The sequence below is a fragment of the Rana temporaria genome, chromosome 1 (genome assembly GCF_905171775.1).
Source record: "Rana temporaria chromosome 1, aRanTem1.1, whole genome shotgun sequence".
In the NCBI taxonomy this organism is placed as follows: Eukaryota; Metazoa; Chordata; class Amphibia; order Anura; family Ranidae; genus Rana; species Rana temporaria.
Window position 1 is genome coordinate 683,411,765 of NC_053489.1, and position 144,179 is coordinate 683,555,943.

Genomic DNA, 144,179 nt, shown 5'->3' on the forward strand with positions numbered 1-144,179 from the left:
CCGCGCTGAATGTCCGCTCAGATAGTACGCTGGAGGGGGGGCAAGACAATAACTCCAGCGCATACTGAGCGAGCTCGCGGCAGGTGTCCAATCTGGCAACCCAGTACTCCATGGGGTCGTCGGTGCTCATACTGTCAGAAGCACCGACGGACGCCATGTAGTCTGCCACCATGTGGGCCAGCCGCTGGTGGTGACTGCTGCTGCTGCTGCTGGTGGTGGTACTGGGTCGCTCGGTTTGGAAGAACATCCTCATCTCTTCCATTAGGTCCCCTGCTCGGCTGCAGCTGGGTGCAGCCACCTGCTGGGTGAGATGAGGGGGGACAACTGGAGGCCGGGGAGTTGCCTGCTCCAACCGTCTGACAATGGCTGCCTGCAGTTCCTCCATCCGGTGCTGCCTCCGGCTGGCTGGGATGAACTGCTCCAGTTTCCCCTTGCACCTGGGATCCAAAAGGGTGGCCATCCAGAAATCATCCCTCGTCTTGATGGTCTTAACCCGGGGGTCCCTCCTGAGGCATCTGAGCATGTGGGCAGCCATGGGGAAGAGCACAGCCCGCTGTGACTCCTCAATGCTGGCCAGGTGAATGAGGTGCGACTCTTCTTCCCTGAGGCGCTGCTGGTCAAACTCAGACATGCCCAACCCCCGGACTATCGGTGCCCCCAACACCGGCTCTCCCTCCTGACCAGGCCCTGACTCCGGGACGACACCAGCAACCACCTCCTCCTCCTCTTCATCATCATCCTCCTCCTCCTCCTCCTCCTCCTGGTCCTGGCCCTGGTCTCGGTGGAGCATTGCTGACTCCTCCTGCTCCACCAAGGCACTCTCCCCAGCCTCGAGCAGGCGATCTAGTGTCCTCTCCAGCATGAACAGTATTGGCAGCACGCTATTGAGGCCAATTTGCTCACTGCTGACCATCTTGGTCGCCTGCTCGAAGGAGGACAACACTTGGCAGACCTGGTTTATCTGCCCCCACTGCGCACAGGCGATGAAAGGGAGTTGTGGTGAAGCCCTCTGAGTGCCTAGTTCCATCAGGTACTCCCTCACCGCCCTTTGCTGCTCCCACAACCTCTTCAGCATGTGGAGGGTGGAGTTCCACCGCGTCACACTGTCCACAATCAGCCTGTGAAGGGGCAGATTGTACTTCCGCTGCAATTTGGACAGGGACGCGGTAGCGGTTGGGGAGCGCCTGAAGTGGCTGGCAATCCTACGCGCCTTTGCCACAATGTCACTCAACCCTGGATAAGTGCGCAGGAACTTCTGCACCACCAGGTTGAGGACATGTGCCAGACAGGGCACGTGCGTCAGACTGCCAGCATGGAGGGCGGCGAGTAGGTTGCTGCCGTTATCGCAGACAACCATACCTGGCTGGAGCCTTCGGGGTGTCAGCCACTTCTGGACCTGAGCTTGAAGTGCTTTCAGCACTTCTTCTGCAGTGTGTCTCCGGTCCCCTAAACTAACAAGCTGGAGCACGGCCTGACAGCGCACGTGCCCCACACTTGAGTAGCTACGGGGGCGCTTGCTGGGAGGCTCAGCAGCTGCGGAGACAGTGGCTTGAGGGAGACCAGCAGTTCTCCCCTGGACACCCCGGGGCGGCACCACAAGATCGGTTGCCGACGATCCCTCACCGACGCCTCGGAGGGAAACCCAATGGGCCGTGAAGCTGATGTAGCGTCCCTGCCCATGCCTGCTGGTCCAGCCATCCATTGTCAGATGAACCCTGTCGCTGACAGCGTGATCCAGCGACAGGGTTACATTCTGAACAATGTGCTGGTGTAGGGCAGGGACACCAGTCCTGGCAAAGAAATGGCGGCTGGGGACACGCCATTGGGGTTGGGCCTGCTCCAACATCTGCCTGAAGGGGTTGCTGTCAACTATGTTGAAGGGCAGCAGATGTTGGGCAATAACCCTTGCCAGGAGCCCATTGAGGGAACGCACACGTCGGTCTCCAGGGGGGAAGGGAGTGGTGCGGTCAAAGGCGTCTGAAATCGACGCCTGGCGCCGGACGGCAGTGCGGGACACAGACGTGGAGGGTGCTGTGGAAGTAGAGGTCTGGCTGCCGGTACCAGTACCTCTACTAGAGGGAGCGGGGGGGCATGACCTGCTGGAAACAGATGAAGATGTGGCAGGGGCTGCTGTACCCTGCTCACTTGTGGTGGTGGCGCTGCTACCACCACCACGCTTCATCTCCTCATACAACGCCCAGTGGTTTATCCTGAGGTGCTGGTTCAGGGCTGTGGTACCCACCCGAGCCAAACACTTCCCTCTCTTCACCCTCACTTTACAAATCCGGCAGATGGCCACGGTAGGGTTGTCTGCCACCAGGGTAAAGAAATTCCAGACAGGTGACTTCAGCACCGCCCTCCTGTCAGATGGGGTGACGCTTACTTGCACCTGCTGGGATTCGGTGCGCACAGGTGGAGCTGCCTGCTGCTGCTGCTGCTGCTGCTGCTCCTCCTCCTGACACCTCCTGCTGCCATCACCAGTGGAGACCCTGACGATGGTCTCCCTGGTGGTGACCTGGCGCACCGTTTCACCAGGGTGCCTACCTTCCCCGTCGTCACTGACGTAGTGAGCCGACGCGTCAGATGGCAACCATGATGGGTCACCCTCTTCGCCCCCAGAGATGTCAGACCAAGGGCTGAGATGTGTTGGTCTGAGGGAACCACGTGACATGGAGCCTCTAGCCTGGCTCCGCTGTCCCCTCACCCACGCCTGGGTCTGACTAGGTGCTGCTGTTTCCTGCACCAAAACAGCAGCACCAGTTTGAAGGGATGTCTCTGGGATACTGCCAGCAGGTATCCCATCCTCCTCATCCATCCCTTCAAAAAGGTCCTGACCATCAGGACAGAGCTGGAGGTCTGCCTGATGCATGGCCTCCCCCAAGAGATCCCTATCACTGTCGCTGTCGAACAGTAAGATGCTGGACTCTTGGGGGCTGGGGGGGGGTAGTACAGGCAACGGTGTAATGGTGGTACTACTGTGAGTCGGGACCGACGACTCAGTGGCACTGCTGTGCCCCATGTAGTCCACCACTACTTGAGCCTGAGATGGCAATATCGGGCGGCTGCCCGATGGGAAGAACTCCCGGATCAGGCGTACTCCCCTTGCACCCGATCCTCTACCACTAGTAGGGGCACGAGAGGTACCCCGTGCTGGCAGCGATCCAGCACTGGGAGTAACTCCCCTACCCCTACTGCCACGGCCACGGATGCCGCTCATAATTGCTGATATGTGTGTGGGGGGGTTAAACTTTATTGGGGGGGAAAATGTGAACAAAATGTGTTTTTGTGTTTTTTTTACAAGACAGGCACGCAGACAAAGACGTACACAGACAGCTACTAAACTATAAGAAAAGTAGTACACCAGACAAGGACTACAAAATTAAAGAAAAAAAAAAAAAGCACTAAACAAACACTAACTTTTTTTTTTTTTTTTTTTTTAAACACAAAACACAGACACTAAACACACACTAAGCTAAGCTAGATGAAATAAATGTACACTAACAGTGTGTACACTTACTACACAAAATTTAACTAAACTGAACACAAAACTTAGCTTTTATAAAAGCTCTTTAGGGAAAACTAAACAAAATTTGAACTGAGATGCCTATCAAATATCACTGAACAGTGAACCTGCAAGATCTGACAGTAACACAAGATGAACAAAACTTAGCTTTTAGAAAAGCTCTTTTATAAAGCTCAGATCAATATGTGTTCTGAAATCTCTTGCAAATATAACTGAACAGGGAGGATTGCAGGATCAAACAGTAACACAAATGAAAAAAACAGCACAAAACAGCACAAAACGTAGCTTTGAAAAAAGCTCTTGGGTCTATTGCTTTGAAAAAAGCAGTTGATATACTGGAAAAGATCCACTGGAATCACTAAATAGCAATGCTGGTGATGATCTAAATCAATCAAGAACAAAGACACAGGAAACCAGGAAACCAGGAACACAGAAACAGCCTCCACACTCTATAGCCAGCTTCTGAATCTGCAATGAAATGGTGCTGGGAGTGAGCTTATATAATGTCCATGCAGGCAGGTTCCTATTGGTTGCTAACCTGTGACGAGTGTGGAAGGAGAACTCTGATTGGCTCTGATGCAAAAGGGCGGAGCAAATAATCGCGCAATATTCCTATTGCCGAATATTCGCAATGCGAATATTCGGCAATATAAAATGATCGCTTCAGCTACTCGGCCCAATGGCTCTAATCATACCAGCAATGCTTTCAGACGTCTATGGAGATCACTAGGATGTGATCTGTTTTAAAAATGAAACTGTAAAAATCGCTCTGATGCGGAAGATCGGGGCGAGGAAAATAATCGCGCGATATTGCGTTTGCCGAATAATCGCATTGCGATCTTTCTGGAAAATTCAATGAACGCTTCAGCTACTCGGCCCAGGGTCTCTAATGATACCAGCAATGCTTTTAGACGTCGATGGAGATATCTAGGATGTGATCTGATTCAAAAAAAAAATTGTAAAAAATCGAATATTCGGAATTGCGAATATTCACCGCGAATTTCGAAATATAGCGCGATTTCTCGAATATGCTATATTCGAGTCGAATATTCGCAATGCGAATATTCGTGAGCAACACTAGTCCCTGGGAGCTTGCGCAGCAAAGAAAAAATGCATACGTAAGTCACGCTCGCAAACGTAAACGGCGTTCAGATCACACATGTGAGGCATCGCCGCGATTGTCAGAGTGAGAGCAATAATTCTAGTGTTAGACCTCTTCTGTAACTCTAACCTGGTAACCGTTATTTTTTATTCTTCGAAAGTGTCGCCTACTGAGATTTTTAGGTACCATAGTTTGTCGCCATTCCACGAGCGTGCGCAATTTCAAAGCGTGACATTTTAGGTATCTGTTTACTCGGCGTAACATCATCTTTCACATTTTACTAAAAATTGGGCTAACTTTACTGTTTAATTCTCTTTTTAATTCATGAAAGTGTCTTTTTTCCCCCAAACTTTTTTTGAAAGACCGTTGCCCAAATACCGTGTGACATTAAATATTTAAAAGATCACCCTTTAATTCCCCTAGGGTCTCTTCTAAAAAATATATATACCGTATATACTCGAGTATAAGCTGTCCCGGGTATAGGCCGAGGACCTAATTTTACCACAAAAAAAATGAGAAAACGTATTGACTCGAGTATAAGCCGAGTGTGAGAATACAGCAGCCACTGTAACCCGGAAAAGAGGGTCAACTTCCAAATTGCACTCCTCACTGTGCCCATTGCAACCTCTCTGTGCCCATTGCAACCTCACTGTACGATTGTCACTGTGCCAATCCTCACTGTGCCAAGCCTTACTGTGCCCATTGTCACTGTGCCAATCCTCACTGTGCCAATCCTTACTGTGCCCATTGTCACTGTGCCCGTCGTCACTGTGCCCATCTTCACTGTGCCCTGCTTCACTGTGCCTGTACCTGAAATTAAGAGGCTGCGGGCGTCCATTCAATGTTTAAAAGTCACAGTCTCCTCCTGGTCCCTTTCTGTGATAGGCGTTTCTCATCAGACACAGTTCCGCCAATCACAGACGTTCTCTCATCTTCGGACTCAGTTTCCCAGCAGACACTGTGTTCAGTGTTCCGCCAATCACGGACGTCCGAGGATGAAAAGGCGTCCGTGATTAGCAGAACACTGAACACAGTGTCTGCTGGGATCGGTGAGGATGAGAGAGCGTTCGTGATAGGCGTTTCTCTGCAGAAAGAGTTCCGCCTATCACGGAAGGGACCAGGAGGAGGCCACGAGTTTTAAACATTGAATGGACGCCTGCAGCCTCTCAATATTTCCAGGTACACGGACTCAAAAAAAAGGGCTGAAAATCTCGGCTTATACTCGAGTATATACGGCATATATAATGTTCTAAGTAATCTTCTAGCAAAACAATATGGATTTTAATTTGTAAGCAACAATTGTCAGAAATGGGCTTAGGCGTGAAAGGGTTTTTTTAAAGAAGTCTCATCAAATGCTTAATAACTCCCCCAGGGGACCAAGTAAACATTGCACTTGTTCCCATTGAAATCCATGCAGTGGGTGCTGAGCAGTGAGGTCCGATAACTAACTACCTTCCTCCTCTCCCTGCCCTCTGCTATCCGACATGAAGGAGATGGATCTGTTCTCATCTCAGACGGTGCACAGAGGAGAGGGGACATGACAGAGTGACACAGGTGAACCTGCACACCCCTCCTCCTCTGAGGGCTGCCAGGGCCAAACTTGGCGCCTCCCCAATATTGCAGCCCTCTGTTTCCTCTGCTATACTCCTCAGACAGCTTCATTGTGGTGAAAAAAACATCTGTGTACTAAGACTGGGCTGCCTGTCTTCCTCCAGCTTTGCAGGGGAGAGTGGAGTAGAAACTGTCAGCTTGTGTTGTGAATGAGAGGAGCGCTGCCATTCCTAAAAACACAAACCTGGCAGGTAATACACTTGTCTTACATAAAGTAGTGTAGTAGCTGGAGTGTGTTGCTGAGAGTTTTTGTTTCTGTCAACAACGATGCTCCTCTTCAGTGACCGTCATTTACAACACAAGCTGACAGTTTCTACTCCACACTATTTTCTTGTATAGCTGGCAGCGGGTGGCGGGAGAGTGGGATTTCGGCTCAGTCTTTCTCTTTAGTACACAGAAAATTGTTCACTAAAACTAAGCTATCAGAGAAGTATAGCAGAGGAGACAGAGGACTAGGATACGTAGAAGAAATTAGCACATCCTGGTATGCTCCAAGTCCTAAATTCTTTATTAGGTTACATTAAAAGTGACACACTTGGAACGCACAGAGTTGCCAGCTAATTTCTTCTATGGATTGATGCCTTGGGATCACACACTCCAGCCATGAGCACCAGCCCTCAGCAGTCTATGTGGAAACAGACTGAGTGTGGGTAAAGTTTCTTTAGAACTGCGATACAGGAAGAGCTGCAGAGTTTGTTCCTGGCAATGTCAAGACCAGAGGGGTGAAGGTTGTGCACTCCCAGAGAAGGTGGCTGCAGACTGAAGAGGGGCGGTGACTTTAGTGCTGACTGTACCTTTCCTAAGCGAACGCCCATAATTTGGGCCTCAGCCTGGGGTGGAGCTACGGCCTCCAATGACAGAAATGGACACAGATTGGTAAAGATTTGGACTGTAATACGTGCAATGTTCCATCCAGTCCTGAGATTTACACATCTCTACCGTTTGTTACAGCGGGCGGTTGGCTCTTTAGGGATAACAACCGATGCAGCTAAAAGCCGCTCGGCTGTTTTCCTAAAGCAGCAAGAGCGGACGTCCCCCTTTCCCTCCCGTCGCCTTCCTCTGCTCTTCCCAGGCCTCCCGCCCCACCGGGAGACCCGAGCACTCATCCGGTGCATCCGCCGGCTAGGCTGAGACCCGAACAAAGCCACATTCGGTTCCAATCGGGTCTCCGATCCACAATCCCGGAAAACAACGTCACTTCCGGTTTACTCGGCTGCCAATGGCGCCAATTAAAAAAGAAAATACGAGTATTCAGAATCTCCATTTTTGGTGATCTGAATACTTTGAAGTGCAGAGGAGGGATTTGGGGTCTTTTAGATCCCTCCATAAAGAGGACCTTTCACCACCTAGTACTGTCACAAGGGATGTGTACATTCTTTGTTCCTGGCAATGTCAAGACCAGAAGGGTGAAGGTTGTGCACTCCCAGAGGAGGTGGCTGCAGACTGAAGAGGGGCGGTGACTTTAGTGCTGACTGTACCTTCCCTTAGCGAACGCCCATAATTAGGGCCTCAGCCTGGGGTGGAGCTACGGCCTTCAATGACAGAAATGGACACAGATTGGTAAAGATTTGGACTGGAATACGTGTGTTGTTCACTGGGTCCTCTGTGGAATTTAACAAGCATTTTAAACTTCTGGTGAGAGTTCCTGTTTAATAAATTCATAGCTGCATTATTTTTGTACTTGCCTTGTTTTCAACTATAAAGCTTAAAAAAAACATAAGATATGATTAAAAATATATATCCAGACATAAATCACACTCGGAATGAATAAATCTAAGCAAAATAAAATGTTAAATCCCCTTTTGATGACAGTTGTCCTTTTGTATGGAAGAGCCCTGGGGCCATCATAAAAAAAAAAAATACTAAATTCTGAGTTTCAAAGTCAGAATTCTGAGATTAAAAAGACAGAATTCTGTGTTTCAAAGTCAGAATTCTGAGATTTAAAGTCAGAATTCTGAGATTAAATGTCAGAATTCTGAGTTTCAAAGTCAGAATTCTGAGATTTAAAGTCAGAATTCTGAGATTAAATGTCAGAATTCTGAGTTTCAAAGTCAGAATTCTGAGATTTAAAGTCAGAATTCTGTGTTTCAAAGTCAGAATTCTGAGATTAAATGTCAGAATTCTGAGATTAAATGTCAGAATTCTGAGATTAAATGTCAGAATTCTGAGTTTCTAAATATAGTAGTCTCTATTAGGAGGATTTTAGGAGCAATTAGCAATAATGTAGTAACACCCATAGACCATGATTCTGCAGACATACAAGTGTGGTGATATAGATCTGTAAATCTATCTTAGTTACAGCATACAGTATGGGGAAGCAGGCAGTGCTGGGCTCTCTGGTTCCTCTACTGTATTAATAGTTCCTCAGTTTGCTGTAATTTGCTCTAACATAAAGAGGGATGCTGAAAACGAGTGTATTGTCTGTGTGTGTGTGTGTGGGGGGGGGGGGGGGTGATGACACAGCTTCCATAGATAACAGAACACAATGCACCCCAACTTTGTGGAAAACATTGCACTGTTGCCCCAACATGAGAGAATTGTGAGCACAATGTGTGTCTTTGTTCAGAACGGCTTGATTATAGCAATTACATGTCTGGACTAATTCTTACAGAAAATGGACCCCATATTACACATAACAATCAATACAGGTATATAACTTGAGAAATAGCTCGATGCATAGAGTGACAGACTTGTGATTGATATTTTGTGGGTTCGAATCCAGGAGACAGCACAATTTGTTTTTAAGTTATATATATATATATACATATTATTTTATACATTGCTCTTAGATTAAAATAGAGATGTCCCAATACCAATATTAGTAAATCAATATATTGAAAATGTATATGTCTTAAAAAAATTAAGCTCTGAGCTGGATTCGAACCCAAAACTTATAAACACAGAAGTCTATTACTCTAACCACTGAGCTATAACCCAAGTCACAAATCTCTACTGTTTTTTTAGGTTTAATATGGGGTTCATTCTCTGTAAGAATTAGTCCAGACATGTAATTGCTATGATAAAGCCGTTCTGACCATAGACACACATTGTCCTTCTGCCTTCTAGCCATTCACAATTCTCTCATGTTGGGGCCACAGTGCAATGTTTTCCACAAAGTTGGGGTGCATTGTGTTCTGTTATCTATGGAAGCTGTGTCATCACCCCCCCCCCCCACACACACACACACACACAATACACTCGTTTTCAGCATCCCTCTTTATGTTAGAGCAAATTACAGCAAACTGAGGAACCAAAGAGCCCAGCACTGCCTGCTTCCCCATACTGTATGCTGTAACTAAGATAGATTTACAGATCAATATCTAGAGCACCACACTTGTATGTCTGCAGAATCATGGTCTATGGGTGTTACTACATTATTGCTAAATGCTCCTAAAATCCTCCTAATAGAGACTACTAGATTAAAAGAAACTCAGAATTCTGAGATTTAATCTCAGAATTCTGACTTTTAATCTCAGAATTCTGACTTTGAAACTCAGAATTCTGACTTTGAAACTCAGAATTCTGACTTTGAAACTCAGAATTCTGACTTTTAATCTCAGAATTCTGACTTTTAATCTCAGAATTCTGACTTTGAAACTCAGAATTCTGACATTTAATCTCAGAATTCTGACTTTGAAACTCAGAATTCTGACTTTTAATCTCAGAATTCTGACTTTTAATCTCAGAATTCTGACTTTGAAACTCAGAATTCTGACTTTTAATCTCAGAATTCTGACATTTAATCTCAGAATTCTGACTTTGAAACTCAGAATTCTGACTTTGAAACTCAGAATTCTGACTTTTAATCTCAGAATTCTGACATTTAATCTCAGAATTCTGACATTTAATCTCAGAATTCTGACTTTGAAACTCAGAATTCTGACTTTTAATCTCAGAATTCTGACTTTTAATCTCAGAATTCTGACATTTAATCTCAGAATTCTGACTTTGAAACTCAGAATTCTGACATTTAATCTCAGAATTCTGACTTTTAATCTCAGAATTCTGACTTTTAATCTCAGAATTCTGACTTTGAAACTCAGAATTCTGACTTTTAATCTCAGAATTCTGACATTTAATCTCAGAATTCTGACTTTGAAACTCAGAATTCTGACTTTGAAACTCAGAATTCTGACTTTTAATCTCAGAATTCTGACATTTAATCTCAGAATTCTGACATTTAATCTCAGAATTCTGACTTTGAAACTCAGAATTCTGACTTTTAATCTCAGAATTCTGACTTTTAATCTCAGAATTCTGACATTTAATCTCAGAATTCTGACTTTGAAACTCAGAATTCTGACATTTAATCTCAGAATTCTGACTTTGAAACTCAGAATTCTGACTTTTAATCTCAGAATTCTGACTTTTAATCTCAGAATTCTGACTTTGAAACTCAGAATTCTGACTTTGAAACTCAGAATTCTGACTTTGAAACTCAGAATTCTGACTTTTAATCTCAGAATTCTGACTTTGAAACTCAGAATTCTGACTTTGAAACTCAGAATTCTGACTTTTAATCTCAGAATTCTGACTTTGAAACTCAGAATTCTGACTTTGAAACTCAGAATTCTGACTTTGAAACTCAGAATTCTGACATTTAATCTCAGAATTCTGACTTTAAATCTCAGAATTCTGAGTTTCTAAATATAGTAGTCTCTATTAGGAGGATTTTAGGAGCATTTAGCAATAATGTAGTAACACCCATAGACCATGATTCTGCAGACATACAAGTGTGGTGCTCTAGATATTGATCTGTAAATCTATCTTAGTTACAGCATACAGTATGGGGAAGCAGGCAGTGCTGGGCTCTTTGGTTCCTCCATTTGCTGTAATTTGCTCTAACATAAAGAGGGATGCTGAAAACGAGTGTATTGTCTGTCTGTGTGTGTGTGTGTGGGGGGGGGGGGTGATGACACAGCTTCCATAGATAACAGAACACAATGCACCCCAACTTTGTGGAAAACATTGCACTGTGGCCCCAACATGAGGGAATTGTGAATGGCTAGAAGGCAGAAGGACAATGTGTGTCTATGGTCAGAACGGCTTTATCATAGCAATCACATGTCTGGACTAATTCTTACAGAGAATGAACCCCATATTAAACCTAAAAAAACAGTAGAGATTTGTGACTTGGGTTATAGCTCAGTGGTTAGAGTAATAGACTTCTGTGTTTATAAGTTTTGGGTTCGAATCCAGCTCAGAGCTTAATTTTTTTAAGACATATACATTTTCAATATATTGATTTACTAATATTGGTATTGGGACATCTCTATTTTAATCTAAGAGCAATGTATAAAATAATATGTATATATATATATAACTTAAAAACAAATTGTGCTGTCTCCTGGATTCGAACCCACAAAATATCAATCACAAGTCTGTCACTCTATGCATCGAGCTATTTCTCAAGTTATATACCTGTATTGATTGTTATGTGTAATATGGGGTCCATTTTCTGTAAGAATTAGTCCAGACATGTAATTGCTATAATCAAGCCGTTCTGAACAAAGACACACATTGTGCTCACAATTCTCTCATGTTGGGGCAACAGTGCAATGTTTTCCACAAAGTTGGGGTGCATTGTGTTCTGTTATCTATGGAAGCTGTGTCATCCCCCCCCCCCCCCACACACACACACACAGACAATACACTCGTTTTCAGCATCCCTCTTTATGTTAGAGCAAATTACAGCAAACTGAGGAACTATTAATACAGTAGAGGAACCAGAGAGCCCAGCACTGCCTGCTTCCCCATAATGTATGCTGTAACTAAGATAGATTTACAGATCTATATCACCACACTTGTATGTCTGCAGAATCATGGTCTATGGGTGTTACTACATTATTGCTAATTGCTCCTAAAATCCTCCTAATAGAGACTACTAGATTTAGAAACTCAGAATTCTGACATTTAATCTCAGAATTCTGACTTTGAAACACAGAATTCTGACTTTGAAACACAGAATTCTGACATTTAATCTCAGAATTCTGACATTTAATCTCAGAATTCTGACTTTGAAACACAGAATTCTGACATTTAATCTCAGAATTCTGACTTTGAAACTCAGAATTTAGTATTTTTTTTTTATGATGGCCCCAGGGCTCTTCCATACTTTTGTCCTCTACGGCTTGGTTACTGTAATCCAAAACGTATTGAAAAGAAGAATGCAGGGAGAAGAATGGAGATTTATTATCGTCCTGATGAAGAGATCACATGTACAAAATAATGACATAGAAGGTTTAATATTTTAGGAGGGAGGAGTATTAAATGAGGGACTACACTTCAAATAAAAAGCTTTGCTTTAAAGTAAAAGACATAGGCCCGGATTCACAAAGCACTTACGCCGACGTATTTCGAGATACGCCGCGTAAGTGCAAATACGCGCCGTCGTATCTGTGCGTCGTGCCCACAAAACTAGATACGCCTGAAAATAGGCTTCATCCGACCGACGTAACTTGCCTACGCGGGGTAGAGTGGGCGCATATTTACGCTGGACGTATTTGGCGCACCCATTGATTTTCTATTCACATATGCAAAGGAGGGAGATACGCCGCGCAAAGACTGTCCCACTTGTTCTTATTATACAGGGTATACCATACCCCGCACAAAATGTTTAAATTAGGGTGGAGACAAAATAACGAATGCCCGAGATGCAAAGATAAAGGAGATCTAATACACATGGGGCCAGATTCATGTAGATCAGCGGATCTTTAGATCCGCTCGATCTACGTGTTTTACGATCCGCCGGTGCAATTTAGCGAGGCTAGTGCAGTATTCACAAAGCACTTACCTCGAAAATTGCACCGTCGGATCGTAACTCCCCCGGCGGAATGTAAATTTCCGCGGCTAGGGGGAGTGTACAATTTAAATCAGGCGCGTTCCCGCGCCGATTTAACTGCGCATGCGCCACCAGCGAAATTTCCCAGTGCGCATGCTCCAAATGACGTCGCTAGGACGTCATTGTTTGCGGCGGCTACGTCAATTGCGGCCATCCGTATTCCCGATCGACTTACGCAAACGACGTAAAAATTTGAATCTCGGCGCGGGAACGACGACCATAGACATATGGCTAGGAGACATAGCAGGCACCTTCGGCTATACAAGCTGAGAATATGATTGTCTGAAATTCTGTTGTTTTTTGCTTATTTTTCCTTTCTTGGTTTGTATGCTGTAACACTGCTATCTGTTTAAATATCTGCCTGTTGTACCAAGCCATTTTAAAATCAAATAAAAAACAAATGAACACAAAAAGCTTTGCTTTAAAGTAAAAGACATAGGCCCGGATTCACAAAGCACTTACCCCAACGTATTTCGAGATACGCGCCGTCGTATCTGTGCGCCGTGCCCACAAAACTAGATACGCCTGAAAATAGGCTTCATCCAACCGATGTAACTTGCCTACGCCGGGGTAGAGTGGGCGCATATTTATGCTGGACGTATTTGGCGCACCCATTGATCTTCTATTCACATATGCAAATGAGGGAGATACGCCGATTCACGAACGTACGTCCGTCCGACGCAGTGCGCGTAAAGTCAAACGTAAAGTTATGCCCCATAAAGGAGGTGTAAGTCAGCAGCATCCATTCAAAGGTCTGCACCAGGGAACTCAAGCTGTCGTATTTTACGTTGTTTACGTTGGACGTGAATATGGCTGGGCGTAGGTTACAATCACGCCGTAGGCAGTGATCCGTCGTATCTTAGGGAGTAGATTCAACGTGATTCTGACCATGCACACTGGGATGCGTCCACGGGACGGCGCATGCGCCGTTCATTATACGTATCTGGCTGAGCCTCAGCCCATCATTTGCATGGGGTCACGCCTCATTTGCATGGCTCACGCCCACTTCCACATATGCTGGCTTACGCCTAGGAAACCAGTGCAAATTTGGCAGCACTGGCTTTGTGAATCCAGTGCTTGCCTCTCTGCGCTGCGCCAAGAGATACGCTGCAGCGGCATAAATATGCGCCGATGTATGTGAATGTGGGCCATAAAGAATAAATGTGGATGTCTAGACTAGACTTCTACAAAATGGCAGCTGTATTACTAGGGAGCAATGGAGGTCATGGGCATCTCAGTGTCTGGCTTCCCTCTTCCTCTCAACCCAGAAATGAGCACCCCTTTCCCTTCAATCAGGAACACACACAATGTGTACAGCGCCCCCAGAGGCATAGTTGCTAAGTGCATAGCTGTATCTTCACCCAGGAGACTCAGGAGACAAGGGTGTAGATTCAGGTAAGGGCGCGCAATGATACGGCGGCGCAGTGTATCGTATTTACGCTACACCGCCGTAACTTACAGGAGCAAGTGCAGTATTCACAAAGCACTTGCTCCGTAAGTTGCGGCGGCGTAGTGTAAATGGGGCCGGCGTAAGCGCGCGTAATTCAAATGTGGAAGGGGGGGGCGTGTTTTATGTAAATATAGGATCACCTGACGTGATTGACGTTTTTTACGGACGGCGCATTCGCCGTCCGTGTACATATCCCAGTGTGCACTGCTTCCAAGTACAGCGCAACGACGTATTGGTTTTGACGTGAACGTAAATTACATCCAGCCCTATTCGCGAACGACTTACGCAAACAACGTAAAAAATTCAAATTTCGAAGCGGGAACAACGGCCATACTCAACATTGGCTGCGCCTCCTAATAGCAGGAACAACCTTACGCCAAAAAAGCCTAACGTAACCGACGTAAATACATTGCGACGGGCGTACGTACGTTTGTGAATAGGCGTATCTAGGTAATTAGCATATTCTACACCGACAACAACGGAAACGCCCCTAGCGGCCAACGTTATGTTGCACACAATTCTACGCCGCCGCAATCAAGTTACGTCGGTGGAGGAAGCCTATTAGGCGTCCTCACATATGGACAGAGCTTCAGGCCAATGATTGGCTCATGCCTTAAGCTCACATCTAGTTCATGCACAGATGCAGGCCATGGACCTCACTGACTCAACCCATGCCATATGGGAGCCCAGATCACCTGGTGTGTGATACATAAGGGGATCTTCTCTCACCACCAGGAGCGTGATTTCTGTCCCATGAACACCAACCACTCCTGAGCCAATCAGGTTTGAACAACTACCCACAGTTTAACTCTTCTTTACCATAGATTAACTGTACCCATGGGATACATTCTGTTCCGATTGAGAAAATAATGACGCAAGGATTACCATTGCTTAGAACGTTCACTGAAACTTTTGAAGGGTTACCAAGTTGCATCAGTCCATATAATGGTAATCCTTCAGGGTAGAGTACACACACACTCACACTCGTCCACAATATGGTATTAAAATGCAATAACATTGTTTTCCATATCTTGGGTTCTGGAGAAGCGTTCCACACTGTACAGGAGAGGTGCTCTGGAGCTACTTCCAATTCAGGCATGCTGCTCATTGCTAAATAGGCCATAGACCTCCGATCATCCCCATTGTTTACCCCCAGGCCCAGGGGGCGCCATCCTTCTAAGGCCTTGTACACACGACCAGACATGTCCGATGAAAACGGTCCGAGGACCGTTTTCATCGGACATGTCTGCTGGGAGGTTTTGGTCTGATGTGTGTACAAAATCCCCGCGGACAGAGAACGTGGTGACGTATACGACACCGACGTTCTCTAACACGGAAGTACAATGCTTCCACGCATGCGTCGAATCAATTCGACGCATGCGTGGGATTTCGGTCCGCTGGTTAGACGTACTAACCAGTGGACATGTCCGACGGACAGGTTTCCAGCAAACAAGTTTCTTAGCATGCTAAGAAACTTTTGTCCTCTGTAAACCTGTCCGCTAGGCCGGAAAAATGTCCGCTAGGCCCTACACACGGTCGGACATGTCCGCGGAAACTGGTCCGTGGACCAGTTTCAGCGGACATGTTCGGTCGTGTGTACAAGGCCTAAGAGGAACAACCTCCTCCTACATAGCACACATCCCAAGATGACCCTGGATGGCTCCTCCCATCACTAAAATAGGTAGAGAGTGGACCAACCAAAAAACAACATCTCTCAGTGGGCACCAATTATGGAGAATACTAAATGTGACCTTCGCCCAAACGCTTCTATAGTCTGCGAAGGAAGTGATGTCACCAAACATTAGCAGCATGTCCCTGGCAACGCGGAAATCGACGGAAGTGCCACCTAGCAGCCAGCGTAAATATACACCTTAGATCCGACGGTGTAGTAAGACGTACGCCAGTCGGATCTAGCCCAGCTTCAGGCGTATGGATACAAAACAAACATATGCCGGAGCAACCTAGAAGTTACGCGGTGTATCAATAGATACGCCAGCGTAACTGCTTTGTGGATCCGGGCCAATATTTTTTACTATAATAAATATCCCATTTTTTTTTTTTTTATATATTTTTTTTCCTCAGTTTAGGCTGATACGTATTCTTCTACATATCTGTGGTAAAAAAAAAAACGCAATAAGCGTTTATTGATTGGTTTGCGCAAAAGTTATAGCGCCTACAAAATAGGGGATTGCTTTATGACATTTATTTTACTAGTAATGGCGGTTATCTCCAATTTTGGTCAGGACTGCGATATTGCGGCGGACACATCGAACACTTTTGACACTATTTTGGGATCATTCACATTTATACAGCGATCAGTACTATAAATATGCACGGATTGCTGTATAAATGTCACTGGCAGAGAAGGGGTTAACACTAGGGGGCAATCAACTAATTAAATGTGTTCCCTAGGGAGTGATTCTAATGCCCTGTACACACAATCGGTTCGTCTGGTGAAAACGGACCGATGGATTTTTTAATCAGATATCCGATGAAGCTGACTTTCATCAGTCTAGCCTACACACCATCGGTTAAAAATCCGATCGTGTCAGAACGCGGTGACGTAAAACACAACGACGTGCAGAGAAAAAATAAGTTCAAGGCTTCCGAGCATGCGTCGACTTGATTCTGAGCATGTGTGGATTTTTGACCGATGGATTTCCCCACAGACGATGTTTTTTTTCTATCGTTTTTTTAACCATACGAAAAATTTTAAACAGGTTCTATTTTTTTCCACCGATGGGAAAAAAACTGATGGGGCCCACACACGATCGGTTCGTCCGATGAAAACTGTCCATCGGTCCGTTTTCATCAGACAAAACGATCGTGTGTACAGGGCATAACTGTAGGGGGAGGGGACTGACTGGGGGAGGTGACCGATCGGTGTTCCTATGTACAAGGGACACACCTTCGGTCTCCTCTCTCCCTGACAGAACACACAGAGATCCATGTCCCTGACTCTAACTGCCGATCGCGGGTACCTGGCAGACATAGCGGCCGCCAGCACGTGTATCGGCACCTGAGCGATTGGGAGGTCCGAGGACGTCACATGACGTCCACCCGGGATGGCAGAGCCATCTTGTGGATGTCATTTGACAGTAGGCGGGATTAGAAGTGGTTAATGGCATCCCAGTCTTACTCTGTAGGGCTCAATATTGAGTTGGCCCCGCCCTTTGCAGCTATAACAGCTTCAACTGTTCTTGGAAGGCCGTCCACAAGGTTTAGTAGAGTGTCTATGGGCTCTGAGGAAGAGGGGATCTCCCTTCGAAACGTGTCAGCCATCTGTAAGGTACTCCGGCGTGTTGGATACAGTCCTGGTGACCTGGTTGCTTTTTGTCCATATGCTTTTATAATTCACTTGTTTGTGAGTATGTTTCCTTCTTGTTGATTTTGTTTTTGATTTCAATAAATATCACTTGGGTAATGTGCAAGATTGGTGTGCCCTCTTTTTATTCTTTTACAGTGTTTCCGTTGGGTATCCCCTGACCCTTGGAGGGCAGCAAGGCCTGTGCATGTACTGGGACCCATAGGAATTCCAGGCTTCTTTCATTGCCATCGCCCTACTGTTGAGTGCAGGAGATTTTGTTTGACTGTGTCTATGGGAATGTTTGACCATTCTTTCAAAAGCACGTTTGTGAGGTCAGCCACTGATGTTGGACAAGAAGGCCTGGCTCATATTCTCCGCTCTAATTCATCCCAAAGGTGTTCTATCGGGTTGAGGTCAGGACTGTGCTGGCCAGTCAAGTTCCTCCACCTCAAACTCGTTCCTCCATGTCTTTATGGACCTTGTTTTGTGCACTGGTCTAAATCATTTGGTGGAGGGGGGATTATGGTGTGGGGTTGTTTTTCAGGGGTTGGGCTTGGCCCCTTAGTTTTGGTGATGGAACTCTTAAGGCGCCAAAACTCATGCTCCCAACTTTGTGGGAACAGTTTGGGGATGGCCCCTTCCTGTTCTAACATGGCTGCGCACAAGATCCCCCAGCCCCCCCCCCATGTGAATGAGTAGGGGTACATAGTACCCCTACCAGGGCTGGACTGGGACAGAAATTTGGCCCTGGGCTTCATCCAGACTGGTCCACTTTGACAGGTCTCTCCCATGGCGACCGGACAACTCCCGCACCTCCCCCATCCCCAGCCACCCAAGCCCCCTCTCCCCCTTCACTAGCAACTAGCCGTTCTTCTTTTATTAGAGTAGAACGGCTGGTATTGGTACTCTTATAGGCAGTACCAGTGGGGAAGCTAGACATTATTTAACCCGAGCAAAGAATCAGTTTGGTGCCCCCCCTTATGGGACAAGATTAGGCAGAAGTGAGAAACTCCCAGGCCATAGCTGTTGAGTCATCTGTCTGTCCCCTCCCCCATGCTCCTCTGGTCCTCCCCCTGCTTCTCTGTTCCCCCAGGTGAACGCTGCGGGGAGGGAGAGGAGGTGAGCGCTGTGGGAAGGGAGAGACAGAGGAGCGGAGGGGGGCGGCAGTCCGCTGTCACTGAAGCCGGCCCACTGAGCCATCGGCCCACCGGGAAACTCCCTGTAATCCCAATGGCCAGTCCATCCCTGACCCCTACTCATTCACCAAAATCAGGCAGTAGCAAATAACAGAAAACAAAAAATAAACTGCGCTTGTGATAAAGAACAAACTACAGCTGCAACAATCAAGTGAGATATTATCACAATACAAAATGAGTAAAAAATGTATGTTGCGCTAAATAAACTCAAATAATAAAATGAAACAATAAGTGAGTCAAAGGAGTCACAAACGTGACCTGAATAAGTGCATTGTGACTGTTGTGCCACCAACTTCCTCCAACTTGTGAGACCACCACCAGTAATCAAGATGTGCCCTTACCAGAGAGCGTTGACCGCCTATTACGGGAGGGCATCATAAGCTTATATCTGGGATACTCCAAATCTCTAATGAGGTCCACTCAGCCAAAAGCTCCAAACAGTCATCGGGTTCTCGCAATCCAACCGTGACATCAAATCATATAACCCAAATAAGAGATACGGTGCCTTGCAAAAGTATTCACCCCCCTTGGCATTTTTCTGTGTTTTGTTGCCCCACAACCTGGAATTAACACGGATTGTTTGAGGATTTGCATCATTTCATTTACAGAACACGCCCACAACTTTGAAGATGTTTTTTTTTTATTGTTTAACAAACAACAAATAGGACAAAGTAACAGAAAAATCAATGGGCTTGATTCAGGTAGGGGCGCGCATAGTTACGGCGGCGCAGCGTATCGTATTTACGCTACGCCGACGCAACTTACAGAAGCAAGTGCAGTATTCACAAAGCACTTGCTCCATAAGTTGCGGCGGCGTAGCGTAAATGGGAGCGGCATAAGCGCGCGTAATTCAAATGTGGAAGGGGGGCGTGTTTTATGTAAATCTATGATGACCTGCGCCGTCCGTGTACATATCCCAGGGTGCATTGCTCCCAAGTATGGCGCAACGACGTATTGGTTTCGACGTGAACGTAAATTATGTCCAGCCCTATTCGCGAACAAATTACGCAAACGATGTAAAAAATTCAAATTTCGAAGCGGGAACGACGTCCATACTTAACATTGGCTGCGCCTCCTAATAGCAGGAACAACCTTACGCCGAAAAAGCCTAACGTAAACGACGTAAATAAATTGCGCCGGCCGTACGTACGTTTGTGAATCGGCGTATCTAGGTAATTTGCATATTCTACGCCAAAAACAACGGAAGCGCCCCTAGCGGCCAACGTAATATTGCACACAATTATACGCCGCCGCATTCAAGTTACGTCGGCGGAGGAAGCCTATATTTTAGACGTATCTGCCTTGGAGAATCGGCGTAACGATACGCGGACGCAGATTTGAAATTACGGCGGCGTATCTGGAGATACGCCACCGTAAATGCTTGCTAAATCTAGCCCATTGTGCATAACTATTCACCCCCCTAAAGTCAATACTTTGTAGATCCACCTATCACAGCTCCAAGTCTCTTTGGATAAGTCTCTATGATCTTGCCACATCTTACCTCTGGGATTTTCTGCCCATTCCTCCTCCTTGCAAAACTCCTCCAGCTCCTTCAAGTTGGATGATTTGTGCTTGTGAACAGCAATCTTTAAGTCTGACCACAGATTTTCTATTGGATTGAGGTCTGGGCTTTGACTAGGCTATTCCAACACATTTACATGTTTCCCCCTTAAACCCCTCAAGTGTTGCTTTAGCTGTGTGTTTGGGGTCATTGTCCTGCTGGAAGGTGAACCTCCGTCCTAGCCTCAAATCACACACACAGAGTGCTACAGGTTTTGCTCAAAAATATCCCTGTATTTAGCACCATCCATCTTTCCCTCAACTCTGACCAGTTTCCCAGTCCTGACTGCTGAAAAACATCCCCACAGCATGATGCTGTCACCACCATGTTTCACAGTGGGGATGGTGATCTTTGGGGGATGTGATGTGTTAGGTTTGCGCCAGATGTTGCGTTTTCTTTGATGGCCAAAAAGTTCAATTTTAGTCTCATCAGACCAGAGCCCCTTCCTCCATACATTTTGGGAGTCTCCCACATGCCTTTTCCCAAACTCAAAACACGCCATTTTGTTTTTTGCTGAAAGTAACGTCTTTCTTCTGGCCACTCTGCCATAAAGCCCAACTCTATAGAGCGTACGGCTTATTGTCCCCCTATGTACAGATTCTCCAGTCTCTGCTGTGGAACTCTGCAGCTCTTCCAGGGTCCCCTTAGGTCTCTGTGCTCCTCTCTGATTAATGCCCTCCTTGCCCGGTCTGTGAGTTTTGGTGTGCGGCCGTCTCTTGGCAGGTTTGCCGTTGTGCCATGTTCTTTCCATGTGGTGATGATAGATTTGATGGGGCTCCTAGGGATCATCAAAGATTTGGGTATTTTTTTATAACCGAACCCTGACTTGTACTTCTCAACAACATTGTCCCTTCCTTGTTTCGAGAGTTCCTTGGTCTTCATGGCCGTGTTTGGTTAGTGGTGCCTCTTGCTTAGGTGTTGCAGCCTCTGGGGCCTTTCAGAAAGGTGTGTCTATGTAATGACAGGTCACGTGACACTAATGCCACATACACATGGTCGGAATTTCCGACAACAAATGTTCGATGGGAATTCATTGGACATTTGCTGTCAGAATTTCCGACAACAACTGTTTGAGATCTGGTTCTCAATTTTTTCCGACAACAAAAGTTCTTGTCAGAACTTCTGATCGTGTGTAGCCAATTCTGAAGGCACAAAAACTCTACGCATGTTCGGAATCAATGCGACGCATGCTCGGAATCATTGAACTTAAATTTTTCTCGGCTCGTCGTTGTGTTGTACGTCACCGCACTCTTGACGTTCACAATTTCCGACAACATTTGTGTGACCATGTGTATGCAAGACAAGTTTAACCACTTAAGACCCGGACCTTTAGGCAGCTAAAAGACCTGGCCAGTTTTTCGCGATTCGGCACTGCGTCGCTTTAACTGACAATTGCGCGGTCGTGCGACGTGGCTCTCAAACAAAATTGGCCTCCTTTTTTTCCCACAAATAGAGCTTTCTTTTGGTGGTTTTTGATCACCTCTGCGTTTTTTTTTTTTTTGCGCTATAAACAAAAATAGAGCGACAATTTTGAAAAAAATGCAACATTTTTTACTTTTTGCTGTAATAAATATCCCCCAAAAATATATATAACATTTTTTTTCCCTCAGTTTAGGCCGATACGTATTCTTCTACATATTTTTGCAAAAAAAAAAATCGCAATAAGCGTTTATCGATTGGTTTGCGCAAAATTTATAGCGTTTACAAAATAGGGGATAGTTTTATTGCATTTTTATTTTTATTTTTTTCGTGACTGCGACATTATGGCGGACAGTTCGCACAATTTTGACACATTTTTGGGACCATTGTCATTTTCACAGCAAAAAATGCATTAAAAATGCTTTGTTTATTGTGAAAATGACAACTGCAGTTTGGGAGTTAACCACAGGGGGGCGCTGAAGGGGTTAAGTGTGACCTCATTTGTGTTTCTAACTGTAGAGGGGTGTGGCTGTAGGTGTGACGTCATTGATTGTGTTTCCCTATAAAAGGGATCACACGATCAATGACAGCGCCACAGTGAAGAACGGGGAAGGTGTGTTTACACACAGCTCTCTCCGTTCTTCATGCTCCGGGGACCGATCGCGGGACTCCAGCGGCGATCGGGTCCGTGGGTCCCACGGTCACGGAGCTTCGGACCGGGTCGCGGGCGCGTGCCACGGGCGCGTTCCCGCGACCTGCAGCTGGGCACTTAAAGAGGACTTACCTGTACATGCTTGTGCCCAGCCGTGCCATTCAGCCGACGTATAAGCCAACATCTGTCGGAAAAAAAAATCCACGGTTTTGCTGTTGGAATGTTCGATCGTCTGTACGCGGCATCAGATTGCACCCAGGTGGACGTCATTTCACTAATTATGTGAAGGGAATTGGTGGCACCAGAGCTTTTTATGGGCTTCATAACAAAGGGGGTGAATACATACACACATGCCAATTATCATTTTTTTATTAAAAAAAAAAAAGATAGTTTTATGTACCATATTTATCAGCATATACCGCGCGCCGGCGTATAGCGCACACCCCAAGCTGAGAAGGGAAGTTTAAGGAAAAACTTACATTTTGGATGTCTTGCCCGGCGTCCGTCTTCGGCCTTGCGCGGGGTCCGTCCAGCCTTGTCGGTGTCCGTCTGCTGTCTTGCCCGGCGTCCATCGGCGGCCTTGATCGGCGTCCGTCTGCGGCCTTGCGCGGGGTCTGTCCAGCCTTGTCGGTGTCCGTCTGCTGTCTTGTCCGGCGTCCATCGGCGGCCTTGTCCGGCGTCCGTCTGCGACGTTGCGCGGGGTCCGTCCAGCCTTGTGGATGTCCGTCTGCGGCTTTGGAGGTGTCCAGCCGCACCTTGCCCGGGGTTGCATTTCGTTGTGTGTTTGAATTTGGCGCGCTGTGCAGAGCCGGATTTCCTGCACACTCGGCTTCTCTCGGCTCCTCTTGCGTGGCTGCGGGCAGAGCCGAGCGTAGCCAAGCCTAGCCGAGTGCGCAGTACACTCGGCTCGGACAATGCTCGGACAATGACGCAGACAGCGGGGATCGGCGTATATCGCGCACCCACGATTTCCCCCTAATTTTAAGGGGAAAAAAGTGCGCGGTATATGCCGATAAATACGGTATTTATTTTTCTAATTTTACTTCACCAACTTAGACTATTGTGTTCTGATCCATCACATATTATAAAAAAAAAAAAACATTGAACTAAAGGCTGTAATGTAACAAAATAGGTAAAAAGCCAAGGCGGGGGGAATACTTTTGCAGGGCACTGTATCTTATAAAATGTTATTTAAAGATTTTGGGCCAGATCCAGAGAGCAAGTACGCCGGCGTATCTACTGATACCCCGGCGTACTTTCAAATTTCTCGCGTCGTATCTTTAGTTTGAATCCTCAAACCAAGATACGACGGCATCTGAGTTAGATCCGACAGGCGCCCGCTGGGTGGAGTTCGCGCCGTTTTCCGCGTTGGGTATGCAAATTAGCGATTTACGACGATCCACGAACGTACGCGCGGCCGTCGCATTTTCTAATGTCGTATAGATAGACTTGCCATATTAAGTATGACTGTCGTTCCCGCATCGAAATTAGAATTATTTTTTTTGCGTAAGTCGTCCGTGAATAGGGATGGACGTAACTCACGTCTAAGTTAAAAAAATGACGTCCTAGCGACGTCATTTAGCGCAATGCACGGCAGGAAATTTTGGGACGACGCATGAGCAGTTCATTCGACGCGGGGACGCGCTTCATTTAAATGAAACCCGCCCCCAACCCGGCCAATTTGAAATCCGCCGCCAGAAATACACTACGCCGCCGTAACTTACGGCGCGAACTCGCTGAGGATTCGAATATACGCCAGGTAAGGTATGGCGGCGTAGTGTATCTCTGATACGCTGCGCCGATCCAAATGTATGTGGATCTGGCCCTTTATTGCTACTGATAATGCTACTGATAAAAATAAAAGATATTACAACAATGAGAAAAAAAAAAGGAAAAAGGCACAAAGAAGATGATTAGTGTAGAGAAGTATACAATCTGGAACAATGTGTTCCTTTCTATAGGAAGGGAGTGGAAGGAAAATACATTCCGGAACATTGGGGAAGTTATTACATAATATTGAGCAAAATGTTTGCATCATTGACTAAATTCCCCAGAGGAATTGGGTAATACTGCGTGAGAAATGCAACGCGACCGCTATTCTCGTTACTCCTGTGTGGTACATCTAGGTTTGTTTGTTCTCCAATCAGTACAATCGGGAGGGATAACCCCTACACTGCAGTTTATTTGACAATTCATTCAACTTTTTTTTGTAATAATGTTTTAAATGTATTCTTTTTTCACACATCATACTGGACACCAGGACCGCCATCAGGAATTATGGGGCCCCTTACACAGCTTCAGGCATGGGCCCCCTGGAGCAGAGGAACCGGGGGGGTTTGCTGCTGTCTCAAATCAAATTGAGAAGCGGTTGGGGGGGGGGGGGGGGGGAGTGCCGCTGCTAATTGAGAAAATTGAGAAAAATCGGGGGGGGGGGGGGGGGGGGGGGGTTTCCTGGGGACCTCTGGGCCCCTTACAAAAGAAAAATAAGAAATTATATATATATATATATATATATATATATATATATATATATATATATATATATATATAAAAAAAGCAGGGGGGTAGCCAGGTAGCCATCCGGGGGCCCTGGGGACCTCTGGGCCCTTTAATAAAAACAAAAAAATATATATATAAAAAAAAATAACTTTTTTTTATAAAAAAAAAATAAAAAAAGGAGGGGGGGGGGGGTTGCCATCCGGTGCCCTGGGGACCTCTGGGCCCTTTAACCACTTAAGACCCGGACCTTTAGGCAGCTAAAGGACCTGCCCAGTTTTTGCGATTCGGCACTGTGTCGCTTTAGCTGACAATTGCGCGGTCGCGCGACGTGGCTCCCAAACAAAATTGGCGTCCTTTTTTCCACACAAATAGAGCTTTCTTTTGGCGGTATTTGATCACCTCTACGGTTTTTATTTTTTACGCTATAAACAAAAATAGAGCGACAATTTTGAAAAAAAAACAATATATTTTACTTTTTGCTATAATAAATATCCCCCAAAAATATATAAAAAATATGTTTTCCTCAGTTTAGGCCGATACGTATTCTTCTACCTTTTTTTGGTAAAAAAAAAATCGCAATAAGCGTTTATCGATTGTTTTGCGCAAAATTTATAGTGTTTACAAAAAAGGGGATAGTTTTATTGCATTTTTATTTTTATTTTTTTCGTGACTGCGACATTATGGTGGACAGTTCGCACAATTTTGACACATTTTTGGGACCATTGTCATTTTCACAGCAAAAAACTTGCGCCCTTAGTTACGGCGGCGTAACGTTTGTGTGGTGGCGTAAGCCCGCCTAATTCAAATGGGGATGTCGGGGGCGTGTTTTATTTAAATTTCCCTTGACCCCGCGTATTTGACGTTTTTTGTGAACGGCACATGCGCCGTTCGTGAAAAAATCCCAGTGCGCATGCTCGAAATTACGCCGCAAAGCCTCATTGGTTTCGACGTGAACGTAACTTACGCAAAGCCCTATTCGCGAACTAATTACGCAAACAACGTAAAAATTTCAAAACTCTGGCGCGGGAACGACGTACATACTTAACATTAGGTACGCCTCATATAGCAGGGGTAACTTTACGCCGGAAAAAGCCTAACGCAAACGACGTAAAAACAAAGCGACGGCGGGACGTACGTTTCTGAATCGGCGTAAATACCTATTTAGCATATTCCTCACGTAACTATACGGAAGCGCCACCTAGCGGGCAGCGTGATAATGCAGCCTAAGACACTTACACCTGTCGGATCTTAGGGATATCTATGCGGAACTGATTCTCTGAATCAGGCGCATAGATACGACCGACCGCAATCAGAGATACAACGGCGTATCTCCTGTCTGAATCCGGGCCATAGTGTGTATATATATAAAAAAATTAAAACAGGATATATATATACTGTATGTACACACAAATACATTATGGGCCAGATTCACAAATGAGATACGACGTCGTATCTCTGTTTCTATCTATGCGGCTGATTCATAGAATCAGTTACGCATAGATATCCCTAAGATCCGACAGGCGTAATTGTTTTACACTGTCGGATCTTAGGATGCAGTACCGCGGCCGCCGTTGGGGGGAATTCGCGTCGTAAACCAGCGTCGGGTATGCAAATTAGGAGTTACGGCGATCCACGACGGTTTTTCGCGTTCGCTACGTCGCCGCTAGTCTAGTTTCCCGTCGCAAAGTTAGTCGTTTTTTTTTGGTGCCCTAACTTTAGTCAGCAAACGTATTGCTGTCTAAAGTATGGCCGTCGTTCCCGCGTCGAAATTTAAAAATGAACGTCGTTTGCGTAAGCCGTCCGGGAATACGGAATTACGATACGCGCGTCGCCGTTCGAAAAATTGACGTCACGGCGCGCAAAGCACGACGGGAATTGCGCAACTGAGCATGCGCAGTAGGTCCGGCGCGGGAGCGCGCCTAATTTATATGGCACATGCCCATTTGAATATTGGCCCGCCTTGCGCCGGAGGCCGACGGCGTAGGTTTTCATCGCAAGTGCTTGGTGAATCAGGCACTTGCGATGAAAAATTGCCCATAGTGTATATATATATATATATATATATATATAAAAAAAATAAAAACAGGAAATATATATATACTGTATGTACACACAAATACATTATGTCCCTTGGATGGGAACTCTGAGGCAAGAGCTGGCCACAAGCCAGGACACAGATTTCTGGCTTTACTACAAAACAGGAAGAGCGATTTCCTGAGATGTGCGGTTTAACGTAAACTGGGAGTTTCCTCTCCATTGGCCCCCAGCACAGGATATATAAACAGTGATAGGACTGAGCACCGCGCACACTGACTGTAGCTGGGGGTCTGTCCGCCATGTCTACACTGTGGTCTTATCTACTGATCACCGTCTGTCTCCTCTATGGACTGGGGGCCGACCAAACCTCCGAGACTACCCGAGGTAAGATTCTTATTATTATTATAGGTGGGGCTCCCAATTCTTTATAGATTTAGGATGCTTTCTTGTTTATCTCGTGCATTTTATAGTAAGAAATGGCAGATTTACCTTCCGGGAGTGTGTCCTGAACGGCGGGCGCATTTCCCTGATATTTGGGTTGTGGTCTAACCACTTCAGCCCCCGGAGGATTTGGCCGCTTTAACTGACAATTGCGCGGTCGTGCGACGTGGCTCCCAAACAAAATTGGCGTCCTTTTTTCCCCACAAATAGAGCTTTCTTTTGGTGGTATTTGATCACCTCTGCGGTTTTTAGTTTTTGCGCTATAAACAAAAATAGAGCGACAATTTTGAAAAAAAATGCAATATTTTTTACTTTTTGCTATAATAAATATCCCCCAAAAATATATTAAAATTTTTTTTTTCTCAGTTTAGGCCGATACGTATTCTTCTACATATTTTTGGTAAAAAAATCGCAATAAACGTTTATCGGTTGGTTTGCGCAAAATTGATAGCGTTTACAAAATAGGGGATAGTTTTATTGCATTTTTATAATTTTTTTTTTTTTACTACTAATGGCGGCGATCAGCAATTTTTTTCGTGACTGCGACATTATTGCGGACACTTCGGACAATTTTGACACATTTTTGGGACCATTGTCATTTTCATAGCAAAAAATGCATTTAAAATACACCGATTACTGTGAAAATGACAATTGCAGTTTGGGAGTTAACCACAAGGGGGCGCTGAAGGGGTTATGTATGACCTAATATGTGTTTCTAACTGTAGGGGGGTGTGACTGTAGGTGTGACGTCATCGATTGTGTTTCCCTATAAAAGGGAACACACGATCGATGACGCCGCCACAGTGAAGAACGGGGAAGGTGTGTTTACATACAGCTCTCCCCGTTCTTCAGCTCCGGGGACCGATCGCGGGACTCCAGCGGCGATCGGGTCTGCGGGTCCCGCGGTCACGGAGCTTCGGACCGGGTCGCGGGCGCGCGCGTCCCAGTGACCCACGGCTGGGCACTAGCACAGGACGTACCTGTACGTACATGTGCCCAGCCGCGCCATTCTGCCGACGTATATGTGCAGGAGGCGGTCCTTAAGTGGTTAAAGCTATTTTTTTCCTCAGTTTAGGCTGATTCGTATTCTTCTATATATTTGTGGTAAAAAAAATCGCAAAAGGCATTTATCGATTGGTTTGTGCAAATGTGCAAAAGTTATAGCGTCTACAAAATAGGGGGTAGTTTTATGGCATTTTTTTTTTACTAGTAATGGCGGCGATCTGCGATTTTTATTGTGACCGTGACATTGCGGCGGACACATCGGACACTTTTGACACATGTTTGGGACCATTGGCATTTATACAGCGATCAGTGCTATAAAAATGCACTGATTACTGTGTAAATGTCACTAGCAGGGAAGGGGTTAACCACTAGGGGGCGATCAAGGGGTTAAAGCGGAGTTCCACCCAAAAATGGAACTTCTGCTTTTTTGGATCCCCCCCCCCCTTCAGTGTCACATTTGGCACCTTTCAGGGGGGAGGAGGGAGCAGATATCCGTGTAATACAGGTATTAGCTCCCACTTCTGGGCACAGATCACCGCAGTGATCTACGCCACGTCCGGTGCCTATTTTGTCCCCTCCCCCGCTGTCTCCAGAAGACAGCAGGGACCAGTGGGATCGCGTGTGCGCAGTAGAGAAACAGGAAGTGAGGCCGCAAGTGAAAGCTCGTTTACGCAGACTGTCGTAGCCGTACGTCGGTCCCTTTAAGCGTGATAGCGGCAGCACCTGAGAGCCGAGTGACAGATTGGCTTCGGGTGCCGACATTGCAGGGCGCCCTAGACAGGTAGGTGTCCTAATATTAAAAGTTAGCAGCGGCCGTATTTGTAGCTGCTGGCTTTTATTTTTTATTTTTTTCAAGGGAACTCCGCTTTAACTGTGTTCCCTAACGTGTGTTCTAACTGAAGGGGGATGGGACTGACTTTAGAAGATGACAGATCGTGGTTCCCAGCCTATAGGAACTCACAATCTCAATCTCCTCTCAGAACAGGGATGTGTGTGTTTACACACACGCACACGTCCCTGTTCTTCCTCTCGTGCCCGCGATCGCTCATGGCCGGCGGTCATCCCAAGCATCGGCGCGCGCCACCATTACCCCGCTTAAAGGGACCGACGTACAGCTACGACGGTCCGCGGGAACGAGCCGACCTGCCGCAGGATAATGACGGAAGCTGGTCGGCAAGCAGTTAAGGAGCCCAGTACATTGCTGTACTCAGGGGTTCCCACCCACGCAAGGTGTGGTTTTTCAGGGGGTGTTTGGCTAGAGAGAGGACTGTTTCCCAGCACTCTCTGGTTTTAAAGTCCATAATAGAGGGACCCCGAATTTCAGAGATTCTAAGAGATTTGGATGGGAAGAACCTCCAAACCCTGACTGCAAGGCAGGGCCGTTTGAAGGAATTTGGGGGCCCCAAGCAAAATGGAGGCCCCCAAGCACCCCCCGCACCAAAAGCCTATGTTAGCGCTACACAAATTTTTTACACCCATGTTCTTACTCCTCCCCTCCTCCCTAGTTCCTATGTTTTTTTATTCTCACCTCCCCTTCTTCCCTGTAGGCTGCCGCTGTAGCATGGCCGAGCTCCTCTTCCTCCTGTCAGTCCGGTGTTCTATCATTATGGGTCCCCAGTCCCCTAACAGATAGTGCCCGGGCCAGGCCAGGCCGGTTACCGCGCAGTACAGGAGATTCAGTTTCCTGTGTTCCCGGCCGGACTGAAAGGAAGTGAGCACTCAGTATGCACTTCCTGTCAGTCTGGCCGGGAACAGGAAACTGAATCTCCTGTACCACGCACGGTACCCTGCCGGACTGACAGGACTCCAGGAGGAAGGAAGAGGAGCTCGGCCACGCGACAGCCTGGGAAGGGGAAGTTGGGGGCCCCAGGCCAGCTCAGGGCCCCAAGCAATTGTTTGTTTTGCCTGTCCTGTAGCCAGGACTCTGGGTTAAGGTGGACCTTCACCCTCCCATGGACGATCCCACCTCTCTCCACCCCTCCTCCTTTCCTCTACTGAAATAGGCATAATTTTTTTCTTTTATGTTAAGTTTACCCCGCCTCCTCATGCACGTCATTTGCCTTGGGGTGAAAGAAATGCACATTGCCCGCTATGCCTCCCGTGATATGTACATCACGTATCCCAGGAGGAATAGCCTTGCAGTCACGAACAGGAGGAGGGGCGGGCCTATTGACGCGCCATCGAGAGGCCCGCTCGCTGAATTTTGGAAGAGCCGGCGGGCCTCTCTATGACATCAGAGAAAAATGGCGGCGTGGGACGGAGCTGTAGCTGGGCATGAGATGATCTCAGTGGGTCAACACTGGATCCACTGGATGGGTGAGTATCTGAAATTATTACCGTATTTTCCGGCGTATAAGATGACTTTTTAACACATGAAATTCTTCCTAAAAGTCGGGGGTCATCTTATACGCTGGTACCTGACATGCAGACTCTCAGTCAGACCGCGGCCGTCCATTTTTCAAGAGCCGCGGCTCTTCCTCGTGCTGTTCCGTGATAGGCGGAACACTCAGCTTCCCAGCAGAGCCTCTGTTCAGTGTCCAGCCTATCACGGATGCCTTCTTGTCCTCGGTCTCGGACGAGAGGGCATCCGTGATAGGCGGAACACTGAACACAGTGTCTGCTGGGAAGCTGAGTGTTCCGCCTATCACGAAACAGCACGAGGAGGAGGCGCGGCTTTTGAAAAATGGACGGCCGCTGTCTGACTGAGATTCTGCATGTCAGGGATAAGGTAAGGGATCGTCGAGGCATGTATTGGTGGCACAGTGAGGCATGTAATGGTGGCACAGTCTGGCATGTAATGGTGGCACAGTGAGGCATATAATGGTGGCACAGTCTGGCATGTAATGGTGGCACAGTCTGGCATGTAATGGTGGAACAGTGAGGCATGTAATGGTGGCACAGCCTGGCATGTAATGGTGGCACAGTGAGGCATGTAATGGTGGCACAGTCTGGCATGTAATGGTGGCACAGTGAGGCATGTAATGGTGGCACAAACTGGCATGTAATGGTGGCACAGTCTGGCATGTAATGGTGGCACAGTGAGGCATGTAATGGTGGCACAGTCTGGCATGTAATGGTGGCACAGTGAGGCATATAATGGTGGCACAGTCTGGCATGTAATGGTGGCACAGTCTGGCATGTAATGGTGGAACAGTGAGGCATGTAATGGTGGCACAGCCTGGCATGTAATGGTGGCACAGTGAGGCATGTAATGGTGGCACAGTCTGGCATGTAATGGTGGCACAGTGAGGCATGTAATGGTGGCACAAACTGGCATGTAATGGTGGCACAGTCTGGCATGTAATGGTGGCACAGTGAGGCATGTAATGGTGGCACAGTCTGGCATGTAATGGTGGCACAAACTGGCATGTAATGGTGGCACAGTGAGGCATGTAATGGTGGCACAGTGAGGCATGCAATGGTGGCACAGTGAGGCATGTAATGGTGGCTCAGTCTGTCATGTAATGGTGGCACAGTCTGGCATGTAATGGTGGTACAGTGAGGCATGTAATGGTGGCACAGTCTGACATGTAATGGTGGCACAGTGAGGCATGTAATGGTGGCATAGTGAGGCATGTAATGGTGGCATAGTCTGGCATGTAATGGTGGCACAGTGAGGCATGTAATGGTGGCACAGTGAGGCATGTAATGGTGGCACAGTCTGGCATGTAATGGTGGCACAAACTGGCATGTAATGGTGGCACAGTGAGGCATGTAATGGTGGCACAGTGAGGCATGCAATGGTGGCACAGTGAGGCATGTAATGGTGGCTCAGTCTGTCATGTAATGGTGGCACAGTCTGGCATGTAATGGTGGTACAGTGAGGCATGTAATGGTGGCACAGTCTGGCATGTAATGGTGGCACAGTGAGGCATGTAATGGTGGCATAGTGAGGCATGTAATGGTGGCATAGTCTGGCATGTAATGGTGGCACAGTGAGGCATGTAATGGTGGCACAGTGAGGCATGTAATGGTGGCACAGTCTGGCATGTAATGGTGGCACAGTCTGGCATGTAATGGTGGCACAGTGAGGCATGTAATGGTGGCATAGTGAGGCATGTAATGGTGGCACAGTGAGGCATGTAATGGTGGCACAGTGAGGCATGTAATGGTGGCATAGTGAGGCATGTAATTGTGGCACAGTGAGGCATGTAATGGTGGCACAGTGAGGCATGTAATGGTGGCACAGTGAGGCATGTAATGGTGGCATAGTGAGGCATGTAATGGTGGCACAGTCTGAGTGAGTAACTTGTATAGCGCAACAAATGCGAACTTAATCGCCTCAAGGCGCTTGGCATCCAGAGTCGTACCGGTCTTTCATAAGAGGCGGGTCTTTAGTTTTTTCCTAAATGCCCGATGGTTTTCCTCCAAGCGGATGGTAGTGGGTAGAGCATTCCAGAGCCGTGGTCCTTGGCCTGAAAATCTACGTTCTCCCTTCGATTTGTAGCGGGATTTAGGAATTTGGAGAAGGTTTTGGTTGGTTGACCGGATGTCTGGCATGTAATGGTGGCATAGTGAGGCATGTAATGGTGGCATAGTGAGGCATGTAATGGTGGCACAGTGAGGCATGTAATGGTGGCATAGTGAGGCATGTAATGGTGGCACAGTGAGGCATGTAATGGTGGCACAGTGAGGCATGTAATGGTGGCACAGTCTGGCATGTAATGGTGGCACAGTGAGGCATGTAATGGTGGCACAGTCAGGCATGTAATGGTGGCATAGTGAGGCATGTAATGGTGGCACAGTGAGGCATGTAATGGTGGCACAGTGAGGCATGTAATGGTGGCATAGTGAGGCATGTAATGGTGGCACAGTGAGGCATGTAATGGCACAGTGAGGCATGTAATGGTGGCATAGTGAGGCATGTAATGGTGGCATAGTGAGGCATGTAATGGTGGCATAGTCTGGCATGTAATGGTGGCACAGTGAGGCATGTAATGGTGGCACAGTGAGGCATGTAATGGTGGCACAGTGAGGCATGTAATGGTGGCACAGTGAGGCATGTAATGGTGGCACAGTGAGGCATGTAGTGGGCGCACAGTGAGGCATGTAATGGCACAGTGAGGTGAGGCGAGGCATGACTAGTAGGAAGGGGGTAGTCTTATACGGCGAGTATATCCCAAAACCAACATTTTAGCTGGAAAATTAGGGGGTCGTCTTATACGCCGGCGAATACGGTACCTACCTGACTCACCCTCTACTTCCTCTTCATCATTTTTTCTTTCCTACACAGGGCGTCCATTTCGGAGGAGAAAAGGTCCTTATCAGAGACGCTATGGGGAAGGGGAAGACGAACCACCCGAGAAGAAAGGTACAGTGGAGACCCGTCAGAAAGAACCATCACTTGGTGGTCAAGGTGGTGGTGGGCACAATAATGGCACTAAAATAGATGGTGTACATGGTGGAGGAGACACAATAGTCACTAAGGTGCAAATCCAGAGAGAAAGTACGCCTGCGTATCTGCTGATACTCCGGCGTACTTTCAAATTACCTGCGTCGTATCTTTAGTTTGAATCCTCAAACTAAGATACGACGGCATTTGGGTCAGATCCGACAGGCGTACGCCTTCGGAACGTAGGTGCAATACTTCGGCGTCCGCTGGGTGGAGTTTGCGTCGTTTTCCGCGTCGGGTATGCAAATGAGCTTTTTCCGACGATCCACGAAGGTGCGCGCGGCCGTCGCATTCTCTTACGTCGTCTCTAGTCGGCTTTTTCCGGCGTATAGTTAAGGCTGGTATTTTGCGGCGTATAGTTAGACTTGCTATGTTAAGTATGGCCGTCGTTCCCGCGTCGAAATTTGAATTTTTTTCTTTTTTTTGCGTAAGTCGTCCGTGAATCGGGATGGACGTAAGTCACGTCTAAGTTTAAAAAAGACGTCGTTGCGACGTCATTTCGCACAATGCACGGCGGGAAATTTCGAAACGCAGTTCATTCGGCGCGGGGACGCGCTTCATTTAAATGAATCACGCCCCCTACTCGCCGATTTGAATTCCGCCGCCAGAAATACAACACGCTGCCGTAACTTACGGCGCGAAATCTTTGAGGATTTGAAAGAACGCCAGGGAAGGTACGGCGGCGTAGCGTATCTCTGATACGCTGCGCCTATCTATTTCTATGTGGATCTGGCCCGCAGAATCCAAATGGATCCAATGACACAAGAAGAAATGAAAAAAGATGTGGGTTCCCGAAATACAGAAGGAAGCAGAACACAAACCCGCCACAAACACACACAAGGGAATAGAACCTTCTATAGTGAGGACAGTACAGGAGGAGGGGCCAACCATCATCAGTCTCTCATCCCACCAATCACCAGAGGAGACACACCCCCTCCCATTGGGGATAACATTTTCTCCAAGTAAAAGTAAAAACAAATCTGAAACAAAACAAGACATAAATTTATTCACCAGAAAAACTGTCATTAAAAAGTATAGATAATATACTAGACACGTGCAGAACAACTAAAAAAAAAAAAATTGTTTCGATTCGTTATTCACAAAAATTAGTTTAGTTTGTTTTAATTTATTCAATTCAATTTCGGAATTTGTTTTGTTTTTTGGAATCGATTCGAATTGCATTTAAATTCAAAACAAATTCTATTCAAAATCTGTTTTATTCTATTCAAAATTCGAATTTTGGTGGATGTTTATTTTCTTTCTTTTCCATTGTTTTTTTTTCTATCATATTCTTTTATTTCTTGTTCTATTTTTTCATATTATATTCTATTTTCTATCATATTCAAATTTATTCAATTTAAATTTCCGGAAAAAAGTTATATTGTTTCTTTCTTTTCAGTCTATTCTATTATTTTCTATTGTTTGTTCTATTATTTTATTTTCTATCCTATTCTTTTCTGTTCTATTCAAAATTTGAATTTATTCTATTTGAAATTCAAATTTCGGAAGAAGGTTATTTTCTTTTTATTTTATTCTATTTTTTTCTATTCTATTCTTTTATTTCTTGTTCTATTCTTTTCCATTTTTAAAATATTCTATTTTCTAATATATACAAATGTATTCAATTAAAATTTTCAGAAAACAGTCATATTGTTTTTTTCTAGTCTATTCTATTATTTTGTTTATTTTAGTATTTTATTTTCTATTTTATTCTTTCCTGTTCTATTCAAATTTGAATATATTCTATTTGAAATTCATTTTTTGGAAGAAGGTTATATTCTTTTTATTTTATTCAATTTTTTTCTATTCTATTCTTTTATTTCTTGTTTTATTCTTTTCTACTTTCGATTTTTAAAATATTCTATTTTCTATTATATTCAAATGTATACAATTAAAATTTTCGGAAAACAGTTATATTGGTTTCTTCTAGTCTATTCTATTATTTTCTATTGTTTATTCTATTACTTTATTTTCTATTCTATTATTTTCTGTTCTATTCATATCTGAATTTATTCTATTTGAAATTCGAATTTTGAAAGAAGGTTATATCCTTTTTTTTCATTCAATTTTTTTCTATTCTATTCTTTTATTTCTTGTTCTATTCTTTTCAATTTTCTATTTTTAAAGTTTTCTATTATCTATTATTTTTAATTTTATTCAATTAAAATTTTCTGAAAACAGTTATATTGTTTCCTTCTAGATTATTCTATTATTTTCTATTGTTTATTCTATTATTTTATTTTCTATTCTATTATTTTCTGTTCTATTCAAATTAGAATTTATTCTATTTGCTAATTCAAGTTTCGGAAGAAGGTTATATTCTTTTTATTTTATTCAATTTTTTTCTACTTTATTCTTTTATCTCTTGTTCTATTCTTTTCAATTTTTAAAATATTAAAGTTTCTATTATATTCAAATTTATTCAATAAAAATTTTCGGAAAACAGTTATATTGGTTCCTTCTAGTCTATTCTATTTCTATTGTTTTTTCTATTATTTTCTGTTCTATTCAAATTTTAATTTATTATATTTGAAATTCAAATTTCAGGAGAAGGTTAAATTATTTTTATTTTATTCAATTTTTTTAATTCTATTCTTTTATTTCTTGTTCTATTCTATTTTTAAAATCTTCTATTATATTCAAATTTATTCAATTTAAATTTACGGAAAACAGTTATATTGGTTCTTTGTAGTCTATTATTTTCTATTGTTTATTCTATTATTTTATTTTCTATTCTATTCTTTTCTGTTCTATTCAAAATTTGAATTTATTCTATTTGAAATTCAAATTTCAGAAGAAGGTTATATTATTTTTATTTTATTCTATTTTTTAACCTATTCTTTTATTTCTTGTTCTATTCTTTTCTATTTTTAAAATGTTCTATTATATTCAATTAAAAAAATCGGAAAACAGTTATATTGGTTCCTTCTAGTCTATTCTATTAGTTTCTAGTGTGTATTCTATTACTTTATTTTCTATTCTATTCTTTTCTGTTAAATTTAAATTTATTGTATTTGAAATTCGAATTTCGGAAGAAGTTTATATTCTTTTTATTTTATTCAATTTTTTTCTATTCAATTATTTTATTTCTTGTTCTATTCTTTTCTATTTTCTATTTTTAAAGTATTCTATTATCTTATTCAATAAAATTTTTTGGGAAAACAGTTATATTGGTTGTTTCTAGTCTATTCTATTATTTTCTATTGCTTATTCTATTATTTTCTGTTCTGTTCAAAATTTTCATTTATTATATTTGAAATTCAAATTTCAGAAGAAAGTTATATTCTTTTTATTTTATTCTATTTTTTTATTCTATTATTTTATTTATTGTTCTATTCTTTTCTAGTTTTTAAATCTTCTATTATATTCAAATGTATTCAATTAAAATTCTCGGAAAACAGTTATATTGGTTCCTTCTAGTCTATTCTATTATTTTCTATTGTTTATTCTATTATTTTCTGTTCTATTCAAAATTTAATTTTATTATATTTGAAATTCAAATTTCAGAAGAAAGTTATATTCTTTTTATTTTATTCTATTTTTTTTAATCTATTCTTTTATTTCTTGTTCTATTCTTTTCTCTTTTTAAAATGTTCTATTATATTCAATAAAAAAATTCGGAAAACAGTTATATTGGTTCCTTCTAGTCTATTCTATTATTTTCTATTGTGTATTCTATTACTTTATTTTCTATTATATTCTTTTCTGTTAAATTTAAATTTATTGTATTTGAAATTTTGAATTTCGGAAGAAGTTTATATTCTTTTTATTTTATTCAATTTTTTTCTATTCAATTCTTTTATTTCTTGTTCTATTCTTTTCTATTATCTATTTTTAAAGTATTCTATTATCTTATTCAATTAACATTTTTGGGAAAACAGTTATATTGGTTCTTTCTAGTCTATTCTATTATTTTCTATTGCTTATTCTATTATTTTCTGTTCTGTTCAAAATTTTCATTTATTGTATTTGAAATTCAAATTTCAGAAGAAAGTTATATTCTTTTTATGTTATTCTATTTTTTTTAATCTATTCTTTTATTTCTTGTTCTATTCTTTTCTATTTTTACAATATTCTATTTTCTATTATATTTAAATGTATTCAATTTAAATTTTTGGAAAACAGTTATATTGTTTCTTTCTAGTCTATTCTATTATTTTGTTTATTTTATTATTTTATTTTCTATTTTATTCTTTCTTGTTCTATTCAAATTTGAATTTATTCTATTTGAAATTCAAATTTCCGAAGAAGGTTATATTCTTTTTATTTTATTATTATTAATTTCTATTCTATTCTTTTCTATTGCGTATTCTAGTTCCACAGTAGACTGTAGATTACCATTCCCTCAGCATAGGGGGAATTTGGATCAATAATGTACAGTAATCTTCGCTCTGCAGATAATATCTCTTTTATCCTATTCTACAGCTCAGTGTAAAAAGCCGACCAGTGAAGACCTGGAGAGGTTCTCTGAAGACAAGGAGTTTTATGATTCTTATGAAGGTATAAAAGTACACTGTAAATCCGGATATTACCCGTCATCGGACACAATGACGTGTTTCAGCCCCGGAGCCTCCCAGGAGTGGATGCCATCCACTGTTACCTGTCTGCGTGAGTACAACAATATGTATCAATATATGTCTTTTTTTTGTGTCATGTGCTTGTAGGTAGGTGCAGTCTCTTTTCTTCAATGCAGGTGGCGCTCAACCACAGCGGCACTGCAGAGGGGAAGGAAGCCATATTCCTCTATGGTTTCCTGGGTCACTGGGGAAGCGATCCGTTTGGATGTTGCCACTCCATCTGACTGGTGGCCATCTTGGGTCACGCAGAGTCTATTTAAGTCTCTGGTTCCCATATTTGGTGTGCAAGTGGACAGGGTAGAGACAGGTTACCCGTCTGTCAGGGAAAGTGAATAGGGGTAAGGAAGGGTTCCGGAGGAGTAGGGACAGGATCGGGACGCACTCTCCTTCCTCATTGGGATCAGACTTGCCAGGACACATTCCGCCCATGGGGACAGATGCTGTCGGTGCATCAGAACCTGCTCCGCTCTACATTTTGCACAGAACTGTGAGTGTTCCCGCTGGGCTGTTGTATCTTTGAGCCCTTCCTTCAATATAAGTTTCTTAAATTCCAACTGTACTTAGTGTGTTAAACGCTACACCCACCCACATGCTTGTGGGTGGGGCTTACCAGTGTACTTGTCATAAACAGGTGTGACCAGAACGATGTGAACTACCCTAAGGTACCACCCTTTTTGCATGTTGTTTTCACAGTGTCCCACCTTAAGAATGGTATATTGGGAAACCACCACCAGCTGATCTCCTTAAACATCAATAACCGAGACCCAGGGAGAGATAATAATCCAGGATAGTGTCATATGCTTTTATTAAAAGTCAAAACAAGGATAAAGGGCCAGATTCACAGCCGAGATACGACGCAGTATCTCAGATACTTCATCATATCTCTCAGAGTATCTATGCGGCTGATTCATAGAGTTACGCATAGATAGCCCTAAGATCCGACAGGTGTAATTGTTTTACACCGTCGAATCTTAAGATGCAATACCGCGGGCGCCGCTGGGGGGAGTTTGCGTAGTAAATCAGCGTCGGGTATGCAAATTAGGAGTTACGGCCTTCCACAACGTTTTTCCGCGTTCGCTACGTCGCCGCTAGTCTAGTTTCCCGTCGCAAAGTTAGTCGTCGTTTTTGGTGCCTTAACTTTACACAGCACAACGTATGTGCTGTATAAAGTATGGCCGTCGTTCCCGCGTCAAAATGTAAAAATTCACGTCGTTTGCGCAAGCCGTCCGGGAATACGGAAGTACACTACGCACGTCGCCGTTCGAAAAAATTACGTCACTTTGCGCAAAGCATGGCGGGTAATTCAAAAGGGAGCATGCGCGGTAGGTCCGGCGCGGGAGCACGCCTAATTTAAATGGCACACGCCCCTTTGAATTACGCGGGCTTACGCCGGAGGCCGCCGGCGTAGTTTTCATCGCAAGTGCTCTGTGAATCAGGCACTTGCGATGAAAACTTGCGGCGGTGTAACGTATGTACGTTCTACCGGAATCTGGCCCTAAAAATCTAAATTTGCCGCTCACATTTCAAGGTGCCTATAGTCAGCACCAACACAACCATCCTGTTCCATTGTCCTGCACACCGCTCGGTCCGAGCCGGCGTGCGTTCCAATCGCCCCGAATGTTCAAACCAGATCAAAAACCAGAAATGACGTCACGTATGGCGGCAGCAGTAAAGTGACCTGATTGGGGCTCTAATGCCGCGTGTACACGACCGTTTTTCATAAAAAATAAAATAAAAAAATACGTTTTTAATGGTCTAGAAAAAACAAAGTTTTTTTCAACCCGATTGTTAAAACGGCCTTGCCTACACACGATTGTGAAAAAAAAATGCTCTAGCAAAGCGCGGTGACGTACATCACGTACGACGGCACTATAAAGGGGGAAGTTCCATGCGGATGGCGCCACCCTTGGGGCTGCTTTAGTTGATTCCGTGTTAGTAAAAGACGATTCGCGCTTTTCTGTCTGTTACAGCGTGATGAATGTGCTTACTCCATTACGAACGCTACCAGAACGAGCGCTCCCGTCTCATAACTTGCTTCTGAGCATGCGCGTTTTTTTTTCACGCCGGTAAAGCCCACACACGATCATTTGTTACAACCTTAAAAACCACAAAGTTAAAAACGTCGTGAAAAAATAGAGCATGTTCGAAATTTTTAATGCCCGTTTTCCAGATCGTGAAAAATGCTCTGGAGCCCACACACGATCGTTTTTAATGACATTAAAAAAGAATGTGATTTTTTTTAGAACCCGAAAAACGGTTGTGTGTACGCGGCATTAGGCTCAAAACTAGGGCCCAAATTCACGTAACACTTACGCCGACGTATCTTGAGATACGCCGCGTAAGTGTAAATGTGCGCCGTCGTATCTGTGCGCCGTGCCCATAGAACTAGATACGCCTGAAAATAGGCTTCCTCCGACCGATGTAAGTTTCCTACGCTGTCATATCTTGGGCGCATATCTATGCTGGCCGCAAGGGACGCTCCCATTGATTTACGATTTGAATATGCAAATGAGGGAGATACGCCAATTCACGAATGTACTTGCGCCCGGCGCATTAAAATACGCAGTTTACGTAAGTCTTACGTCCGACGTAAAGTTAAGCCTCATAAAGCAGGTGTAAGTCATGCAAAGGTATGGACCAGGGAACAGCCGTCATATTTTACGTCGTTTACGTAAGTCGTACGTGAATAGGGCTGGGCGTAGGTTACGTTCACGTCGTAGGCCGTCGTATCTTAGGGAGTATATTCGACGTGATTCTGAGCATGCGCACTGGGATACGTCCACGGGACAGCGCATGCGCCGTTCGTTCGGCCCTACATTTGCATGGGGTCACGCTTCATTTAAATGGATCACGTCCCACCTTCCACCTACTTTGAATTAGGCCGGCTTACGCCTACGAATTTACGTTACGCCGGCGCAACGTTGGAAGCAAGTGCTTTGTGAATATTGTGCTTGCCTCTCTGTGTTACGTTGGCGTAGCACATATGAGATGCGCTACGCCGGCAGAAAAATGCGCCGAAGTCTGTGAATCCGCCCCTAGGACTTCTTTAAACACTTTAGCCGCGTACACGGGATCGGAAATTGCGACAAGAAAAGTCAGATTAGAGCTTGTGGTCGAAAATTCCGACCGTGGGTAGGCTCCATCGGACTTTTTCTATCGGAATTTTCGTCAAGAAAGCTGGTTCTTAAATTTTCCGCCAAGAAAAGTTCTTGTAGGAAATTCCGATCGTCTGGATGCAATTCCGACGCGCAAAAAAAACATGCATGCTCTGAATCAATTCGACGCATGCTCGGAAGCATTGAACTTAGGGTGCCCACATGTCCTGGATTGCCTGGGACTGTCCCGCAATTTGCATTTGTGTCCCGTGTCCCAGGAACCTTCATTCCGGGACAGTATAGTGTCCCGGAATGAAATGAGGACACACAGCCACCCTAATAGCTGATTACCAAACTGATTGCTAGGGCCGCCCCGTCTGGCATCCAGCAACCAGTGGCGTCACATTCACAGTGTCTCAGAGTGAGGCAGAGGGGAGCGAGGTCTGTACCCAGTGCTTTCCTGCACTCCGAATCCACCCGCCTTCTCTCCTTCTCCGGCTGTGGCACCCAGAGAGAGGGCAGCCAGAGCATTTTCACTGTGTGCCACTCTCCTCCAGTCTTCACCTGACTCCCGGCAGGAGGCGGAATTCTGCAGACAGAGGCCCAGATTCAAAAAGCAATTGCATCTGCGTAACCATAGTTACGCAGCGCAATTGCTTACTTGCGCCGGCGTTTCGAATGCTCCTGATTCAGGAACCTCGTTACGCCGACTGCAGCCTAAGATATAACTAGCATAAGGCTCTTATGCCAGTCATATCGTAGGCTGCATTCTTACGATGGCCGCTAGGTGGCGTCCCCGTTGTGCTCAGTGTATAGTATGCAAATTGCATACTAACGCCGATTCACAACCCTACGCGAGCCCTGCGTACGCAGTTTACGTCGTTTGCGTACGTCGGTTTTAGTATAAGGCTGCCCCTGCTATTAGCAGGGGCAGCCAATGCTACGTATACCCGCCGTTCCCGCGTCGCGTTTTTGAAAAATTACGTCGTTTGCGTAAGTGAATCGTGAATGGCGCTGGACGCCATTCACGTTCACTTTGAAGCAAATGACGTCCTTGCGACGTCATTTACCGCAATGCACGTCGGGAAAGTTTCCCGACGGAGCATGCGCACTACGTTCGGCGTGGGAACGCGCCTAATTTAAATGATCCACGCCCCCTACGGGATCATTTAAATTACGCGCCCTTACGCCGGGCAGTTTTCCGGAGCGCACACGCAATTTACGGAGAGACTGCTCCGTGAATCAAGCGTAGCGAAGGAAATTTACGGAGGCGCAGCGGCAAAACGGTGCGCTGCCCCTCCGTAAAAAATGGGCAAAGCTACCTGAATCTACCCCAGTGCTGGCTTTGGCTGGCTTAGATCCACGGCTGCCCCTGCCCAGCCTGCAGCGCAGTGCTCAACTTCTCCTCCTCCTCCTGCACACAGGCTGAGCCACCCAACTGCCATAGGCGATCCCCCCAGCCTGGACCAGGGAACAAAGACCGGCGCTCAACCGCTCACCACTAGAGTCCAGATTAGAAGGTGACCAGAGTAAATAGAACCTTAATGGAGAAGGTCAGGTGACAAGTCGGGGGACTCGGGACAGCAAAGTGGGGCCCTGGGGGCAATAATAAATGAGGGTGTCAAGTAGGAGGCAATAAAAAATGAGTCTGACAAGTGGGGGGCAATAATAAATTGAGTCCCCCCCGACACCCAGTAATGAAGAAGGTGACAGAAGTGGGGGGCAGTAATGAAGATGAAGGTGACACTAAGAAGTGACTTAGTTAAAGCAGGTGCACATTGTATACCACCTGTCTAAACTTGTTACCACCGTTTGCTTTTGTTTTTCCAAAAATGTGCCCAAAAAAATATTTTTTGGGGGGCAAGGGGACTGGGGGTCCCTGAATGACAGTTTAGAAATGTGGTCACCCTAATTGAACTTCATTTTTCTCGGCTGTTGCACGTCACCGCAGAGTTTGGTCGGAGTTTGGTGTGACCGTTTGAGCCAAGATTCCGGTCGGAAAAAAAAAATCCACAGTTTTCTTGACGGAATTTCCGATCGTGCGTACGCGGCATTTCGCTTTACCATTCACGATGTGTATAAATATGATAACGACATTCTTCAATCTCATTCCACAGCTCTATGTAGCAGGCCAACCATAGAAAACATGGACCGTATCTTTGAAGATAAGGAGTATTATGAAAAATACGACTCGGCAGAAGTTTGGTGTAAGCCGGGATATGATCCGGAATATTTCACAATGACGTGTTTGAAACCACAAACCAGCAATGAGTGGACCAACATCGGGACCTGTAAAGGTGAGTAGAGCAACGGAAATCTGGGTTACACCTGTCATTGGCTGGAGAACTGATTCCATTGGGAAATCTCGCTAAGTCCCCATTCTCACTTGTGATGAGTGATTACAGCGAGCGGCCACGATTAGCTGGGGGAGCTTGCAGCCTTCCATTTATTTCATTGGGACTGCCCCCTGCAGCCAATCACCAGAAACCTCCGTTAGGGTGGTAGAACGATTCGCATGTGTAAACGGATCCTTAACCACTTAAGCCCCGGACCTTTAGGCAGCTAAATGCCCAGGCCAGGTTTTGCGATTCGGCACTGCGTCGCTTTAACAGACAATTGCGCTGTCGTGCGACGTGGCTCCCAAACAAAATTGGCGTCCTTTTTTCCCCCACAAATAGAGCTTTCTTTTGGTGGTATTTGATCACCTCTGCGGTTTTTATTTTTTGCGCTATAAACAAAAATAAAGCGCCAATTTTGAAAAAAATGCAATATTTTTTACTTTTTGCTATAATAAATATCCCCCAAAAACATATATAACAATTTTTTTTTCCTCAGTTTAGGGCAATACGTATTCTTCTACCTATTTTTAGTAAAAAAAATCGCAATAAGCGTTTATCGATTGGTGGACACTTCGGACAATTTTGACACATTTTTGGGACCATTGTCATTTTCACAGCAAAAATACATTTAAATTGCATTGTTTATTGTGAAAATGACAGTTGCAGTTTGGGAGTTAACCACAGGGGGCGCTGTAGGAGTTAGGGTTCACCTAGTGTGTGTTTACTAGTGTAGGGGGGTGTGGCTGTAGGACTGACATCATCGATCGAGTCTCCCTTATATAAGGGATCACTCGATCGATACGCCACCACAGTGAAGCACGGGGAAGCCGTGTTTACATACGGCTCTCCCCGTTCTTCAGCTCCGGGGAGCGATCGCGAGGGGGCGGCTATAAACAAATAGCCGCGCCGTCGTCCCGGATCGCTCCCCGAGGGAACCCGACCGCCGCATATAGCGGGGGGGGGGGGGGTCCCGATCGGACCCGCGGAAAGGCAAGGACGTACATGTACGCCCATTTGCCTGTACGTGCGATTCTGTGGACGTACATATACATGCGGCGGTCGGGAAGTGGTTAAGCAGAAATTTTCTAATTTAAGGCAAAATTTGCTTTAAATATAAATGTGCTTTTTTTTTGTATTTTTTTTTTATATGCATTTGATAGGTATTTGAGTTTTCTTTACATTTTACAATTTTTTACCATATCTTTTTTTCAAACAATACAACAATGAAACTAATGAGGAGACATTTTTCGGCACAAGAAGAGGTGTAGCATAGCAGCTATAGAAGGATATAGAAGGATAGAATTTTCTCAGAAATTTTGAGGCAATTTTATTTTTTTATAATTCTTTATTAATGTGTTTTACAGTAAATTAGATCCTCCCCATACGTTAAAACATATACCACACAAGAAAGAGGAGGAATCTGTCATCATAGGGGAGGCCCATTAAATGTCGAGGGAATGGGAGTCATCTGTATTTTTGCGGCAACTGCCGTTTTATAGAGGTTGAAATTAGAGCCTGGCACAGACCGGCTCTAACGGTTTCGGGACTTGCGTGCCGGCTTCGTGGAGAGGTAGAAAAAACGAGAAAGATAGGTAAAGTGGGGAGCATGGGGTAGAGGAAGGAAACGGAAGAGAAAGAAAGATAAAACTGGGGGGGGGGGGGTTTACCGTCATCCAGTCGCACCAACTCCATCTGGGGAGCACTCAGTCAACCCCTTTCAGGGGGACCAGGCCACCAGCTGTCCGTACTCATCAGAGTAGATAAATTCATGCCAGTAGAACCATGCTTTGGAGAATTTCTCGTTGAGGCCCCTTTCCGTGGCTACCAAGTCCTCCATTGCGTGGATATCCACCACCCTTTTCAACCAAACGGCCACCGACGGAGGCTGGGTCTGCTTCCAATGCAGGGGAATGCAGCTTCTTGCCGTCGTGATCAGGAGCAGCAAGATAGATTTTCTAAAGCTCTTTTATGGCATTTTTATTATTATTTTGTTACTAGTAATGGCGGCGATCAGCGATTTTTATTGTGTCTATGACATTATGGCGGACACATCGGACACTTTTGATACTATTTTAGGACCATTCACATTTATACAGCGATGTGTAAATGACACTGGCACTCTCAAAATTAACAAAAAAAAATGCTAATTAGTAGTTGACAAATTTCATACAAGTACAATCAATGTAAGTATGTGCCGATGAGAAGAGGGGGTGATTCCTTTAACTGCGCATCAAGGTTGGTCCTCTTGTGCTCCTCATAGGCATATTACAGAAGAAGAGAGGACGGGATTGGTGTCAGGTTAGCTCATCATGAACATTGGCCAGCCTGACATAGACCCCACCCCCTTATCCTCCCCCAAGGATACATTTCTCACCCCTTATCTACCCTTAGTAATGAGTTACAGGTGGTGGCCATGGACTGACCCTCAGAATCATTCGGCCCCATTATTAGAACATATTATATTTATTTCTATAACTTATCAGCATATCAGATACCTTTTGAGCCAAGAGTGTTCTAAAAAAACGTACAGTTATGCTTCAATGGCCAGAAATGGACCAAATCACACCAGTGACCCTCCATGTCTCATCTCCTTTTTCTGCAGCACAATGTAAACAACCAACCATCAAAAACGTGGGCAGACTTCTTCCAGACCAGGAATATTATAATCAGAAAGAAGTGCTGAGTATACTCTGCAAACCAGGATATTCTCCGACATCCGACACAATGAGATGTGACAACCCCAACACCCCCCAAGAGTGGAATCCTCCCATCGTTTCCTGCAAAGGTGAGAACTCAACGACTTTGTATAAGTACCGCTCCTACGCTGGAGGACTCTGCTCCTTCCTCTAACTCTCCTCTCCTATAATACTCTGCTGGAGGACTCTGCTTCTTCCTCTATAACTCTCCTCTCCTGATATGCTCTGCTGGAGGACTCTGCTCCTTCCTCTAACTCTCCTCTCCTAAAATACTCTGCTGGAGGACTCTGCTCCTTCCTCTAACAGTCCTCTCCTAAAATACTCTGCTGGAGGGCTCTGCTCCTTCCTCTATAACTCTTCTCTCCTTGTATGCTCTGCTGGAGGACTCTGCTCCTTCCTCTAACTCTCCTCTCCTAAAATACTCTGCTGGAGGGCTCTGCTCCTTCCTCTATAACTCTTCTCTCATTGTATGCTCTGCTGGAGGACTCTGCTCCTTCCTCTAACTCTCCTCTCCTAAAATACTCTACTGGAGGGCTCTGCTCCTTCCTCTATAACTCTTCTCTCCTGATATGCTCTGCTGGAGGACTCTGCTCCTTCCTCTAACTCTCCTCTCCTAAAATACTCTGCTGGAGGACTCTGCTCCTTCCTCTATAACTCTCCTCTCCTATAATACTCTGCACTGCTGGAGGACTCTTTTTCCTCCATCTGTATGCATGGATAGGAGGGTGGTGGCATGCAGAGGAACCAATCCCTCCATGTAGCCCCTGAATGCTGGCTTCTCCTCCTCTCTCTCCCACAGACATTCAGCAGCTGCAGGAAGGAAATGAACGGCATTGGTTACTCCACATTCCACTCCTGTGGCCTCCCTTTCCCTATCCTGCTGCCCCAGGCCCCTGTGTGCTTTCCTGCCCCCCTGATCCCCCCACAGTAGTACTGGGCTTCCTTCTCCCACCTCCCGCCGGCTGCTCTGGGGGAACTGTAAGGATGGAGAGCTGGGAAGGGCCCCTTCACTGAGTCTGTTTTCTTTTATATATTCATTCATAGATGATGCATAGTAAACTGTTTACTATGATTCAGTTTATGAATAAACAGGAAGCCTCTGTACAGAGCAATTTCTGTTCATTCATTCTGTGCAGATGAGGTTGCAGAGAAAAGGACTAAAGAATGTCTCTTTCTCTGTCTCAAAAGTGTGACATCAGGATTCTGTTTAGAAATCTGATATTTCACCAAAGTCCCAGTCAAAAAAATTGTAAAAAATAGTAAAATATAAAATTGTTAAAAAAAAAGAAATAAAATGGTAACAAAAATATAAAAAACGACTAATACCAGTGGCGGAACTACCAGGGTCCCAATTCCGACTGGGCTCTGGCATTCCGCCACCATGGGGGGACCCCAAGAAGGCAGAAAGGTGATCCACTGTGAGACTGTAATAAAGGGTCCCCTGATGGGAGTAAAGGGCCCCAGGATCAGTAGGAAAGGCCCCAGTTGGGTGCCAGGAGGGCTGTGACGAACCCAGGACTATGTCCGCCATCAATGCTTCCTCTGTCCAGAACCAGCACTATCCAAGACTCTTTAACCCACCCAGTCACCAGACAACACCAGTCTTGGAGTACATCCGGAATAGCCTTTTATTTAAGATCTCACACAAATATATACACAAGGATGACAATACAAACTGTAACCAGAAACCAAATTAACACGAGCTAATTATCCAATCCATTAGACAGCCTAGGTGACTCAGAGGCCATGACCTTTCAGTTCCTAGCCTGGTTGTCTCCTAGCTCCCTAACTACAATACACATGATCATAAATCAACATAGAACTCCTTCACACAATAGCAGAGTTAATTAACACAAACAACAATGGGTGAAAGACTTCGAGCCCACACTAGACTTATTTACAATAAACACATTATAGCCGACAACAGACAGACAGGTGGCTGGAGTTGATGGCATCATTATCTTCTATGAGCCCCAACATTATGAAGCCATCACTATAATATGGCATATACAGGGTTTCCAGAGTCTGTGTGTTTTGGGGGGGACATGGACTTGAATCCAAAGTAACATTACTTCAAGGTCCCCAGGCATAGACCTTGCAAAGAGTATTGTTCCCTTTAAATCCAGGGCCCATAATCAGAAGGCAAGAGGCTAGCATTCAGTCCTCTCCAAAAGAATCTGTCCCGGCTAGGTCTGTCACAGGGGCCCTTCATGGTTTCTTGCACTGGGGCCCCTGAAGGTTCTAGTTATGCCTCTGCTCTAATAATATGGTTTCATCATCTTTTTTCACAGCACAATGTAAAAGGCCAGTTATAGAAAACATGCTCAATCCTTACCCGTACAAGATGGCCTACGATGAAGAAGAGGAGGTTAGAGTGGACTGTAAATCTAGACATTATCCATCCTATGACACAACAAGGTGTGTCCACCCCCTGACCCCCCAGGAATGGATACCTGCTGTTACCTGTATAGGTGAGTGCAAGAAAGCATCACAAAGGCCGGCGATTTCACCTGCTTGCCATCACTTAAAATGGCGGAATTGTATCCGCCCACCGTCACATGACCGGCTGCACAAGTTATTTGACGTAGGAAATCACGCAAGAGTTCCTCTGTTCAGTTAAGGAATCGTCTCCTAGGCAGCGTCACGCTGTGCTCCCAGGAGACATCGCAGCTACAGCGACACGCCCACTCCCGCGGGAGCCGAACCAGGAAGTGCCTGGTTCACAAAGGAGAAAAGAAGGAATGGAATATTTTTAAAATTTTTTGGACAGCGAACGCAAAATGTAGACACTGATCCCCTGTGATTAAGGTGGACTTTAATTTAGGGTGAACCTCCGCTTTAAGAGTTCCTTGGGCAAGGAGCAATTTTTGCCACTCTGTGCCACTAAAACCAATGAACTTTTACCTATCTGTAAGATGGGAATTATTCCCATTGACCACAAATATAAGGGACATTGTACTCCGTGACTATTATATTAATGTACAGTGAGCGGCAGATGAAGTAATTTTTAGCAAATTTAGTACAGCGGAACCTCAGATTACGAGCATAATCCGTTCCAGGAGAATGCTCGTAATCCAAAGTACTCGCATATCAAAGCGAGCTTCCCCATTGAAGTCAATGGGAACGAAAATAATTTGTTCCGCATTGGCATGCAATACCACACGTGGCCAGAGGTGGGGGGAGGCCAGAGGACACCTCGGCTGACCTTGGCAAACCTCGGAAAGGCTTGGAAACTGAGTATTTCCGTGTCTTTCCGAGCATTGCCGAGCGCCGTTCGGCTCCGCTCAGCTCCGGCGCCCCCACCTCAGGCCAAACGCGGTACTGCCCACCGCTTTGGCCTGAATCCTGCTTGTTTTGCAAGACAACACTCGCAAACCGAGTTAGGTTTTTTAAAATACAGCGCTCGTATTGCGAAACGCTCGTTAACCACGTTACTCGCAATCCGAGGTTCCACTGTAAGTTATTTTAAGGGTTCCTTTATATCAAAAAAAGGTTAAACTATGGACCTGCAAAGTGAACCCTGCAAAATTTCATCAGAGCACCAAGGGCAAAATTTGTATCCTCCACCACACCCATATTGGTTGCATTCATCAGGACCATGGCTTTTAATTTCCAACCTAGTCCTGGTATGGGCTGTGCAGTGGAGCTCTGGCAGTGGCTCCTATTGGGGTGGACTGTGGAACAGCCATTAGGGCTCTTTCACACGGGTGGACTACGTCAGCAGATCCTCCTGCTCAGCTGAACCTTTTGCAGATGACAGCAGCCGCTTTCCCCTATGGGCAGCTGGATGTAAACAGACCATCCGATCCGCCAGACAAATGGGGAACTGATCCCCATCTGTCTGTTTTTAGTGGATTAGGTCGGATCGGATGTCGGCAGGTATAAATGGACATATGTCTGATTATATCTGCTGCTCCATAGAGGGCAATTGAAAAATGGCAATAAAAACTGACAGGGCCGCCCGTGGGCCTTAACCTAAATGCATGATTACATGATTATATTATTGTTACATTGTATTTTGTAGCCCTTGTGTGCAGATTGAAAACTTAATCTTCACATAATGATGCCAAATCTAGCGCCCAAGAATTTGAGATGAGAGAACCTGTCTAGGTTTTAGGAAGTCTAGAAGTCTATAGTAGTAGATCAAAAACTTGAACTTCACATATTAATGCCAATTCCAGCTCCCCAGAATTTGAAATGAGAGATCCTGTCTAGTTTTGGGAAGTGTAGAAGTCTATAGCAGTAGATCGAAAACTTGATCTTCACATATACACGTGGGTAGGTATCACATGGGTAGGTACAGAGCATGATGGGATTGTGAGGCCTATATAGGTCCGATGCACCCGCGCACCCGTCATTGCAGAGAGGAGCCGGCGACGTGTCAACATCGGGAGAAGGAGAGAAGTGAAGAACATGACGTCACAGCACGGAAGAAGAACTCATCACAGCACGGAAGGAGAAGAAGTACAGCACGGAAGAAGACACCGGACAGCGAGACGAAGAACCGGGGTGCGCCGAGTCAAGAGCGGAGAGCGGCGAAGACAGAAGGAGACCCCCTGAGAGTTGAGAAGACCCCCCGGATAGCGGAGAAGACCCGTCGGGATAGCGGAAGAAGAAGCCCCCCCGCCGAAGACGCCGGAGGAAACCCGCCGGGGGGTGGGGTTTTTTTTAAAAGCGACCCCCCCCCCCGGCGGTGGAAGAGAACCAGACGGCGGCCCCCACCCACCCGAAGACGTCAAAGAAGAAGCTTCCCCTGGTAAAAGAGCTAATAAAGAAGACAGGGGAGGCCTCCGGAGCAGAAAAATAAAATATTTTAATACCCTGTGTGGTTTATTTGTGTTTTTACCACTTTTCTTGCAGGTGAATGGGTAGGGGTACGATGTACCCCATACTCATTCACTTAGGGTGGGGGGCCGGTATCTGGGGGCCCCCTTATTAAAGGGGGCTCCCAGATTCCGATAAGCCTCCCGCCCGCATACCCCGACAACCAACGGCCAGGGTTGTCGGGAAGGGGCCCTGTCCTCATCAACATGGGGACAGGGTGCTCTGAGGTGGGGGGGCCGCAGTGCGCCCCCCTGCCCCAGAGCACCCAACCCCCCCCATGTTGAGGGCATGCAGCCTGGTACGGCTCAGGAGGGGGGGGGGCACTCGCTCGTCCCCACTCCCTTCCTGGCTGGCCGGGTAGCGTGCTTTGGATACGGGTCTGGTATGGATTGTAGGGGGACCCCCCTACGCCGTTTTTTTCGGCGTAGGGGGGCTCTCCTTACAACCCATAACAGACCTAAGGGCCCGGTATGCTCCTGAGGGGGGAACCCATGCCGGATTTTTATTTAAAATCCGGCGGGGACTTCCCCCTCAGGATTCATAACAAACGCCGCACACGTGTAGAATTGGCGGGAATCCAAGTCGGATCTCCCGTCGCTTCTATGACGGCTCTGTCTCCATCGCGGCAAGCCAGCTCGGCGCTGGCTCCCGCGATGGGGCTCGTAGGTGCTCAATCTTGCCGAGAAAGAGAGCGAGATTGACACAAAATCGGGTTCACCTACTGTAATGATGCCAATTCTAATTTCCCTGAAGTTAAGATGAGAGAACCTGTCTAGAATCAGGAAGTCTAGAAGTTTAGATAGAAAACTTGATCTTCACATAATGCCAATTCCAGCTACAGAGGAGTTGAGATGAGAGAACCTGTCTAGGTTTTAGGAAGTCTAGGAGTCAATAGTAGTAGATCGAAAACTTGATCTTCACATAATGATGCCAATTCCAGCTTCCCAAAAGTTGAGATGAGAGAACCTGTCTAGGTTTTAGGAAGTCTAGAAGTATAGATTAAAAACTTGGGGGTAGATTTAGAAAGAAGTTACGCTGGCGTATCTATTGATACACCGCGTAACTTCTAGGATGCTCCGGCGTATCTTTTTTCTGTATTCAGAAAACAAGATACGCCGAAATTTGGCTAAGATCCGACTGGCGTAAGTCTCTTAGTTGCATATTTACGCTGGCCGCTAGGTGGCACTTCCGACGATTTACGCAAGGAATATGCAAATTAGGTAGATACGCCGATTCAGAAACGCACGTCCGCCCGGTGCATTTTTTTGCGTCGTTTACGTTAGGCTTTTTCCGGCTTAAAGTTACCCCTGCTATATGAGGTGTATCCTATGTTAAGTATGGACGTCGGGCCAGTGTCAAATTTTCCATCGATTACACTGTTTGCGTAAGTCGTTCGCGAATAGGGCTGTGCGTAATTTACGTTCACGTCGAAAGCATTGGCTTTTTGCGGGTTAATTTGGAGCATGCGCACTGGGTTACGTTCACGGACGGCGCATGCACCGTTAGTCAAAAACGTCAATTACGTGGGGTCAGCCTTCATTGCCATACAACACGCCCACTACATGGATAATTTGAATTCCGCCGGCTTACGCCGGACCACATACACTACGCCGCCTTAACTTAGGGCGCAGGTTCTTTCTGAATACAGAACCTGCCTCACTAAGTTACGGCGGGGTAGCGTGTTTGAGATACGCTACGCCCGCAGAAATTTACGCCGGGCTATTTGAATCTACCCCTAGATCTTCACATAATGATGCCAATTCTAGCACCCCAGAATTTGAGATGAGAGAACCTGTCTAGGTTTTAGAAAGTCTAGAAATCTATAGTAGATCGAAAATTTGATCTTCACATAATGATGCCAATTTCAACTCCCCTGAAGTTAAGAAAAGAGAACTTGTCTAGAATCAGGAAGTCCAGAAGTTTAGATCGAAAACTTGATCTTTACAAATTGATGCCAATTGCAGCTCCAGAAAAGTAGAGCTGAGAGAACCCATCTAGGTTTTAGGAAGTCTATAGAAGTAGATCGAAAACTTGATTTTCACATAATGATGCCAATTCTAACTCCCCTGAAGTTGAGATGAGAGAACCTGTCTAGAATCAGAAAGTCTAGAAGTTTAGATCGAAAACTTGATCTTCACATAATGATGCCAATTCTAACGTCCTAGAATTTGAGATGAGAGAACCTGTCTAGAATCAGAAAGTCTAGAAGTTTAGATCGAAAACTTGATCTTTACAAATTGTTGCCAATTCCAGCTCCAGAAAAGTTGAGATGAGAGAACCCATCTAGGTTTTAGGAAGTCTATAGAAGTAGATCGAAAGCTTGATCTTCGCGTAATGATGTCAATTCTAGCTTCCAGAAGTTGAGATGAGAGAACCTGTCTAGAATCAGGAAGTCTAGAAGTTTAGATCGAAAACTTGATCTTCACATAATGATGCCAATTATTGCGTCCTAGAATTTGAGATGAGAGAACCTGTCTAGTCTAGGTTTTAAGAAGTTTATAAATCTAGATCTAAAACATCATCTTTACAAAATGATGCAAATTCTAGCTCCCAGAAGTCGAAATGAACAATGAAACTCCAGGTGATGTCATATGATGTCCTATGGGTGGAAAGTGGTTGAATAGACCTTTGAATCAAAAGGTCATTTAGAGCATGTCCTCTTTAAAGCCAGGAGAGGGCTAGCACCATAGGCAGATTTAGCTCACCATCTCCTTGTTCCCCCCAACTAGTTTCATCATTGGTGACTTCATCAGGATGACAGATCAAAGAGATATTCTTATGTATTTATACACTCCAATACCCGAAGGCTTCTTTCTCATTGACTATACAATAATACATTTATGCAGCATTATAGATGAAGTGGACAGGTGACTGTAGACAGGTCCTGGCCAAAATATAACATTTATAACTCATGTGTAATTAATAAGAAAAAATATATAAAAAGTAAAAAATATGCACTGACTGTACCTACCCATAGTCGGATATGGCACCAACACCAAGATGACTTTAGCTTTTCAATGTTGTCAGGTATGACAGTGATGGAGAAGGTCACCTCTACCAGTGTCAGCGCCTGGATGTCCTGCACTCCTTCTGAATGTCCCCATCACTGGAGGTTGGAGGTAGAGTTGTGCGACGTTCACTATGGATTATGTAAAACCTTGGATACCAAAGGCAATGCGACATTCACCGATCTACAGCCGTCCTATGATTATACAATCGGCTTCACTCTGCACAATAATCGGACACAATCCAAGATGGTGCCAAGACTCATCAGGACGGGGGAACCAGGTGAGAGGATTTTCGGTACTGTATACAAAATTCCTAGGCGTTGACTATTCAGTCCTTTAAAAAAAAAGCACTGGCATCGTAATGCAACAGAATTTATGGTTATTTGTTTTTGTTTTGCACAAGAATTCTTCTATGGAGATCTACAACCACCAATAAGGTTCAAAGCCGCCTTGGACATAGAACATTGCTATGGGGGCAGAGGACACTACAGTGGTGGGATGTGAAGGGGGCAAAAGACACTTTTTGGGGGGTACAGGACACTACAGTGGGGGGATGTGATTTGGGGGGCACTACTGTGGGGGGAGGGTGTCAGAGAACACTGTTGGGGGGGTGATGTGAATGGGGCAAGCGACACTGAATTGGGGGGTTCAGGACACTACTTTGGGGGATGGGGGGCAGAGGACACTGCAGTGGGGAGGGTTGGGGTGATGTGAAAGGGGGCAGAGGACACTGTATTAAGGGGGGACAGAACACTACATCTATGTCTTTCTATTGGTAGCTTGATAGATTTTATTATATATTTTTTAAAGGTGCCGCCCAGTATCCCCCCCTCCCCTTTGGGGGTCTTTGCTTTCCTCCATGTTGTCCAGGTAGATCTCAACCCTTGCTCTATTGGATAGAATGAGTACCATGTTTGTAGCTGCATCTAAATCTTGGCTTTGTTGTCTCTCCAGTGTCCGGCCAGTTAAACATCGTGAAATTTCCCACCATGGAAGATAGCACCATGAGATGGACCGGTCCTTACAAGTGGGAGAACATCACCGGCTTTAATGTGAGTATTCATTTATAGCCGCACCCCAACATGGGTAGGTCACAATTGTTGGGGGATCGTGTCCCTTCAAACCTCCACTGCCCCCCGGAATAAACACTGGATGTTCAGCAACCACAATGTGACCTGTGAGCCGATCTGGAGGATTTCCGTAAAGAATTGTATCAGTAGATCTTCTTTTTTATTCAGTTTGTTCAGTAGATGAATGTTTATTTTATTATATTGTATCCCTGGACTATTATTTCCTCTCATTTCCAAAATTAGAGCACACCTACAAGAAAAAAAAAATGTAACCCCTTCGCGCCCAAGGGTAAAACTAATGTTAATGCCTAACCACAATTTTGCAACTTTGACATGTGTTAGTAAAACTGTACATATCATCACAACAACTTTGTGCATCCAGGTGGATTATACATCATTTTGTTCAGGACAAATTGGGCTTTCATTTGTTGGTTAAAGGTAAAGGATATCTCCTTATATTTTTTTTATTATGAAGGAAAAACTGTCCCAAAATAGTAAAAAAATTTTTTTAAATGTATCGGTAAATTTCTCGCTACTACCATAACCTACCACCAAAGAATATTTTAAAATAAATTCTCCTGCTCCTGCCGATCGCAGTGATACCACATATGTGTATGATAGTTGTTGTTTGAACCCGTAGTACAGCCCAGAAACAATAGTGTGCATTTTGTTTATTTTTTTTATCCTACCTAAAACACACTGATACTCATTAAAAAAAATCCTGACCAAAAAATACTGACCCTGACCTTTGACATTTGACCTTGGCCTTGACCCAAACTCTAACCCTGACCTAGATCAAACCTTAATCTAGGTATTTGTATTTTATTATTATTATTATTATTATTATTTTTATTTTTTTTTCACACACTTTTTTTTCTCTTTGCAATGAAAGAGTGAGATACTGTACAATGTATATCTTCCCTCCATTCACAGAGAGAGAAAACATGGGGGCGGGCCTCGAAGTGACTGATCACCGTGCTAGCCAATCAGAGGCCATCACAGCGATCAGTTTTATTAGTTTTTTTGCTTTTTTCTGAAAATTCGTAAATTCGTAAATCCGGGAAATTCGAAAATTCGTAATTTCAGAAAATTTGGGAAATTCAAACATTCGGAATTTCAGGAAATTCGGAAATTTGGGATTCGAAAATTCAGAAATTCAAAAAATGTGGAATTCGTAAATTTGAAAATTCAGGAAATTCGGAAATTCGGAATACAGAAATTCGGAAATTTTGAAATTCAGGAAATTCGGAAATCGGAAATTCAGAATTCAGAAGTTCGGGAATTCGGAAATTCGAAAGTCCAATTTTCGAAAATCCAATTTTCGAAATTTCCCATTTTTTTATTTTAGATTTTTTAATTTTGCAATTTTGAATTTCGGATTTCAAATTTTCCCATTTTCAAATTTCTGAAATTCAGAATTTGCGAAATTCGAAAATTCAGAAATTTGAAAATCCAATTTTGAAATTTCCCATTTTCGAATTTTAGATTTCAGAGTTAACAAATTTGTCAAAATTTGTTAAAAACCGAATTCGGAACTAAACGAATTGCACATGTCTAGCGATCAGGTGACCTGGAATCGGGTGTTCCAGGTCCCGATCGTTAGTACAGGGCCCAGGGCCCTTGGTGAGATGGATACGCAAATATGCAGCCACCTAAAAAAAGAAAAAAAGACCAGGGGCCGGATTCAGATACAATGGTGTATCTTTCCGGGCGGCGTAACGTATCTCAGATATGGTACGCCGCCGTAACTTAGGGCGCAAGTTCCATATGCAGAAAGAACTTGCACCCTTAGTTATGGCGGCGTAACGTATGTGTGTCGGCGTAAGCCCGCCTAATTCAAATGGGGATGATGTGGGTGTGTTTTATGTAAAATCACTGTGACCCCATGTATTTGACGTATTTTACGAACGGCACATGCGCCGTTCGTGAAAAAATCCCAGTGCGCATGCTCGAAATTACGCCGCAAGTCGTCATTGCTTTAGACGTGAACGGAACTTACGTACAGCCCTATTCGCGAACAAATTTGCAGACGATGTAAAATTTTCAAAACTCGACGCGGGAACGACGTCCATACTTAACATTGGCTACGCCTCATATAGCAGGGGTAACTTTAGGCCGAAAAAAGCCTAACGTAAACAACGTAAAAAAATGCGGCGGGCGGACGTACGTTTCTGAATCGGCGTATCTACCTAATAAGCATATTCATTGCATAAATATACGGAAGCGCCACCTAGCGGCCAGCGTAAATATGCAGCCTAAGATACTAAGACACTTACGCCGGTCGGATCTTAGGGAAATCTATGCGTAACTGATTCTATGAATCAGTTGCATAGTTACGACCACGCACACTCAGAGATACGACGGCGTATCCGGAGATACGCCGTCGTATCTCCTTTCTGAATCCGGGCCCAGGTGTAGTGGGGCCACATATTTGTGTTAAGTCGGCATCAAGGGGTTAATTGGGTTTCTCCAATTCTATTACTAACTCGATTTTTATTTTTCATCTCTTCTTATAGCTGACTATCTCAGCCAGGAGGGACTACGATCGGTCCTTTGCTATGGATGACTCCATCTGGTTTCCCCCCAGTGTAACAGAATATAAAATCCCCTTCCAGTATGGGGCCACCTACACCATCACCCTCCGGGCATTCACATCCGCCGGAGCCGAAAGGATGCGAGAATGGATTACCGAAACCAATATTGGAGGTAATCTTATCCAAGATTGGCTAAAAAATAAGTTGATAACGATTGCTCTTTGATGTGCCTGGTACAATTACCGCTATGGAAAATCTTACAGCATTTATTCCTATTCCGTGACGGTCAGGGGGGGTCAGGCTTGAAGGCCAGTAACTATAGCAGTAGAGAGGCTTCCAATGACCGGCTGAATAAGTACAGAAGAAGGTCACCCTGGTGGATGACACGGCCCATCTGAGGTGGGAGGTCTAAGTACTAACTGGTACTTACCAGTGCTCCTTATGGTAATGATGGGTTTTAGTTGCATGTTAGTACCAGGTCACGGCCCTCAGGGTTGCCCCACCAAGAGGAGAGCAAGCCCAGGTCCAGTAGCAGATATAGCAGGTAGGGAAAGGAAGAAGCGTAGAGCTGGGAGATTGATGTTTTTTGGCCCTCCTCTCGTCCTGTAGCTACCACGCAGCCAATCGCTTACATCACATCCAGGCTGCGGGGGTTTTCTGGTGACGGCATCTCCGGTTCTTGCGTTCTTCTAGCGCAGCCATTTTGTTGGATCCTACAGCAGCATTGTTTATATGGAGTCCTGTGGCTGCCATGCTTGGTTTTGGCTTCCCTGGGTTTGATGGCCAATTTTTTTACCCTCTTACCTTGAACTTTCGGTTATCCACAAAAAACATACCCGTCTCGGTATGTATGTGAGCTGCTCAGGCTGCTAGGAAGTGTAGTCCTGTGACCAGGGAAATGTGTGTGTGTGTGCTGCTAAGGCTTGGTGGTAAGGGGTATGCAGTGGTGGCTGGTGCTCAGCATTTTTGGGGGGGGCGCAAACTGAGCCACTGTGCCCATTAAACTCAGCCACTGTGCCCATCATACGCAGCCACTTTGCCCATCAAACGCAGCCACTTTGCCTATCAAACGCAGCCACTGTGCCCATCAAACGCAGCCACTGTGCCCATCAAACGCAGCCACTTTGCCCATTAAAGGCAGCCACTTTGCCCATTAAACGCAGCAACTTTTCCCATCAAACACAGCCACTTTTCCCATCAATCGCAGTTACTTTGCCAATTAAACGCAGCCACTTTGCCCATCAAACACAGCCACTTTGCCCATCAAACGCAGCCACTTTGCACATCAAACGCAGCCACTTTGCCCATCAAACACAGCCACTTTTCCCATCAAACGCAGCCACTGTGCCCATCAAACGCTCCCACTGTGCCCGAAATGATGCCACTGTGCCTCAAATGTTTCCACTGTGCCCAAAATGTTGCCACTGTGCCCCATGTGCTGCCAATGTGCCCAATGTGCTGCCACTGTGCCCCATGTGCTGCTACTGTGCCCAAATGTTGCCACTGTGCCCAAATGTTTCCACTGTGCCCCAAGTGCTGCCACTCTGCCCTGTCATCAAACGCAGCCACTGTGCCCATCAAACGCAGCCACTGTGCACATCAAACGCAGCCACTGTGCCCATCAAACGCAGCCACTTTGCCCATCAAACTCAGCAACTTTGCCCATCAAACGCAGCCACTGTGCCCATCAAACGCAGCCACTGTGCCTATCAGACGCTCCCAGTGTGCCCCAAGTGCTGCCACTGTGCCCCAAGTGCTGCCACTATGCCCCAAATGTTGCCACTGTGCCCCCTCGTCATCTGCCCGGCACTTACCTTGTCTCGGGTGGGCAGCGGGTGACGACGGCGAGCAGTGTTTGGTGTCCTCCATCTTCCCTGACCCCCATGTCTTCGCCCGCTCCTCCTCTCGTCCTGCGCTGTGATTTGATGCCTTATAGGTGTCCAGGGTTGGACTGGGACAGAAATTTGGCCCTGGACTTCATCCAGACTGGCCCACTTTGACAGGTCTCTCCCATGGCGGCCGGACAACTCCCGCCCCCCTCCCCCCGGCCACCCAAGCCCCCTCTCCCCCTTCACTAGCCACTAGCCGTTCTACTTTATTAGAGTAGAATGGCTGGTACTGATACTCTTATAGGCAGTACCAGTGGGGAAGCTAGAGATTATTTCACCCGGGGCAAAGAATCAGTTTGGTGCCCCCCCCTTATGGGACAAGATTAGGCAGAAGTGAGAAACTTCCAGGCCATAGCTGTTGAGTCAGCTGTATGTCCCCTCCCCCCATGCTCCTCTGTCGTCCCCCCTGCTCCTCTGATCCTCCCCCCTGCTTCTTTGTTCCCCCCAGGTGAGCGCTGCAGGGAGGGAGAGACAGAGGAGCGGAGGGGGGAGGCAGTCCGCTGTCACTGAAGCCGGCCCACTGAGCCATCGGCCCACCGGGAAACTCCCTGTAGTCCCAATGGTCAGTCCATCCCTGTAGGTGTCCAATCACAGCGCTTGTCGCTTCAGACAATCTGGTGACAGGTAATACAGACCCGGTGCACCTGATTGGCTGGGAGGCGGTTCAATGTTAGGAAAGCAAATTCCTTTGCTTTCCTAACATACAGCTGAGTGAGAAGTGAACGCACAGCGTTGCGCCTGCTTCTCACATTTTTGGGTGCCTATTAGAGCCAAGGGCCCTAATCAGGTGCATCCAAAAAACACCCCCTCCGCTGTAATTCAGGTGCCCGTTGCCCGAAAAGGGGCCGGACACCTGAATAGGGGGTGTCAGCAGCGACCATCTATGTATGGTAATTGGAGAGTGACAGAGGATTGGAGGCTTCAGAGAACAATGGGGTGACCCTTAAAGGTCGCACAGCTGGAAGAAACGGCTAGACTCCTGATGACCTTATACAAGAAAATGGTGGCAGGGGACTGAGATAGAGAGGTGGCTTACACCAATTAAAAGCAGAAGATCCCGGGAGCCGCACATCAGAGCAAGACCTGCTGTGTGTGGACAGGTGGTAGTCTCAGCCTGGACCCCCACCAGGCCACATCCCCAATACATTTCACTCCGCCCACTGGAGCTTACTTATGGGGATAGATGCATTGGGGGCGTGGCTTGGCGTGGGTCCAGGCTGAGACTGTCACTTGTCTACACACAGCAGGTCTTGTTCTGATGCGAGGCTCTCAGGATCTTCTGCTCTTATCTGTCATTGTCTGGAGTGTGGGTGGGATCCACACAGTGGCAGGCACAGGACTACACTTCAGAGACATCTAGGTGTCCTGGAGTGGTGTGTACAGTGGTAACCTCAGCCTGCACTCCAACCAGGCCACGCCCCTCAACGTGTTTCACTCAACCCCCAGAGGTCAGTCATGGCTCTGGTGGGGGTGGAGTGAAACGCGTTGGGACCGTGGCCAGGTTGAAGTTACCAATCTACACACCACTACAGGGCACCTAGATGTCTCTGAAGTGTAGCCCTGTGCCTGCCGCTGTGAGGAGTCCACCCACACTCCAGACAATGAAAGAGCAGAAGATCCCGGGAGCCTGCTGTGTGTAGACAAGTGGCAGTCTCAGCCTGGACCCCCACCAGGCCACGCCCCCAATGCCTCTAACCCCATGAGTAAGCTCCAGTGGGCGGAGTAAAATGAATTGGGGATGTGGCCTTGTAGGGTTCCAGGCTGAGACTACCACTTGTCTACACACAGCAGGTCCTGCTATGATGTGCGGCTCCCGGGATCTTCTGCTCCTCACTGGTGTAAGCCACCGCTCTTATCAGCACTCTAGGTCCCCTGATCAGCACTCTAGGTCCCCTGATCAGCACTCTAGGTCCCCTGATCAGCACTCTAGGTCCCCTGATCGGCACTCTAGGTCCCCTGATCAGCACTCTAGGTCCCCTGATCGGCACTCTAGGTCCCCTGATCGGCACTCTAGGTCCCCTGATCAGCACTCTAGGTCCCCTGATCAGCACTCTAGGTCCCCTGATCAGCACTCTAGGTCCCCTAATCAGCACTCTAGGTCCCCTGATCGGCACTCTAGGTCCCCTGATCAGCACTCTAGGTCCCCTGATCAGCACTCTAGGTCCCCTGATCGGCACTCTAGGTCCCCTCATCAGCACTCTAGGTCCCCTGATCAGCACTCTAGGTCCCCTAATCAGCACTCTAGGTCCCCTGATCGGCACTCTAGGTCCCCTGATCAGCACTCTAGGTCCCCTGATCAGCACTCTAGGTCCCCTGATCGGCACTCTAGGTCCCCTCATCAGTACTCTAGGTCCCCTGCCACCATTTTCTTGTATGATGTCATCAGTCCAGCTGTTTCTTCCGGGTTCTTTGAGCCAGCCCCCCGATGACACGCAGATACCCGTGTACAGTATGGCAGAGAGTTCCGGAACCTGCATGGTGAGACACGGAGTGCCCTGAAGCCTCCTGGATGTGTGATGTCAGTATCCCAGGAGACAGCAGGCGGTGGGGTGACATCATTCCCACCTAGGCAAGAAAGCAGGAAGTGTGGAGGTTGGGACTCCCCCCCATAAAAAATAGTTTTCAGTTGTGTAAAGTGTGAGGAAGGGTTGGGGAGGAGAAAATAAATAAAGTTAGGGTGAGGGGTCACTATAAGCTCTCTGGTCTCCTCTTATCCCTTATAAATGTTATTGTGTATCCATTCCATATACAGTGGAACCTTGGATTATGAGCATAATCCGTTCCAGGAGAACGCTTGTAATCCAAAGCACTCGCATATCAAAGCGAGTTTCCCCATAGAAGTCAATAGAAACCAAAATAATTTGTTCCGCTTTGACTTCAGTGGCATGCAATACCGCATGTGGCCATAAGTGGGGGCACCAGGGAACCTCGGAAGTACTGGGAAATGCTCGGGGACAGCTCGGCTGAACTCAGAAAACCTCAGACTCGGGAACTGAGTATTTCAGAACGTCTCCGCTCGGCTCAGCTCCGGCGCCCCCCTCACCTCTGGCCAAATGCGGTATTGCACACCGCTTTGGCTTGAATCCTGCTAATTTTACGAGACAAACTGAGTCAGGATTTTAAAAAAAACAGCACTCGTATTGCGAAACGCTCGTTAACCGCATTACTCGCAATCCGAGGTTCCACTGTATCGGGGTGCAGATCTCCCCATGGAAACATGTGATTGGATGTGTGATGTTCATTGATGATACGACTGGAGTTATAAGTAGGTAAGAAATCAACGTAATCTCCGGATTTCTTTCAGACCCTCCTCATCATCCAAAGGATACGCTCAGAGGAAACACGCTACAGCTGAACCCGGTCCCTGCAGCCAATGGACCAATCAGGTTAGAGAGTCATGTATTCTGTAGACTAGAGATGTTTGTTTTTTCGGATTTGCTTGTTAAAGTGATTGTTATTTTTATAGGAAAGAGAACAAGACTTTACAAACATGTTGGCCCAGATTCACGAACAATTACGGTGGCGTAACGTATCCCCTTTACGTTACTCCGCCGCAAGTTTTCGTCGTAAGTGCTTGATTCACAAAGCACTTGCGTGTAAACTTGCGGCGGCGTAGCGTAAAGCCGTCCGGCGCAAGCCTGCCTAATTCAAATGGGGCGTGTACCATTTAAATTCCCGCGCCGAACGTTCTGCGCATGCTCCGTTAGGAAATTTCCCACCGTGCTTTGCGCGAAATTACGGCGCCCCGACGTGTTTTTTGAACGGCGACGTGCGTTACGTCCTTTCGTATTCCCGGACGTCTTACGCAAAAAAAAAAAAATTGAAATTCGACACGGGAACGACGGCCATACTTTAACATGGCTGGTCTAAATCTAAGCCATGAAATAGCAGGCTGAAGTTTGCGACGGGAAAAACCGACTAGTGACGACGTAAGAGAATGCAACGAACGCGCGTACCTTCGTGGATCGCCCTAAACAGCTAATTTGCATACCCGACAGGGAAAACGACGCGAACTCCACCCAGCGGTCGCTGAAGTATTGCATCCTAAGATCTGAAGCCGTACGCCTGTCGGATCTTAGCCAAAAGCCGTTGTATCTTTGTTTGTGAATTACAAATAAAGATACGACGCGGCAAATTTGAAAGTATGCCGGAGTTTTAGCAGATACTCCGGCGTACTTTTTCTGTGAATCTGTCCCGTTATACTTACCTCCTCTGTTGCAGTTGGATTTGCACAGAGCAGCCCCGATCCTCCTCTTCTCAGGTCCCTCTTCGGTTCACCTGGCCCCTCCCTCCTGTTCAGTGAACCCACAGCAAGCAGGGGGGGCACCCAAGCTGAGTCACGGACCATTTAGGTGGTCAAAGACCGGGCCACCTTTTGCGATTCGGCACTGCGTCGCTTTAACTGACAATTGCACGGTCGTGCGACGTGGCTCCCAAACAAAACTGACGTCCTTTTTTTCCCCACAAATAGAGCTTTCTTTTGGTGGTATTTGATAACCTCTGCGGTTTTAATTTTTTGCGCTATATAAACAAAAATAGAGCGACAATTTTGAAAAAAATTCTATATTTTTTACTTTTTGCTATAATAAATATCCCCCAAAAATATATAAATATATAAAAAAAAAATCCTCAGTTTAGGCCGCTACGTATTCTTCTACATATTTTTGGTAAAAAAATCGCAATAAGTGTTTATTGATTGGTTTGCGCAAACGTCATAGGGCCAGATCCACAAAGAAGTTACGTCGGCGTGTCTATTGATACGCCGCATAACTTCTAGGTTGCTCCAGCGTATCTTTGTTTTGTATCCACAAAACAAGATACGCCTGAAGCTGGGCTAGATCCGACTGGCGTACGTCTTAGTACGCCGTCGGATCTAAGGTGCATATTTACGCTGGCCGCTAGGTGGCGCTTCCGTCGATTTCCGCGTCGAGTATGCAAATTAGCTAGATACGCCAATCCACAAACGTACGTCCGGCCGGCGCATTTTTTTACGTTGTTTCCGTAAGGCTTTTTCCGGCGTAAAGTTACCCCTGCTCTATGAGGCGTAGCCAATGTTAAGTATGGACGTCGGGCCAGCGGCGAATTTTCCGTCGTTTACGTTGTTAGCGTAAAACGTTTTCTCGAATAGGGCTTTGCGTAGAATTACATTCACGTCGAAAGCATTGGCTTGTTGCAGGTTAATTTGGAGCATGCGCACTGGGATACCCCCACGGACGGCGCATGCGCGTTAAAAAAAAACGTCATTTACGTGGGGTCAAGACGTATTAACATAAAACACGCCCACAACTTAGTAATTTGAATTGCGCGCCCTTACGCCGGCACATTTACACTACGCCGACGTAACTTACGGCGCAAATTCTTTGTGTATACTGGAAATACGCTGTAAGTTACGGCGGCGTAGTGTATCAGAGATACGATACGCCGGACTTACAAATGTGCCGCGCTACGTGGATCTGGGCCATAGCGTCTGCAAAGTAGGGGACTGTTTTATGGCATTTTTTTTTATTTTTGTTACTAGTAATGGCGGCGATCAGCGATTGTTATCGGGACTGCGATATTTTGGCGGACACATCGGACACTTTTGACACCATTTTGGGACCATTGTCATTTATACAGCGATCAGTGCTATAAAAATGCACAGATTACTGTAAAAATGACACTGGCAGTGAAGGGGTTAACCACTAGGTGGCGCTGCAGGGGTAAAGTGTTCCCTAGGAAGGGATTCCTACTGTTAGGGGGCGTGGCTACACATCACCCGTCACTGACTGAAGGCATTCCCCTGTTCTGCCCTTGCCGACCGCAATCGTGGGACTCCTGGTAACATCTGTTCCCTGATATAGGGAACGACGATCAGTGATGTCACACGTCCAGCCCTGCCCCCCTACAGTTAGAAACACACATGAGGTCACATTTAACCCCTACAGCGCCCCCTAGTGGTTAACCCCATTCACTGCCACAGTAATCAGTGCATTTTTATGGCACGTTTTGCTGTGAAAATGACAATGGTCCCAAAAATGTGTCAAAAGTGTCCGATGTGTCCGCCATAATGTCGCAGTCACGAAAAAAAAATTCGCTGATCGCCGCCATTAGTAGTAAAAAAAATATTAATAAAAATGCCATAAATCTATCCCTTATTTTGTAGACGCTATAACTTTTGCGCAAATCAATCAATAAATGCTTATTGCGATTTTTTTTTTTACCAAAAACATGTAGAAGAATACGTATCAGACAAAAGTGAGGGAAAATTATTTTTTTATATATTTTTGGGGGATATTTATTATAGCAAAAAGTAAAAAATATTGCATCTTTTTAAAAATTGTCGCTTTATTTTTTGTTTATAGCGCAAAAAATAAAAACCGCAGAGGTGATAAAATACCACCAAAAGAAAGCTCTATTTGTGGGAAAAAAAAGGACGCTAATTTTGTTTGGGAGCCACGTCGCACGACCGCGCAATTGTCAGTTAAAGCGACGCAGTGCCAAATCGCAAAAAGGTGCAAGGTCCTTAACCTGCATATTGGTCCGGGTCTTAACCGGTTAACTAACTTTTCCGAAAATTCGAAAGAGTGAAAATCCGTAATTAGAAAATCCAAAAATCAGAAAGAACGACAATCTGAAATTCTTAAAATTCCAAAAATTGGAAAACCTGAAGATTCGAAAATTAAAAAAACGAAAAATAAGAACATTCAATAATCCAAAATGATAACTAACTAACTAATAATAACTAACTAATAATAACTAACTAATAATAACTAACTAATAATAACTAACTAACTAATAATAACTAACTAATAATAACTATTACTAACCATTAAATTACAGGTATTGGAATTTCCTTTCAAATTTGGCTGTTAGTGAACGTAACCAATATGGGCCAGATTCAGGTACAAATGCGGCGGCGTAACGTATCGTCTTTACGTTACACCGCCGCAAGTTTTTCCCGTAAGTGCTTGATTCACAAAGCACTTGAGTATAAACTTGCGGCGGAATAACGTAAAGACGTCCGGCGCAAGCCCGCCTAATTCAAATGGGGCGTGTACCATTTAAATTAGGCGCGCTCCCGCGCGAACGTTCTGCGCATGCTCTGTTAGTAAATTTCCCGACGTGCTTTGCGCGAAATTACGGCGCCCCGACGTGTTTGTGAATGGCGACGTGCGTAGCGTACTTATGCAGAAGAAATAAAAAAAAATCGACGCGGGAACGACGGCCATACTTTAACATGGCTGGTGTAAAGTTAAGCCATGAAAAAGATTGCTTAACTTTGCGACGGGAAAAAACGATGTAACGCACGCAAGTAGCTTCGTGGATCGCCGTAAAAGCTAATTGGCATACCCGACGCTGGAAAACGACGCGAACTCCACCCAGTGGCGGCCGAAGTATTGCAGCCTAAGATCCGAAGGCGTACGAAGCCGTAAGCCTGTCGGATCTTAGCCAAATGCCGTCGTATCTTTGTTTGTGAATCACAAATTAAGATACGACGCGGCAAATTTGAAAATACGCCGGAGTATCAGCGGATACTCCGGCGTACTTCTTCTGTGAATCTGGCCCTTAGAAATTATCCAAAGTTACGAATTATCCGAAATAACAAACGCTACATCTAAACCAATTGAACGTAACAAATTAATAATAAATAATATTAATAAAAAAAATATATTATTATTATTTATTATTATTAATTTGTTACGTTCCATTAGTTTAGATGCTGCATTTGTTACTCCAGATAAATTCATATTCATTAAGTTCACTAACAGCCAAATTTGAAAGAAAATTCCAATTCCCGTCTATAATTTAATAGTTATTATTAGTTAGTTATTTGAGATTTTTGGATTTTCGTTCTTATTTTCGAATTTTCAGATTTTTACGAATTATCGAAATAATGAATATTGCATCTAATGGAATGGAATGTAATGAATTAGAATTTTTCCGAAGTTACGAATTTATCCAAAATAACAAATTTTGATCATAACGAATAACACCATAGGTGTGCGCAGCTTATTGCATAACGGTGTGCACCCCAAAGCTCAAACTCACATGTGTCTGTATATATTTATATATAGACAATGGCCCGGATTCACGCAGCACTTACGCCGACGTATCTCGGGATACGCCGCGTAAGTGTAAATGTGCGCCGTCGTATCTATGCGCCGTGCCCACAGAACTAGATACGCCTGAAAATAGGCTTCCTACGACCGACGTAAGTTTCCTACGCCGTTGTATCGTGGGCGCATATTTACGCTGGCCGCAAGGGGCGCTCCCATTGATTTACGACTCGAATATGCAAATGAGTGAGATACGCCGATTCACGAACGTACTTGCGCCCGGCACATTAATATATGCGGTTTACGTAAGGCTTACGTCCGGCGTATAGTTATTCCCCATCTATGAGGCGCAACTCATGCAAAGATATGGACCAGGGAGCAGCCGTCGTATTTTACGTAGTTTACGTAGTAGTACGTGAATAGGGCTGGGCGTAGGTTACGTTCACGTCGTAGGCAGTGATTCGACGTATCTTAGGGAGTATTTTCGACATGATTCTGAGCATGCGCACTGGGATGCGTCCACGGGACGGCGCATGCGCCATTCGTTCGGCCCATCATTTGCATGGGGTCACGCTTCATTTACATGGATCACGCCCACTTCCATCTACTTTGAATTGGGCTGGCTTACGCCTACAAATTTACGGTACGCCAGCGCAACGTTGGGAGCATTTGCTTTGTGAATTCCATGCTTGCCTCTCTGCGTTGCGTCGGCGTAGCATAAAAGAGATATATATGCGCTGATGTATGTGAATCTGGGCCAATGTCAGTAGGGCAGAGATTGGTGTCAGTAGTTTATCTGAATTATTTGTTTATCTTTACTTTTTTACAGTAACATTTTTTATTCTTTTTTACCATATTTTTTTAACAATAATTTATTAGATTTTTTTTTTTTAGGAGCCTTGTATATATTTATATAAAGACAGTGGCCCGGATTCACATACATCAGCGCATATTTATGCTGCCGTAGCGTATCTTTTTTACGCTACGCCGACGCAGCGCAGAGAGGCAAGCACTGGATTCACAAAGCACTTGCTCCCAAATCTGCGCTGGGTTTCCTAGGCGTAAGTGGAAGTGGGCGTGAGCCATGCTAATGAGGCGTGACCCCATGCAAAATATGGGCCGAGTGCCAGACACATACATATAACAACGGTGCATGCGCCGTCCCAGGGCCGCATCCCACATCGGAACTACTCCCTAAGATACGCCGGATCACTGCCTACGGCGTGAACGTAACCTACGCCTAGTCATATTCACGTCCTACGTAAACTACGTAAAATACGTCGGCTTGTGTTCCCTGGTGCAGCCCTTTGCATGGATGCTGCTGAGTTACACCTCCTTTATGGGGCATAACTTTACGCCGGACGTATGACTTTACGCGCACTGCGTCGGACGGACAGACGTTTGTGAATCGGCGTATCTCCCTCATTTGCATATGTGAATAGAAAATCAATGGGAGCGCCAAATGCGTCCAGCGTAAATATGCGCCCACTCTACGCTGGCGTAGGCAAGTTACGTCGGCCGGATGAAGCCTATTTTTAGGCGTATCTTAGTTTGTGGGTCCGGCGCATATATACGACGGCGCATATTTGCACTTACGTGGCGTATCTCGAGATACGTTGGCGCAAGTGCTTTGTGAATCCGGGCCAATGTCAATAGGGCAGATATTGGTGTCAGTAGTTTCTTTTAATTATTTGTTTATTTTTACTCTTTTACAGTTATTTTTTTTTCTTATTCTTTATTTATTTATTATTATTTTTTTACAATATTTTTTTACAATAGTTTATTTGATTATTTTTTTTAGGAGCCCTGTATATTTATATATAGACAATGTCAGTAGGGCAGAAATTGGTGTCAGTAGTTTATTTTAATTATTTGTTTATTTTTACTCTTTTACAGTTATTTTTTTTTTTATTATTCTTTATTTATTTATTTCTTTATTATTTTTTTACGATATTTTTTTACAGTGATTTATTAGAATTTTTTTTTTAGGACCGCCATTTGGTGAACTATCAGGGATCTAAACAGACCCCCGATGTCTCACTTTTGACACAGAGGGCCATATTCTTATACATCTAAGGCGGCGGAACGTATGTACTTTACGTAACGCCGCCGCAAGTTTAAGTGGCAAGTGCCGGATTCCCAAACCACTTACCTGTAAACTTGCGGCGGCGTCGCGTAAAGTCCACCCGCGTAAGCCATCCTAATTCAAATGATCCTGGCAGGGGGCGTGGATCATTTAAATTAAGCGCGCTCCCGCGCCGATCGTAATGCGCATGCTCCGTCGGGTAAATTACCCGACGTGCATTGCGCTAAATGACGTCTCACGGACGTCATTTGTTTTGACTGTAACGTAAATGGCGTCCAGCGCCATTCACGGACGACTTACGCAAACGACGTTAAATTTTGAAATTTCGACGCGGGATCGACGGCCATACTTAACATTGAGTACGCCACCTAGGGGGCATCTTTATCTTTACGCCGCGTATCGCTTACGGAAACGACGTTAAAACACTACGACGGGCAAGCGTATGTTAGAGAATCGGCGTGACTAGTCATTTGCATATTCTACGCTGACCGCCACCTAGCGGTCAGCGTAAATATTGCAGCCTAAGATACAACGGCGCAGGCCGTCGTATCTTAGGCATGTTTAAGTGTATTTCAGTTTGAGAATACACTTAAAAATAGGAAACGGACTTACGTAGGCGTATCTGTTGATACGCCTACGTAACTTGTATAAGAATATGGCCCAGAGAAAGGAACTGAGGACAAAGATTCCCCAGTCTCTTTCTCCGCAGCCAAGCAGCAGGGGAAATCTGCGCAGCACACCTGGCACACCCTGTGCGCACGCCTATAAATAACACGAAAAAAACAAAAAATGAAACGAAAACAATCACATTTTTCGGCAGTGCACATGTCTAATAACTAATAGTAATACATGCCAATCACAATAAAAAATAAAAAATAAAATAAAAGTCAATCACTGAAGATAAAGTTGATATGATCTCCTTGAGGACAATATTAACGGATAGAGCCTTTAGTTTGTTTGATGAATGACACTAAGTTCTTAAAGTTGGTCAAACCACGAACACCCAGGTGACATGCATGCTTTTAGTGCAAATCCTCCACCATAAGAATAAGCTGCTTACCAAACGGCAAGTCTTTAATGCATTTGGCTTTAGCCCAGCCACGGCCTTTCAATCCTCTAGATACTTCAGGGTGGACACACTTGTAATTAAGCAGCGAGATCCCAGCCTCAGCATAGAATTGGAAGGCAGTTGCAGTTCACTCTCGTTACCCCCCGCTCAGGACATTAGCAATCAAGCGATCCAGACACATATATCAAGGATAAAGAAGGGGCACAATAGCGTAATACCGCAAGATAAGGAAATTTATTTAAAAGTAATGTACTTACATCAGTACGAATAAAAACAGCATATAACAGCAATAGTAAAGCCGGCCGGCTTGAGGAGCCCTCCTCCTTGGCGTGGTGACGTCACTGACGCAGCCTCCCAGACGCGTTTCGTCACTACTAGACGTTTTCAATGGGGGTAGGGCTAGCAGCAGTGAGACACCTTCATATAGCGGCCACTCAGTGTAAACGGCGATCCATGGGAACAGACTCCGCCATTTTTGTTGAGGGTAAATTTGCCCATACCGCCACGCTTAATGTGCGCGGCTTAGGACTGAGAATGTCCTTCCTCTTTGATGTTAGTACTCCCCTGTCGCAGAGTGAACTTTCCACTCGCCGCAAAAGAGGTCACAAAAAAAGGGGGGGATAAGTAATAAAAGTTTATAAAGCCTCCGTGGAGACTAATTAAATTAAATTTAGCCCACAGATTACTCATGGAAGCACAGAGTTCATATCCGGCACAGAATAATTCAACTCAGTGCTCACTGTGGCCATCTTGTGGGTAAATTAAAAATCTCTTATTAGATTAAACCTATTGATGTTTAAACCTAGGAAAAACACAGGCCTCTAAGCCTGTATAGGGCAAGGGTTATTAAAAAAAAGGTTTTATCTTCAGTAATAAAAATATAATGGGAAGACACGTTCTTATACAAAACCAGGATCTAAACAACAAGATCAAAAAAACCCTTCAAGTGATGAAGGTAAAAATAAATTTTAAATATACTGGTTTTGACCAATTATGTGATAATAAACCAAACAATGTGTTACATCAATTTTTAAATATATATATATTCAAACAAAATCGATATATCATTAAATTTACAAAAATTATGTGATAAGTCCCACCTGGGTGGGCAAAGGTGATATTGTGAAAAATCGCAATACGTGCTGCCCCACATCCTCACAGGTAAATATACCTCAAAGTGGGGGCGGGGAAGGAAAAACAAGAGAACACAATTATGTGTCCATAGTGAAAAAAGAAAAAATATATATATAAAATTGAAATTAAATATAATAAAAATGAAAAATAAAATGATAAGAAATTATGTGAAAAATTTTTTTTCCAAAAATTAGCATTTCCACATAGGTGGAAAATGTGTAAAAATTTATTTATTTATTAAAAATTAAATCTGTTGTGTAGATTTATAAGTAAAGGAAAAACAAAACTTAATTGTATATAAGAAAAAATGCTGAACCCGTGTCTGTTCCCATAGAGCCCATTACAAAGGTTCACATCAGGCATTATTAATAAAAGCATTTATATCCGTTTCAATATTGAGGCCATGGGGGCTATATGATTTCAACCGATGGATCCACCCCATTTCCATTTGGGAAATCTCCCGAACTAAATTACTACCCCTCCAATGCGCCTGGAATTTATCAATTCCAAGAAAAAGGGTATTGGAGGGGTCCTTATGGTGTTTAAGTCTGTAATGATTAGACACAGAGTGATTTCTAAAACCTGCAAGAATATTTGTGATATGTTCATTAACCCTTACTTGCAAGGATCTCTTGGTACGACCTATGTATTGAAGCCCACACGGGCATTGGACCAAATACACGACCCCAGTGGAGGCACAGGTAATACATGGCACAATTTTAAACTCCTTCTGGGTAACTGTAGAAGTGAAGGTGGTGACACATCTCCGTTGATTACTACTGAGGGCACACACACGACACCTGTTACACTTATAGTAACCCTTAAGTTGGTCGAAGAAGCCAATGCCCCTAAGGGGAGGGTCAATAACATTGACAGAAATTTTATTCCTAAGGGACTGTACTCCCTTAAAGATCACCTTCGGTTTTATTGGCAAAATTTCTCTCAACACAGGGTCATTCCTGGCAATGTGCCAATGCTTCTGGATCAGATGTGAAATGGACCGGTGCTGGATGGAATAAGAGGTAATGAAAGGCACACCCTCAAGGAATTGGTTTCCTTCAGCTTGTTCCCTTTCACGCAAAAGTTCATCCCTATCCATAGCTGCAATATGGTCAAGGGTGTCTTTTAAGGTGCTCTCATTATAACCCTTTTCTAGGAAACGCTCTGTAAGGACCCCAGCCTGATTTAAAAACTCTTGGTGGTCCGAGCAATTCCTCCTGAGCCTGAGATATTGACTCTTAGGGACTCCCTTGAGCCAAGGGGCATGATGGCAGCTATCGATAGGGATGAAGGCATTGCGGTCGGTGTCCTTAAAATAAGTGGAAGTGGCAAAGGAACCATAGTTGACACTTATATTTAAATCCAAATAATGGACACTAGTTTGGCTGGCCTCGTATTTTAACTCAATCCCTCTGTTGTTGGAATTGAGGTCATTGATAAAATCAACGAGGTCCTCATATTCACCAGCCCACAGGAGGAGGATGTCATCAATGTACCGTGCCCAAAGAGCAACTTGGGATACATTTCGCGAATAGATGACATCCTCCTCCCACCTGGCCATAAATAAATTGGCCAGGCTTGGGGCATACTTAGCCCCCATAGCCACCCCCGTGTCCTGTTTATAGAACACATTATCAAACCAGAAATAGTTTGATCCAGCAGCGAACTTTAACAGGGCCATAATAAATTCCACCTGTTTATTACAGAGCCCAGACTCTTTAGAAAGAAAATAAAGGACTGCATCCATACCCAAGGTATGGGGTATGATGGTATACAACGACTTTACGTCGATAGTAACCATCCACATCCCTGAGGCTGCTGTATGACTGGCGAGTATATTCATAATGTGCCTTGAATCCTTAACATAGGAAGGCACCTTTTTTACCAAGGGCTGCAAATAAAAATCAATATATCTGCCCACCCGGGACGTGATGGAATCAATCCCACTCACTATGGGACGTCCCGGGGGGCAGACAGGATCTTTATGCAGTTTCGGGAGATAATATATAGTGGGAGTCCGGGGGGCTTTAGGAATAAGAAAAAGTTTCTCCTTAATAGTCAATATACCTTCAAATAATCCTCTCTCCACTAAAATTTCTAATTCCCTTTTATATTTAAGTTTGGGGTCACTAGGGAGGACCGAATAGGTATCAGTGTCGTCAACAATTTTGTGCATCTCCTTTAAATAATCCACTTTGTCCAAGACGACAATGCCCCCCCCCTTGTCCGCCGGTCGGATAACTAAATCCTTATTTTTACAAAGAGAATCTAGACCCTCTTGTAAATTTTTTCTAAGTTTGGCTTTCTTAATTTCCATACCCTCTAGGTCTCTTAATAAGACATCCCTAAAGGTTTTCAAGGATGGTGCCATTCCACCAGGAGGGTTGAACAAAGAAGAATTAGATAGGCCTGAATGAACAAAGCCATTGGTTAGGAGTCGATGAGATGGAGTTATTCCAGCCATGTACCTTTTTATATGAATCTTCCTGACAAATTTATGTATATCCATGTAGGTACCAAACCTGTTAAGGCTCTGTGGAGAGGCTACTCCTCGGACAATAGTAACAACTGGCGTCAAGGTCCCTCAGGAGAATCTGAATACCCCTCCCCTGCCTATTTCCATCCCGAATCGGGACCAGGTTGGGAATACAATGTACCGGTTACAAACGCATTCTTCCCACTAAGTGATAGAGATGGTCCTGAACGGCCATTGGCCCCTGACGCATCTAACTACAATGGGCCAGCAGAAGGCATGTGGTTTGCACCACCCCCCTCACAATATCATGACGCTCCCACTCTGTCTGGTGTATCTGTTGCCCCCAGTGGTTCTTACAATTGGGGTTTTCACAGGCCAGGCCAGGGCACAAAAAGGTTAGTAGAAAGAGGAGAGGAAACAGAGGGGGGAGGAAGCATAGGGTCCAAACGCCCCAAAACGTAGTTGGTAGGGGTATCTTTAATTTAAGTACCAAAACCCTGACGGACTCTGAAAAATCCTTATTGGATAAGGGGTTAAAGTTCGCACCCCCACAGAGCCTTAACAGGTTTGGTACCTACATGGATATACATAAATTTGTCAGGAAGATTCATATAAAAAGGTACATGGCTGGAATAACTCCATCTCATCGACTCCTAACCAATGGCTTTGTTCATTCAGGCCTATCTAATTCTTCTTTGTTCAACCCTCCTGGTGGAATGGCACCATCCTTGAAAACCTTTAGGGATGTCTTATTAAGAGACCTAGAGGGTATGGAAATTAAGAAAGCCAAACTTAGAAAAAATTTACAAGAGGGTCTAGATTCTCTTTGTAAAAATAAGGATTTAGTTATCCGACCGGCGGACAAGGGGGGGGGCATTGTCGTCTTGGACAAAGTGGATTATTTAAAGGAGATGCACAAAATTGTTGACGACACTGATACCTATTCGGTCCTCCCTAGTGACCCCAAACTTAAATATAAAAGGGAATTAGAAATTTTAGTGGAGAGAGGATTATTTGAAGGTATATTGACTATTAAGGAGAAACTTTTTCTTATTCCTAAAGCCCCCCGGACTCCCACTATATATTATCTCCCGAAACTGCATAAAGATCCTGTCTGCCCCCCGGGACGTCCCATAGTGAGTGGGATTGATTCCATCACGTCCCGGGTGGGCAGATATATTGATTTTTATTTGCAGCCCTTGGTAAAAAAGGTGCCTTCCTATGTTAAGGATTCAAGGCACATTATGAATATACTCGCCAGTCATACAGCAGCCTCAGGGATGTGGATGGTTACTATCGACGTAAAGTCGTTGTATACCATCATACCCCATACCTTGGGTATGGATGCAGTCCTTTATTTTCTTTCTAAAGAGTCTGGGCTCTGTAATAAACAGGTGGAATTTATTATGGCCCTGTTAAAGTTCGCTGCTGGATCAAACTATTTCTGGTTTGATAATGTGTTCTATAAACAGGACACGGGGGTGGCTATGGGGGCTAAGTATGCCCCAAGCCTGGCCAATTTATTTATGGCCAGGTGGGAGGAGGATGTCATCTATTCGCGAAATGTATCCCAAGTTGCTCTTTGGGCACGGTACATTGATGACATCCTCCTCCTGTGGGCTGGTGAATATGAGGACCTCGTTGATTTTATCAATGACCTCAATTCCAACAACAGAGGGATTGAGTTAAAATACGAGGCCAGCCAAACTAGTGTCCATTATTTGGATTTAAATATAAGTGTCAACTATGGTTCCTTTGCCACTTCCACTTATTTTAAGGACACCGACCGCAATGCCTTCATCCCTATCGATAGCTGCCATCATGCCCCTTGGCTCAAGGGAGTCCCTAAGAGTCAATATCTCAGGCTCAGGAGGAATTGCTCGGACCACCAAGAGTTTTTAAATCAGGCTGGGGTCCTTACAGAGCGTTTCCTAGAAAAGGGTTATAATGAGAGCACCTTAAAAGACACCCTTGACCATATTGCAGCTATGGATAGGGATGAACTTTTGCGTGAAAGGGAACAAGCTGAAGGAAACCAATTCCTTGAGGGTGTGCCTTTCATTACCTCTTATTCCATCCAGCACCGGTCCATTTCACATCTGATCCAGAAGCATTGGCACATTGCCAGGAATGACCCTGTGTTGAGAGAAATTTTGCCAATAAAACCGAAGGTGATCTTTAAGGGAGTACAGTCCCTTAGGAATAAAATTTCTGTCAATGTTATTGACCCTCCCCTTAGGGGCATTGGCTTCTTCGACCAACTTAAGGGTTACTATAAGTGTAACAGGTGTCGTGTGTGTGCCCTCAGTAGTAATCAACGGAGATGTGTCACCACCTTCACTTCTACAGTTACCCAGAAGGAGTTTAAAATTGTGCCATGTATTACCTGTGCCTCCACTGGGGTCGTGTATTTGGTCCAATGCCCGTGTGGGCTTCAATACATAGGTCGTACCAAGAGATCCTTGCAAGTAAGGGTTAATGAACATATCACAAATATTCTTGCAGGTTTTAGAAATCACTCTGTGTCTAATCATTACAGACTTAAACACCATAAGGACCCCTCCAATACCCTTTTTCTTGGAATTGATAAATTCCAGGCGCATTGGAGGGGTAGTAATTTAGTTCGGGAGATTTCCCAAATGGAAATGGGGTGGATCCATCGGTTGAAATCATATAGCCCCCATGGCCTCAATATTGAAACGGATATAAATGCTTTTATTAATAATGCCTGATGTGAACCTTTGTAAAGGGCTCTATGGGAACAGACACGGGTTCAGCATTTTTTCTTATATACAATTAAGTTTTGTTTTTCCTTTACTTATAAATCTACACAACAGATTTAATTTTTAATAAATAAATAAATTTTTACACATTTTCCACCTATGTGGAAATGCTAATTTTTGGAAAAAAAATTTTTCACATAATTTCTTATCATTTTATTTTTCATTTTTATTATATTTAATTTCAATTTTATATATATATTTTTTCTTTTTTCACTATGGACACATAATTGTGTTCTCTTGTTTTTCCTTCCCCGCCCCCACTTTGAGGTATATTTACCTGTGAGGATGTGGGGCAGCACGTATTGCGATTTTTCACAATATCACCTTTGCCCACCCAGGTGGGACTTATCACATAATTTTTGTAAATTTAATGATATATCGATTTTGTTTGAATATATATATATTTAAAAATTGATGTAACACATTGTTTGGTTTATTATCACATAATTGGTCAAAACCAGTATATTTAAAATTTATTTTTACCTTCATCACTTGAAGGTTTTTTTTGATCTTGTTGTTTAGATCCTGGTTTTGTATAAGAACGTGTCTTCCCATTATATTTTTATTACTGAAGATAAAACCTTTTTTTTAATAACCCTTGCCCTATACAGGCTTAGAGGCCTGTGTTTTTCCTAGGTTTAAACATCAATAGGTTTAATCTAATAAGAGATTTTTAATTTACCCACAAGATGGCCACAGTGAGCACTGAGTTGAATTATTCTGTGCCGGATATGAACTCTGTGCTTCCATGAGTAATCTGTGGGCTAAATTTAATTTAATTAGTCTCCACGGAGGCTTTATAAACTTTTATTACTTATCCCCCCCTTTTTTTGTGACCTCTTTTGCGGCGAGTGGAAAGTTCACTCTGCGACAGGGGAGTACTAACATCAAAGAGGAAGGACATTCTCAGTCCTAAGCCGCGCACATTAAGCGTGGCGGTATGGGCAAATTTACCCTCAACAAAAATGGCGGAGTCTGTTCCCATGGATCGCCGTTTACACTGAGTGGCCGCTATATGAAGGTGTCTCACTGCTGCTAGCCCTACCCCCATTGAAAACGTCTAGTAGTGACGAAACGCGTCTGGGAGGCTGCGTCAGTGACGTCACCACGCCAAGGAGGAGGGCTCCTCAAGCCGGCCGGCTTTACTATTGCTGTTATATGCTGTTTTTATTCGTACTGATGTAAGTACATTACTTTTAAATAAATTTCCTTATCTTGCGGTATTACGCTATTGTGCCCCTTCTTTATCCTTGATATATGTGTCTGGATCGCTTGATTGCTAATGTCCTGAGCGGGGGGTAACGAGAGTGAACTGCAACTGCCTTCCAATTCTATGCTGAGGCTGGGATCTCGCTGCTTAATTACAAGTGTGTCCACCCTGAAGTATCTAGAGGATTGAAAGGCCGTGGCTGGGCTAAAGCCAAATGCATTAAAGACTTGCCGTTTGGTAAGCAGCTTATTCTTATGGTGGAGGATTTGCACTAAAAGCATGCATGTCACCTGGGTGTTCGTGGTTTGACCAACTTTAAGAACTTAGTGTCATTCATCAAACAAACTAAAGGCTCTATCCGTTAATATTGTCCTCAAGGAGATCATATCAACTTTATCTTCAGTGATTGACTTTTATTTTATTTTTTATTTTTTATTGTGATTGGCGCGGCTTTTTATATTATATATTGCTTGTTCTTTCCAACGTCAGCTGCTGCCTATAGACTGTTTGTGTGAAGCGCGGTTTTTTGTGTTTCCAATAGTAATACATGAATAGATACAAAAGCTACAAATATCAGATCTTTGATAAACTCCTACTTCTCTATCCACAGCTCTTATGAAGTGATTGTCTATCCGGCCCAGGATCGGAATCTAAGTATGGACTGTCTGGGATTCATCAACACCCCGTACAACTCCAGCGTGACTCTAAGAGGCTATACTGCGGCTGTCCTTCCTGCAGAGACCCTCACCGAACCCAGAACCTTCACCCTGGGGGATGACCACCATTATAATGGGTTCCACAATGCTCCTCTTATCCCCAACCACAAATACACCGTCTACATTCGGGTCACCAGCCGCTGGGGGAAGGTGAGTTATTCGACTTTATTATCAAAGCTAACAGGACAAAAGATCAGCTGTCATACTTTAATGGCGGGCACACTTATGTAGTCAGGGAGGTATCTACTGTGAGGCCAACACGTTTGCCTTGGGCGCCATTTTTTCAAGGGGGTGGTTCCACCCGCAGACAGAAGGGACACTACGAGCAGTGGCGTCACTACGGGGGCGCAGACCGCACCTGGGTGACCACCGCCAGAGGGGTGACACCAGGGGCAACCGCAGACTGATCGGACGGTGACAGGAGAGCAAAGTGGAAGCAGGAGGCGTCAGAGACTGCTGCCTCCGCTCATTGAAGTAGCTCACTTGGCAGAGTAGGTCAGAGTCCCAGGGTGTGATCGTGCCTCGGCAGCCTTGCTACACACAGTTGGTGAAAAGGATACGGCGGGCTGTGGGAAGGTGAGAGTCCGGTGTAGTTTTTTTTGGGTGAACCTTCTGGTGTAGTATGGATAGGGGAGCCCCCTTCTCTGACCCCCATCTCTCTCACAAACATTATGTAGGAAGGGAAGGGGTGGAGGCAGGGCAGGACTTAGGATGGTGGGGGCCCCTGGGCTTGAGTGTTGACTTAGGGTCCCCCTGGAGCCGAGAGGCGTGGGGGTCGAATTTGTTGAGCGGGGGGTGTCGCCGAGATCGAAGCTGATCGAAGTTGTTGAGCGGTGGGGGGGGGGGGCGGATGTGCCGCCGAGATCAAAGCTGATCGAAGTTGTTGAGCGGGGGGGCTGCCACCGATCCGAGTTGTTGAGCGGGGGGGCCAGCGATCGGAGCTGACCAAAGTTGTTGCGCGGTGGGGGGGGGGGGGCGCTGATCGGAGTTGTTGAGCAGGGGGGGTCGCCGATTGATCAAAGTTGTTCAGGGGGGCCGCCGATCAGAGTTGTTGAGCTGGAGGGTGAAGGGGACCTCTTCATCAGCAGCGGCATGGCTCTTCCTGCTTCCTCCTCCCGGGGCCCCCTATTGGGCGGGGCCAATGGGCTTGAGCCCAGTCAAGCCCAATGGTAAGTCCGGCCCTGGGGGGAGGAGCTGGGCCAGCTTAGACAGTATTAGACGCTCTCAGAAAAGGAGAGGTATATGACTTGCCAAGAGGGAGGAGGCTGTGCTAGGGAATTGACTCTTCCCGGAGTTGTCACATGTTCAATCAACAGCAAATTACATGTGAATAAAAAATAATTTCTGGAAAGGAAAAACATAAACCGCTACAGATACTTAATTTTTTTTTTATTTTTTTAGCTTTGACCTGCAATTGTTTCAGTTCTTTTGGAATTTCTGTGGCTTTTTTCTCAACACAAGAAACGTATCTTCTCGTATAATAATAAGTCGTTGTGTATAACGCGGTTAATGTTCTGCTGCTTTCCTCGGCAGGTGAAGAAGTCGTCCTGTGCGCTTGCCGGAGTCACTCAAGGTCAGTTGGCTTATAATGTTCTGCACTATATATCGATATATTCCCCTATGGATCATATGGGTCTGAGATACAGGGGAGAATCATCATCTTATCTATGGGACTGGGGAATATAAGACTACGTACTACAGTACTATGAAATATGGGACTAGAGACTATGCACTATAGACTATGGCACTAAGGACTATGGACTATGGCACTATAGACTATGGACTATGGCACTATAGACTATGGACTTTGGGACTTTGACACTGGGGACTATGAGACTATGTAGTATGGTTCTATGAGACTATGACCCTTTGTACTATAGGACTTTGGTACTGGGTACTATGGGCCAAATTCTCAAAAACGCCGCCTAACTTAACTTTCAGCAGTTAAGTTACACAGGCGTTAAATTTCTAACTAAGTGCCCGATCCACAAAGCACTTACCTAGAAATTTCAGGCCGTGTAACTTAAGTGCCTCCGTCGCAAGGCGGTCCTCCTCTCCGGGGGGCGATTACAATTTAAATGAGGCGCGCTCCCGCGCCGGCCGTACTGCGCATGCGTGTGATGTAATTTTCCCGACGTGCAGCGCGTGAACGTAATTTACGCCGGGCTTTGTGGATTGCGACGGGACAATAAAGTTGCGACGGGTGAAAAAAAAAATACGCGCCGGGAAAAAAAATTCAAATTTAAAAAAAAATTGCGGCGATCGGAAAAAAGGTCTGGTTTTACATGGTGTACTAACTTTACACATTGTAAAACCAGCCCTAATTTAACGCGTGCAAATCGTAACTTATGCAGAAAACACAAAGCTTTAATGCTTTGTGGATCTGCTTAAGTACTCATTTGCATACGCTAGCCGGCATTTCGACTCGAAATGCCCCCAGCGGCGGATGCGGTACTGCATCCTAAGATCTGACAGTGTAAGTGTCTTACAGATGTCGGATCTTCTGCCTAACTTTGGAAAAATCCTTTTGAAGATCGTTTCCAAAGTTAGGCACAGGGATACGCAGGCGGAACAGCAGTTCCGCCTGCGTATCTCTTTTGAGAATTTGCCCTATGAGACTATGTTCTATGGTAGTCTTAAATTTGGGACTAATGCTATGGTCTATGGGACTATGGATTATGGTACTAGTATGGACTATGGGACTGGGGACTATGAGACTATACACTATGGGACTATATACTATGGTACTATGGACTATGTACTATGTATTGTGGTACTATGGACTATGTACTGTGCACTGTGGTACGATGTAGTATGGTACTATGGTCTTTGGGACTTTGACACTGGGGACTATGTACTATGGTTTTATGAAATATGGGACTAGGGCTATGGACTATTGCACTTTGTACAATGGGACTATGGTACTGGGGACTCTAAGACTATGACCCTTTGTACTATGGTACTGGGGACTATGGGCTAGATTCAGATAGGTCAGCGGATCTTTAGATCTGATTTACGTTACGCCGCCGCAAGTTTTTGAGGCAAGTGCTTTATTCAGAAAGCACTTGCCTGTAAACTTGCGGCGGCGTGTCGTAAATCCCCCGGCGGAATTCAAATTCCGCGGCTAGGGGGCGTGTGAAATTTAAATCAGGCGCGTCCCCGCGCCGAACGAACTGCGCATGCGCCGTCCGTAAAATTTCCCAGCGTGCATTGCTCCAAATGACGACGCTAGGACATCATTGGTTTCGACGTGAGCGTAAATTACGTCCATCCGTATTCGCGAACGACTTACACAAACAACGTAAAAAATTCAAAACTCTGCGCGGGAACGACGGCCATACTTAACATAGGATACGCCGCATATAGCAGGGGTAACTATCCGCCGGAAAAAGCCGAACGCAAACGACGTAAAAAAAAAGCGCCGGGCGGTCGTTCATTTCTGAATCGGCGTAACTCCTCATTTGCATATTCGTCGCGTATACAAACGGAAGCGCCACCGAGAGGCCAGCGTGAGATTGCAGCCTAAGATCCGACGGTGTAAGTCATTTACAGCTGTCGGATCTTAGGGAGATCTATGCGTAACTGATTCTATGAATCAGTCGCATAGATCCGACGGCTGGACTCAGCGATACGACGGCGTATCACGAGATACGCTGACGTATCTTCTTTCTGAATCCGGGCCTATGAGACTATGTTCTATGGTGCTCTTAAATTTGGGACTAGGGCTATGGAACTAGAATGGACTATGGGACTGGGGACTATAGGACTATGTACTATGGTACTATGCACTATGGGGTTTTGGGACTGGGGACTCTGTACTATGGTATTATGGACTATGGCACTATGGTACTATGAAATATAGCCAACCCCAAGTAGAATGAAATTAATACCATCACACATTCACTTTTTAGACAAGAATGATGTCATTACACGCTCACCACCTACACTCTGGATCACTCTCTCTCCAATTCTCATACATATTTTTTCACACTGATAGCTCCCGGATAAGCCTGCTGATGATAACGACATACAAGGACATTCATTTAGATAGTAGAAATATATAACATACATTCAGAACCCTTTCCCTTTTTTTTGCCACCTGTGGTTGCACCCCGCTTTTCACTCCGCCACAATCAATACACATTTTCTATACAACCTTTTATTCATTTATGTTTCTTGGGAATTGCAACAGTGGCGGCCGCTCCATGAGGGCCGCAGGGGCGCGGCCCCCCCATCCATGCATCCGGCCCCTCGATCTACATACAGGGCACCAGACTTTGGATTCCAATGGGGGGGGGGGGGTTTGAAGCATGAGATTAGAACCTTGAGGCTCTGCGCCTCGAGCACAACCACTTGTGTGGCTATAGTGAAAAAAATTCACTATTGACACACTGATCCTCCTCCCCCTGGCCAATAGGGGCTTCCTGATTGGTTATGGGGAGGAGGATCAGTGCCTAGCCAATCAGGAAGCCCCTATTGGCCAGGGAGTCTTAGGACCTCCTGGCCAATTGTGTCTCTGGAGACGCTTGCTGTTCCTGTGTGGCCGGGAGGAGGATGTCCCATTGTGTGCTCGCCTGAGCGGCCCGGCTCTTCCTTCCCCCCAAGGCACATTCAGAGTGTCTAGTGTCTCCCCCATGGGGGGGTGGCTGGGTGGCGGGTTAACCCCCGCCGTTTTGCTACTGTGGTTTCGGGGGGTTGTGATGTTAGTTTGTGCCGCCCCTCCCTTCCCCCAAAATTTTGAGCACCAGCCACCACTGAATTGCATCAGAGGTGGCTCTCTGTCCCACCTTCGGGACACTAAAAGCATGGTTTCTTGTAAGCCAGTCCCTCCATTGGATCCTGCTTTGGGATCGATGAGGACAGCCCATGGAATGATTTGGATTAACTTTTAACAAATCTCTGGTTACAAGACTATTTTCCACCCACTAGCAGTAAAAATACCAAATATGTCCACATGGACAGTTCTATATTGTGATATGTTACAACTCTAAATTTTTGATGTATCTTTTAGATAAAATAATCCCCCCGAAGACGACCACGACTGCATTGGGTGGAAACGCGTCAGAGTTTAAGTCCTTGGCTGGAATATTGTATTGTTTGAGTATATCCACCCTACTTTTTCACTGTGGCTACTTTTGATGGATTACGTCTTACAAATTTGCAGCCAGAGCTCATATTTTAAAGCCTTGTGAATTTTATTTATTTGTACAATAAAAATACTTTTTACACAAAACTCATCGCAATTGACAAATTATTTTGCCGCTAAAAAAACAGGGGGTGGAAACTATCTTGTTTCTTTGAGATGATGGACTATGAGACTATAAGTTGATGGACTGTGAGATGATGGACTATGAGATGATGGACTATGAGACTATAAGATGATGGACTATGAGATGATGGACTATGAGATGATGGACTATGAGATGATGGACTATGAGATGATGGACTATGAGATGATGGACTATGAGACTATGGACTATGGGACTATGGATTATGAAACTATGAGACTATGGACTATGAGACTATGGACTATGAGACGATGGACTATGAGACTATGGACTATGAGACTATGGACTATGAGACTATGAGACTATGGACTATGAGACGATGGACTATGAGACGATGGACTATGAGACGGTGAGACTATGGACTATGAGACGATGAGACTATGGACTATGAGACTATGGACTATGAGACTATGGACTATGAGACGATGGACTATGAGAGGATGAGACGGTGAGACTATGAGACTATGGACTATGAGACTATGGACTATGAGACTATGGACTATGAGACTATGGACTATGAGACTATGGACTATGAGACGATGGACTATGAGACTATGAGACTATAAGACTGTGGACTATGGACTATGAAACTATGAAACGATGGACTATGAGACTATGAACTATGAGAATGTGAGACTATGGACTATGAGAATATGAGACTATGAACTATGAGACTATATGGACTTTGAGACTGAGACGATGGACTATGAGACGTTGGACTATGAGACTATGGCCCGGATTCAGAAAGAAGTTACTATGAGACGATGGACTATGAGACTATGAGACGATGGACTATGAGACGATGAGACTATGGACTATGAGACTATGGACTATGAGACGATGAACTATGAGACGATGGACTATGAGACTATGAGACGATGGACTATGAGATGATGGACTATGAGATGATGGACTCTGAGACTATGGACTATGAGACGATGGACTATGAGACGATGGACTATGAGACTATGGACTATGAGACGATGGACTATGAGACGATGGACTATGAGATGATGGACTCTGAGACTATGGACTATGAGACGATGGACTATGAGACGATGGACTATGAGACGATGGACTATGAGATAATGGACTCTGAGACTATGGACTATGAGACGATGGACTATGAGACGATGGACTATGAGAATATGAGACTATGAGACGATGGACTATGAGAATATGAGACGATGGACTATGAGACTATTAGACGATGGACTATGAGACGATGGACTATGAGACTATGAGACGATGGACTATGAGAATATGAGACTATGAGACGATGGACTATGAGACGATGGACTATGAGACTATGAGACGATGGACTATGAGAATATGAGACTATGAGACGATGGACTATGAGACTATGAGACTATGAGACGATGGACTATGAGATGATGGACTCTGAGACTATGAGAATCTGAGTCTATGGACTATGAGACTATGAGACAATAGACTGAGATGATGGACTATGGACTGTGAGACTGGGGACTATGAGACTATATACTATGGACTACAATCCAATGGACTATGATCCTATGTACTATGGTTTATGAATCTATGTATTATGGACTATGGGCCAGATTCACGTAGGTGAGCGGCGGCGTAACGTATCGTAGATACGTTACACCGCCGCAAGTTTTCATCGCAAGTCCCTGATTCACCAAGCACTTGCAATGAAAACCTACGCCGGCGGCCTCCGGTGCAAGGCGGGCCAATTCAAATGGGCGTGTGCCATTTAGATTAGGCGCGCTCCCGCGCCGGACCTACTTTCGCAATTCCCGTCGTGCTTTGCGCGCCGTGATGTAATTTTTTCGAACGGCGACATGCGTAGCGTACTTCCGTATTCCCGGACGTGTTACCTAAACGACGTTGAAATTTAAATTTCGACGCGGGAACGACGGTCATACTTTATACAGCAATACGATTACTGCGTAAAGTTAAGGCAGGTCAATTAACGACTAACTTTGCGACGGGAAACTAGACTAGCGGCGATGTAGCGAACGTGAAAATCCATCGGGAATCGCCGTAACTCCTAATTTGCATACCCGACGCTGGTTTACGATGCAAACTCCCCCCAGCGGCGGCCGCAGTACTGCATCCTAAGATCCGACAGTGTAAAACAATTACACCTGTCGGATCTTATGGCTATCTATGCGTAACTGATTCTATGAATCCGCCGCATAGATAGAAACAGAGATACGCCGTCGTATCAGGAGAAACGCCGTTGTATCTCTTTGGTGAATCTGGCCCTATGTTCCTATGTACTATGGAACTAGGGCTCTTCACCTGGAGTCACCTGTGATTTCCATGTATTTCTGTGAATATAAATAAAGTTTGATGTCTTATACGTGTCTCTTGTATTCTCAGGACTGATCGGCACATGAAGCGTCCGGCTGCACTGCATCCCGAGAAGGATGATATTCCTACAATGAAGAACTCCTCCTTCCATCCATGGATTGGAGGAAACACACATACCTGAGCTTTGTTAGATTTTTTTTTGGTCCATCCATTCCTGAGATTTACACAGCTCTGTCACACAGCACACCCCTTTCTGACACCCCTTCCGAAGCCTGTGATTGGACAGTGAAAGGAGAAGCAGCAGACTGAGGCTTTTTTCAGGGGTTTGCTGGTCTGAGCCACATAGAGACATAAATAAATGGAATGACGTATTCATGAAGACAGAGCCGTGTTGTGTCTTTCTATATCTGCCCGGAGTTCCGCTTTATTCATTCACTTCTCTCTATAGATCTATCTAAGGGGTCACCCGCAGGGCCGCCATCAGGGGGGGTACAGCCCATACACTTGTAAGGGGCCCAAGCATCTGGAGGGGCCCGTATGTGAGAAGGCAAGGGTGGGGGCAGAAGAGCTCAGTGAAAGCTTCTGTATGTGTGTATGAGTCGGCTGCTCTGTGTCACTGAGCTCACATCGGGCTCTTTGCTGCCACCTCTGGCCATTTCTTGCATGTGAACCCCTCGTGTGAGCTGCCTGTACTCAGTGTACTGTATGCTGGACTGCAGCTCCTATCTGTGTCTCAGCCACATGTGGAGACAAGAGCTGGGACTAGGAGGACCGCCTTACACGTAAGGGCTGTTATACAAGTGAGGGGGGATGGCTGTGTGTGTGTGTGTGTACATGCCCGTGTGTGTCATATATACACATGTGAGGGGGAGCTGAGAGGGTACAGGTGTGGGGGGGGGGGTGAGAGCGTACAGGTGTGAGGGGGGCTGAGAGGGTACAGATGTGAGGGGGGCTGAGAGCATACAGGTGTGAGGGGGGCTGAGAGCGTAAAGATGTGAGGGGGGCTGAGAGTGTATAGATGTTAGGGGGGCTAAGAGCGTACAGGTGTGAGGGGGGCTGAGAGCGTAAAAATGTGAGGGGGGCTGAGAGCATACAGGTGTGAGGGGGCTGAGAGCATACAGGTGTGAGGGGGGCTGAGAGCATACAGGTGTGAGGGGGGGCTGAGAGCATACAGATATGAGGGGGGCTGAGAGCATACAGATGTGAGGGGGGCTGAGAGCATACAGATGTGAGGGGGGGCTGGGAGCATACAGGTGTGAGGGGGGGCTGAGAGCATACAGATATGAGGGAAGCTGAGAGCATACAGGTGTGAGGGGGGCTGAGAGCATACAGGTGTGAGGGGGGCTGAGAGCGTATAAATGTGAGGAGGGTTGAGAGCGTACAGATGTAAGGGAGGCTGAGAGTGTATAGATGTTAGGGGGGCTGAGAGTGTACAGGTGTGAGGGGGGCTGAGAGCGTAAAAATGTGAGGGGGGCTGAGAGCATACAGGTGTGAGGGGGCTGAGAGCATACAAGTGTGAGGGGGGCTCAGAGCATACAAGTGTGAGGGGGCTAAGGCACTGAAGGACTTGGTGGTCAGACTCGGGGGAGTCCCAGGTCCAAAGCTGAGTAAGGGGCAATTTCTGATGGCTGCCCTGCCGGGACTGTCCCGCAATTTGCATTTGTGTCCCGTGTCCCGGGCACCTTCATTCTGGGACAATATAGTGTCCCGGAATGAAACGAGGACACACAGCCACCCTGATAGCTGATTGCCAAACTGATCGCTAGGGCCGCCCCGTCTGGCATCTAGCAACCAGTGGCGTCACATTCACAGTGTCTCAGAGTGAGGCAGAGGGGAGCGAGGCCTGTACCCAGTGCTTTCCTGCACTCCGAATCCACCCACCTTCTCTCCTTCTCTCCTTCTCCGGCTGTGGCCCCCAGAGAGAGGGCAGCCAGAGCATTTTCACTGTGTGCCACTCTCCTCCAGTCTTCACCTGACTCCCGGCAGGCGGCGGAATTCTGCAGACAGTGCTGGCTTTGGCTGGCTTAGATCCACGGCTGCCCCTGCCCAGCCTGCAGCGCAGTGCCCAACTTCTCCTCCTCCTCCTGCACACAGGCTGAGCCGCCCAACTGCCATAGGGGATCCCCCCAGCCTGGACCAGGGAACAAAGACCGGCGCTCAACCGCTCACCACTAGAGTCCAGATTAGAAGGTGACCAGAGTAAATAGAACCTTAATGGAGAAGGTCAGGTGACAAGTCGGGGGACTGGGGACAGCAAAGTGGGGCCCTGGGGGCAATAAAAAACGAGGCTGACAAGTGGGGGGCAAAAATAAATTGAGTCTGACAAGTGGGGGGCAATAATAAATTGAGTCCCCCCGACACCCAGTAATGAAGAAGGTGACAGAAGTGGGGGGCAGTAATGAAGGTGACACTAAGAAGTGACTCAGTTAAAGCAGGTGCACATTGTATACCACCTGTCTAAACTTGTTACCACCGTTTGCTTTTGTTTTTCCAAAAATTTGCCCAAATTTTTTTTGGGGGGGGGCAAGGGGACTGGGGGTCCCTGAATGACAGTTTGGAAATGTGGTCACCCTACTGGTATATGGCTAGCAATAATAGAACCACACCCGTATCTCCTATGCATGCCTTTATAGGCAGGAGATCAGGTGCAATGCATCACAGTGAAATTCCAATAATAGAACACTAGTAGCTAGATTCAGGTAGGGGCGACGCATCTTTAAGGCGGCGTAGCGTATCGTATTTACGCTACGCCGCCGTAAATCAGAGAGGCAAGTGCTGTATTCACAAAGCACTTGCCTCCTAAGTTACGGCGGCGTAGCGTAAATGGGGCCGGCGTAAGCGCGCCTAATTCAAATGAGGATGAGGGGGGCGTGTTTTATGTAAATGATTCTTGACCCGACGTGATTGACGTTTTTTACGAACGGCGCATGCGCCGTCTGTGTACATATCCCAGTGTGCATTGCTCCAAAGTACGCCGCAAGGACGTATTGGTTTCGACGTGAACGTAAATTACGTCCAGCCCCATTCACGGACGACTTACGCAAACGACGTAAAATTTTCAAATTTCGACGCGGAACGACGGCCATACTTAACATTGGTTAGGCCAGCTATTTGTTGGAACAACTTTACGCCGGAAACCGCCTTACGTAAACAGCGTATCTTTACTGCGACGGACTCACGTACGTTCGTGAATCGGTGTATCTAGTCATTTGCATATTCTACGCGGAACTCAACGGAAGCGCCACCTAGCGGCCAGCGGAAATATTGCACCCTAAGATACGACGGCGTAGGAGACTTACGCCGCTCGTATCTTAGCCTAATTTAAGCGTATCTGGTTTCCAGAATACGCTTAAATTTACGACGGCGTAGATTCAGAGTTACGACGGCGTATCTACTGATACGCTGGCATAACTATTTCTGAATCTGGCCATAGCTGTTTGCCTCATGAATGGCTTTATAGCCAGCAGACAGCTATAGTGCATGGCAGTAATTCAAACACAGCGCCCACTATTAGGAAGTGACAGGCGCGCAGAGCGCCTGTTAACAGAGAACAGGCAGCGCCTGTTACTGAAAGGCAGCAACAACAAATAGAGGCAGGTCCCAGGCAGGTGAGTGTTAATGGATACCCTTGACCCGGGTAGGGGAAGGTGTCTTGGGGGGGGGGGACTTAAAAAAGTGAATAAATTAGTGTATGTAGAATGTGGGGGGTGAAGGAAAGTGAAGTGTGTAGGATGTGAGTGCATAAAAAGTGAAAAGATGGAAGGAAAGCAGGTGAGGATTGTAGAGGGAAGTAAGGATAGAGGGAATTGTGGATACTGGGAAAAGAGAGAAATAAAAACTGAAACAAGACAAAAAACAAAAACAATGCAAGAAAAACAGACACAAAAGCTGCTAAGGCTAGAATAAGATGAAGGGAAAGAAAGGGATGAGGGGCGATGAAGTGAGGATAGGAGAATACCCGTGTTGATCTGGACAAAGCCAAGGTCCATATGAGTATAAGTGATCCAAATGTGGGAAAGGAAGTGGTATGTGTAAGGCCTGCACTGGTAGGTGCCTATATAGGTGTGCCGCCGCAAACCGATCCTCCTACGTCACGCAGATAGGGATAGCCAAAAGGAGGAGAACGCTCTTTCACCTGGGCGGCTCAGCCGTATGGCGATTAGCACCAGATCAACTTCCTAAGGTGCCGACCAGCGTGGAACGCAACGCCACAAATGGCGTGCCAAAGGGGGCATGGTAACGCCCATCATCGACGGTGTGACGTAGATAGGCGGGAGCGGCACAGAGACAGAGTCAGAGACACGCAGAAAAAGGGGGAGAATGCCACGCCGCTCAAAACACAGCTGGTGAGAAGGAGGCGGAGCTACGCAACCAACGAGGCCGGTGACACAGCCCAGGATGTGCGGAAGCAGACCCAGTGAGCAGCAACTGTGAAGGTTGCTATTCACCTATCAAAAAAATAAAATTGCAAAAGAAGAAAATCTCTATATAAAAGGGATATGGGTTAATAAACAATGGGCCAGATCCACAAAGAACTGCCTATCTTTAGGCAGGCGTAGCGTATCTCAGATACACTACGCCGCCGTAACTTAGAGCGTAGTTTCCTTTTCCAGAAACAATTTGCGCCGTAAGTTACGGCGGCGTAGCGTAAATGTGCCGGCGTAAGCGCGCCTAAATCAAATGAGGAACAAGGGGGCGTGTTTTATGTAAACTAAGCATGACCCCACGTAAATGACGCTTTTTTCGAATGGCTCATGCGCGCGCATGCTCAGTATCACGTCAAATTTTCAAATTAAATTATGCCCGCTCAATGCCTAGACGACGTGAACTTAACTTACGCAAAGCCCTATTTGCGAACGTTTTACTCAAACGACGTAAACAACGGAAAATTCTACGCTGTCCCGACCGTCCATACTTAACATTGCGTACGCCTGACTATAGCAGGGGTAACTTTACGCCGGTCCGACGCCTTACGCAAACAACGCATATAGATACGCCGGGCTCACGTTCGTGAATCGGCGTATTTACCTAATTTGCATATTCTATGCGTAAATCTACGGAAGCGCCACCTAGCAGCCAGCGTAAATATGCAACTAAGATACGACGGCGTAAGAGACTTACGTCAGTCGTATCTAAGCAAAAATCCGGCGTATCTTGCTTTCTGGATACAGAAAAAAGATACGCCGGTGCATCCTAGAAGTTACGCGGCGTATCAATAGATACGCCAACGTAACTTCTTTGTGGATCTGGCCCAGTATGTAGAAATGAAAAATGAAGTTGTCTTATTTTTGTACATAGCTGGGCTATTGAAGGCATTTTACTATATATATATATATATAATCAATAAAAATGATTATATTTAAATAATCAGGGATGGAAGCACACAGTGGTAGTCTGTGTGCTTCCATCCCTGATTATTTAAATAAAATTAGAAAAGAAAGAATTTGGGGCTTTAAATGAGGCAGGACCAAAGGGGTAACTGCCTCCATCTCGATCATAATTTGCAAAAGAGGGGGGAGAGCATTTGCGGGACTTATTCATTCTTTGTTTTGTCTCAGCCAGCGCCAAAAAGGGGATTTTCCAGGCTCTCGCCACAGTTTGTTTTGCTGCTGTGTGCAAAAATGTCAAAAGTTTAAATTGGGCACGAGTCAGACTATCTGGTTTGAGGTTAAGTAATGTCGTAATGGGATTAGGTTGAAGGGTTACGTTAAACATTTTGGAGGCATATGTAAATATTTCTTTCCAAAATGTCTGTACTGTCGGACAGGACCACCAAATGTGTTTGTATGTACCTTTTTCTATACAGCCGCGGAAAAAATGATCGGGGTAGTCAGGGGTAAATTTTGCAATTTTGTCTGGTACTAAATACCATCGAGTTAGTATTTTATAGTTGGTTTCCATAGGTAGTATGTTAGGGGAGGATGACTTAATTGTGGACCACATTTTTAACCATTCTGCCTCATTTAGAGCACATTCCAAGTCCTCCTCCCATTTCCGCACGTACAGTCAGGTCCATAAATATTGGCACATCGACACAATTCAATTTTTTTTGGCTCTATACACCACCACAATGGATTTTTTAAGTTGAGGGTATTTACATCCAAATCAGGTGAGCGGTGTAGGAATTACAACAGTTTGTATATGTGCCTCCCACTTTTTAAGGGACCAAAATAATGGGACAATGCTCAGCTGTTCCATGGCCAAGTGTGTGTTTTTCCCTCATTATCCCATTTACAAGGAGCAGATAAAAGGTCCACAGTTCATTTCAAGTGTGCTATTTGCATTTGGAATCTGTTGCTGTCAACTCTCAATATGAGATCCAAAGAGCTGTCACTATCAGTGAAGCAAGCCATCATTAGGCTGAAAAAAAAACAAAACAAACCCATCAGAGAGATAGCAAAAACATTAGGTGTGGCCAAATCAACTGTTTGGAACATCCTTAAAAAGAAAGAACGCACCGGTGAGCTCAGCAACACCAAAAGACACGGAAGACCACAGAAAACAACTGTGGTGGATGACCGAAGGATTCTTTCCCTGCTGAAGAAAACACCTTTTACAACAGTTGGCCAGATGAAGAACACTCTCCAGGAGGTAGATGTATGTGTGTCAAAGTCAACAATCAAGAGAAGACTTCATCAGAGTGAATACAGAGGGTTCACCACAAGATGTAAACCATTGGTGAGCCTCAAAAACAGGAAGGCCAGATTAGAGTTTGCCAAACAACATCTAAAAAAGCCTCCACAGTTCTGGAACAACATCCTATGGACAGATGAGACCAAAAGATCAACTTGTACCAGAGTGATGGGAAGAGAAGAGTATGGAGAAGGAAAGGAACTGCTGATGATCCAAAGCATACCACCTCATCAGTGAAGCATGGTGGTGGTAGTGTCATGGCGTGGGCATGTATGGCTGCCAATGGAACTGGTTCTCTTGTATTTATTGATGATGTGACTGCTGAAAAAGCAGCAGGATGGATTCTGCAGTGTTTCGGGCAATATTATTATCGGCTCATATTCAGCCAAATGCTTCAGAACTCATTGGACGGAGCTTCACAGTGCAGATGGACAATGACCCGAGCATACTGCGAAAGCAACCAGAGTTTTTTTTTTAAGGGAAAGATGTGGAATGTTATGCAATGGCCAAGTCAGTCACCTGACCTGAATCCGATTGAGCATGCATTTCACTTGCTGAAGATAAAACTGAAGGGGAAATGGCCCAAGAACAAGCAGGAACTGAAGACAATTGCAATAGAGGCCTGGCAGAGCATCACCAGGGAAGAAACCCAGCGTCTGGTGATGTCATCGCGTTCCAGACTTCAGGCCGTAATTGACTGCAAAGGATTTGAAACCAAGTATTAAAAAGTGAAAGTTTGATTTATGATTGTTAATCTGTCCCATTGCTTTTGGTTGATTAAACTGACTGGGAGGATTTGCTCACACTGTTTATTACAAATCCAAAATTATCCAGCCTGTGGCAGAGGCCCTGAGTCAGGCCTGTGGCAGAGGTCTGTTTCCTCCCAGTGATTTATAAGTGACGCTCCGGCTGCCAGGCCTGAGATAGCTGCCTGTCCGGGGGAACTTTACCCACCCGGATTGGGGTGGCGACGAATTGAGCTACACTATTGCTGAGAGCAGGCTTGCTCTCTCTCTCTGAATATCCAAGGCCTGATACTAAAAGTTCCTCTACGCTCATCAACCTTCTCTACTGTGTGTCATGTTGATGTTGGCCAGGTTGGGCCTTGGAATAAAGCATTAAAAAACTGAATTTGTGTCTGGACACTTGCTCTTTGCTCACATTCACAGAAATCACCCCTAGACCAAGTCAAGAAGGTAACTTAGAAAGCCGGTCCCAAAACTAATCAGCGGCTCCTTCGGGGGTGAGCGCTTCATATAGTATATCCTCACCTTCACCAGGTCTGTCTGTCTGTCTATCTATCTATCTATCTATCTATCTATCTATCTATCTATCTATCTATCTATCTTTTTTTATAAATTCTTTATTTTATCTTAGTTTTCCTTTTTTTTCCAAATTAAATGGTAAATACTGTATTGATACCTTTCCAAACAAATAAACAGATAATCCATTTCTGAATTCCATACATTGGTACACATAATATAACCAACCTCTTCACTGCTTCGGAATTTCTAAGTTTTACTGTACACTTAACCATTTCCTATACAAAAAATAATCCCTCCCTTCCCCCCTCCCTTCCCCCCCTCTCGAGGAGGAGAGAGGGAAAAAAAAAAAAAAAAAAAAAGACCCCTCCCTGGGCCACTCCCGCGTCCACGTCCCCCTCCCCCCATACTTCTCATAATTCCCCTTCTCTGTAATTTACATATGGACTCCATATCCGTCTATATTTTTCCTCTTGTTCTCTAATGCCCATGGTAAGCTTTTCCATTTGTTGAATTTCCGAGATTCTATTTAACCATTGCTGTTTATTTGGGGTGGTAGTACTTTTCCACAAGATTGGAATGCAGGCCCTTGCTGCAACCAGTAGATGTCTTATCAGGGAACTTTTGAACCTGGCCATGGAGACTGGTATGTCCAACAGTAAATAAGTGGCCGGGCTACTACCCAGATCCACCTCCATGATATCTTTCACAGTGTCCATGACCATCTTCCAAAAGTCCACTATCTTCTCACAGGACCAGAAGAGATGTAACATGGTACCTTTTTCCTTACCGCAGCGCCAACATCTGTCTGAGACTTCCGGAAATATCCGGTTTAGGACTACAGGGGTTTTATACCACCTAGTTAAAATTTTGTAACCCCCTTCCTGGTATCTGGTAGCTAGGGAGGCTTTATGTGTAAAATTAAATATTTTTGTTATCTGCTTTTCCGAAAAAACCACCTCTAACTCCTTTTCCCATGCTCGTATAAACGTCAGTTCACGCGGTGTTATTTCCTCCACCCAGAGGCTATACATCAGCGAGAGACCGTGTCTCAACTCCTCTCCCTTAAGGCACAGTTCCTCATATCCTGAGAGGTCTCTTATTGGTCTCCCTTTTGGGTTCAAAGCTCTAGTGGCCATTTTTAATTGATTTTGTCTCATTTGATCAAGTTCCTCTCTTATTACCTCATCTCTTTCCTCGCTTCTGATCCTTGGATTCTCTCCCTCAAAATGTATTACCCTGCTCCATCCTGCTCTTTTTACCCTCTTAAAATGTGGGTCTGATATCCCAATTTGGAATTTCGGATTACCTATAACCGGAATGAGTGGACTTGGGGCGATCGAAAGTTTTGTTTTCCTGAATAGTTTTTTCACGACACTCAAGGTTGCCCCTATGGTTGGATGTTTCTTAACTACCCCTGGTATATCCACTTCTTGTGTCCATGCCAATCCCTCCAGGGGGATATCCGTACTTTTCTGCTCTATAAGTAACCAAGGCTTATGCTTCTCCTGCATACACCATTCCGCCACTCTTGACATATGTGTTGCTATATAGTAACCTACTGGATCTGGGAACCCCACTCCCCCTTTCTCCTTGGGTAAAGTTAGTATTTCCCTCCGAATTCTCGCCGCTTTCCCCGACCAGATGAACTTCGCAAACTTGGATCTTATATCCCTTAGATAACTCGGCGGGATCTTTACCGGTAGGGTTTGAAATAAATAGAGCAGTCTTGGTAACACGTTAATTTTTAAGATGCTGATTCTCCCAAACCATGAGTACGTCTCTTTTTCCCATCTAATAAAGTCAGATTTCATTAGCCTTATCAACGGAGTAAAGTTCAATTCGAGGATTCTATTTAAATTTTTGGGGATTTTTGTTCCTAAGTAGAGTATGTGAGAGTCCGACCAATTAAAGGAAAAATTTGCTGTCAAGAGGTCCTTAATTTGTTTGTTTATTTCTAGCCCCATTGCCTCTGACTTGTTATAATTTACCTTAAAGTTAGATAGGTCACCATATGCCCTTATCTCTCTCATCAAGGGGGGAAGTGATAGTTCGGGAGCCGCTATTGAGAACAACAGATCGTCTGCAAAAGCAGCTACTTTATGTTCCGTTCCTTTAATCTGAAATCCTCTTATATCTGCGTTCGATCTAATTGTCCTCAGTAGCGGCTCCAATGTCAAAACGAAAATAATCGGGGAGAGTGGGCATCCTTGCCTTGTCCCATTCCCAATTGGAAATGGGTCCGATAGTACCTCATTCACCTTCACCCTTGCCGACGGACATGAGTAAAGGCTGGCAATCCACTTCTGCATGCCCGCACCCAATCCTATATGTTCTAATGTAGCTTTCAAAAAGCCCCAATCCACTCTATCGAAGGCTTTTTCCGCGTCAGTCAAAATAAGTGCTAGTGGTTTATGGTGGGTTTGGGCCAGATAAATGGTATTTAACACCCTTTGTGTGTTTTCCCTGCCTTCTCTTCCCGGTACAAAACCTACTTGGTCTGGGTGTATAAGTGGAGGGATATTAGAAACCAGTTTATTTGCAATTATCTTAGAAAATATTTTTAAGTCTATATTTAGCAACGATATAGGTCGATAGCTCGCGCAGACTGTGGGATCTTTCCCTTCCTTGGGGATAACGGCAATATGGGCTCCTAATGTTTCTCTTCTCATCTGATGACCTTCTTTCAGTGAGTTAAAGGCCTCTAGAAATTTTGGTATTAATTTGTCTTGAAAAGTTTTATAGTATATTAACGTGTAGCCATCAGGCCCTGGTGATTTGCCTGGTTTCATCTCACTTATTACCTCTTGACATTCCTTCACTGTGATCGGACACTCCATACTTTCTATTATTTCCTTTGGTATTTTAGGCATTCCTGACTTTATTAGATAATCTTTTATTCTCTCTTCTCTAATCTGTCTTTTCTCTACATCGAGTTGATTATCTATTTGATATAGACCATTATAATATTCTTTGAAAGCATTTGCTATTAAATGTGAGGGGCTTACTAACTTATCTCCTTGTATTTTTATTTTCTCTATGTGTTTCCTTGATCTCGATTCCCTAAGTGCATTAGCAAGCATCTTGCTGGGTTTGTTGCCGAATTCGTAGAAAGTTCTTCTGCATCTGTTCAATTGTGCTTTAGCCTTATCCATCAATAGTAAATTTAATTTTTCTCGCAACGCTACCAATTTCTCCTCATTGCTTGAATTCTGCACTCTCTTGTGTTCGTTTTCTGTTATTTTAATTTCTCTCAGTAAAGTGTCCACTTTGGCCCCTAATTTTCACTTCCTGTGGGCCCCCATAGATATTAATATTCCCCTCAGATAGCACTTGTGCGCTTCCCACCTGCAGAGTGGAGAAGTCTCATCTGCACTGTTCCTTTCAAAAAATGTGTCTATTTCCTGCCCTATCAGCTCTTCATATTCTGGATCTTTAATTAAGGTTTCATTAACCCTCCAGTTCCATTCCCTGAATCCTGATACTCCCCAGTCAATAGTACAGTTAATTGGGGCATGGTCTGAGATTGTAATAGATCCGATTGAAGTATCCCTTAAGTTCATCAATACCGCTCGGTCTAGGAAAATATAATCAATTCGTGTATAAGTTTTGTGTTTATTGGAATAGAAGCTATAGTCTCTATCTTGGGGATGTTGAATCCTCCAACTATCTACTAGTTGCATATCGTACAATATGTTTCTTGCTTGTCTCAGTTTAGATTTGGATATGCCATAGGATCCCTTGGAGGAATCTATACTTGGGTCTAATAACATGTTCATATCTCCTCCTAGAATTAAGACCCCCTCTTTGTTTTCATTTATTAGTTCTGCAAATTTACTCAGAGCTGCCACAGGGTTTTCATTGGGGAGATAGATGTTTACTAGTGTCACCTTCTGGTCATCTATTGTCCCTTATATCAGTATAAACCTGCCTTCTTCATCCGTGACCACTGTCGATTCTTTCCAACTTAAATTTTTTGCTAAAAGAATAGCTACCCCATTTGCTTTTGAGGATTGGGATGCCCCCATATACATCACTGGGAATTTCTGATTCCTCCATTTTGGAATCTTATCCTGTCTAAAATGGGTTTCCTGCAAAAACACGATTTGAGTTTTTAATCTCCCTAATTCTATCATCACTTTAGTTCTTTTCTCGGGGATGTTTAGGCCTTTGACGTTGTATGATGTTATGTTTAATCTATGCATTTCCGAGGTCCCTCCTATACCCTTTCTATTACTACGCTATCCCCTTCTCTAAGCTCCTCTAGCCTTCACTCTCGAAATAGTGAATTTGCTGGACAAGGGAGGTGACCTGCGGGAGCGACCCAGGGAGAGGCCCCAAAAAAAAAAAAAAAAAAAAAAAAAAAAAAAGTCCCTACTCCCCCCCTATGACTCGAACTCAAGACCTCCGTCCAGCTGTCCGAGTACAAAAAAACAAAAAAACAAAAAAAACAAAACGGGGGTGGTCAAACCGACCCCCCCCCGCCCAATGCGTCTCCGACTTCCCTCCTATACGGAGGAGAGACGCTTTGGGGAAAGTGTGAAAGCACAGCGGAGAGTCTCCCGCGGTTATCATTTCCCGTGCCCCTCTTCTTTGTTTTACAGGTCCGTTAACCCCCACCTCCTCTGCCCTTGTTACCTCTCACTCCAAGGCCTCGGGGCACCGGGCTACTGAATCATATTATACACATTTTACGCATATTGCACCCCTTATGCTGGGCCTTTCCCCTGAGTGATCTCATATTCCTTTTTTTTTAGCCCCTTTTTCTTTCCCTTTCCTTTCTCTTTTCTTCCCCCTTTCTCCCTCCCCTCTCCTCTTCTCCTCTCTCTTCCCTTCCCCTCCTGCAGGTGTTTTCAATATTGAATTATATACATATATAATCACCCGGCATACACACATGCAGTGAGATAATAAAAAAAAAAGGGGAAAAACAAAACACAAAAGATACGAATTCATAAATTAACATCTATGGGATGAGCTGTATTAAACTTCACCCTATTAAGCCTTGCTAGTTCTGTATCTCTTGTACGCTTAGCTCTTACGTATGATACCCCCCTTCCTCCCGATTCTTTTATTAACTCTTCCCTTTCATCTCTCCCCATTCCCTCCTTCTTCCCTCACCCCCTCTCATCCCTTATCTACTTCCCATGAGTCCCCCTCCGATTGGTGGTAGCCCCCAACATCCCTCCTAACCCCCCTTACTTCTCATTACCCTCCCCCCGCCCCTAACCTATTTCCCGCCCCCCCCCACCCTCATTCTACGACCAAAAACCCCTCCCTTTCCGCCTTCCTAAACCCCCCCTCCAAAAAGAAAAGAAAAAAAGAAAAAAAAAAAAAAATATTTAATACTATATTAAACCACGCGACAAAACTATTACATCACCTCTACAATGTAACCTCTAAAGTCCCCCCCACCCCCCCCCCCAAAAAAAAAAAAAAGCAACCCCCACGTGCTATCCTCTTGTGTTCGTATTTGTGTTGGTGGCTCCCAATCCCCCCCCCCCCCCCCCACAAAAAAAAATAAAAAAAAGGGTCAGAAACCCCTTCGCAACGTGAAAATTCCTGCGTGCTCTTCCCAAATGTGTCTTTATCCTGTGCTCCCCTACCCAACCCCCACCCCTTGGACTTGGGGACATCCCCAAAGAGATGGAGAAACAGGGCCAGTACTAATTATACGCTAATTCTACGCTCCCCATAGCGGGATCCTCTTATCTGTGGGGGTTCTGTTATTCCTAAAGGGCAATTATAAGGATCAATTAAGGAAAAAGAAAGGACTAGGAAGTAACATGACTCCCTCAAAAGGGAGTAGACCCAGGCAAAAAAAAAAAAAAAAAACCACAGTGGGACATATTACTGACATTTAGCATATGAGAAACCTCCATAGCCCTAAACCGCATATATACATAGTATACATAGTACATGGTAGATGGTCCATAATTAATTCACCGATTTGTTACTCTTGATGTTAGGGTCTAGGATCTAGGATCTAGTTCGTCATTAGCCCACTCTTAAGTCCCTTTAATAAACGAGAGTCAAGGCATAGAACCCAAAAAGAAGGGGTCCAGGCGGATACCTTCCTATAACATTCTCCTTATTAATTTCATCCTTTTGACATAGGGAGAGGAATTGCGCCCCAAACATACAAAATACCAATCTAGGGAGAGGGGACAAGGGGACAAAAAAAAAAAAAAAGGTTTTTTTTTTTTTCCTAGATGTGTCTTTTCCTCTGTGAGATCCTCATAAATGCCACTTATCATCTCCAAAGTGCCCATATGCTTTAGAAAGCCCCTGATGCCCCTGATGCCCACAAGATCACATTCTTCAAAAGTCTCCGGGCAGTGCCAGCCAGTTAGGCACCTCTATTGGGCCCACCCCCAAAAATTGAAAAAGTTTAGGGAGCTGGGATGGTTCACTCAAGTAATAGCTTGTTGCCTCTTTCTTGATTATTAGCGCTAAGGGAAATCCCCAACGATAGGTGGCGCCATTTGCTCTAATATAGTCTAATAGAGGTTTTAGTAGTCTTCTTCTACTCTTGGTTTGGGGACAAAGGTCCGAGAATATGTGGATCTCCCCCCCATCAAATATCCCGACTGTACCCTCCTTCCACGCTACCCTGAGGATTTCCTCTTTTGTCCTGTAGAAATGGACCCTACAGAGTACATCACGGGGGGTCGCCTGGTCTTGGTACCTCCCAGTAGGGACTCTATGAACACGATCTAGTTCCAGTAATGTTTCTGGGGGTTTCTTCAAGATTTTATTCAGAATGGAGGTTACCACTTCTCTCAGCTCCAGCCCTATCAGTTTGTCTGGTATTCCCTTTATGCGCAAGTTATTCCTCCTGCTCCTATTGTCCGTTTCTTCTGCTTGTAGCTGTAGCCTAATTAGTTGATAATGTTGGGATTGCACTCTTCCCTCCAGATTACTCAGCCTAACCTCCATCGAATCTTGTTGCTCCTCACATCTCTCGACCTTTTGCCCCAACTCCACTACGCTTGTGCGCACTTTATCAATCTCCCCCTTCATTGCAGCAGTTAGTTTGGCTACCATTTGTTCGATATCTTCCTTAGTGGGGAGAGCCTGCATTAGCCTACTAATTTGCCTATTATCTGGGGGGGGGTCGATCTCCTCCTTCCCTGTATGTTGGCGAGGTTGTGATAGCGGTGCGGGGCCCCTGAATCCCCCAGCATCTGAACCTGGATTGGCTCGGGTTGAATCCTTGAGACCCTGTTCCATATTGCACGGTGTTGCCCTTGTTAGTGGGTCTAGTGCTCTCACTGAGTGCTGGGGCAGTGCTATTGCCGGGAGCGTGGGTAACTGCGCTTTCGTGTCGGTAAGGAGTGATTCTACTGGTGTTGAGTCTGGCTGATTGTCTGCCTGAGATGCCGCAATGACTCTCACCTGTCTTCCTGTAGAATCCGACACCAGCGCTCCCCCCTCCGGTCTCTCCTTTAATGCTGCTCTTTGTAGGACCTCTGATGTAGCGGGGATTTCCACAGAAACGGCAGCTGGCTCTGGCACTGACGGGACGGCTGCTGCTGCAGATACGAAGCTCTCTGTCAGTGAACTCCGTCTGCTTACCCCGTGATCCTCACGCGCCGATTGGGTATCTCCCCTCGCCGTCATGTACCGCGTGATGTATGAGTGTCCTGGCTGGGCAGGGGATCCCCGACTGAACTTCCCTCCGCTTCGGCCACGCCGCGACATCAGCAGTGGGATATGCGCGGATTATACTCTCCCCTATAGCGCGGGCAGGGGATGGTGGGGGTAGACGCATCAACCGCTGTGGCTGCTCTCCTGGCTTGAGGTGCACGGGGAACCGCTGGACTCTCCTAGCACGAACGCTAGCCCGCCATGCCTCCGACTCCTCCCCCGGAAACGGAAGTCCTATCTATCTATCTATCTATCTATCTATCTATCTATCTATCTATCTATCTATCTATCTATCTATCTATCTACAGTATCTACAGTATCTATCTATCTATCTATCTATCTATCTATCTATCTATCTATCTATCTATCTATCTACCTCTCTGTCTATATCTATCTCTCTATCTCTGTCTCTATCTCTATCTATCCATCTACCTCTCTGTCTGTCTGTCTATTTATCTATCTGCCCGCCTATCGATCTGTCTGTCTGTAGGTCCTATCAAATTGAGCACCAGCCGCCACTGATGGACTGGTGTCTTTTTTTCAACCTTACCAACTATGTAACTATGTAATGTAGAGAAGTCATGATATTGGCCCGGGAGGTCACACTCGACTTGTTAAGTCTTAAGAATTTCCAGGTTTCAAAACCTTGAGCAGTTCTTTTTATTTACCACAAAAGAGGAAGAATGGGTGTACGTCTGCCATGTCTGCACTGTGGTCTTATCTACTGATCACCATCTGTCTCCTCTACCAATTGACAGCAGATGATGTCCCTCCAGGTGGGAAAGGTGAGATAAAAAGTTTATTACTATCAAAAGATAAAATCCATTCTTTATACACTCGCCAGCCACTATTTTAGGTACATCTTGATAGTATCGGGTGGGACCCCTTTTTGCCTTCAGAACTACCTTTATGGCTAGTGTTGGGTGAATAGTTCGGCTGGAGCATGAGTTTGGACCCAACATTGGCTGTTCGCCCCATTTGTGCAACCCCTGAGTTTGCAGGGTGTTCAGCGGAAGCTCGCCCTGCCAGACGCCCTGCAATGCACTGTGCGCTGCACCTTGCATTTTGCACCCTGATTGGGCAGCGCATTATAAGCTGGTTGTTAAGGAGCAGTGCCGGGAAGCTGGCTGTGGCATCCTTAACAACCGAGTCATCAGCTGTCAATGGGTTTCTGCCTTGACAACTGATAAAAAAGAAAAAAATTGTCTGTAAAAAAAAAATATATTGCTCAATCCATACCAGACCCAAATTTTAAGGGGAACCCCATGCCAAAAAAAAGCCATAGGATCCCCCCAAAATGCATACCAGACACTTATCCGGGCAGTCAGCCTGGCAGGTCAGGAAAGGGCGGGGCGAGCGCCCCCACCTCCTGAACCATACCACATGCCCTCAACATGGGGTGTGGGTGCTTTTTCTCCTTTTTCAGGTCCGGCGGGGATGGAGGATGGATTAACATCGGGGGGCATTAACACTTTTTTTTTCTTTCTATTAATTCCACTGATACCAATGAGGGGGCTGATAAACACGTCTATAAATGTCTAAATGGGCAATGAAGGTAGGCGCGTTTAGCGCTTGAGTGTTAACTAATTTCAATGAAATTAATAAATGCTCAAGCGCTTGACTCCTTTAAACGCACCTAAACGCTTGTAAAAGAGTTAAAAACTTTTACAAGCCTCTGGCATTTTTTCTGCCAAAACGGGGCTGCCAGGGGGAAAGGCTTCTAGGAGAGTTTACAAAATGTTCTGTGTGCATCGGGCCTTAGAGCTCCTGAAACAAAGAAAAGGTGCCGACTCCTCCAGAAAATACACCAGGCATGGCAGACACAACAAGAAGGAAGGGAACCCATAGGGCCAAATCCACAAAAGAGATACGCAGGCGGAACTGCTGTTCCGCCTGCGTATCTCTGTGCCTAACTTTGGGAGCGATCCTCAAAAGGATTTTTCCCAAGTTAGGCAGAAGATCCGACATCCGTAATTTAGTTACGCTGTTGAATCTTCGGATGCAGTACCGCATCCGCCGCTGGGGGCATTTCGAGTCGAAATCCCTCCTTGCGTATGCAAATTAGTACTTACGGAGATCCACAAAGCTTTAGGCATTGTGTGATTTGCGTAAGTTACGAATTTGCTTGCGCAAAACTAAGGTTGGTTTTATATGGACTAACTTTAGTAGACCATGCAAAACCATACCTTTTTTTCGATCGCCGCGTTTTTTTTTTAAATTTGATTTTTTTTTACCGTCGCGTAACTTTTTTTTTCCCGTCGCAACTTTACGAACCCGTCGCTATCCACAAAGCCCGACGTAAACTACGTATGCGCGATGCACGTCGGGAAAAATGACGTCACACGCATGCGCAGTCCGTCCGGCGCGGGAGCGCGCCCTAATTTAAATGGGAATCGCCCATTTTAATTAGGGATCGCTTAAGATGCAAGGAGATCAGCTACACTGGCGCAATTTTAGAGGTAAGTGCTCTGTGGATCGCTACCTAAAATACTAAAATTGCGCCAGTGTAACTTTTCTGCCTAAAACTAAGATCCGCAATTTCTTTGTGGATTTGGCCCATAGTACATACCTCCCATATTTTTGGGATGGGAACAAGGGACACCTATTAGCAACTGTATGTAGTGTGAGGGGTTAGCTCGGTAGTGGGGTGTGTGACCCCTTGGATGGGTTCACCACACACTGAATTTATACAGACTGGCAGTCAAAGACGGTTGAAAACAAAGTTTCTGGTTTATTTTTCCATCTTGCTGGAAAACAATTGCAAGCATTCAAACAACATAAACAAAATCAAAACATAAAATAAACTCTAGCCACTTTGGGCGTCTACCTTCCACACAGGAACCTATCTATGAAGTCTAGCACAGCCTACTGCTGGGTAGACAGTGCTGGTCATACAGCACAAAACAATAGTCTTTTGATTTTTATCACACAGAAAAATCAATGGTCTCCTCACCTCCTCAGGAGACTTTCAGTACGCTGCTCTCCTACTCACAAAGCCTTAGGAATGATGCAGCAATTAGTGGTAACCCTCTGGACTTCTTATAGAGGCCTTAGTTGCCTCATTCTGAACAGCTGAAGTTTTTCAACGGCCTTTAGCCTTTCTCCTGCTACGTTTGTAGCCGACGCCCGATAACCATCTGTGTATCGTCTAAACAAGGCAGAAATGTATGTCCCATCAGTGACAACACCCACAGATTTACCTGACTTCCTGTCACATCCCCCCCCCTCTTGTTTCAACCCTAGGGTTGGGACACAGGTTGCCAGGCAGGCATGCACTCGGGACAACCCATCTGCATTCCCCATTTTAGCACCGGGGCGATGCGTTACCAGTTCAAGCTTTTTAATTTTCTTTTGAAGCTCATCTATCATGCTCTGTTTACTGTCCAGATCGGACTTGCTCTGTACGCTGCTCATCAAACGTTTCACCCTTTTTTTCAGTTCCTCATTTTCCTTGTTTACTTCATCTTTTTCCTTCTGTTGCTTATTAAGGGTTCTCTGCTTTGTTCGCAACTCTTGGTTTAGGTTTTCAAGGTCTTCTGTGAGGTTATTCTCTCTAGCCTTGCTAGTTTTTAGGGCCTCTTTAAGCTTTAGTTGTAGCTCATTTAAATCTTCAATCCGTGCCTTTAAATCTTTGGTCTGTGCCCTCCACTTCAATGGGGCACGATCCGTCACCAGTTCAAACTGTCTACCCACGAGGTAGTACCGGAGAGAATCCAAAGCCCATTTCACCCAGGGGATTTGTGTTCGTGTCATTATCTCTTGTTTTATTAAATTGATCACAAACAGCAAATTATCATATTCCGTATTCAGGCCCCACAGCTTCACTTTATTGGCTTCATACTGGGCTTTCTTTTTTTGACGGCAAGCTCTGGAAGCCAGCTTGTTTTTCTCCTTTCGAGATCGCGGCCTGGCAGTGACAGGAAGCTCCGATACGGGTGTTAGGTCACTGATTACTTTATTCAGTTTACGCAGTTAACCACCAATCTGCAGAAGTTTTCTTGGATTTGGAGTCAGGTCTTCCACATCTGTCCTGCGAGATTTCTTCACAGTGTCCTTGCCGTGATGCAGACCATTCTTCTGGTACATATTACTGGGAAGAGTGTCTCTGTCCCATTCAGACGGTCTCAGCATCCCTTCATGTTGAGAAGGCATTAAATTGCTCGCTATATTCCCAGAAATACCTTCGCTTTCATATTTTCCTCAATGACACAGCAGTTATTTCTTTCAAATCTTCAACAGAATCATTTTCATAACCTGGCTCTAAGAAGGTATCACTGATATCATGTTTGTCATCTTCATTGTCTTCTTCTTCCTCTGAGTCACTGGCTCCTCCTTTCACAGGTGTATCATCATCACCACTGCCTTTTTGTCTGGTTGGCTCATCATCCGAATCACTGGCAATGTGATTTTGAGCATCTTCATTTTCAGAGTCACTAGCATTACGATTATTGCTACCATTTTCTACATCGCTGGATGTTCGCTCCCTAGGTTCATTATCTTCTGAATCATCAGAGTCACGCTCATCTTGAACTGGGGTTGCACCACCGTCATCTGAGCCATCCAGTCAGATTGTCCATCCCAAACAGCATTAGTTGGAACACAATTAAGATTTTTACACTGATACTCATTACTTTTGCACATCTGCAGTTTGCAGTGAACTCCATCACTGTGTAAAGCAGTGGTGAATTCGCGCTTCCCTTTAAATAAAATAATAAACACAACCCAAGACAAAAACTAATAGTGAAAGAACAAGGGGTTAATTACCAATAGGCAGGACAACACCTGCTAATTAGCCACAGTGGTGTTTAAAATAAAAAATGGGACAGAGAAAACTCTGATATGGTGTTGCTATTTGTAAAAACTGTTGAATTAAGCAGAAATAGACAAGAAAAATAGGGACAAATATAGCACAACCCCCAATGTGAATAAATAAAGGAAACAATGTATATTGTGGTATATCCTCCAAATGATGTGAAAAACAAACAAATGTGTGAAGTCCACTGAATGTGAAGGAAGTTCACTCAATCACTGTTCAAAGGGTAACTGGTTTTCCAACAGTAATCTTACACTGAGCAAAAGTGACAATAAAATAAATGAACAGTGGATGAGTCAATTAGGACAAACTATCAAAATGTTTTAAAACACATGTAGTCCACTGATAATGAGTGAGAGCGCTGAGTGACCCCTCAAAAGACACGGCTAGATTCTCCACACTTAGTACAGCTTGAATATGCAGAAATAGGGATATAATAATCTAGGCTTGCGGCCCCTTACCAGAACGGATGGATCTCTATGACAAGAGATCATATAGGCATACGGTAAGGGTTTCTTTATACCGGAGGGATGGAGGTGACAGGAGATCCGTCTTCATCGATTCCAAAAGACACTCCCGCTCTGTTCCACTCAGCTTGCTTGCAGCTCTCACACAGGTGTTGTGGTCAGGAAATAGAATTAGAGAAGAAAAGAGGACTTCATAGTGCAATCAATTTAAAAATGTTCCTATGAACCTCTTTATTGCAAAAAAGTTTAAAAGGGACATCTGGGTTTGGCAACCACTTTCTTTCATGGGTTCAGTAATGAAAAAATACAAGAAAGATATCCAATAACCAAATTAGGATGTGTCTCTTTGCAGCATATGAAAAAAACGAATTTCCTAAAGAAAGGCTGTGTCTGATAAAGATGTTCCAAACCGACGCTGGCGTTTCACCTAATGAGGCATCGACAGGGATATCACCTCCATCCCTCCGGATCATTGGGTTTACTTTAATTGCCCGCATTCTCCACCATATGTGAGGGGTTAGCTCGGTAGCGGGGTGTGTGACCCCTTGGATGGGTTCACCACACACTGAATTTATACAGACTGGCAGTCAAAGACGATTGAAAACAACGTTTCTGGTTTATTTTTCCATCTTGCTGGAAAACAATTGCAAGAATTCAAACAGCATAAACAAAATCAAACATAAAATAAACTCTAGCCACTTTGGGCATCTACCTTCCACACAGGAACCTATCTATGAAGTCTAGCACAGCCTACTGCTGGGTAGACAGTGCTGGTCATACAGCACAAAACAATAGTCTTTTGATTTTTATCACACAGAAAAATCAATGGTCTCCTCACCTCCTCAGGAGACTTTCAGTACGCTGCTCTCCTACTCACAACGCCTTAGGAATGATGCAGCAATTAGTGGTAACCCTCTGGACTTCTTATAGAGGCCTTACTTGCCTCATTCTGAACAGCTGAAGTTTTTCAACGGCCTTTAGCCTTTCTCTGGCTACGTTTGTAGCCGACGCCTGATAACCATCTGTGTATCGTCTAAACAAGGCAGAAATGTATGTCCCATCAGTGACAACACCCACAGATTTACCTGACTTCCTGTCACAGTAGGCATAGGACAAGCCCCCATGCCATGCCCACAAAAAAAAGAATTATACAAAAAAAATTGGTTAAACCCACGCGTGCTTTTTTTTACCACTATTATTCCTTTATATTGGCTTTTGACATTTACAAATGCAGCAATCCTGAATTACAGAGGCGGGGGTTGTTTTTCTTTAAGCACCTGATTAGAGCCATAGGCTCTAATAGGCTTCAAAATAGGGTGAACTCAAAACGCAGAACATTACGCTCTCAGTCCACCCAGATGTGTTAGAAAAGCATAATAATATATGAGGATGGGGTACATCTGACACTCAGGAGCAGCTGAGTTCTGCTTAACCACTTAAGCCCAAGCCTCTTTCTGAGATTTGGTGTTTACAAGTTAAAAACATTTTTTTTCCCTAGAAAATTACTGGGTAGACTGCAGTGGCGGCCTGTCCATAGGGGGCGCATGGACGCCGCAACCCACAAGCTAGTAAAAAAAAGGCCCTTTAAAAAAAAAAGTTCTTTTAGTGCACTGTGTTCGTGTGCCGGACACAGTGCCCTATGGGAAGCGTGACGCCAATGCAATCACAAGTCTGACGCTACATTTTTTTACAGGGTTTTGTGTTGCTTTGTGGCGCCTCTCCACTCTCATTGGGTCATTCTTCTTGATGGCAGTCTATCTGACCATTAGCACTGCCGTAGGACTTGGGCGGTGCTTTCCCCGGGCAGCCGCGTCATTTCCGGTTTCTGTGCCAGTGGGTCGTCGGCTCCATGAATGAAGAATCAAGGTCATGTGATCTGACACTCTGTCAGGGTCTGTCCATCCACATACCTTGTCCTGTGATCTGTGATCAGATGGTGGAGGGAGGAAGAGGGAGGGGGAGGGTGCCCTGCTTCTTCTATGCCCGTGAATTAACCTCCAGTCCAGACATCCACCCAGCAATCTGCAGGAGCATTTCATGACACATGATCTCCTGTATACTGTGTATACCATGAGGGGTCCCAGAACTGTGTCGTGCTATAGCCATTGTATACAGTATATCCTCACCTTCACCACCTTCACCAGGTCTGTCTGTATCTATCTATCTATCTATCTATCTATCTATCTATCTATCTATCTATCTATCTATCTATCTATCTATCTATCTATCTATCTATCTATCTATATATCTATCTATCTATCTATCTACCTCTCTGTCTGTATCTATCTCTCTATCTCTGTATCTATCTCTATCTATCCATCTACCTCTCTGTCTGTCTATTTATCTATCTGCCTGGAAGAAAGGAGTTCCCCAGTAGGGCTTTTAGGCAGCGGGGTCAAAAAGTAAGTTAAATAGTTTCAGTAAAAAATGACATTTGTTTGCCGATCAAATCGGATATCACAGTGAATAATGGTGGAAAATATACAAATGTAAAAAAAGAGTACAAAAGTAAATATCACAATCCTGGTTGCAGTAGACATGAATGCATATACATCTCAAAGTACTATGGGTTATTGTACAATATAGATCCCCAATGTAGGTCCCCGACGACCGTTTTGACCGTTTGTTCGGTCTCTTCAGGGGGACAAGGGTTCTAAAACGTTAATTGGAAAATGTTAAATACAAAAAAAGAGAACATGTCAACATACATCACATAGAGTATACCATGGTGATATATTTACCGCTAAAACAAGGAATCCAGGATAATGGGAGCCGCTGGACAGTCCGGGAGGGGTTATGGCTGCCCCCCCCCCCCCCCCCCAAATACAAAAGGAGCAAAGAAGGGCTTACAAGGAGCCAAAGCGTGGACGCCCTCTCTGCGGTGGAGGAGCAGGCACCTGCAAAGAACACCCACAATGTTGTAGTTGGTTGGGGAGAATTGAATAGATAATTCAACGCAAAGCTGCCAAAATGACAGTTAGAGTCTGGGTATAGAGGTGTGGGGGCTGAAGGCAGGTACTAATTGCCAATAAGTAATGAATGGCAAGGCAACTTTAGGGGTCCATTAGGGTTAGTAAGTAAGTAGGGGATATAAATAAATAATTAAAGTAAGGTAATGATAATAGTGAATTGGTGGGTGGTGTGAGTGATTGAAGAAAAAATAGGAGACTGGCAGATTTCTCAACAATTATTAATTATTAATTATTAATAATTGAAACACTAGGTATTCCCTGATTTTTCTCTTCACTTTTTTTTTCTTCTAATTGAATTACTATCACATTCTCACACTTCCATCACTGCACTACCTATCTGGCAGTCTCCTATTTATTTATATCCCCTACTTACTTACTAACCCTAATGGACCCCTAAAGTTGCCTTGCCATTCATTACTTATTGGCAATTAGTACCTGCCTTCAGCCCCCACACCTCTATACCCAGACACTAACTGTCATTTTGGCAGCTTTGCGTTGAATTATTTATTCAATTCTCCCCAACCAACTACAACATTGTGGGTGTTCTTTGCAGGTGCCTGCTCCTCCACCGCTGAGAGGGCGTCCACGCTTTGGCTCCTTGTAAGCCCTTCTGGACGGGCCCATTGCTCCTTTTGTATTTGGGGGGGGGGGGGCAGCCATAACCCCTCCCGGACTGTCCAGCGGCTCCCATTATCCTGGGTTCCTTGTTTTAGCGGTAAATATATCACCATGGTATACTCTATGTGATGTATGTTGACATGTTCTCTTTTTTTTAATTTTAGATTTTCCAATTAACGTTTTAGAACCCTTGTCCCCCTGAAGAGACCGAACAAACAGTCGAAACGGTCGTCGGGGACCTACATTGGGGATCTATATTGTACAATAACCCATAGTACTTTGAGATGTATATGCATTCATGTCTACTGCAACCAGGATTGTGATATTTACTTTTGTACTCTTTTTTTACATTTGTATATTTTCCACCATTATTCACTGTGATATCCGATTTCATCGGCAAATAAATGTCATTTTTTACTGAAACTATTTAACTTACTCTTTGACCCCGCTGCCTAAAAGCGCTATCTGGGGAACTCCTCTCTTCCATGTAACTTTGGGGCGAGCAGCTCTGCCATCTCTACCCCCCATGTGTCCTGTGCCTATCGCTTTATCTATCTGCCTGCCTATCGATCTGTCTGTCTGTAGGTCCTATCAAGGGTGAGTGACGGGGGGGGGGTGTTGTTGGTTGGGGCTCTGTGTGCGCCCCCCCAAAAAAATTGAGCACCAGCCGCCACTGATGGACTGGTGTCTTTTTTTCAACCTTACCAACTATGTAACTATGTAATGTAGAGAAGTCATGATATTGGCACGGGACGTCACACTCGACTTCTTAAGAATTTTCCAGGTTTCAAAACCTTGAGCAGTTCTTTACATTTACCACAAAAGAGGAAGAGTGTCTCACTCATACGTCTTGTTGATAAGAATCTCAGTATGTTGCTTCACAGAACAGACAGTGATAAGACTAGGCACTACTGAGCACACTGACTGTAGCTGGGGGTCCGCCTGCCATGTCTGCACTGTGCTCTTATCTACTGATCACCGTCTGTCTCCTCCACCAAGTGACGGCAGATGATGTCCCTCCGGATGGGAAAGGTGAGATATAAAGTTTATTACTATCACAAGATAAAATCCATTCTTTATACACTCGCCAGCCACTTTTTTAGGTACATCTTGATAGTATCGGGTGGGACCCCTTTTTGCCTTCAGAACTACCTTTATGGCTAGTGTTGGGTGAATAGTCCGGCTGCAGCATGAGTTTGGGCCGAACATTGGCTGTTCGCCCCATTTGTGCAACCCCTGAGTTTGCAGGGTGTTCAGCGGGTGTTCGCCCTGCCAGATGCCCTGCAATACACTGTGCGCTGCACCTTGCATTTTGCACCCTGATTGGGCAGCGCATTATAAGCTGGTTGCTAACCACTTAAGGACCGGACCAATATGCTGACCCAAGGGGTTTTTACAATTCGGCACTGCGTCGCTTTAACAGACAATTGCGCGGTCGTGCGACGTGGCTCCCAAACAAAATTGGCGTCCTTTTTTCCCCACAAATAGAGCTTTCTTTTGGTGGTATTTGATCACCTCTGCGGTTTTTATTTTTTGCGCTATAAACAAAAATAGAGCGACAATTTTGAAAAAAATTCAATATTTTTTACTTTTTGCTATAATAAATATCCCCCAAAAACATATATAAATTTATTTTTTCTCAGTTTAGGCCGATACGTATTCTTCTACCTATTTTTGGTAAAAAAAAAATCGCAATAATCGCAATAATCGTTTATCGATTGGTTTGCGCAAAATTTATAGCGTTTACAAAATAGGGGATAGTTTTATTGCATTTTTATTATTATTATTTTTTTTTACTACTAATAGCGGCGATCAGTGATTTTTTTTCGTGACTGCGACATTACGGCGGACACTTCGGACAATTTTGACACATTTTTGGGACCATTGTAATTTTTACAGCAAAAAATGCATTAAAATTGCATTGTTTATTGTGAAAATGACATTTGCAGTTTGGGAGTTAACCACAGGGGGCGCTGTAGGAGTTAGGGTTCACCTAGTGTGTGTTTACAACTGTAGGGGGGTGTGGCTGTAGGACTGACATCATCGATCGAGTCTCCCTATAAAAGGGGATGACACGATCGATGCGCCGCCACAGTGAAGCACAGGGAAGCCGTGTTTACATACGGCTCTCCCCGTTCTTCAGCTCCGGGGAGCGATCGCGACTATAAACGAATAGCCGCGCCGTCGTCCCGGATCGCTCCCTGCGGGAATCCGACAGCCGCATGTAGCGGGGGGGGGTCCCGATCGGACCCCCGACCCGCAGAAAGGCAGGGACGTACAGGTACGCCAATGTGCCTGTCCGTGCCATTCTGCCGACGTAAATGTACATGCGGCGGTCGGGAATCGATTAAGGAGCCAGACCGGGAAGCTGGCTGTGGCATCCTTAACAACCGAGTCATCAGCTGCCAATGGGTTTCTGCGTTGACAAGGACCCAGACTATGGAACGCTCTACCAACCAGCATCCGATTGGAGGTAAACCACCTGACCTTCAGGAGAAAGATCAAGACCCATCTCTTCTGAGGGCCCAGGGAATGGATACCAAGTGCCCAAAGGCGATTTAGTTCGCATGTGTTGCGCTATATAAGTTTCTCACTCACTCATAAAGAAGAAAAAAATTGTCTGTTAAAAAAAAAAATATTGCCCAATCCATACCAGACCCAAATTTTAAGGGGAATCCCATGCCAACAAAAAAAGCCATAGGATCCCCCCAAAATGCATACCAGACACTTATCCGGGCAGTCAGCCTGGCAGGTCAGGAAAGGGCGGGGCGAGCGCCCCCACCTCCTGAACCATACCAGGCCACATGCCCTCAACATGGGGTGTGGGTGCTTTTTTTCCTTCTTTTTCAGGTCCGGTGGTGATTGAGGATGGATTAACATCGGGTTCACTTTTTTTTTATTTCTATTAATTCCACTGATACCAATGGGGGGGGCTGATAAACGCGTCTATAAATGCCTAAATGGGCAATGAAGGTAGGCGCGTTTAGCGCTTGAGTGTTAACTAATTTCAATGAAATTAATAAATGCTCAAGCGCTTGACTCCTTTAACCGCTTAAGCCCCGGACCTTTAGGCAGCTAAATGCCCAAGCCAGGTTTTGTGATTCGGCACTGCTTCGCTTTAACAGACAATTGCGCGGTCGTGCGACCTGGCTCCCAAACAAAATTGGCGTCCTTTTTTCCCCACAAATAGAGCTTTCTTTTGGTGGTATTTGATCACCTCTGCGTTTTTTTTTTTGCGCTATAAACAAAAATAGAGCGACAATTTTGAAAAAAATACAATCTTTTTTACTGTAATAAATATCCCCCAAAAACATGTTTTTTCCTCAGTTTAGGCCGATACGTATTCTTCTACCTATTTTTGGTTAAAAAAAGTCGCAATAAGCTTTTATCGGTTGGTTTGCGTAAAATGTATAGCGTTTACACAATAGGGGATATTTTTATTGCATTTTTATTATTTTTTTTTTTTTACTACTAATGGCGGCGATCAGCGATTTTTTTCATGACTGCGACATTATGGTGGACACATCGGACAATTTTGACACATTTTTGGGACCATTGTCATTTTCACAGCAAAAAATGCATTTAAATTGCATTCTTTATTGTGAAAATGACAGTTGCAGTTTGGGAGTTAACCACAGGGGGCGCTGTAGGAGTTAGGGTTCACCTAGTGTGTGTTTACAACTGTAGGGGGTGTGGCTGTAGGTCTGATGTCATCGATCGAGTCTCCCTATAAAAGGGATCACTCGATCGATGCAGCCGCCACAGTGAAGCACGGGGAAGCCGTGTTTACATACAACTCTCCCCGTTCTTCAGCTCCGGGGAGTGATCGCGACGGAGCGGCTATAAACGAATAGCCGCGCCGTCGTCCCGGATCTCTCCCCGCGGGTTCCCGACCGCTGCATGTACTGGGGGGGGGGGTCCCGATCGGACCCCCGACCCGCGGAAAGGCGGGGACGTACATGTACGCCCATGTGCCTGTACGTGCCATTCTGCCGACGTATATCTACACGCGGTGGTCGGCAACCGGTTAAACGCACCTAAACGCTTGTAAAAGAGTTCAAAACTTTTAGGCATTTTTTTCTGCCAAAACGCGGCGGCCAGGGGGAAAGGCTTCTAGGAGAGTTTACAAAATGTTCTGTGTGCATCGGGCCTTAGAGCTCCTGAAACAAAGAAAAAGGGGCGACTGCGCCAGAAAATACACCAGGCATGGCCAACACAACAAGAAGGAAGGGAACCCCTAGTACATACCTCCCATATTTTTGGGATGGGAACAAGGGACACCTATTAGCAACTGTATGTAGGCATAGGGCAAGCCCCCATGCCATGCCCACAAAAATAAATAAATATACAAAACAAATTGGTTAAACCCACGAGTGCTTTTTTTACCACTACTATTCCTTTATATTGGCTTATGACATTTACAAATGCAGCAATCCTGAATTACAGCGGCGGGGGTTGTTTTTCTTTAAGCACCTGATTAGAGCCATAGGTTAGGTCAAAATAGGGTGAACTTGGAGCGCAGAACATTACGCTCTCAGTCCACCCAGATGTGTTAGAAAAGCATATGAATATATGAGGATAGGGTACATCTGACACTCAGGAGCAGCTGAGTTCTGCTTAACCACTTAAGCCCGAGCCTCTTTCTGAGATTTGGTGTTTACAAGTTAAAAACTGTTTTTTTTTTCTAGAAAATTACTTAGAATCCCCAAACTATATATATATATATATACAGTACAGACCAAAAGTTTGGACACACCTTCTCATTCAAAGAGTTTTCTTTATTTTCATGACTATGAAAATTGTAGAGTCACACTGAAGGCATGAAAACTATGAAGTAACACATGTGGAATTATACATAACAAAAAAGTGTGAAACAACTGAAAATATATTTCATATTCTAGGTTCTTCAAAGTAGCCACCTTTTGCTTTGATTACTGCTTGGCACACTCTTGGCATTCTCTTGATGAGCTTCAAGAGGTAGTCACCTGGCGCAGCACCCCATCACTCTCCTTCTTGGTCAAATAGCCCTTCCCCCGCCTGGAGGTGTGTTTGGGGTCATTGTCCTGTTGAAAAATAAACGATGGTCCAACTAAACGCAAACCGGATGGAATAGCATGCCGCTGCAAGATGCTGTGCTAGCCATGCTGGTTCAGTATGCCTTCAATTTTCGTTCTTTTTTTCTTATTTATTTTACTTTTAATTCTTTTCGTTTGACACTGTTCTTTTAAAAAAAAAAATGGGTAATTTTTATTCCTATTATAAGGAATGTAAACATCCCTTGTAATAGAAAAAAGCATGACAGGTCCTCTTACATGTGATATCTGGGGGTCAAAAAGACGTCACATCTCATATTTGCACTAAAATGCAAAAAAAAATACAAATACATTTTATGTCATTTAAAAAAAAATGTCCCTTTAAGATCATTGGGCAGAAGTGACGTTTTGACGTCGCTTCTGCCCTACAGTGATATGGAGACGGGTGGGGGGCGGCCATCTTCCCCTCACTCGTCTCCATACCCAGGCAGGGAGAGGATCCGATCGCCACTGCCGATGCGGACTGTTTCTGGTAAATGGAGGAGGGCACCGGAGATCGGCGTGAGGGGTGAAAATAGTAACGGTGTATCTGCCGCAAAGACCGCTTTTATCTGAAAGCGGACCTCCCACTCTTGAGGATACCGGGGTTATGGTAGGTAGCTGCTGCCATAACAACGATAATCCTCTTTAAAGTGTGATGTAAACCTGCAGCGGGCGGTCCGTAAGTGGTTAACCACTTGGTAACCGCCCTATAGACAATATACGTCTACAGGGCGGGTGGTTAACTCTAGGAGGGCGTCAATGTATGTCCTCCCAGAGTCCGTCTCCCGCGCGTCCCCTGGGGCGCGCACACGGGAACATTCGTGACCGCCGGGTCCAGAGGACCCGGCTGATCACGAATCGCGGTAAACGGCCGCTGATAGCGGCCGTTTACCATGTGATCGCTCCGTCCAATGACGGAGCGATCACATGTAAACAAACCGGCGTCTTTTGATGACGCCGGTTCCTCCCTCCTCTCTATGTACCGAGCGGTACAGTGTGAGAGGGGGGAGCGCGGGTGTCAGCAGCGCTGTGGATGGATCTGTCACTATTGCAGTCACAGATCCATCCATTCCTGCTCAGCCATCCCTGAAACCCCCTGCAATACTGTGCATACCCCCTACAATACTCTGCAATACCCCCCCTGCGCAATACTCTGCATACCCCCGGCAATACTCTGCATACCCCCCTGTGAAATACTCTGCATACCCCCCTGCGCAATACTCTGCATATCCCCCTGCGCAATACTCTGCATATCCCCCTGCGCAATACTCTGCATATCCCCCTGCAAAATACTCTGCATACCCCCCTGCGCAATACTCTGCATATCCCCCTGCGCAATACTCTGCATATCCCCCTGCGCAATACTCTGCATACCCCCCTGCGCAATACTCTGCATACCCCCCTGCGCAATACTCTGCATACCCCCCTGCGCAATACTCTGCATACCCCCCTGCGCAATACTCTGCATACCCCCTCCGAAATACTCTGCATACTCCCCCCTGCGAAATACTCTGCATACCCCCCCCTGCGAAATACTCTGCATACCCCCCCCTGCGAAATACTCTGCATACCCCCCCCTGCGAAATACTCTGCATACCCCCCCCTGCGCAATACTCTGCATACCCCCCTGCGCAATACTCTGCATACCCCCCTGCGCAATACTCTGCATACCCCCCTGCGCAATACTCTGCATACCCCCCTGCGAAATACTCTGCATACCCCCTGCGCAATACTCTGCATACCCCCCTGCTCAATAGTCTGCATACCCCCCTGCGCAATACTCTGCATTACTCCCCGGCAATACTCTGCATTACTCCCCGGCAATACTCTGCATTACTCCCCGGCAATACTCTGCATTACCCCTGCACAATTACTCTGCAATACCCACCGCACCAATACTCTGCATTACTCCCGCACCAAATACTCTGCAATACCCCCGCACCAATACTCTGCAATACCCCCGCACCAATACTCTGCAATACCCCCGCACCAATACTCTGCAATACCCCCGCACCAATACTCTGCAATACCCCCGCACCAATACTCTGCAATACCCCCGCACCAATACTCTGCAATACCCCCGCACCAATACTCTGCAATACCCCCGCACCAATACTCTGCAATACCCCCGCACCAATACTCTGCAATACCCCGGCTAATACTCTGCAATACCCCCACACCAATACTCTGCAATTCCCCAACACCAATACTCTGCAATACCCCGGCTAATACTCTGCAATACCCCAACACCAATACTCTGCATTACTCCCCGGCAATACTCTGCAATACCCCCGCACCAATACTCTGCAATACCCCCGCACCAATACTCTGCAATACCCCAACACCAATACTCTGCAATTCCCCAACACCAATACTCTGCAATACCCCAACACCAATACTCTGCAATACCCCAACACCAATACTCTGCAATTCCCCAACACCAATACTCTGCAATACCCCAACACCAATACTCTGCAATACCCCAACACCAATACTCTGCAATACCCCAACACCAATACTCTGCAATTCCCCAACACCAATACTCTGCAATACCCCAACACCAATACTCTGCAATTCCCCAACACCAATACTCTGCAATACCCCAACACCAATACTCTGCAATACCCCCACACCAATACTCTGCAATTCCCCAACACCAATACTCTGCAATACCCCGGCTAATACTCTGCAGTACCCAGAAAATACTCTGGGGAAAAAATGTGTTTTAACCACTTCCCGCCTGCCGGCCGTCATGACGTCCTTGACTTTGTGCAGGGATATCTAAATGATGCCTGCAGCTACAGGCATCATTCAGATATAATTTTTTTCAGCCGGCGATTCCCTACACCATAAGAATGATCATGTCGGCTGTTCCGCCTCTTGATCATTCTTACGGGAGGCGAAAGGGGACGTCTCCCCTCCCTTCTCCCTCCGGTGCTTCTTCTGACTCACCGCTACGATCGAAACCAGGATCGTTTTATTTATTTTTATTTTTTTTCAGGCTTCCCAGCCTAGAGGTGAGATGTGGGGTCTTATTGACCCCACATCTCACTGTAAAGAGGACCTGTCATGCTATATTCCTATTACAAGGGATGTTTACATTCCTTGTAATAGGAATAAAAGTGATCAAAACATTTATTTTTGGGGAAAAACATATCAAACTAAAATAAATAAAGTGAAATGAACAATAAAAATATTTTTTTTTTTTAAAGCGCCCCTGTTCCTGCGTGCTCGTATACAGAAGCGACCGCACACGCAAGTCCCGCCCACATATGAAAACGGTGTTCAAACCACACATGTGAGGTATCGCTGCGAACGTTGGAGCAAGAGCAATACTTTTGGCCCTAGAGCTCTTCTCCAACTAAAAAGATGTGAACAGTAAAAATATTTAAAGCGTCGCCTATGGGGATTTTTAAGTAGCGAAGTTTGCCGCCATTCCACAAGCGTGTGCAATTTTGAAGGGTGACATGTTGGGTATCTATTGACTCGGCGTAACTTCATCTTTCATATTATGCAAAAACATTGGGCTAACTTTAATGTTTTTTTTTTTTTAAAAGCACAAAACCGTTTTATTTCCAAAAAAACACATTCGAACAATTGCTGCGAAAATAACGTGTGCGATAAAAAGTTGCAACGACCGCCATTGTATTCTCTAGGGTTTTTGCTAAAAAAGCATATATAATGTTTGGGGGTTCTATGTAATTTTCTAGCAAATAAATGATGATTTTTCCATGTAGGAGAGGAATGTCAGAATTGGTCTGGGTGTTCCAGAACGCCTGATGGTGCTCCCTGCATGTCGGGCCTCTGTATGTGGCCACGCTATGTAAAAGTCTCACACATTTGGTATCGGCATACTCGGGAGGAATAGCAGAATGTGTTTTGGGGTGTAATTAGTGTTATGCATATGCTGTGTGTGAGAAATAACCGGCGAATATGAACATTTTGTTAAAAAAAAAAAAAAAAAAAAAAAAAATCTTGATTTTGCAAAGAATTGTGGGGAAAAATTACAACTTCTAAAAACTCACCATGCCTCTTTCTAAATACCTTGGAATGTCTTCTTTCCAAAAAGGGGTCATTTGGGGGGTATTTGTACTTTTCTGGCTTGTTAGGGTCTCAAGAAATGAGATAGGCTGTCAGTACATCAGATGTGATCAAATTGATCAATTTTCAGTAATTGGTACCATAGCTTGTAGACCCTATAACTTTCACCCAGACTAAATAATAACCCAATTTTTTTTTTTTTTTTTACCAAAGATATGTAGCAGTATACATTTTAGGCCAAATTTATGAAAAAAAAATACTTTTTTGCAAAATGTTATAATAGAAATGAAGAAAAATTCATTTTTTTTACAAAATTTTCTTTATTTTTTCATTTATAGCGTAAAAAATAAAAACCGCAGAGGTGATTAAATACCACCAAAAGAAAGCTCTATTTGTGGGAAAAAAAGGACAAAAATTTCATTTGGTTACAGTGTTGTATGACTGAGTTATTGTCATTCAAAATGTGAGAGCACCAAAAGCTGAAAATTGGTCTGGTTATTAAGGGTGTTTAAGTGCCCAGTTGTCAAGTGGTTAAAGTTGTCCAGGGCTGGGCTGCCTTCAGTGTGCGCAGGACACCTCTTTTCCTTCCACGCAGGACCGCAGTTGCTCTTGCTCCTGCCTGATCCATGGTGTCTGTGACTGGCCTTGACTTCCGGTGATGCAGCCTGGGACAAGGTCCTGTTGGGACACCTGTTTAAAATCTGTGACTGTCCCGGCCGAATCGGGACAGTTGCCAACTATGAGCTACAAGGAAAATATTCAGGAGGATCTAAAATTGACCAATGGGAGATTCTCCAGATTTAATCATTTAAGTTCAGTCATCCTTAAAGGGGTTGTAAAGTTATATATATATATATATATATATATTTTTTAAATAACAAACATGGCATACTTACCTGTACTGTGCAGCTCGTTTTGCACGAGTGGCCTCGAACCCGGTCTTCTGGGGTCCCTCGGCGGCTGCCTCGGCTCCTCCCCGCAAGAATTCAACACATTCATGCAAGCGAGCTCGCATGGTGTTGAGTTCCATCCAGTGTAGTCAATCAGTGGGCAGGCTCGGAAACTAGAAGGATGATGGGGGTGAGCGCGGGACTTTCGAAGGGTCAGGTGGATAAAACGTGGGCTCGGGGGGGGGTGGGGGTTATTGTCGGATGTTTTTTCACCTTAATGCATAGGATGCATTAAGGTGAAAAAACATTTCCCTTTAGAACCCCTTTAAGACCGCGTACACACCATCGGTCCAAACCAATGAAAACGGACTGAAGTTCAGTTTCATCGGTCCAAACCGTCCGTGTGTAGGCCCCATCGGTCTGCAAGTTAGAGATCTTGCTTTAAAATCAAACCGATTGACCGCTGACCGATAGGTCCAAACCGATGGTTAGTACAGAAAAGCATCGGTTCAAAACCCGGGCACGCATGCTCAGAATCAAGTCGACGCATGCTTGGAAGCATTGAACTTCGTTTTTTTCAGCACGTCGTGTGTTTTACGTCACCGCGTTCTTACACGATCGGTTTTGGAAACGATGGTGTGTACGCACATCAGACCATCAGTCTGCTTCAGCGGTGAACCGATGAAACCGGTCCGTCGGACCATTCTCATCGGATGGACTGACCGTGTGTACGCGGCCTTAGTCCTATCTATTACTTTCACCGCGCAGAAGAAGAAACTGTAAAAATGAAACTAACAACTCTCACATTAAGAATATAAAACTGACGAAGTTGCACAACTATGTGCTGAAAGATATATAAATATAAAGCTTTCTGCCGAGTCAGAAAGCAGAACTCCCCAAATGTATCTCTTTTTTTTTGTTTGTTTAAATAAGTCTCCTAAGATATTTGTATTGCTGCAGTCAGTGTTAATTTTGGCAGCAAATTTCAATTTAATTTTAGTCTGATGCCGCGTACACACGACCGTTTTTCGGGTTCTAAAAAACTAAGTTTTTAAGGGTCTAGAAAAAAAGTTTTTTTTTTCAACCCGATCGTTAAAACGGCCTTGCCTACACATGATCGTGAACAAAAAAAATGCTCTAGCAAAGCGCGGTGACGTACAACACGTATGACGGCACTATAAAGGGGAACACCGCGCACTTTTTTCCCCTTAAAGATCCCCCACCGAACAGCACACAGCTTGGGATTTTCTCAATAGAAATGGGAACCCAGTAAGTCACTGGGGCCCCTTTGCAGCATCAGTTGCTTCTGGCTATGAGAGCCCAGAGTCAGGAACGTGACCCCGGCCTGGTAGGCCATAGTGGGGGGGCCCTTGATGTGCGCACACCCTAAAGGTGGGTGCCGCACCTGGAACCAGGAACCCGTGAAGAACCCCGAACGGCCTCCGCCACAGAAATACCCCTCCCTCCCAAAACTCCTCTAATTGGCTGATGGGAAGAAGCGGCTCCGCCTGGACCCCTCTGGCGCCACCTGCCGTCCAGAGATGAAACTGCATCTCTGGAGTACAGACTGACCCACAGGACAATCCAGAATTGGCGACAGCCAAATTTAACAAATCAATGAATGAGAGCAATATAACTCTCTCATTCCCCCACTAAATTCAACTATAGCACCTGTACGAAAAGTACACAGGCGCTACAAGTAGATTAGCAGAAAGCTTCTCTACTCACAGGACAGCTCTGAAAGTCTCTGCCTATGTGGAGGGGGTGTGTGCCTTTCCCCCAATCAGCTGTCTCCCAGTGTAATCCAAAACTACACTGCTACTGCTGAATGAGGAAGTGAAAATTCTTACGCAATGTCCACTTTCCAAACAGTATATAAAGATGAAGACAGCAGATATACAAATACAATGTATGTAGAGAGATTTGGTTCATCTTTGTGTATCATCTGAGGCTGTGTATCACTTCACTGGGTATATGGAATATTTTACATCAACTTTGACACTTTACTGCTTATTACAAATGAGGAAAATCATTATTATTACAGGGAAATAATGTTACATTTTTATGCCACTGGCTCTGATGGAGGTTTCACTGTGTTGGTTTTAGTGGTCAGATTAATTCTAGATATATTTCATGTTCACATTTATTATATGGAAAGAAAAAAATATGATATTTATATGTAAATGTCAAGCGACAACTGGAATGTTATACAACACCAAAGAATATGTAAAAAGAGAAAGCTGCGCTATAAAATGAACCCGTGTTATGTGTTGATATTAAGTACACTCACAGTCAGATGATATAATGAAAAAAAGGGTATTGCTATGACAAATCCTTATACAGCAAAAATATTTGTAATAAAGGTTTTTTAGTTAAAAAACAACTCTATCAATGTGAATGTGAGTATAACATACACAAATGATATGATAATGTGAATGTTAATCACCTATCACCCCAAGCAAAAATTTAATGTAAAAAACTGAAAAAAAACTCAGTGATCACAATAACAATCAATATCGGTGATTGAAGGTAGCAAGCAAAAAAAATGAAGAAAGAAACTCCATGTAAATATTAACATTGAAGCATCCACGGGGACAAATAATCCACAGCACTCGAGGAAAAGTGATGATAGAAAAGTACCTCCACCTGGGTACACACTGCCGCTTACCGAATGGATGTGATCTCTTAACTACAGGAGATCAATGGACGCATATGACTTATAGCCCAGCCTGGGGTCTCTGTGCCTTGCAGTTAATGCCTTAGCTTCAGTGATAATGATTCTCATAAAAACTCAACTGATTTAAAGTGTCCCCACATAAAAACAGAAAAGGCCAGTATAGTGTAAATAACAACAAAACCTGGGGAATGCCCAGGGAAAACCAAGCCTACTTACCGACCAGCTTGCAGAACAGCCAATTAACCTGTCTAACAGTATGCGTTAAAAACAGGGGTTTTGTCCGCACGCATTTGCAAACGCATGCGTGAGCCACAGAGTCGCGCCAAGGCACCCTGTAATCTGTGGTCCTAACACTAAACAATGAGTGTCCCCACAATGGAGGCACATGCACCTGAAGGGGAGCCACCCCTCCTTAAAGGTGCAGGAGCACACCAAGCACCCAGCATGTAGCACAATGGCTGCAAAGGTGTTGGTGTGCTGCTGGACCAATACAAGCACCACAGGTGAAACATAAACATGTCCACGGCCCCATCTATAGCTGGTCATAGCAGTAAGTAGCATTGGAAGGCTAAAGCAGATAACAACAAAACCTGGGGAATGCCTAGGGAAAAACCAAGCCTACTTACCGACCAGCTCGTATAGCGTAAAACCTTTTACGTTTAATGAGTACACATGACGAATGGACACTTACAGTTATGAAGTTAAAATCAGCATGTATAAAACCATTGAGCTGACTGGCTCACAATGACAGCCCGTATGCTTCCGGGTCTGGCGCACGCGCGGTGACGTCAGAACGTCGTTCCTCCCACCACGTGTGCGCCAGACCCGGAAGCATACGGGCTGCCATCGTGAGCCGGCCGTCTAGATTGTTTTATACCAGCTGGTTGTAAGTGTCCATTCGTCATGTATTACTCATTAAACGTAAAAGGTTTAATGACCAGCTGACGTTGCTAAAGCAAGAGCGTAGAAGAGCAGAAGCTGCGTGGAAAAGGTGCTCTTCAGATAAAAACCACACCATTTACAAGATAATAACAAAGAAATATCACAAACAAATCTTCACGGCCCAACAAAAATCATTTCTCCAACATCGTCGCAAATGCCCTTAACCGCCCCCGAGAACTCTTCAAGCTGGTCACTCAGACTATGAATCCTGCTTGTTTAGAGGCCCCCAATTCTGATTCACAAGAATTTTGCAACGAATTATCAGATTATTTCATTAATAAAATTGAAAAAATCAGTGAAAGTATTCAGCAAAATGGAACCGTCACCAACTCCCCCCCAAATCACAAACCTAATACCCACATAAATCAACCGCAATCACCAAAATTCACTCTAAAACCCATTTTCATCGATGCCACAGAAAATATCATCGGGACTCTGCATAACAGCACAGCACCCAATGACATCATACCCACTAAACTGCTGAAAGAAAGTGCCGATATACTGGCACCAGCTATCACGCAGCTCATAAACCAATCATTCAAGGAGGGCATGGTGCCCACCTTGCTGAAACAAGGTACAATAAAACCAATTCTAAAAAAACCTACCCTCGACCCCAAAGACCCAAACAACCAGAGGCCCATAACAGCTCTAAATGTTTTCTCCAAGGTAATAGAGAAAGTAGTTGTACAACAGCTGCAACTGCATTTAGACACCCATAAATTACTCGACCCGTTTCAATCAGGCTTCCGTCCGGGTCACGGAACAGAAACTGCGCTGCTCAAAATATGGGATGACGCTCTAGAGGCCGCAGACGAAGGAGAATCTTGTCTCCTGATACTGCTGGACCTAAGCGCGGCTTTTGTCACTGTAGACCACAAACTACTACTGGCTAGGCTAGCTGAAGTAGCCGGAGTCGCTGAAGGTGTTTTACCCTGGTTCTCCTCCTTCTTGGAAAACCGATCACAAATAGTGAAACTGGAGTCTTTCACTTCTGAAAAACGTACGGTATCATGCGGAGTCCCTCAGGGATCTCCCTTATCGCCCGTATTGTTTAATATCTATATTCGCCCTCTCTTTGAAATCATCAGTAACCAGAAGTTACTCTACCACTCCTATGCAGTCGACACACAACTGTATTTCTGCATCTGCAACAAAAAGGATCATTCTCTTGGACTAGAGAAATGCCTTACTCTAATAGATAACTGGATGACAAACAGTTATCTTAAACTCAATGGTTCGAAAACAGAACTTCTCCTGTTTCACGCTAACCAGAAAAATCACCCCACGTCAACATGGACTCCCCCGCCCATTCTGGGTAAAACTATCACCCCTAGTACCAAAGTCAAAAGTCTCGAAGTCATTTTCGATACCTACATGACAATGGATGCACAAATAGGGTCAGTAGTCAGCGGATCCCACCATCTGCCGCGCCTACTACACAGACTCACGCCCTTTATCCCAAAAGAGGACATTGCAGTCGTGGTGGGAACAATCATCAATTCTAGACTCGACTACGCAAATGCCCTCTATCTAGAACTCCCCAAATACCAAATCACTCGTCTGCAAGTCGTTTAAAAATACGGCCGCTCGACTAGTGACTGGGAAAAAAACATGGGAATCAATCTCACCTTCACTGAGATCCCTTCATTGGTTGCCAGTAAAGGACAGAATCACTTTCAAGGCACTCTGCCTAATACATAAGTGTATTCAAGGCAACGCCCCCCAATATCTATGCGAAAAAATAGAAGCCCATAACCCCAATCGCATTCTGCGATCCACCAATCAAAACCTACTCCAGATACCCAAAACCAGATACAAGTCCAAAGGAGATCGAAGATTTGCAGTCCAGGGACCTCGCCTGTGGAATGCACTACCAACCACCATCCGACTGGAGTCGCACCACTTGGCCTTCAGGAGAAAGATTAAAACCCATCTCTTCTGAGGTCAAGGGGTTCCTTACCCATGAAATGAATACAGCGCCCAGAGGCGATTCAGTTTGCATGTGTTGCGCTTTACAAGTCTCTCTCACTCACTCACTATACTGGCCTTTTCTGTTTTTATGTGGGGACACTTTGAATCAGTAGAGTTTTTATGAGAATCATTATCACTGAAGCTGAGGTGTTAACTACAAGGCACAGAGACCCCAGGCTGGGCTATAAGCCATATATGTCCATTGATCTCCTGTAGTTAAGAGATAACATCCATTCGGTAAGCGGCAGTGTGTACCCAGTTGGAGGCACTTTTCTATCATCACTTTTCCTCAAGTGCTGTGGATTATTTTTCCCCGTGGATGCTTCAATGTTAATATTTACATGGACTTTCTTTCTTCATTTTTTTGCTTGCTACCTTCAATCACCGATATTGATTGTTGTTTTTACATTCAGTTTTTGCTTACACGGATGATCAGTTATTGTCTGGGTGATAGGTGATTAACATTTACATTATCATATCATTTGTGTATGTTATACTCACATTCACATTGATAGAGTTTTTTTAACTATAAAACCTTTATTACAATTATTTTTGCTGTATTAGGATTTGTCATAGCAATACCCTTTTTTTCATTATATCATCTGACTGTGAGTGCACTTAATATCAACACGTAACACAGGTTCATTTTATAGCGCAGCTTCTCTTTTTACACATTTATTATATACAAATAAAGATTTAATTTCTTCCTCAGCACAATGTTCTCCTCCAACAATACCAAACATGGCGTATATCTCTGAATACAAGGATTATTATTATAATGGAGAAGAGCTGACAGTATGGTGTAAATCTGGATATTATCGATCGTCTAACAAAACGAGATGTGACAGCTCCCGCACCCCCCCGGAGTGGACTCCCATTGTTACCTGTATAGGTGAGTACAATTTATCACTTTAATGTTCAATTGTTTCCTCCTATTCACATATTTTTTCTACAACAGGCGCACAGGGGTTGATTTACTAAAGACAAAAAGGTTGTGCACTTTGCTAGGGAATTTTCCCTTCGCTTCGTGAATTTTATAAAATTCATATAAAAGCAAAGGAGAAGGCATTCAAAAAATACAAGGCTGAGGGATCATTATCAGCATTCCAATTTTACAAAGAATGCAACAAGAAATGGAAGGGTGCAATCAGGGTAACTAATATAGAACAGCGGAGGAGAGTAAATAAATCCTTAAGTACAATAAAGGGAGGTCAGATCATAATAGTCCCATAAAGAATGAGGAAGGAAATCTGGTTAATAAGGATGGAGAGCTGGCGAAGTTATTGAATTTATTATTCTCCTCGGTCTCCTCAAGGGAATCGGGTGGCTTCAGTAAACAAAACTGCAATGTTTATCCTCATGACACATCACAGGAAGCACCCTCGTGGCTTACAGAAGACAGAATTAGAAATAGACTTGAAAAACGTAACACAAACAAGTCACCGGGACCAGATGGCTTGCACCCGAGGGTCCTTAACCACTTAAGGACCGCCTAACGCCGATATACGTCGGCAGAATGGCACGGCTGGCCACATTGGGGTATATATACGTCCTCTTCAAGAGCCCAGCCGTGGGTCGCGAGCGCGCTGCTGGCCACGCGCTCGTGACCCAGTCCAAAGCTCCGTGACCGCACCGGCGGACCCGATCGGCGCTGGTGTCATGAGTTCGGGTGACAGGAGCTGAAGAACGGGGAGAGGTGAGTGTAAACAAACATTCCCCGTTCTTCTCTGTGGCAGTGTCACTGATCGTCTGTTCTCTGTTATAGGGAACGACGATCAGTGACGTCACACCTACAGCCACGCCCCCCTACAATAAGAATCACTCCCTTAGGGCACACTTAACCCCTTAGCACCCCCTAGTGGTTAACCCCTTCACTGCCAGTGCCATTTTCACAGTAATCAGTGCATTTTTATAGCACTTTTCGCTGTGAAAATGACAATGGTCCCAAAAATTTGTCAAAAGTATCCAATTTGTCCGCCATAATGTCGCAGTCACGGAAAAAAAAACGCTGATCGCCGCCATTAGTAGTAAAAAAAAAACATGAATAAAAATGCCATAAAACTATCCCCTATTTTGTAAACGCTATACATTTTGCCAACCAACCGATAAACGCTTATTGTGATTTTCTTTAACAAAAAAATGTAGAAGAATACGTATCGGCATAAACTGAGGCAAAAATAAATACATTTTATTTCTTTTTTGAGAATATTTATTATAGCAAAAAGTAAAAAATATTGAATTTTTTTAAAAATTTACGCTCTATTTTTGTTTATAGCGCAAAAAATTAAAACCGCAGAGGTGATCAAATACCACCAAAAGAAAGCTCTATTTGTGGGGAAACAAAGGACGCCTATTTTGTTTGGGAGCCACGTCGCACGACCACGCAATTGTCAGTTAAATCGACGCAGTGCCGAATCGCAAAAAGGGGCCAGGTCCTTTACCTGCATAATGGTCTGGGGCTTAAGTGGTTAAGGAACTCAGTCAAGTTATTGCCAGACCTTGTTGTTAATTCTTACAGACAGTCTAATGACTGGAATGGAACCAGCTGATTGGAGAAAAGCCAATGTAGCACCAATATTTAAAAAAGGGAATTACAGAAAAAATAGCCTAACATCAATAGTATGTAAGCTCTTGGAGGGGATGATAAGGGACTATATACAAGATTTTAGTAATGAGAGCCAAGTCCTAGTTCGTCTATTTTCGGAACGCGTGACGCGCTTTACCCGCACGTCAATCATCTACGCATCTTCATAGGAACGCCTACTCCCGGGGCAGTGAGAACCCGGAAGACGGGTGAAAAGAACTATAAGACAGTGAGTACAGTGGGGAAAAAAAATACCAGCATACTGTAGATGTCAGCAATATGCTGGATGTAACGGTATATAATTGTTTTAGGACGAACCTCCGCTTTAAGTAAACAAAACTGCAGTGTTTATCCTCATGACACATCACAGGAAGCACCCTCATGGCTTACAGAAGACAGAATTAGAAATAGACTTGAACAACTTAACACAAACAAGTCACCGTGAACAGATGGCTTGCACCCGAGCGTCCTTAAGGAACTCAGTCAAGTAATTGCCAGACCATTGTTCCTAATTCTTACAGACAGTCTACTTTCTTTAATAGAACCAGCTGATTGGAGAAAAGCCAATATAACACCAATATTTAAAAAAAGGGCCAAGATACATCTCTGGGAATTACAGACCAGTTAGCCTAACATCAATAGTATGTAAGCTCTTGGAGGGGATGATAACCGACTATATACAAGATTTTGGTAATGAGAATGGTATCATTAGCAGTAATCAGCATGGATTCATGAAGAATCATTCTTGCCAAATCAATCTATTAACCTTTAATGAGGAGGTGAGTTGCCATCTAGATAAAGGAAGGCCCGTAGACATGGTGTATCTGGATTTTGCAAAAGCATTTGACACAGTCCCCATAAACATTTACTGTACACAATAAGGTCCATTGGCATGGACTATAGGGTGAGTACATGGACTATAGGGTGAGTATATGGATTGAAAACTGGCTACAGGGGCGAGTTCAGAGGGTAGACTTGGAATGACCAGGGGTGGGTAGTGGGGTCCCCCAGGGTTCTGTCCTGGGACCAATCCTGTTTAATTTGTTCATAAATGACCTGAAGGATAAGATAAACAGTCCAATCTCTGTATTTGCGGACAATACTAAGCTAAGCAGAGAAATAACTTCGCAGGATGTGGAAGCCTTGCAAAAAGATCTGAACAATTTAATGGGGTGGCAACTACATGGCAAATCAGGTTCAATGTAGAAAATGTAAAATAATGCATTTGGGTGGCAAAAATAGGAATCCACTCTATACACTGGGGGGAGGAAAGGGGCATAGGGTGGCAGTGTTAACCCTTTCCTCTTAAACCATACCAGGCCACATACCCTCATCACTGTCTGGCAAAGCACCTTGTCCCCATGTTGATGAGGGTAAGGGCCTCTTCCTTACAACCCTGGCCGGTGGGTGTGGGGGTCTGCACATGCATCCCAAGTACACACACAGTACAGACCACAGACCCCCCAGTACAGACCTCTCCCCTATCAGTAGGAGGACACTAGTAGTGAGGGGGAAGTCCTGGGGAGTGTCATATGATATCAGAACCAAAGAGAAGCTTAGGAGGACCTTCCTCTAATCTGTACAGACGCTGTGCCTGAGATCTCAACAACCAGGCAGCTTCAGTGCAGAACACAACTCCCTGCACTACATCACCTGGTGGCCGAGGACAACTTTTCCAGGAACAGACCATTCAAAACAGGAAATGTCCCCGGAAAATGAGGATGAATGGTAACCAAATACCTGGAGATTTAGGAAATATGAGCAATTCCAAATCACATCAGTCACACCATGTTAGTGAAAACCTTAAATCTTAAGAGCAAAAAAGTAATAAATTGCGGCTTGCCAGTCACTAGATGTGAAGGCTGCATTTGTTTTATTTTTAGTTTATTTTTCAGTTTTTTTTCCTTTATTTTTACCTGCTGATCCTGCCAGTAACATACTTCCTGTCCTAAGGTGACAACACTCACTAATTACTACTTTATCTATGGAGGACTGATTTCCATTACAGACACCTCCTCATCTGTGTGACAGACTCACCAGGGACAGAGACTTTTGGAGTGGACTGAATGCTAGCCTCTTGCCTTGCGATCATGGGCCCTGGCATTTGGGGGAACGGTGCTCTTTGTGAGCTGTATGCCTGGGGACCCTGTATATGCCATTAGAGTGACTGATTCATACTGTTGGGACATACAGTTTAAGGAGATGCTAATGCCATCCCCTCCAGCCACCTGTCTGTTCTGTGAGCTAATTGACCCTGATATTGTGTTAAGATGTCCTGTGTTTACACTTATGATAATGTGTATTGTATAGCAGGTGAGCGAGGAGACGTGACGTCTACCCCGAAAGGTCATATCTATGAGTTGCCCAGTCTGGGTAAATGAGTAGTTAATTAGCTCATGTTAATTTATGTTCTGGTTACCTCCTCTTTAACTGTATATAAGGTTGTATTCTTGGTTCTATTAAACACTCTGATAGGAAGCGGTATATGACGGAAGCACTCAAGCGGAGTGTGGAACGTTCCGTTACAATCTCCATAAAACAGGTGGGTCTCCTTCTGTAGATCAGAGGATAGTTTGGGGAGCTGATAACATTCTCTGATAGATCAGTTAAGCTCAAAGAAGATGACAAAGACATGGCATTTCTGGCAGAACCAACAGGTAATTTCTGCGCTTGCAGAAAAGGTTCTTATCCTGAAAAATGAAAACGAAAACATCCAAGGACTGGTACACTGTCATATATGACATTTGTGTTATTGGGTTTAGATGTACGTTAAAGTGGATGTAAACCCTATTCATTAAATTTGACCTGGGCACAGATATCTGTAGTGTTTACTTATCTCTCTTCAAAGCATTAGGTCCCGTGGTTTTCTCCTGCTCTGTTCTTCTGTTATCAGCCTAATAACTTCTGACAAGTTTACCGACAACTGCAATAAAACCAGACCAAAAGCAAAATGCTGGGGGAAAGGAAGGCAGTAGGACTATTGCGGTACAAGGTGAGTAGGTAAACTCAAGGAGAGCGATTATATTGAAAAGTATATATTTATTAACATAGTATCAAAAATAAAAGACATTAAAACAACATAGACAATAAAGTGCAATACAAACAGCGGAAGATCAGTAGGGGTCACATGGGGGGAGTCTAAACTAGTTGAGACTCCCCCCACGTGACCCCTACTTCCACCGTGATCTTCCCCCAAGGAATCATCAAATTTCGGTGACACGTACGGCTTGTCACGCTGTTTGTATTGCACTTTATTGTCTATGTTGTTTTAATGTCTTTTATTTTTGATATATATATACTTTTCAATATAATCGCTCTCCTTGAGTTTACCTACTCACCTTGTACCGCAATAGTCCTACTGCCCTCCTTTGCCCCAGCTTTTTGCTTTTGGTCTTTTGGGTCCTGGGGTCCCTTAAGCCCTACCTCTATTCAAAATTGACTTTCAGGATGATGGTACTATTAATAACAAGTCTACATGTTTTTTATTAAGATGCTAACAATTAATGCAATAAAACCAGGCTGAAATTTGCGTCAGGGTATAAATACAGTAGATTTGCAGAAAGCTTCTCTACTCACAGGACAGCTCTGAAAATCTCTGCCTATGTGGAGGGGGTGTGTGCCTTTCCTCCAATCAGTTGTCTCCCAGTGTAATCCAACACTACACTGCTACTGCTGAATGAGGAAGTGAAAATTCTAACATGATGTGCACTTTCTAAACAGTGTATAAAGATGAAGACAGCAGATATACAAATACAATTTATGTAGAGAGATTAGCCCAGATTCACAGAAAGCAAGGCGCACATTACGCCGCTGTAGAGTAACCACCGTACGCTACGCCAACGCAGCGCAGAGAGGCAAGCATTGCATTCAGCAAGCCAGTGCTCCCAATGCTGCGCCAGTATGGCGTGGGTTTAGAAGGCGTACGCCGGCGTAGGTGGAAGTGGGCGTAACCAATGCAAATGAGGCGTGACCCCATGCAAATGATGGGCCAAGCGCCAGACAGGTACGTATCACGAAGTGCGCATGTGCACACCCCCCCGCGCCTGCTCACAACCACGCCGGCACAACTGCCTAAGCTACGCCGGATCACTGCGTACGCCGTGAACGTAACCTACGCCCAGCCAGTCCAACGCACAATACGCCGGCTTGTGTTCCCTGGTGCAGACCTGTGCATGTCTGCTGCTGGGTTGCACCTCCTTTATGGGGAATAACTTTACGCCGGACGTACAACTTACGCGCATCTCACGTAGCACGCGCGGGGCAAACGCAGGCTCGTGAATCGCCGTATTTCCCTCATTTGCATGTTTGAATGGCTAATCAATGGGAGCGGCACCATCCGCCCAGCCTAAATGTGCGCCCACCCTACACCGGGGTAGGCAAGCTACGTCGGCGGGATGTAGCCTGTTTTTAGGCGCATATCTGTTCGTGGGCCTGGTGTACAGATACGACGGCGCACATTTGCACTTACGTCGGCGTAACTTGTTATACCTCTGGCGTAAGTGCTTTGTGAACCTGGGCCATTTGGTTCATCTCTGTATAATCGAGGCTGTGTATCACTTCACTGGGTATATGGAAGGGTTTACATCCACTTTAACACTTTACTGCTTATTACAAATGAGGACAATCATTATTATTACAGGGAAATAATTCTACATTTTTATATCACTGACACTGATGGAGGATCCCCTGTGATGGTTTTAGTGGTCAGATTAATTCTGGATATTTCATGTTCACATTCATTATATACAGATAAAGATTTAATTTCTTCCACAGCACAATGTTCTCCTCCAATAATACCAAACATGGCGTATATCTCTGAATACAAGGAGTATTATAATAATGGAGAAGAGGTGACAGTACGGTGTCAATATGGACATTATCGATCGTCTAACAAAACGAGATGTGACAGCTCCCGCAGCCCCCCGGAGTGGACTCCCATTGTTACCTGTATAGGTGAGTACAATTTATCACTTTAATGTTCGATTGTTTCCTCCTATATTACAGTAAAGAACCCTCTATGCAGTTTAAGGTTAAACCCCTTTTCTTTTGCGGAAAGGTTTTCTCTCTATTGTGGGGTCACCAGTATGGTATTTGTAAATTGAAATCATATCCCCTCTCATTGTCTCTTCTCCAGAGAGAATAAGTTCAGTGCTCCCAACCTTTCCTCATCACTAATATCCTCCAGACCCTTTATTAGCTTTGTTGTCCTTTTTTGTACTCTCTCCATTTCCAGTACATCCTTCATGAGGACTGGTGCCCAGAACTGGACAGCATACTTCAGGTGCGGCCGAACCAGAGTCTTGTAGAGCGGGAGAATTATTGTTTTATCTCTGGAGTTGATCCCCTTTTTTAATGCCAATATTCAGTTTGCTTTGTTAGCAGCAGCTTGGCATTGCATGCCATTGCTGAGCCTATCATCTATGAGGGCCCCAGGTCCTTTTCCATCCTAGACTACCCCAGAGGTTCTCCCCCTAGTGTATAGATTGCATTTATATTTTTGCCACCCAAATGCATTTTTTTTTAACATTTTTCTACATTAAACCTCATTTGCCATGTAGTTGCCCCCCCATTAATTTGTTCAGATCTTCTTGCAAGGTTTCCACATCCTGTGGAGGAGTTATTGCCCTGCTTAGCTTAGTATCGTCCGCAAATACAGAAATTGAACTGTTTATCTCATCCTCCAGGTCGTTTATGAACAAATTAAATAGGATTGGTCCCAGGACAGATCCCCCAGGGACCCCACTACCCACCCCTGACCATTCTGAGTACTCCCCATTTATCATCACCCTCTGAACCGCCCTTGTAGCCAGTTTTCAATCCATGTACTCACCCTATGGTCCATGCCAACTGAACCTTACTTTGTACAGTAAACGTTTATGGGGAACTGTGTCAAATGCTTTTGCAAAATCCAGATACACCACGTTTACGGGCCTTCCTTTATCTAGATGGCAACTCACATCCTCATAGAAGGTTAATAGATTGGTTTGGCAAGAACGATTCTTCATGAATCCATGCTGATTACTGCTAATGATACTGTTCTTATTACTACAATCTTGTATATAGTCCCTTATCATCCCCTCCAAGAGCTTGCATACTATTGATGTTAGGCTAACTGGTCTGTAATTCCCAGAGATGTATCTTGGCCCTTTTTTTAAATATTGGTGTTATATTGGCTTTTCTCCAATCAGCTGGTTCCATTTCAGAAAGTAGACTGTCTGTAATAATTAGGAACAATGGTCTGGCAATTACTTGACTGAGTTCCTTAAGGACCCTCGGGTGCAAGCCATCTGTTCCCGGTGATTTGTTTGTGTTAAGTTTTTCAAGTCTATTTCTAATTCTGTCTTCTGTAAGCCATGAGGGTGCTTCCTGTGATGTGTCATGAGGATAAACATTGCAGTTTTGTTTACTTAAGCCACCCGATTCCCTTGTGAAGACGGAGAAGAAGAATAAATTCAATACCTTCGCCATCGCCCCATCCTTATTAGCCAGATTTCCTTCCTCATTCTTTATGGGAACAATATGATCTAAACTCCCTTTCTTACTATTTTTGTACTTACCATTAACTGCCATAATTAAAGTTTCTTTCTCGAACTTCATCTCCCATGATTCAATGGTGCCAATCATCCAGCCTCTTGAGCTCCTTCTGCTTATAAGCTCCCCGTGCTGGATGAAGATTCGGTAATGCTAACCTATTCACTCGAAGTTCATTGGAAATACAGAGATCACTGCAACACAATGTCCTAAAATCGCTTTCTCTCTCTAGCCAACCGCCTGACTACATATAAAACATAAGTTCTACTTTCACTTTGTGATTTCTCCTGCTGGATTCTGACTCCTTTCTTAACCACTTGACCTCGACAAGATATTACCCCCTTCATGATCAGGCCATTTTTTTGCTATTCAGCACTGTGCTACTTTAACTGGCATTTGTGCTGTTATGCAACGATTCCTTTCCGAAGTCACAGTTTGCACTGGAATCTGCGAACCGTTCTGGGGGGTGTCATTAACTTTGTGTTGACACCCGCAGTGGTTCGCAGAGGGCCGTGTGAACCACTGGCGATTCAGGTGCAATGCGGGAACCCGCACTGGATTTGCAGTTTTTTTTTAACAAGGAGCAGTGCAGTTGTAAGATACAATGCCTCTGTTTTTTTCAGTGTGAAACGAGCCTAATGTCCACTTAAAAAACAGAGGCATTGTATGTTACAACCTGTTGTGGAAATTTTATGAAGATGTATGTAATATCTATTGTCATAGTGTCACCCAGTGTTAGTTCTCCCGCAGCCCGCTCTAAAGAGCTGACTGGGGCAGACTGACTCTGGTTGAGTCCCATCTGGTAGTGGAAAACGTCTTAAGGTTGGAGAGAGATGTTTGCAGAGTGGGGATATGTCCACTGATGAAGCGCCCCTGTGCATTAGCGCAGACGATCGTCTAGGGGGGATATGTTCTCTCTGCAAGGATATTATCGGTTATAGGCAGATGTACACTCTTGTCTCTGCTGTGTCTGATCAGCACAGGTCGGGATTCCTAGCGTACACCTGCAGATAGCCTCCCATCCACAAGGAACGATAGTATAATCCGGGTATGCTTTGTTCTGTTGTATTGTATTGAATCCTTTAGCTGTACCTAACACATCCTGTTGGAAGGATATCCTTATATGGTAATTTCCTGTGTGGAAGTCACATCCTGTGACATCACTTCCTGTTGGTAATTTATTTTGTGATTTACGAATAAAGGGCCAAACGAGCTAGGCTGAGTCAGTCATGCTGAGGAGCTGAGAACATAAAGGTATGGTCATGTCTGTTTACTTGGATGAGTTTTTTTTTAGGTAAGATGCATTATATCATTAGACGAGCACAGGAGACAGGAGATTTGGCTGTGTGCTCTGCGTATAGCATTATCTCCACGACATACCACACGGCTCCTTCTTAAAAATAAACACTCTGGGCCAGATTCAGGTACAATAGCGGCGGCGTAACATATCGCATTTACTTTACACCGCCGCAAGTTTTACGGGCAAGTGCTTGATTCACAAAGCACTTGCCTGTAAAGTTGCGGCAGCGTAGCGTAAATCCTTCCGGCGCAAGCCCACCTAATTCAAATGGGGCGTGGATTATTTAAATTAGGCGCATTCCCGCGCCGAAACTACTGCGCATGCTCCGTTTTGAAATTTCCCGCCGTGCTTTGCGCGAAATGACGTCACACCGACGTCATTTTTTGAATGTAGACATGAGTTACGTCCTTTCCTATTCACGGACGACTTACGCAAAAAAATTTAAAATTCGACGCGGGAACGACTGCCATACTTTAACATGGCAAGTCTAACTTTAGGCCACAAAATAGCAGCTTTAACTATACGCCGGGAAAAGCCGACTAGCGACGACGTAAGAGAATGCGACGGCTGCGCGTACCTTCGTGAATCGCCGGAAAAAGCTAATTAGCATACCCGACGCGGAAAATGTCGCAAACTACACCCAGCGGGCGCTGAAGTATTACACCTATGATCCGAAGGCGTACGAAGCTGTACGCCTGTCGGATCGAAGCCAAAAGCCGTCGTATCTTGGTTTGAGGATTCAAACTAAAGATACGACTCTGCAAATTTGAAAGTGCGCCGGAGTATCAGTAGATACGCCGGCGTACTTGCTCTGTGAATCTGGCCCTCTGTACATATATGAAGTAACCTGGTGTGCTTTACAAATGTGTGTTGTGCTCCGCTGGTTTCAGAAGCCCTTAAAATAAAAGAGGGTTGTAAAAAGAAGCTGGGAGGAGAGTCCAGTCATGTGACTTTGGTGGTCCCTCCTCCAATCACAGAGCTTTTTTTGGAGTCAGTTTTATGGACTGCACAATACAGATCCCGGTATTGAGAAATATTACTGAATATAATGGAGAGCGGAGATCTTCTCTGTATTATAAATCTTCTCTGAGAGTTTCATCTCTCCATCTTGTCTTTCTCAGGAGTCACAATGATGGATTGGAGAGTCACCGCAACCAGTATCATCGTCCGGATCTCCTGCACTCCTCAATGTCTCGATACCTGGAGAATTACTGTGTACTGCTGTGCTGAGCCAGATTACAGATCTTGTAAAACTTTATCTGGTAAAAGTATCACTTTCACCGATCTACAGCCGTCCTCTGAGTATAGAATAAACACCACACTGTATACACATTGGGGACAATCCCTGGGGACTCTGAAGCCCATATATATCCGGACGGAGGACTCAGGTGAGAGAATATTTCTTATACAAGTATTGTCTGATATCAGCAAACATTGCACAGAATACTCAGCCCGTCATTTATTATTTGTATTACAGGAAACCTGTACTGAGAAAAAATACAGAGACTGCATTTTTCTTCTGAAAATACTAATTTCCTGGCTTTCTCTGGCTTTATTTTCTGAAATGACTGACCCCCAGGAACAAGCATGCAGATAGGGTGCTCTGATCCCGGTTACATGCTCAGTCTGGGTCCACGGAAGCCAACCTGACAGCCAGGTGATGGGTATTTCAGTAGGAGAGGTCAGGATTGGCAGCCTCCATATTTATCTATTTACGGGTTTCCTTTATCAACTAATCTGTGCTTCCCATCAACCAACAATCCCATCCAGACCTCCATTATAATCTAATACAAACTGTTTGAATGTTCGAATGTATTGAATATTGGTATAATAAGTAATGTTGCCACGTCCTCACATCCACCAATCAGATCCAGCTGAAAATTACCACCTGAGTCTGATTGGTGGCTGTGGGAAAATAAAGACTCTCCATAAATATAGGAATAGGAATGGATTACGGAGTGATATTCAACACATAGAAGATTATATAATTAGAATATGATGGAGGTGTACCGGATGAAGCCACATAATCCAAAACCCGGATTCACGTAGAGCCGCATAAAATTGTGCGGGCGTAATGTATCCGCTTTACGTTACGCCTCTGCAACTTAGACGGGCGAATGCTGTATTCTCAAAGCACTTGCTCCGTAAGTTGCGGCGGCGTAGCGTAAATCGTCCGGTGTAAGCCCGCCTAATTCAAATTTGGATCAGGGGGCGTGTTTTATGTTAAACTACTGTGACCCAAAGTGATTGACGTTTTTGCGTAACTTTACTGCGTCGGCCGCGCGTACGTTCGGGAATTCGCGTATCTAGCTAATTTGCATACTCGACGCGGAATTCGACGGAAGCGCCACCTAGCGGTAAAAAAAAAATGCAGTTAAGATCCGACGGCGTAAGAGACTTACGCCTGTCGGATCTAATGGATATCTATGTGTAACTGATTCTAAGAATCAGACGCATAGATATGACGGCGCAACGCAGAGATACGACGGCGTATCTGGAGATACGCCGTCGTATCTCGGTTGTGAATCTGGGCCCAAGTTCTCAGTATCATGTGCAAAGTGATTGTCATCCGAAATCCCCCCCCCCCCCCATGTTCTTTAGTAAAGGTCTACCAATTAATTTCCAGCCCTTGTTCCTTCCGTTCCCTACCTGTGACGGAACGCCTGGCACCGATCCTGGGTGCTTCCACCAAACAGTGCCTCCCGCTATCCAAACCCTTCCAGCAGATCGAGAGCTAATACCAGTCCTTATACCCCAATCACCGTACACAGACAACACCAAGGAATGATTCTTTATTGAACACTACCACATTACAAAGGCTGCCTACACACGGGTTACATCCACATGAGTTTAAAGCGGAGTTCCACCCAAAAATGGACCTTCCGCTTTTCGGAACCCTCCCCCCCTCCGGTGTCGCATTTGACACCTTTTGTATTTGCACCCACTTCCTGCCCCCCCCCCCTGCTGTCTTTTGGGAAACACACTGTTCCCAGGAGGGAGTTGTTGTAATATGTTGGCTGATTTATGTGGGATATTATATTATGAGTCCAAAATTGACCAGGCCAGATTTCAGTTGACATTTGGTCCCTGTTAAAATAATTGTAAATAATTTTACTGTTGGGGGTCCCCACAACTTGGGAAATTTCATCAAGGGGTCACGGCACTAGACAGGTTGAGAACCACTAATCTAGATGAAGAATGAATCAATAACTCCAAAAATTGGAAAATTGAATAATAGGTACTGGGTGCCTCACAAAGAACCAGAGGATAGCCGTGATCCTCAAGTACAGGAAATATGCCTGTAGGCTGATGGAAATGATTTTATCCTCTGATGACAGAGTCGTCGCTGTTCTATTTTTTTAAAAGCCAGCAGCTGCACTATTAGTAGCTGCCGGCTTTAAAAAAAAAAAATTTGGGTGCACCTCCGCTTTAATATGGAAAGGTTTCCCCAGTGGGGATTTAAAACAGCAGTATAACATAGTCAAAAAGTAAATAAATAATGTTTGAAGAAAAAATGTATTTAACTACTTCAGACCCGGGCCATAGTAAAAAGACGGCCTCCAGGTGGCGCTATAAATCCGGGAGGCCATCTTTTTACAGCCTCGGGTCCTCCGGCCACTGGGGGGCATTCCCCCAGAAGGAATATGAGAGGGGTCTGGTGGGCAGCAATGTACTTCAGTCTGGCTTTGGCTTTGTATTTTCTGTAAGTTACAATAAAGCTTTTTTGGAAAATAACAAAAAGACAAAAAAATAAAACTTGTTTAGACAAGCGACCTTCTCTAATATCTCCATATTCCGGTCCTGTAGATGAGTACAGGAGGATTGGACGCTCTGTGTGTATGGACAGTTTACTCTGATTGGAATCTGTAACATTTATTATCTTCCATCCAGTGCCTGGCCAACCTGAAATAATGAAATCTCCATCAATGGAAGATAATATAATTAGATGGAGACTGTCTGAGAAATGGGAAAAAATCTACGGATTTGAGGTAAAATAATCCTACATTTTATATATTTTAGTCTCAATTCCATATTGACCAATTACTGCTATCACGTTGAAGACTAATTGCCTTATTTATGGGTAACGGCTCTGAATCAACTTTATTTGACTTCTTAAGTGAATGCATGTTACAAATATTATTTATGTAAAATGATTTACAAATAGACATTTTATACAGGGTGCATCCATGGCACAAGATTCCCAGAGCACTGTGGGTTATGTAAGGAGGGAACACAGCATTAGATGTCTGCTTTCAGACACTATTGGGTAGATTCACGTAGGGGCGCCTAAAATTAGGACGGCCTAGCCTACTCTTTTTAGGCTACACCGCCGTAAATTATTTAGGTTAGAAGTGATTCTCAAACCACTTACCTTCAAATTTTCGGCGGCGTAGCCTAAAACGAGCAGGCGTAAGCGCGCCTAATTCAAATGACTGGGAGGGGGGCGTGTAGTATGGAAATGAGGCTTGACCTCACGTTTTTTGACGTTTTTTACACTGCGCATGCGCCGGGCGACTACATTTCCCAATGCGCATTGCGGCTAAGTAGGCCGTACGGGCCTATTGATTTCGACGCGTACGTAAACTACGTAAATCCCGATTCGCGGACAACTTGCGCAAACGACGTAAAATATTCGAACCTCGCGGCGGGAACGGCGGCCATACTTAACATTGTTATTCCACCTCATAGGTGGAATAACTTTAGGCGGCCTATCGCGTATGGAAACTACGTAATGCGACGGTGTAGGCCCGGCGTACGCTCGTGAATCATCATGAATCGTCGTATCCCCTCATTTACATAATCAAGGCCGGCCGCAATGGCAGCGCCATCTAGCGGTAAGCCAATACATTACAATCTAAGATAGGACGGCGCAAGCCGTCCTATCTTAGATATGTTTAAGTGTATCTCTGTTAGAGAATACACTTAAACATAGGTCGGCTTAGATTCAGAGTTAGGTCGGCTTATCTACAGATAAGCCGGCCTAACTCTTTGTGAATCTACCTATATATCTCTGATTGAAACCTCTGGTGGAGCTGTTTGAAAGGAGGGGGAGGAGTCACTGCTTATACGTGTCAGTTGATTTCCGCTTGAACTACTGAGCTCTGTAAACAACAGACTTACAGTATGTCTACAAGAGTAAAAATCTATGAAAAGAATTCATGGACAGCCGCACTCCAAAAAAAAACGAAAAAAGGTTGCCTTTATTGCTGTAAAGGGATAAAAAGCACTACAAAGCACAGCACAGCAAGCAGTGGGATAAAATCTGACGCGTTTCGCACAAGAGTTCAGTGCATAGTCATGACTAGTGCCGCTGTCCATGAATTCTTTTCATTGATTTTTGCCTTGTGCATTGCCAGCACCCACGGTCTTTGAGGAGGACACTAATTGCTTATTGCATTCATCTGGAGCGGTGATCTCTTTTTTTCTCATATGTCTACAAGAGTGTGGGATTTGTAAACAGTATAACTTTTTTTTTAGGAACTTCAGTGTGCGAAAATTAAAAGCTAGCAGCAACAAATGACGTGCTCAGCATCTAAATTCAAGCTTGCCAAAGCTGCTGGCTTTACAACTCATGCCTTTCCATCTAGTGGACTCTGCCCCCCTTCTGTGAATTTACAGAAAGTGCTGTACCACAATGGAAGGTTCCCAGTCGCTGTTTCTTTTCACGTAAGGCAGGGGTGTCCAAACTTTTTTCAAGCAGGGCCAGATTTGATAAAGTGAAAATGCATGAGGGCCAATCATTTTGAATGACATTCTTTGAACCATTAATATTAAATGCAAAAAATTACCTAATACACTGCCTAACAAAAATTCTCTTGCCTTTGTGGCTGTGTGTGGCGAAGAGTCTAAGGATGAGCTTGGGCATGTTATTTGGATATATATATTTATCTTTTGTGGACCCCAACGAATGTTATTTGGATATACCATATTTATCGGTGTATAATACGCCATGAATGCAGCCTCTGAATGCAGCCTCACCTTTGCCATGAATGCAGCCTCACCATTGCCATGAATGCAGTTTCATTTTACATTTTAAATAAAGAAATGTGAAGCAGAATAAGGGACAGTGCCCATCAATGCAGCCTAATCAGTGCCCATCTGCAGCCTCACAAGTGACATAAATGCAGCCTCACCATTCCCTCTGAATGCAGCCTCACCATTGCCATGAATGCAGCCTCTGAATGCAGCCTCACCATTGCCATGAATGCAGCCTCTGAATGCAGCCTCACCATTGCCATCAGTGCAGCCTGATCCATGCCCATCTGCAGCCTCGGAGGGGACAGGGAGGGGGCGGAACGAGCGCCAACAGATTACATACAGGAGAATCTCCTGTTTACTTGGTGGCCTCTTTAAAACAAAGCCCCACCACCTATGATAGACAAAACAGTCGTCCAATGCCAGCACAGGAGATGGGACTTCCTATTACAGAGGCTGCTGAGGTAACAGGGACTTTGGATATGCCTGACTTAAGGCCATTCCAGCGCTCTGCCATCACAGGGAAGGCAATGTTGTGGCATCATTGGGCAAGGCAGTCAGCCACAAGGTCCACATTACTTCTGACATGTGGTTCAGCAAGCATGGTCAGGGA

At 44.8% G+C, this 144,179-nt stretch overlaps 1 protein-coding gene across 2 annotated transcripts; it reads left to right on the forward strand.

Annotated features, from left to right (window-relative positions):
- The first annotated feature begins 27,433 nt into the window (after positions 1 to 27,433).
- LOC120924687 (receptor-type tyrosine-protein phosphatase kappa-like) lies at positions 27,434 to 87,547 on the forward strand. 2 transcript variants are annotated; one of them, XM_040335693.1, is made up of 13 exons: positions 27,434 to 27,582; positions 33,878 to 33,955; positions 38,462 to 38,644; positions 43,826 to 44,005; positions 46,650 to 46,832; positions 49,035 to 49,214; positions 54,595 to 54,855; positions 55,530 to 55,627; positions 58,162 to 58,351; positions 63,373 to 63,454; positions 79,473 to 79,728; positions 81,112 to 81,151; positions 84,590 to 84,811. In XM_040335693.1, exons 1-13 carry the CDS (start codon positions 27,498 to 27,500, stop codon positions 84,715 to 84,717), a joined length of 1,944 nt encoding a protein of 647 aa, XP_040191627.1. In that variant the 5' UTR covers positions 27,434 to 27,497; the 3' UTR covers positions 84,718 to 84,811. The 2 variants fall into 2 exon arrangements, with proteins under 2 accessions (XP_040191627.1, XP_040191628.1); XM_040335694.1 differs by lacking the exon at positions 84,590 to 84,811 and adding an exon at positions 87,234 to 87,547 and having other exon boundaries at positions 27,435 to 27,582.
- The last annotated feature ends 56,632 nt before the right edge of the window (positions 87,548 to 144,179 follow it).

Coding starts and splice junctions, on each gene's coding strand:
- LOC120924687 (XM_040335693.1), top strand. CDS start 27,498: ATGTCTACACTGTGGTCTTATCTACTGATCACCGTCTGTCTCCTCTAT. Junction 63,455..79,472: donor GCAGCCAATGGACCAATCAG/GTTAGAGAGTCA, acceptor CTCTATCCACAG/CTCTTATGAAGTGATTGTCT. Junction 79,729..81,111: donor TCACCAGCCGCTGGGGGAAG/GTGAGTTATTCG, acceptor TTTCCTCGGCAG/GTGAAGAAGTCGTCCTGTGC.